This window comes from Hyperoodon ampullatus (assembly GCF_949752795.1).
Source record: "Hyperoodon ampullatus genome assembly, chromosome: 11".
Classification (NCBI taxonomy): Eukaryota; Metazoa; Chordata; class Mammalia; order Artiodactyla; family Ziphiidae; genus Hyperoodon; species Hyperoodon ampullatus.
Window position 1 is genome coordinate 54,247,080 of NC_136924.1, and position 144,179 is coordinate 54,391,258.

At 41.8% G+C, this 144,179-nt stretch overlaps 4 protein-coding genes across 6 annotated transcripts; 2 read left to right on the top strand and 2 right to left on the bottom strand.

Moving 5' to 3' along the window:
• Nucleotides 1-3,502: 3,502 nt before the first annotated feature.
• SENP1 (SUMO specific peptidase 1) lies at nucleotides 3,503-59,248 on the bottom strand (the record flags this gene model as incomplete). The annotated part of the gene is made up of 18 exons (XM_079714716.1): nucleotides 3,503-3,565; nucleotides 4,521-4,616; nucleotides 5,144-5,228; nucleotides 6,152-6,231; nucleotides 7,094-7,297; nucleotides 27,367-27,498; nucleotides 28,374-28,529; nucleotides 28,761-28,845; nucleotides 29,694-29,732; nucleotides 33,585-33,639; nucleotides 35,188-35,474; nucleotides 35,557-35,660; nucleotides 43,024-43,195; nucleotides 47,189-47,348; nucleotides 52,467-52,548; nucleotides 53,590-53,720; nucleotides 55,630-55,677; nucleotides 59,197-59,248. The coding sequence occupies 18 exons, from the start codon at nucleotides 59,246-59,248 to the stop codon at nucleotides 3,503-3,505; spliced, it is 2,031 nt and encodes a 676-aa protein (XP_079570842.1).
• A 1,881-nt stretch (nucleotides 59,249-61,129) lies between these two features.
• Nucleotides 61,130-101,897, top strand: PFKM (phosphofructokinase, muscle; the record flags this gene model as incomplete). 3 transcript variants are annotated; one of them, XM_079715048.1, is made up of 24 exons in its annotated part: nucleotides 61,130-61,211; nucleotides 61,864-61,986; nucleotides 79,899-79,991; nucleotides 87,488-87,561; nucleotides 88,420-88,497; nucleotides 90,123-90,312; nucleotides 90,541-90,706; nucleotides 91,471-91,515; nucleotides 91,939-92,047; nucleotides 92,157-92,252; nucleotides 92,515-92,607; nucleotides 93,193-93,318; nucleotides 94,420-94,484; nucleotides 95,004-95,067; nucleotides 95,815-95,964; nucleotides 97,060-97,130; nucleotides 97,483-97,570; nucleotides 97,670-97,822; nucleotides 98,319-98,483; nucleotides 99,512-99,573; nucleotides 99,798-99,909; nucleotides 101,227-101,326; nucleotides 101,406-101,511; nucleotides 101,753-101,897. In XM_079715048.1, the coding sequence occupies 24 exons, from the start codon at nucleotides 61,130-61,132 to the stop codon at nucleotides 101,895-101,897; spliced, it is 2,556 nt and encodes an 851-aa protein (XP_079571174.1). The 3 variants fall into 3 exon arrangements, with proteins under 3 accessions (XP_079571174.1, XP_079571176.1, XP_079571175.1); XM_079715050.1 differs by lacking the exons at nucleotides 61,130-61,211; nucleotides 61,864-61,986; nucleotides 93,193-93,318 and having other exon boundaries at nucleotides 79,907-79,991; XM_079715049.1 differs by lacking the exons at nucleotides 61,130-61,211; nucleotides 61,864-61,986; nucleotides 92,515-92,607 and having other exon boundaries at nucleotides 79,907-79,991.
• A 3,093-nt stretch (nucleotides 101,898-104,990) lies between these two features.
• ASB8 (ankyrin repeat and SOCS box containing 8) lies at nucleotides 104,991-109,161 on the bottom strand (the record flags this gene model as incomplete). Its single annotated transcript, XM_079714757.1, has 3 exons — nucleotides 104,991-105,623; nucleotides 107,464-107,568; nucleotides 109,033-109,161. The coding sequence occupies 3 exons, from the start codon at nucleotides 109,159-109,161 to the stop codon at nucleotides 104,991-104,993; spliced, it is 867 nt and encodes a 288-aa protein (XP_079570883.1).
• Nucleotides 109,162-135,484: 26,323 nt separating this feature from the next.
• CCDC184 (coiled-coil domain containing 184) lies at nucleotides 135,485-136,072 on the top strand (the record flags this gene model as incomplete). The annotated part of the gene is made up of 1 exon (XM_079714375.1): nucleotides 135,485-136,072. One exon carries the CDS (start codon nucleotides 135,485-135,487, stop codon nucleotides 136,070-136,072), a length of 588 nt encoding a protein of 195 aa, XP_079570501.1.
• Between the last annotated feature and the right edge of the window lie 8,107 nt (nucleotides 136,073-144,179).

Sequence of the window (144,179 nt, forward strand, 5' to 3'; positions counted from 1 at the left end):
ACAGGGGATGCATGTCTAAGTACTCTTCTCTTAGTGGTGACCAGCATAACCCCATTTACCCTTACATTACATCACTCCCCACCTCCAAAGCTGGGAATAGGAATTATGGGCTCTTAAAAGACAGATATTAGGATTCACCACAGGTGAAATAAGGCCTGGGCTATTAGGAAAGCTGCTGGGTTGAGTCTTACTTGTCCCTTCCCAAATTTTAGGATGAATTTGAAGCTGTGGACAGATTACTCCTGGGTAGGGAAATATGGCCACTTTGCCAGAAGCTCAGCATGTAGTCTGAGTCAACCACAGGGCCTGATAGCGTTACATGTCCTTTTCTGACTCTCTTGGGTATGTGAGCTCCCAGGATGAAAGCATCATATTCCACCCTACCCCAACCCCCCTGGCCCATCCAGGTGGAGCAAGGGAGGAGACAAAGGCCGAGTGCCAGTTGCCTCTCTTACTCTGGGTTAAGACATATTTGAGAGCTGGAGGGATGGCACAGGAGAGGGACCAGAAGCTGAAACGTTAAAAACATTGGGGCTCTGAAGTGAACCCTCCCTCTCTACCCACTAGAGCCTTTTATGGGCCACGCAGAACCAGGTGGCCATGGACAGACTATGGAATATGGCTGCTGGCAGTGCTTTTCCAGGCAACCTGTTTCTATCCCAGAACACTAAAACTTTAGGGCTAATCTTGCTAGGGGCAGTGGGTAGAAGATGCTAGCACAATTACAAGGGCAAAATAAGAGAGAAGTTGATACCACAGAGAAATATGTAGCACCTCATATACAGAGGAGTCAGTTTACACAAAGTCTCCAGGCCAGATGAGGGAAAAGCGCTTACATTCAACCCTAAACAGGGCTCCCGGGAGCACCGGTGGGTCCCAGGTGACAAATGGGATGGAACTAGCCTCTGTGCCTTGCACCATGTATCCTCAAATGGGCAGGAATGGTCTGATTTTCTCTGTACAGGGTCCAGGAGTGATTGTTGAGACTGTGGTTTCTGCTGAAGGCTTCATATCTGGCATCTAGAGCTTATCATCCATCAAGTGTTCCTTTTTTTAGGGGAGGCAGGTAATTATGAGCACTGGACACAGAGGACAGGGGAAGATCGGAGAAAAGGAAAGCAATAGGCTTTAGTTTAAAGCAGGTTAAACAAGACATTGGTAACATGCCCTTGGCCATGGAATACAGGAACGTCATATTTTTTCCCCCCTGTCATCAAGGTCCGCCCTTAAATGAAGAAGAAAGTTTCCAGATGCTAGTCCTGCTCTTCTTGGGCAGCTCTCTGGAAAGGATGGCCCCCACTATGTTAAGTCTACTTGGTTCCCACCCTGGACCACCTGTGTCTCAGCCTGGCCCACTCATGCAGGGCATCTCAGGATTACTAACTTCACCTTGTACCAAACTGCACTGGTCAGAAAGTGGGGTCAAATTCAGACAGGCTTAACAATTCCTTGTATATTTTTCAAAGTGCTTTTGTTGCATGTTTCATTTTCTGCTGTACATGGCAATAAATATTTGTTGCTTTGGTCTGTACAAAAAGTCTGTGAGGAGGGTAAGACAGATGTTATCTAAATGGACAAACAATAAATACAGAGAAGTATCTTGTTTTGAGTCCCCCAGACAATAGCAAGAGTACCTGAAAAACTCAGGTCTTTTTGATTCATGGTCCAAAATCTATACCATACTGTCACCTTTCAAGTTGTCACTTAAATACATTAAGTACCAAGAATCAATGTTCAGGAGTCCCACAATGAGCCTGCAGGCCATAGCTCTCTAAACGAGAATGTGAAAGTCCCAGGAACTCATATATAGAAAGCTATTTATTTCCTATAGAAAACACCAAAAAAAACCCCAAAACAAAACAAAACAAAAACAAAACAGGCAAGAAAGAAAGAAGAAAAAAAAAAGAAAACAAACAAACAAAAGGTGGTCTTCCCCCCAAAGGCAGGCAGTATGAAAAAGGTAGGACATCTAGTTGCTGGAGTGGAAAACAGTAACATTCAGTTAACAATGGAATATTTAAAAAAAATAGTTTTCTTTTCAAATTGTAACCTGTGGTAACACATAGAAAAATGTACTAAACAAGCTTGATATAAAACAGAGTAAAATTTTCAAATAAGCCCAGGGAGAAAGCACAATGCTGGAAAGGATGAGGTACATGGGAAGAGAAGAAAAGATCTCATACAAAACTACCTATTACAATACAGAAAAAAGTATAAAATGTTCCTATTTTGGAACTTAAGTACAAAATGACACTGGCATTGGATCATTTCACTATCTAGCCTGAGGAGCGCTCAGAGGGTGGGGAGATGCCACAAAGAACAAAAGGAATAGCAGTTTTTCAATCTCAAGTTGATCAGTCCAAATTCCACCCGTTTTCCAGTTGAAAATCTCGCCTCCCTCTGTAACCTCTACCCCTAAGCCAAAATTCACCCAGGAATCGAAATATTCTGTTAGGAAGTCCACAAACACCCTACACATAGGGGCTGGGATCTGTGCGTGCTGGAGCTAAATTTGGAAAATGGTAATAAACCTACAGGCTAAAATGGTGAACACATTCAGCCTTCAAAAAAAAAACAAAAACATATCCCTGTGAAATATATATATATATATTAAATTCTCTGTGGTTAGAAAACATATTTAAACTAGCTAGCCACAGACCAAACTAGACCTGCATTCATCCAATGCTGGAATTTTATGCTAAAGACTGAGGTCCTTCTTCTTGGTCAGAAGCAGGTAGCAGTAAAAGTGGTGCCTTGTCGCTCCACTAAACCGCTCCCTGGGTGGGTCTTCCCCATATCATGTGTTGTGAGCACATGCAAGCCTCTGCTTTTAAGGAAAGGACTGCCTGGGACTTTGGGGTCCATCCAGGGCTCACGTGTTGTGCCTCAGGAGAGGAAGAAGCTACAGATGATAAAACAGCCTTGTACAGAAGCAGACGGATTTCACAAAGGGCATATAAATAGGAAAAGTCCTGGAGGAGGGAATTACGCAGGTGCCCCAAAGTCCAGTTTACAGTCACTCTCCCAGTGACATATCTTGAAAATCCTGTGTGTATGTATGTGTGCGTGTATATGCTGGTGGTTTTCATCCCTACCTTTTTGCCCAGGTCCTTTCCTACCTCTTAGTAAGGCCTAACAACAAGAGTTTACATGAAATCAAGAGTCTTTCCAAGCTGCTCTCAGGCCTCTAATTAGAGACTGAGTGAGGCTGGAGCCCTTTGAAAATAAGATGGCAGAACTGAAGAAGTGAAAAGCAGTCTCTCTCTTCAGCTTAGGGATGTCCCTCACCCCTTTCACAGCACCGAAGTTTCTTTGCAAAAATAGTATCTGAGATACAAAAGGAAAGGCAGATGTGCTTGTGAGTGCATCTCTCCAGGGCCTGGTCCAGGATCAAGGACTTTACAAGAACAGAGGGTTGGGAGCAGCTGTTTCCAAGGTCTCTGGCCGTAGACAACAAAAAGCTGGTCTCCCACAAGTCCACGTCTGCTAATTCAGACAGTCTTCACAAGAGCTTTCGGTGGAGGATTTCCCAGACCATCCGCTTCCGGAAGTAGGGCATGTGTTGCTGTAGGGACACAGAGACACCCTTATTTTCATTTCTTGTATGCAGACCTAACACTCCTTTCTGTATTAAGGTTTTCAACTAAAATAATCTCAGCTGAATTTCTGATCTTTCAAATGGCTCATTCTTCATCACATGTGATATTTTTCTTTCTATTGCTTTTTTCTATTACTATCTTTATTGCTATTTTCCATTGTTGTAACCTTAGAAGTTTTGTTGGGCATTGCCAGGAGTCCCCAGGGTACACCCAAACGTCTCCAAGAATTTTGAGAACAGTGTCTATCAAGTCCTCTATGTTAAACTTTTAAGAGGATATGAGATCCAACGCTTGAAAATCAAAAACTCACTTTTTACGGGAGGAGTTATAGGAACTGCAAGAGTGAGCTCCACCCAAGGGCTATGGTGGAAAAATCTGGTAAAGCCATTGATTTAAACAGAAGTAAAGAGTTAAGTGGAGGACACAGAATAACCCCTAATCTCTAATCTCAATCCACTTTGGTCTCCGAAGGACCACGTGGACAGAAATAAACAATCACAAACTATAAGAAGACTGACCAGCTGCATCAAGTGAGGGGCAGGGGAAGAGGGCAGCATAACAAATTACACTAGATCAAGGTGTGGCCTGTTCCAAAACTTAACTGCTACCCAAATAAAGGGAAACTATAGGAAACTTGCTCTGGTCCCAGTTCTCTGCTTCTTACAGGATTTCAGGTAGGTGGGAGAGATGGGCGGAGAAGAAGGCTCTGCCCATACATCACAATATGTGATATATGGTAACCCAGGACGTGGCCTATCACTACCCCTTTTTCTTGTGACATGGCACAGGCAGTAACCACCCGTGTTATGAGCCACAAGCTGAAGCAGAGCCCCCTAAGTGGAGCAAGTGGAGGGAAAAACATCTACCTGGCAGTCTGGAGACAGGGTGGTCATAGAGCTCCCACCTGAAGGCTTGGCTCACCTGTGTGAAGTTGATTGGTCTGTCTTTGGTAATGCAGTCAGCATATTTGCAGGCAAACATGCCACAGTCGCTTCCATTCATCTGCTGTGGAATTTCCTGAAAGGCCAAAAACAATAAAAAAAAGTGACATCTTTCCAAGCTTCCTTCTTTCTTATTTGAGTATAAATAAGAGCCAAAGGATATAAATTTTACAGGTTTCCCTGAATTTTGAAGAGATGACCCTGGTCCCCCACTCAGAACAACAGAGGCTCAGAGAAAAAAATTCAGCATCTCAGTCCAGCCTGTGTATTTCATATTAATCACACAGGAGACTATCTTAGATTTCCATGACACCCAAGGGTGTAAAAGCTGGCCCCTCCCACAAGGGCCAAACAATCTGCAAACATTTCCCACAGATCAAAGTTTAGCAAAATAGCTGGGCATTTATAAAACCTAGTTCTTCGTAAGAAATACGTTACTAGTTTCCCACAGATAGCTTACTCTATCTTCCCCAAGGAACCAAATGACCAAGCTGAGGTGAGGCTAGACACTAACACAGAAGGTCTCTGGGGACCAGGCAGTAAAATCCTTTTCTTTCCAATACCCTAGTCTCAGGATTTCCATCTCATCAAGAAGAAATGTACCTGGCTTTTCTTGCTGAAGAGTTGCCAGCCATTGGTGTCAAACTCTTTCCTTTTCTTGTCAATGCTTTCTTGCTTCAGGTATTGCCTAAAGGTATTGGGAGAATGAGATGAGCTTGGGGAACACTGATGACAGCTGCCACTGCAAGAATGGGGTTGACAATCCTTAGGAAGAGTTTTCTTCTGCGCGTCTAAGGAAAACAGTATATACTACTGGGCAGGGAATCTTTGGACTGCTAAGCCTCCTTTGGAGGTCCCACAATTCAGGCCTGCCCTGTCAACCCGAGAGAAGCATGACATCTGCCTTTGATACCCAGGCTCCTTCTACCTACTGTCCGTCCTGAGGAACAAGTTCTGATTCTTTTCCTTGGTTTATATGGGCCTACAGAACTCAATCTAATGGAAGAAAAATGTTTCTCCAGCAATACTGAGGTATTTATTTATTTATAGTCTTGATTCTCCTGTGTGAAAATTCAATCCAAATCAACAATTTGTTGAGTGCATACCTCATATACAGCACTTTCTTAAGTGCAAACTGCTCACCATTCTGGAACCCAGCCCCCTCCTGGCTGCCAAAATGGTACAGTGAGGAATAGACATTTTGGAAAGAGAAACAGATGGGATATAAAGAGATCTGCATTCTGGTTCCCAGTTGAGCCACTAACTAGTAGGACCTGAGCAAATCTAAGTCACCTCTGTGGGTCTTGGTTTCTTCATCTGAAAAATGAGGAGGTCGGAGTAGATGCTTTCTAAGTAGTTTCTGTATCTATATGTATATCTCCACTCTGTATTTAGAGCACTGGGACAGTAATTACCCCCATTAGGGCATATTTTTGGTACTATATTACTATTAAACTTTACTTACTTAGATGGAAAATATCCATTCTTACTCAAGATAAAGATTTCCTTTATTAGTCACTACATTGAAGGGATCAGAGAACTGAGTTCAATAGCTGGAAAAACATAACATATACCCAACATCAAACTCTTTGTCCTCAACTCCCTACTTACAAGAGGATCCTGCAGGCTTCATTGTTTATCCCACCCATGGAGTCGTAATAGGTAATATTCTTCTTTCTAAAGTCTACAACCTGGGAATTTAAAAAAAAAAATCTGTGTTTATGAAGTGAAGAAAACTGGTTTCTCAGCTTTTCCCTTCCCTGAAATTTGGAACCTTCTGCCAGATTTCCTACGATATCATGACAAGTTTGATGGATGCTTAGCATTATACCATGCCTAATCTGCAGAGGAGAGAACAGGGGATTATTTACTCAGAACTACAATGGGGGCTGATTGACTGGTGGCTCCAGTAATTGCCCTGAAACCTTTTTCTAGTATTCAGGTTCTCCATCTGCACTGTGGGTAACAGTGAAGACACAACATGCTCTTCAGAGAACGTAGGTTGAGTGAGATAATTTCCATACATTTTCTGAAAGATGGTAAAAGAGTCTAGGTTTTGTTTCTTTACTTGGAGAATTTCCTTTTGGCTTATGCTTTTCAAATGTAATTCAAAACAGACTGTGAAATACTTTTTATACTTTTATTAATATATTAAGCTCATGTATCCATGTTCTCAGAGTCATAAAAAATATTAAATTACCAAGTATGCAAGACAAGTCATGATTAGGCAGAAAATAAGTCATAGAATCTGAGTTGGCAGCATCATTAAGAAGTCACTTTTACTCCCCATGCCTTGCCTTTAGCCTGCTTTGACTTCTAACTCCCTTTTAAAATATTTCCAGAAAAGGAAAACTCCACAGCTTTCTTCAAAGTCTAAGTATCTCCCACTCTTGACAGGGAGTTCACTGATCTATCCAATTTTTAGACAACTAAACGCTACTTTTTCTCTCAGTCATCTAGTGAAAATGTAGAACTAATATTCACTACCCTCTGTGTATTCTATAATTACATAGATTTCTTTTAAATTTTATCAGTAATAAAAGAGGCACTCACAGCAAGACACCAGTGCACTCCCAGGTGAATGGGCACCAAAAGAATGTCAACAGAAAAGACATCCACTTTCTTTGTCCAACGTTTCACTGCTTGATAACCAGCCGTTTTTAACTTAGTGAAAAAAAAGGTATTAAATGCATGCACACTTGGCAATCCCTTCTCTTTACTTCGCTCCATCAGCATATTCATGTAGAAATTGATGATCTGTGGGAAGAAAGTATATGTATTAAAATAGATACTCCAGCCTTTCAAAATAGTTGTGTTGTAAGAAGGAAACACAGTTGCTATATTGCACAGCATAGGTTAGTTTCCTAATCAATTCAATTATGACTTCAACACCCAACAGCCTCATGTCCCTATATCAAATTCTGACTAGAAGGGAGGAAGGTGTTGAGGTGGTTATATACAGTGAAAACAGAAAAAGCTGATGTGTGTGTGTATGTGTGTGTATATATATGGTTCTGGATACATATGGGAAGATGTTGGCCGGACTTGTAGAAGACTGAAGATCAGGTTAAAAAAACTGGAAAATGAGGAGGAAGGGGTGGTACAAGGTGAGACTCAGAGAAAAGGAAAGGAAGGAGTACAAGCAGTTTAATGAGGTACACACTAGCAGTCCCTTTAATCTATCGGGACTGTGCGAGTAATTAAAATAAATCCTGAGCTCAGAGTCTACTGTTAATAAAGGTAAGATCAGTAGTTCAATCCTTCTATGTAGGTCTCCTGATTCTGCACAAAGATAGAAAATTCTGCTCCATGACTAAGGATTGCATTTTCAGCCTAACAAGCCACCTAGCAGAAGCAAACTGTTTTGGCCTCAAGTAGAACTGAGTGACAGAATAAACCATCAACTATATTGGAAAAACATCTCTAAACTGGTAGTAGCTCAGCAATGTCACCTTTATAGAGGCAGACATGGATATAGTATAATCTACATTACATGAGACCTGAAAGTAAAATGACAAACATGAAGAGTAAAGTTCTCCCCCAGAATCTATATGGTTAGCTGCCTCATTTTTGTTGATTCCATTTATGCCTCCAATATCAAGTATAAGTGAAAGAAATTAAAATGCTTGATACAGGAGATATGTTAATGAAACAATGTGTTCTCTAACAATGACTATGTCGTCCACGGTTCCTTTAAGTCCAGGACTCCTTGGTACCAAAGCTTGAAAGTTACTGTGCCGGAAGTTACTGCATACTTACTTTATGTGGCCAGCTGAGGTCAGGCCAGTGTCTGTCAACTGCAAGGAATGAATGGGCTAACTGATCCAAAGCTTGGAAATATGACTAAGAAAACAGGCACATTTTTCAGAATGCTTTTTGGGGAATGGGAAAACACCCCGGTCCTTTGACAAATATTTACACACTAGAATGCCAGAGCAGTGAGCTACTGCCCAATAGTAGGCAACTACATACTGGGGAGGCAGCAGGGAGCACTGCCAGGAACACACCGGAGCATGGTCTAGACCAGAGAAAGGGCCTATAGATGAGGATGCCTAAGCAGTTGCAGGGAAACCACATTCACCATGAAGCAGAGCTCTGAGGGTGGTGGGAGGGAGAGCCAGGACTGAAGAAAGACACTGTTCTTCCTGCATCTCTGAAGATGGAACAACAGGCCCAGAGGACTCAGGTTGTGGTTAATTCTCTGCTGAGTGATGCCCAATAGGTAACTGGAGCTCAGTTATTTAAAATAATGATAATGAATTATGACACAATTAGGATCACAGATTCCTCCAATCCAGGTTTTTAATCTAACCCTGCCCCCGAAGATAATGGTGCTAAAGGATGCTTCTCGGCTTGTGAAGGCAGCCAGGAATGCAGGAGGATCTGCTCAGCAAGCACAGATTTCACAGCTATAATCTACATCCTCTAGTGAGAGAAAATCAGCAGGAAGGGACTGATTCCTCCGGCATTCTATCCCACAATATTAGCCATGCTATGAGGCTAAATAAACCCTTCAATCCAGGGGGTGAAGTGAACAGGCAGACAACCTGTCAGTCACTGTAAGCCAAACCCCCTATGGGGGCAGAAAAGTTATATATTACAACAGGCAACAAGGACTTAGGACGGAAGTAGAAGAAATCAGAGAGAGATAAGGATAGCCAAGCACATGAAAGCCCCGGAGATATATCTCCCCCAGGTGCCCATCAGAGGGGTATACCACCTTTGGGATAGTTACCCTGAAGTGAAAAGGATGACATAAATGAGTGTCATGCTACTCATGACTATCCTATTTTTCAGGAAGAAAGAGTGCCAGAAACCAATTAAGTTTAGCTGGACCTACACAGACTGAGTTGTTTGGCTTCTTATTTCATTTTGTTATTTTGAGAGAGTGGACCTATAAAGCTAAAGACCAAGCCAGCTGAACAGGAACAGAGACCTAGTGATCAGGACACCACACTAAGAATCCCTCTTCCACTGCTTCAGTTCTGCCTCCAACCAAGGTTTCTCCACCGAGAGGGAAATGGCTTCCTTCAAAGTCAGCTCATTAATTAGCTCTATGGAGTGGTCTGGGTTCTTTTTCATTTCTACTGTATCTCAGTAGGAGGGAGTTTAGTGGCTTCAATGTTCCCTCCCATTAACTGAGGACATGTAATCTGATATCTGAGGCAGAATTTAGATCTGAGTTTTTCTCCTCAGTTTTTCAGCTCTTACTCTATCCAAATGAGGAAAATTGCCGTAGTTCAGCCAAGACACAATCATACCAAAAAAACAAGCTAGGAGTTAGGAGAACAAAAAGAATCCTACACGTCATCTCACAGAGGGCTGAAGATAAAGGAAAAAGAAATGAGAGAAGGGATCACAGTGCTTAAGATGAAAGAGGAGCAGTGATGGTCAGAGCATTTGCTTGTATTTTGTGAAGACAAGGGTCCCTCCCCTTCCATGGTGAGAGCCTTTCTGCACACAGGACTCTCTTAGCTTCAGAAGAGCTTCAATTCCCTTTGGAATAGGGGGCTAAGAGTAATAAATCAGCCCTGTACCTACTGTTTGTCTTGCACTTGTCACTCTTTTGGGGCCCACACTTGCCTCTGCTTGCTGCAGCTCCTGGTGCCTGAAGAGCTGCCCTTCCTGCTGCCTTTGCAGCTTTGGCCATGAGTGCCTACTTGTCTATGCAGTCCTGTCTGGGGGTGGAATGGTTGTTTATAGTGTCTTATTCCTTTGTGATTTTATTTGAAGAGCTGCCAGGTTGAAGCTGAAAAAAGCTTCTCTTTAAAAGACTACCGTGTTTTCAAACTAAGGACTCAATCCTTTTCCTGTATGTTACCACAATAACATAAATGACTGCTATTTGTATTCTCCTTCTCACGCAGTAAACCAGCTAAACTATTGTTTTCTCACACATTTAGAAGTAAAACATTTCACAATACAATCCTGACTTTAACCCTTTCCAATTTCACACTTTGAACCCTTATAACTGACTTAGGAAATAAATGTTCTAAAAGTCCTGAGCATGACAGTGTTCCTGAGCAGAGACCAAGATAACTTTCAGAGGGAAAAAAAGCTGTTTTCCTATTTTACCCCTCCAGATTTTCCCCTCTACATACTCATTCTGAACTTTTTTTTTTTTATGATTTAATTGTATTTATTTTTGGCTGTGTTGGGTTTTCGTTGCTGCACACAGGCTTTCTCTAGTTGTGGCGAGTGGGGGCTACTCTTCCTTGTGGCGCGTGGGCTACTTGCGGTGGCTTCTCTTGTTGTGGAGAACAGGCTCTAGGCGCGCGGGCTTCAGTAGTTGCGGCGCGCGGGCTTCAGTAGTTGCGGCGCGCAGGCTCAGTAGTTGTGGCACACGGGCTTAGTTGCTCTGTGGCATGTGGGATCTTCCTGGACCAGGGCTCGAATCCGTGTCCCCTGCATTGGCAGGCGGATTCTTAGCCACTGCACCACTGGGGAAGTCTCCCTCATTCTGATTTTTAAATTAAACTTATCCTTGTCAACCACAAAACCCAAAAGACTAACCAAGCAACAACCCCTGAATATTATGAGTCAGAAGGTCACTCACTCCTAAAAAGATCTAATCTAATAATATTATAGAAACCAAGAAGGCAGACTTCAGGTAAGCTCTATGTTACTGCATCCCTCACTGTGTCCAGGATTTTTCTCACGTGCAAATTCAAACAAATTATTAGAATTACTGCCAAAGTTTTAGAGAAAGAGAGGCAGGCAACATCTATTTTTATGGAGTCATGACAACTGTAATTATTCTCCCTGTGACCTCACATAAATCCCTGGTTTATCAATAGGACTAGTTCTATTAAGAAACACTTTAAAGAGGTAAACTATAATGACATGGAATCTTCCCATGAGTCATGTTAGAAACACTATAACTTCCATTCTGGTCATTTTATTCCACATGTTAGAGTGCATAGCATATCGTAGACCCCATCATATTCACTTAACTAATTTATCTCATTTTGTCTGATTTTTTCCCCTTCTTACAGTTTTTATTTCCTAAGGAAAACCTACTCCCTGTGCTAGGTTTGTCTAGTTGGGCTTAATGTTTGGCAAGACGTTTCCTCTCTTACCAAGCATCACTTAGATTTAACTTCTCCTTGGAAACAGTTAATTATTGAGAGAGAGGTGGTGAAATCTTCAACAGTAATTATAAATTTGTCTATTTCCCCTTCCAATTTTCTCAGTTTTTGCTTCATCTATTTTGAAGTTCTGTTAGGTTTGTACATATCTAGGCTGTTAGTCCTCTTGATGAACTTACCCCTTTACCATTATGGAAAGTCTATCACTGGTAATATGACTTGCTCTGAAATCTACTTGGTGTGATATTAATATAGTTACTTCATCTTTCCTTTGTTTAGTGTTGGCACAGTATATTTTTCCATCCTTTTACTTTTAACCTATATGTATCTTCATATTTAAAACAGGTTTCCTGTAGACATATTTTTTAACCTAATCTGACAATCTCTGCCTTTTAACAGGATGTTTATACTGTCCAATATGGTAGCTACTAGCCAAATGTGACTCTTGAGCACTTGAAATATGACTAATGCAAATTGTGTTGTAAATGTAAAATACACACATTTTAAAGAGAAGGTAAAATATCTCATTAACAATATTTTCAGATTTATTACATGCCAAAATAACATATTTTGGATATATTGGGTTAAATAAAATATATTATAAAATTAGTTTTACCTGTTTCTTTTTACTTTTTTTTAATGTGACCACTAGAAAACTTAAAATTACATAGATGGCTCACATTATATTTCTATTGGGTGTGCTGGGTTAGGTCATTTACATTTAATGTGATTACTGAGATGGTTGGTTTTAAATCCACCATCATGTTCTTTTTTTACTATTTGTCCCATCTGTTCTTTGTATCCTTCCTCTTTCCCTGCCTTCCTTTGGATTGGGTATCTTTTAATTCCATTTTATCTCCATTACTGGCTTATAACAATACCTCTTTGTTTTTTGTTTTTGTTTTTCACTGGTTGCTCTAGGATTTATATGTCTTTAACTTATTGCATAGTCTACCTTTGTATAACATTATACCACTTCATGTATTGTATAGGAGCCTTAGACAAGTATGTACTTCCATTTTCCCCCTCCTTTGTGTTTATGATTGTCATATACTTTACTTCAACATGTTATAAACCCCACAGTATGTTGTTTTATTTTTGACTTGACTAGTCAATTGTCTTTCAGAGATATTAAAAACTGAGAGCATTTCCACTGCTCTTCACTCCTTATGTAGATTGAAACATTTACCTCATATTTTTCTTCTGCCTGACAAATATCTTTTAATATTTCTTACGGTAGAAGTCTGCTGGTGATGAATTCTTTCAGCATTTGTTTGCCTAAAAAAGTATAGCCTTATTTTTTGAAAGATATATTTGCTGGTATAGAATTTAGGTTGCCAAGCTTTTTTTCTTCCTCCTTCAGTACTTTAAAGATGTAGCTATATTGTCCTCTGGCCTACATGGTTTCTGACAGATCTTTGTTCCTCTGTACATAATATGTCTCTTTTCCTCTGGATGCTTTCATTAGTTTTCTCTTTATCAGTGGTCTTTAGCAATTTGATTATTATACATTTCACTATGGTGTTTCTTCTACTTGAGGTATGCTGAATTTCTTGGATCTGTCAGTATATTTCCAAATTTGGAAAATCTTCCACCGTTATTTCTTCTTTTAAAATTAATTAATTAATTAATTAATTTTTTATTGGAGTATAATTGCTTCACAATGGTGTGTTAGTTTCTGCTTTATAACAAAGTGAATCAGTTATACATATACATCTGTTCCCATATCCCTTCCCTCTTGCATCTCCCTCCCTCCCTATCCCACCCCTCCAGGCGGTCACAAAGCACCGATTTGATCTCCCTGTGCTATGCGGCTGCTTCCCACTACCTATCTACCTTACGTTTGGTAGTGTATATATGTCCATGCCTCTCTCTCGCTTTGTCACAGCTTACCCTTCCCCCTCCCCATATCCTCAAGTCCATTCTCAAGTAGGTCTGTGTCTTTATTCCTGTCTTACCCCTAGGCTCTTCATGACATTTTTTCCCCTTAAATTCCATATATATGTGTTAGCATACGGTATTTGTCTTTCTCTTTCTGACTTACTTCACTCTGTATGACCACCGTTATTTCTTTAAACATTTTTTCTGATACCACTTACAGCCCACCTTCCCTTCTGGGACTTCAATTACATGCTTAGGCTTGACACTGCCCCAGAGCTCGCTAAGCTCTAGTCATCTTTTCTCAGCCTTTTTTCTATTTCATTTGAATGGTTCCTATTGCTCTATTTTCAAGTTCACTAACTGTTCCTTCCACAGTGTCTAATATGTTAATCTCATCTCATGTATTTTTCATTTCAGATACTGTATTTTTCATCTCTAGAAGTTCAATTTGGGTCTTTTATATTTTCTATTTTTCTCCTCATGAGGTCCACTTTCCTCTACTTTCCTGAACATGTGAATATGTTTATGATATCTGTTTTAATATCTTTGTTGGCTAATCCTATCATTTTTGTCTTTTCTGGGTATTTCTATAGTGACTGTTTTTTCCCTTTGTTATATTTTTCTTCTATTTGCATGTCTGGGAATTTTTAATTGGATGCTAGACATTGTGAATTTCATGTTGTTGGGTTTTGTTGTTACCAGAATTTGCTGTGTTCCTTTAAATATTGTTGGGCTTTGTTCTGTGATATAGTTAAGTTAGTTGGATCAGTTTCAAGCTTTCAAGACTTGTATTTAAGCTTGTTACCATGGGTTCAGGCAGTCTTTATTCTAAGGTCACTTTGGCCCCACTCTTGAAGCAATGCCCTTTTGAGGACTCTATTCAATGCCCCACAACTTTTCTACTCTAGATGGTTGGGACATGAACTATTCTTGGCACCTGTGTTAGCTCTCAGGCTTGTTCTGATTCCTTCTTTCTGGTGGTTCTTTCCCCAGGCTCTGGTAGCTTCTTCCCATATATGTACAGATCAGTACTCAGCCAAAGATTTGAGGGGGGCCCACTGCACATCTCTGGAGCTTTCTCTTTGTTCAGCAACTTCCCCTCCAGTACTTATCTCACAAACCTTAGCCACTTTGGCCTCCCTGAACTCTGTCTCCTCCACTCACAAGACTGCCAGGCATTGCCAGGCTTTACCAGCTCTCTCCCCTCAACACACCACCCCAGTAAGCTGTGGAAATCATAGGCTCATCCTTTTCATTTCCCTTCTCTCAGGAATCACTGTTATCCAATGTCTGAAAATTCTTGCTTGATGTTTTATCTAGTTTTCTAGTTAAGTTGAAAGAGTAAATCTGATCCATTTTATTCTATCAAGACCAGAAGAAGTCAGATTCATTTACTTGTATGCCTAAATAATTTCCATGTATTTCTAAATTTATCTGATGCTTTATAAAACAACTTTTAGGCCCTCTAAGAAGCAGAATTAGCAGGCCATAAAGAGAAACACAAAGTCTAAAGTGGTCCTCTCCTCAGGATCATTAACCTAAAATCTTAGACTTGGATTCCAGAAGTTATTCAACTCAATCTCCGGGAAATAATAAATAATTTCTATTACTGACATACATTTAAAAATATTTCCTTTTGTTTAATTGTGACTTTCAATCTACTTTTGCAACTAATTCCTCCTCTCTTTAACCCTGTCTTCCTTCCCTTAATTAGAAATTTCTTTTTTTTTTTTTGCTGTACGCGGGCCTCTCACCGTTGTGGCCTCTCCCGCTGCGGAGCACAGGCTCCGGACGCGCAGGCCCAGCGGCCACGGCCCACGGGCCCAGCCGCTCCGCGGCACGTGGGATCCTCCCGGACCGGGGCACGGACCGGGGCACGAACCCGTGTCCCCTGCACCGGCAGGTGGACCCCCAACCACTGCGCCACCAGGGAAGCCCTAGAAATTTCTTTTAATAACTAATCACCAGACCTGATATAGAAATCCCCATCTATATGTTATTAGCTTTCCAGCCTCATTTTCCATTCTTCACAAGGCAGACACTTTCCACATTCCAATTTTGAGAAGTTTCATTTTCTTATAGTAAGGTAAAATGTTAATCCTGTCAATCATTAGTCCTTTGAAGCTGTATAGAATTTAACTATTTGCCTATATAAAAATCCATTCTTAAAAACATGTTGGGGGGTCGAGATGGCATACTAGGAGGACGCAGAATTCATGTCTCCTCACAACTAGGGCACCTACCAGGCACCAGTGGGGGACCATGGACACCTAAGGGGGCGGGAGGAACCCCCAGCAACTGGGTAGGACGTGGGTCATTGGGGGAAGGAAGGGGGAGGAGAAGTGAAGGCAGGATGGGACTGGTGCCCCGAGGGGTGGCTGAGGGAGGAGAAGGGGTAAATTGGGGAACCACTGAGAGGGTAGGGGATCAAAAGGGAGTGTGGCCAGGTTTCCGCTGCCCACTTGAACCCCCAGGAACCTGCTGAGATCCCGGGCCTGATCCTCTGCCCACTGAGGCCCCCTCCAGCCACGCGGGTCCTGAGGGAGTGGGAGGGAGGGAAGGGGGAGCAAAAGTTAAGGCCGGACCTCCAGGACCAGCACCCCTGAAGGGTGACTGGGGGAGGGGAAGAGTTCCTACAACCAGCGGGACCCACCCATGGTTGGGGTCCAGCAGCGACAGGAGACCCTGGGGGAGATAGTGGGGGAGGGGCATGAAGGAACGGAAGGGAACGGGGCCAGTACTTTCCCTGTCCACTTAGGCACCGGGAAGCCTGTTGGGCTCCCAGGCCTAATCCGCTGCCCTCGGAGCCTCCCTCCTGCCGTGCAGAGCCCAAGCCCCGCCCCTACACCCCCACCCAGGGCCCCGACTCTACAGTCGGAGACCCCCTCCAACGAGCTAAGCCTAAACCCCACCCACACACCCTCACTCAGCACCCTACTTCCAAACTCTGGAACTCCACACTCCTGAGGCCCTCCTTTCCACATGCTGCCTCTCCTCTTCCCCACAGGTCCTAAGCAGAGGCCACGCCCCACACTTAAACGACACCCACCTAGGCCCAACCCCATGCTCAAACGTCACCCCCCACCCCAGCCTAAGTGCCAGCCCAGCCTAAACTCCACCCCCATGGCCAAGGCTTTTTTTTTTTCTTTCTTTTTTCCTCTTTTAGATTGGGGTTCTGTTTTACCTTGTTGATTCATTGTTGTTGATTCTCTTATATTTTTACTAATAAATCTTTTATTTTTCTAATTTTATTTTATTCTTTATACTTTGTTAGTGATCTCTCCTTTTGGCTTGTCCTCCACCCCCGTCTTTTCTTCCTTTTTTCTGTTGTGGTTTTATTTTGCCTTGTTGCAATTGTTTCAATTATATTTTAACTTTTCCTAATATATTTTTTATCTTTCTACTTTTATTTTGTCTTTTATTCTTTGATATTGTACTGCTCCTTTTTTTCTTTCTTTCTTTCCTCTTCTTTTTTTACCGTGCCCCAAACCTTGCAGGATCTTGGTTCCCAGGGTGGAGGTTGGGCCCGAGCTCACGTAGTGGGAGCTCTGAGTCCAAACCACTGGACTAACAAGAACCTCAGACCCCAGGGAATATTAATCAGAATGAGACCTCCTGGAGGTCCTCATCTCAGCACAAAGACCCAGCTCTATCCAACTGCCTGCAAACTCCAGTGCTGGACGTCTCAGGCCAAACAACCAGTGAGACAGGAATACAGCACCAACCATCAAAAAAAACAAAAAATGAAACGACAAAACAATATGTTATAGACGAAGGAGCAAGGTAAAACCTACAAGACCAAATAATGAAGACAAAATAGGAAAACTACCTGAAAAAGAATTCAGAGTAATGATAGTAAAGATAATCCAAAATCTCGGAAACAGAATGGAGAAAATGCAAGAATCATTTAACAAGGATCTAGAAGAACTAAAGAGCAAACAAACAGTGATGAACAACACAATTACTGAAATTAAAAATACTCTAAAAGGAATCAATAACAGAATAACTGAGACAGAAGAACGGATAAGTGAGCTGGAAGTCAAAATGGTGGAAATAACTGCCAGGGAGCAGAATAAAGAAAAAAGAATGAAAAGAATTGAAGACAGTCTCAGAGACCTCTGGGACAACATTAAACGCACCAACATTCGAATTATATGGGTCCCAGAAGAAGAAGAGAAAAAGAAAGGGTCTGAGAAAATATTTGAAGACAGTACAGTCAAAAACTTCCCTAACTTGGGAAAGGAAATAGTGAATCAAGTCCAGGAAACACAGAGAGAACCATATAGGATAAACCCAAAGAGAAACACTCTGAGACACATATTAATCAAACTATCAAAAATTAAATACAAAGAAAAAATATTAAAAGCAGCAAGGAAAAAGCAACAAATAACATACAAGGGAATCCCCATAAGGTTAACAGCTGATTTTTCAGCAGAAACTCTGCAAGCCAGAAGGGAGTGGCAGGACATTTTTAAAGTGATGAAAGGGAAAAACCTACAACCAAGATTACACTACCCAGCAAGGATCTCATTCAGATTCGAGGGAGAAATTAAAACCTTTACAGATAAACAAAAGTTATGAGAATTCAGCACCACCACTCCAGCTTTACAACAAATGTGAAAGGAACTTCTCGAGGCAGGAAACACAAGAGGAGGAAAAGACTTATAAAAACAAATGCAAAACAATTAAGAAAATGGTAATAGGAACATACATATCCATAATTACCTTAAATGTAAATGGATTAAATGTTCCAACCAAAAGACACAGACTGGCTGAATGGATACAAAAACAAGACCCGCACATATGCCGTCTACAAGAGACCCACTTCAGACCTAGGGACACATACAGACTGAAAGTGAGGGGATGGAAAAGATATTCCATACAAATGGAAACCAAAAGAAAGCTGGAGTAGCAATTCTCATATCAGACAAAATAGACTTTAAAATAAAGACTACTACAAGAGACAAAGAAGGACACTACATAATGATCAAGGGATAAATCCAAGAAGAAGATATAACAATTGTAAATATTTATGCACCAAATATAGGAGCACCTTAATACATAAGGCAAATGCTAACAGCCATAAAAGGGGAAATCAACAGTAACACAATAATAGCAGGGGACTTTAACACCCCACTTTCACCAATGGACAGATCATCCAAAATGAAAATAAATAAGAAAACACATCTTTAAATGACACATTAAACAAGATGGACTTAATTGATATTTATAGGACATTCCATCCAAAAGCAACAGAATACACTTTCTTCTCAAGTGCTCATGGAACATTCTCCAGAATAGAGCATATCTTGGGACACAAATCAAGCCTTGGTAAATTTAAGAAAATTGAATCGTATCAAGTATCTTTTCCGACCACAATGCTATGAGACTAGATATCAATTACAGGAAAAAATCTGTAAAAAATACAAACACATGGAGGTTAAACAATACACTACTTAATAACCAAGAGATCACTGAAGAAATCAAAGAGGAAATCAAAAAATACCTAGAAACAAATGACAATGAAAACACGATGACCCAAAACCTATGGGATGCAGCAAATGCCGTTCTAAAAGGGAAGTTTAGAGCAATATAATCCGACCTCGAGAAACAAGAAACATCTAAAATAAACAACCTTACCTTACACCTAAAGCAATTAGAAAAAGAAGAACAAAAAAACCCCAAAGTTAGCAGAAGGAAAGAAATCATAAAGATCAGATCAGAAATAAATGAAAAAGAAATGAAGGCAACAATAGCAAAGATCAATAAAACTAAAAGCTGGATCTTTGAGGAGATAAACAAAATTGATAAAACATTAGCCAGACTCATCAAGAAAAAAAGGGAGAAGACTCAACTCAACAGAATTAGAAATGAAAAAGGAGAAGTAACAACCGACACTGCAGAAATACAAAGGATCATAAGAGATTACTACAAGCAACTCTATGCTAGTAAAATGGACAACCTAGAAGAAATGGACGAATTCTTAGAAAAGCACAACCTTCTGAGACTGAACCAGGAAGAAACAGAAAATATAAACAGACCAATCACAAGCACCGAAATGGAAATTGTGATTAAAAACCTTCCAGCAAACAAAAGCCCAGGACCAGATGGCTTCACAAGCAAATTCTATCAAACATTTAGAGAAGAGGTAAAACCTATCCTTCTCAAGCTCTTCCAAAATATAGCAGAGGGAGGAACACTCCCAAACTCATTCTAAAAGGCTACCATCACCCTGATACCAAAACCAGACAAAGATGTCACAAAAAAAGAAAACTACAGGCCAGTATCTCTGATGAACATAGACGCAAAAATCCTCAACAAAATACTAGCAAACAGAATCCAACAGCACATTAAAAGGATCATACACCCTGATCCAGTAGGGTTTATCCCAGGAATGCAAGGATTCTTCAATATATGAAAATCAATCAATGTGATACACCATATTAACAAATTGAAGGAGAAAAACCATATGATCATCTCAGTAGATGCAGAAAAAGCTTTCGAAAAAATTCAACACCCATTTATGATAAAAAGCCTCCAGAAAGTAGGCACAGAGGGAACCTACCTCAACACAATAAAGGCTATATATGACAAACCCACAGCCAACATCGTTCTCAACAGTGAAAAACTGAAACCATTTCCACTAAGATCAGGAACAAGACAAGGTTGCCCACTCTCACCACTATTATTCAACATAGTTTTGGAAGTTTTAGCCACAGCCATCAGAGAAGAAAAAGAAATAAAAGGAATCCAAATCAGAAAAGAAGAAGTAAAACTGTCACTGTTTGCAGATGACATGATACTATACATAGAGAATCTTAAAGATGCTACCAGAAAACTACTAAAGCTAATCAATGAATTTGGTAAAGTAGCAGGATACAAAATTAATGCACAGAAATCTTTTGCATTCTAATACACTAATGATGAAAAACCTGAAAGAGAAATTAAGGAAACACTCCCATTTACCATTGCAATAAAAAGAATAAAATACCTAGGAATAAACCTACCTAAGGAGACAAAAGACCTGTTTGCAGAAAACTATAAGACACTGATGAAAGAAATTAAAGATGATACAAACAGATGGAGAGATATACTATGTTCTTGGATTGGAAGAATCAACATTGTGAAAATGACTATACCACCCCGAACAATCTACAGATTCAATGCAATCCCTATCAAACTACCAATGGCATTTTTCACCATTTGTATGGAAACAAAAGACCCTGAATAGTCAAAGCAATCTTGAGAAAGAAAAACAGAGCTGGAGGAATCAGTCTCCTGGACTTCAGACTATACTAAAAAGCTAAAGTAATCAAGGCAGTATGGCACTGGCACAAAAACAGAAATATAGATCAGTGGAACAGGATAGAAGCCCAGAGATAAATCCACGCACATATGGTCACCTTATCTTTGATAAAGGAGGCAAGAGTATACAATGGAGAAAAGACAGCCTCTGCAATAAGTGGTGCTGGGAAAACTGGACAGCTACATGGAAAAGAATGAAATTAGAACACTTCCTAACACCATACACAAAAATAACTTAAAATGGATTAAAGACCTAAATGTAAGGCCAGACACTATAAAACTCTTAGAGGAAAACATAGGCAGAACATTCTATGACATAAATCACAGCAAGATCCTTTTGGACCCACCTCCTAGAGAAATGGAAACAAAAACAAACAAATGGAACCTAATGAAACTTAAAAGCTTTTGCACAGCAAAGGAAACCATAAACAAGACGAAAAGATAACCCTCATAATGGGAGAAAATATTTGCAAACGAAGCAACTGACAAAGAATTAATCTCCAAAATATACAAGCAGCTCATGCAGCTCAATATCAAAAAAACAAACAACCCAACCCAAAAATGGGCAGAAGAACTAAACAGACATTTCTCCAAAGAAGATATACAGATTGCCAACAAACACATGAAAGGATGCTCAACATCACTAATCATTAGAGAAATGCAAATCAAAACTACAATGAGGTATCACCTCACACTGGTCAGAACGGCCATCATCAAAAACGCTACAAACAATAAATGTTGGAGAGGGTGTGGAGAAAAGGGAACCCTCTTGCCCTGTTGGTGGGAATGTAAATTGATACAGCCACTATGGAGAACAGTATGGAGGTTCCTTAAAAAACTAAAAATAGAATTACCATATGATCCAGCAATCCCACTACTGTGCATATACCCTGAGAAAAGCATAATTCAAAAAGAGTCGTGGGGCCTTCCCTAGTGGCGCAGCGGTTAAGAATCCACCTGCCAATGCAGGGGACACGGGTTCAAGCCCTGGTCTGGGAAGATCCCACATGCCACGGAGCAACTAAGCCCATGCGCCACAACTACTGAGCCTGTGCTCTAGAGCCCGCGAGCCACAACTACTGAAGCTCTTGCGCCTAGAGCCCATGCTCTGCAACAAGAGAAGCCACGATAATGAAAAGCCTGCGCACGGCAACAAACAGTAGCCTCCACTCACCACAACTAGAGAAAGCCCGAGCACAGCAACGAAGACCCAATACAGCCAAAAATAAAAACAAACAAATAAATAAAAATATTTTAAAGTAAAAAATAAAAGCAGAGTCATGTACCACAATGTTCATTGCAGCTCTATTTACAATAGCCAGGACATGGAAGCAACCTAAGTGTCCAGGGACAGATGAATGGATAAAGAAGAAGTGGCGCATGTATACAATGGAATATTACTCAGCCATAAAAAGAAACGAAACTGAGTTATTTGTAGTGAGGTGGATGGACCTAGGGTCTGTCATACAGAGTGAAGTAAGTCAGAAAGGGAAAAACAAATACCGTATGCTAACACAGATACATAGAATCTAAAAAAAAATGGTTGTGATGAACCTAGGGGCAGGACAGGAATAAAGACACAGACGTAGAGAATGGACTGGAGGACATGGGGAGGGGGAAGGGTAAGGTGGGACGAAGTGAGAGAGTAGCATTGACATATATACACTACCAAATGTAAAACAGATAGCTAGTGGGAAGTAGCTGCATAGCACAGGGAGATCAGTTCAGTGCTTTGCGACCACCTAGAGGGGTGGGATAAGGAGGGTGGGAGGGAGACGCAAGAGGGAGGGGACATGGGGATATACGTATGCATATAGCTGATTCACTTTGTTATACAGCAGAAACTAACACAACACTGTAAAGCAATTATACTCCAATAAAGATGTTAACAACAACAAAAAAAAACATGTTAGAAAGCCTATTGTATGAACAGGCACTGTGGCCTACTCTTCTTTTACGAAAGAGAGCAGAGAAAGGGTAGCCTACTGGCTTTCTGTACATATCCCAAATACAGGACTTCTGGATTTTATTTTCCTTATAAACTAAACCTGATCCCTTTCATTTCTAGGATCTTATACTCCTTGTCTATAAAACAGTAGAAATAATGTGTCAACCACCTTCTTTTGGAGAAAATTTTAATGCAGCCTATAAAACTGACATGAGAAACAAAAAGAAAAGAAATGGTTATTAATGAAAATATCTGTTTGCGGGAAGGAGAATAGCACTGAAGAGAGAGCAAATTACTTGCAAAAGATTGAGAGTTCACAATTGAGAAATGGAATTAAGTATTTTTAAATGATTATGAATAATTAAGGATATCTACTAATTCCCCTTCAGAATGGTATTAGTTTCTCAAGGGCAGTAATTCTAAAAGCCTGAGAAATGTGGTACTTTGAAAATGGTGCTTTTTAAAATAGTTAAAATAGTTATTAAAGTACTTATTATAACAGTTCTCATCATCATCATGGACATGTGAATTTGCACCTGCTTTCAAGGCTAACATTATTCTGAACTCAGAAGACAAGTACTCCTTACAAAAGTTATGGGTAGGGCTTCCCTGGTGGCGCAGTGGTTGAGAGTCCACCTGCCGATGCAGGGGACACGGGTTCATGCCCCAGTCCGGGAAGATCCCACATGCCGCGGAGCGGCTGGGCCCCTGAGCCATGGCTGCTGAGCCTGCGCGTCCGGAGCCTGTGCCCAGCAACGGGAGAGGCCACAACAGCGAGAGGCCCGCGTACCACAAAAAAAAAAAAAAAAAAAAAGTTATGGGTAGGTGTGGTAGAGATAAAGTAGGCAAGGAATCTTTACTTTCCCTTGTCTCTTCTAAGTAATGTAATTTCCATGAACTTTGGTAAAAATCCAGCCTCTGGTGGGCCCAGGGAATGGAAAATATGTCCTGATGAATGCTGCCTCTGTAAGGGAGCTCACTGAGGTAATACCAGAATATATAGCAAGAACTCAGCTCATATCCTACTCATTGCTGCCCCCTAGAAGGTTCTGTATAATTTACAACAAACACGAGCTACAATCCCTATAGAATAACTGACTCTTCCCCATTTAGCAGTGGCAGTCAAAAAATGGTAAAAGATCACAGATTAATATCTCCAAATCAAAAACACTTAATTGGTGGATACTTATGACTGTTCTTGATTTTCATTTTGCCCTTTGATTTGGTGAGCTCTTTTTTTCCCCTGTTATTTCACCCAATGTTCTAATATCACTATTCTGAGCCACAAGAAGCAAGGGATGTTTCCCCTAAAGCAAGACAGTATCAAACCATAATTTCTTTACTATTCTTGGTCAAAGATAGTATTCAGGGAGTGGTGAACTTCTGAAATTTATATCTTATAAACTCACCAATGGCAAAGACGGTAGGGTTAGTTCAGCTGGCCCCATAGAAAATCAACCTACTGGACAAGACATGGTTCTCAAATCCTATACATCTAATCCTAAAACGGGATCCAATTTAAGATTCTGAGGCAGTATGACATAATAGATAAGACCCAATGCTTGAGTCTGAATCCTGGCTCTGCTACTTACTAGTCATGTAACCTTGCAAGTTTCTTAATCTTTCTATGCCTTGTTTCTTTATTAAATGGAGATGATAAAATTACAGTATCTACCTCCAAGGGTTGTGGTGACTATGACATGAGTAGAACACATAAAACACTTAGAATAAACCATAAACAAGACGAAAGACAACCCTCAGAATGGGAGAAAATATTTGCAAATGAAGCAACTGACAAAAGATTAATCTCCAAAATATACAAGCAGCTCATGCAGCTCAATATCAAAAAAACAAACAACCGGGCTTCCCTGGTGGCGCAGTGGTTGGGAGTCCGCTTGCCGATACAAGGGACACGGGTTCGTGCCGCGGTCTGGGAAGATCCCACATGCCGCGGAGCGGCTGGGCCCGTGAGCCATGACTGCTGAGCCTGCGCATCTGGAGCCGGTGCTCCGCAACGGGAGAGGCCACAGCAGTGAGAGGCCCGCGCACCGCAAAAAAAAAAAGAAAAAAAAAAAAAAACAACAAACAAACAACCAATCCAAAAATGGGCAGAAGAACTAAATAGACATTTTTCCAAAAAAGATATACAGATTGCCAACAAACACATGAAAGGACGCTCAACATCATTAATCATTAGAGAAATGCAAATCAAAACCATAATGAGGTTATCACCTCACACCGGTCAGAATGGCCATCATCAAAAACTCTACAAACAATAAATGTTGGAGAGAGTGTGGAAAAAAGGGAACCCTCTTGCACTGTTGGTGGGAATGTAAAATGATACAGTCACTATGGAGAACAGTGTGGAGGTTCCTTAAAAAACTAAAAATAGAGCTACCATATGACCCAGCAATCCCACTACTGGGCATACTCTTTTTTGTACTCTTTTTAATAGCTGACCATGTTGCAGCATGAAGGAATACTTTGGGATTTCCATATAGGAATCCATTTCTACTACCCTTTCTTTCTCTACTTAGGTCACTTATGTTATGAATGGGAGGCTTCAGAAAAAGAGTACAAAAGAAGAAAAAGAAGAAAAAGAGTACAAAAAGGGTACAAAAAGAGTCATGTACCACAACGTTCACTGCAGCACTATTTGCAATAGCCAGGACATGGAAGCAACTTAAGTGTCCAATGGATAGAGAAGATGTGGCACATGTACACAATGGAATATTACTCAGCCATAAAAAGAAACAAAATTGAGTTATTTGTAGTGATATGGGTGGACCTAGAGTCTGTCATACAGAGTGAAGTAAGTCAGAAAAACAAATACTGTATGCTAACATATATACATGGAATCTAAAAAGAATGGTTCTGATGAACCTAGGGACAGGACAGGAATAAAGATACAGACGTAGAGAATGGACTTGAGGACACGCAGAGGGGGAAGGGTAAGCTGGGACGAAGTGAGAGAGTGGCACTGACATATACACACTACCAAATGTAAAACAGATAGGTAGTGGGAAGCAGCCGCATAGCACAGGGAGATCAGCTCGGTGCTTTGTGACCACCTAGAGGGGTGGGATAGGGAGGGTGGGAGGGAGACGCAAGAGGGAGGGGATATGGGGATATATGTTTACATATAGCTGATTCACTTTGTTACAAAGCAGAAACTAACACACCATTGTAAAGCAATTACACTCCAATAAAGATGTTTAAAAAAAAAAGGTATTTGGGGGCTTCCCTGGTGGCGCAGTGGTTGAGAGTCCGCCTGCCGATGCAGGAACATGGGTTCGTGCCCTGGTCTGGGAAGATCCCACATGCCGCGGAGCGGCTGGGCCCGTGAGCCATGGCCGCTGAGCCTGTGTGTCCGGAGCCTGTGCTCCGCAACGGGAGAGGCCACAACAGTGAGAGGCCCACGTACTGCCAAAAAAAAATGGTATTTGAGTTCAAAAACAATACTGCATACCATGAGGTAAATGCCCAACAGACGTTGGCCAATATTAGTATTTGGAAGGTCTTATTAAACATACAAGGCCAGGATACAGGTACCTAGAATATCTAGTGCTTACTATATTGAGCATATAAAAAGTATCCATAGCTATGAAGCTTGAGTACACCAAGATATTTGGCAGGAATGCTCCTAAGAAAGGAGGCAGGTACTTAGGGAAAAAATCCCAACCCAGCTCTCTTCTTTTGCTGTGAAAGTATCCTTCCTAAGCCTGTAGGCTCCTACAGGTTTAGGAATAGGACAGATCAGTTTAAAGATTCTAATGTAACTAATCTACATAAGATAATTAGAACTCTCAGGAGCTGAGGGCCATACCTTTTTTCTTTTTTAACTCAATACATCAAATATTTAATAATGTAACTTCTATGTCAGTTTAAAAAATTACAAGTATAAATGTAGGCTATTTTAGAAAGCTTCCCATTCATAACATAAGTGACCTAAGTAGAGAAAGAAAGGGTAGTAGAAATGGATTCCTATATGGAAATCCCAAAGTATTCCTTCATGCTGCAACATGGTCAGCTATTAAATATTTGCTCAATGGGCTTCCCTGGTGGCGCAGTGGTTGAGCGTCCGCCTGCCGATGCAGGGGACACAGGTTCGTGCCCCGGTCTGGGAAGATCCCACATGCCGCGGAGTGGCTGGGCCCGTGGGCCAAGGCCGCTGAGCCTGCGCGTCCGGAGCCTGTGCTCCGCAACGGGAGAGGCCACGACAGTGAGAGGCCCGCGTACCGCAAAAAAAAAAAAAAAATTTGCTCAAAAGATGTGAACTGCAGGGCAGGTGGTGCCTTAAACAGAGCGAGAATACCAATAAGCGAATGTCCTCTCCCTCAGCATCCAAATCTTCAACACATAAAAAGATAAATCAGCAGTTCTCAGACATTAAGGTACATAAAAAAACCACCTGAGATGTTTGTTTAAAATACATAACTCTACCACACTGCCTCAAACTTATTCAGGAGAATGGAGAGGGCTGTGAGAGCTGATTCTGAAGCAGGTCATCCAAGGACCACATTTTGAGAAACAGTGAAATAATACCTTTCGTTTCCACTTGATGTTCACTTACTCTTTGAATATAAAAACGACTGTGAGATTACCTCATCATTGAGCCAGTTCAGATGGTTTAGAGTTTGAATATCTTTGCGTGTAATGGTCAAGCGGAATGCTTCACTCAGAACTTCATCCTGGTTCCCATTACGAAATACATTCTTTATTTCTTTCTCCATTTCCTAGGGAAACAAGAAGTGTCAGAGATCAAGCATACATGGCCTTAGACATAGCAATCTCTCACCAAGCTCCATGCAATCCCTAGACTTAAATCAACTATTTACTTCTAACATTTTGGTTTCTATTCCTTCCAGTAATCTCCCTGATTACTTCCTTCCAACCTAGCTTGTCCTCCCTTCTCTGTTTCAGTACATTTCAGACCCTTGTTTCATATTATTCCTGAAGTCTGAAATAACCTTTTGCTGTCAAATTTCCTAAGTTCATGAGAAGACCTAATTATATTTTATATCTTTGGTTCAAACAATTTCCTGAGAAATAGAATCTTTCTCAAAAGCAATAAGGGAATAAAGGTAGTGAAGTCTTTCAGAAACATTTTCCTAGAAAAATTTGTTTTACTTTTTTAATGTAAAACTGTGGAATTCAGTAGAACTATAATAAATGTGTTACACTCACCAGCTATATGATAGTTTTTCAAACAGAAGAGTGAATTAAGGAACAGATTTTTAAATGTATGCAGACTTTTATGTATTTTCCAAATTTTTATTCTGCGTTTTATTGATTAAAAAAAAAGGTAAGGCTCAACTTACTATTTGATATCAAAGTACCAGACACATGCATTAAGTAAAAGTGCACATGAAATGAAACACAAATTTATTAAATGCTTTTTTACTGAAGTCACTAAAAGTCACCCATAATTCTTTCCTGAATTTTCAATAATCCTTTAAAAATAAAGCCAAGATTGGTACGCAATACAAATGAAAGCAGGAGTATGCAATACAATTTAAATACCAGATTACTTTTATGTTTGAAATTTGTCCAAAGAATTCTCTCTAAACACAACACTTGCTAGTGTAGGAATTTACAGTATATAATTTACCTCTGTGATTTCAGGAAATTCATCTTCACTCTCCGTTAATTTATGACCTTTTTTTCCTGTTTCTTGGGCGATCGTGACAGGAATCTCCTTTTCAAGAGGCACACGAAGATGCAGTTCTACTGAATCATGTACTGAATGTTCTTGTTCCTGCAGTCTCTGAAAAACAGAGCTTCAAAATAAGTGGAATAAAGAAATCTACTATTTGTCTATGTACACTAAGTAGTACTAGCTGGAGAGACCAAGAACATAGACTACTTATCATACAATGCTATGCTACCACACTATCTTGCAGTTACAACAACTTTGATCCCAAATCCTGGTAACCTTCTAAAATTAGTTTCAACCTGGATGTGCTATTCATTTATTATCTCAAAAATATTGTTTTACCTGGTTTTGAAGCTGTAATGCCAGTGCTTTCTGCTCTTCAATCTGGCGCAATCTTTCCCGGGCTCGAGAATCATAAACACTAGTCCTTGGAAATGAAAAGGAATGTGACACAAATGCAGACCACTCTCTCAGCGTCAAGAACATTGCTGATGCACAATGAGCGTTAAATATAAAACCCTCAGAGAGAAAGTCTAAAATCCTTATACTAACTTATCACTACACTTACTTTAAGACAAAGTGAAACCACATGGTGTTACTGAAATTATCCTATTATTATTTTTTTGAAATAATGAAAATAACTAGTTTGTTGCTAAACATGAACAAGTGACTTTTGTGTTCGTAAATGTGGAGTCCTGTTTTAAAAACATGCTTCTAAGATTATGGAGAAAGTGAAGCTTCATTCTAGAAATCCAAAAATGAAACTGAATCCCAAAGAAGAGAATAATACAAGATACCATCAAGGTTTTAGTTCAAATATTGTATTTATGATCCAGAAGAAGAAATATGGGTTTTTTTCTTAAAAAAAAAATCAACTAGACCAGGAGTTTGGATAACTCAAAGTGAGTCCTTGAAACTAGAGACTAAACTTTCAGTGATTTTGCAAACTCCAGAAATAAAGATTATTCAATAAATTAGTTTTATCAATGCGAAAATAAAGGCACTTACTTTCCTTTCTATATAATAGCTAACTTTGAAATATTTTTCCAATTCAGTTGAGCTTCAACAATTGTTACAGATTTAATAAACCTGAGCATAGATATGTCCCAACTCCAATAGAACCTTTAAAACCCAATAACTTAAAAGTTATTTTCTATATAGACAAACAGGAAATTTTACTGACTAAAAATAGGTAGGGTGATTGGCTAACTGATTTCTTCTAACTGAAAAGAAAGTGATAGAGAGGGAAAAATGATACCAAAAATAATAACTTACAATTCTTTGATCCACAGCTCTGCCTGGAAAAAAGTAGGACTATGGGCGGGAAAAGAAAAATGTGACAAATGAGCAGGAGACGTAAAGGAAAATCAAATATTTTCATCAAGAAAACCAATTATTTAAACAGTTTATAAAAATGCTTTACAAGTATGCAATAAATAAAAGGACCTAAATTACATACAACAATTCTAACTGGGAAGTAAAGGAATACAAATATGAGTCATCTGCACACGTACAGTTAAAAAGATGACCCAACATTCAGCCGAGAAACTAAGTTTAGCATGCTCCTTACTTGGAAGAGAGACCAACACGATGTAAAGGAGTACATCACTTGTCAAGGCAATATATTAAGCTAGAACGTTCCTCTTTCCAAATGGCTCAGATAGACATATTTATTAATGGTTTAATAAAATCTTATGAGTTCTTGGACTTCTCATAGGTCTACTTGAGTAAAAATACATTCAACCACATCACATTAGATACTGAAAATCCCCGCCCACAGAATAGCCCATATCAAATGGCTAATGAGCCAATGAACCAAAGCGGATAATCAGCAATACAACTCCATTCCAAAGATGAAAGGCCAGTTCTACTCCATGCAGCTCTTGCTGACAACCCAAGTGAAGTGCTTAGCAGAGTCACAGGTATGTCCTCTGTTCTAGAGCCTTTTGCTCTTCTCAGACTTTCTTGTCTCCTTTCTTATCTTCTTGCCCCTAACTGAAGGAGTTCTCATAGAACCAAATTAAAGAAGAGTGAACAGTTTTCCAAAGAAAACTTTCAGATACGTAGAACAAGTAAACAGAGCATCAAGTTGGAATTTAAGAGACCAGTATCTCCTGGAGCTGCTCTGTGACCTTGAGCAAGTCACTTCCTTTCCACGGGCCTCAATTTCTGGGTTTGTAAACATGGAGATTAGAGTCCCTTTCAGTTCTTAAATTTCTACAGTCTGTCCTGTAAAGGCAAGAATAAGGGCTCAGAGATTGTCCCCTTGCTCCTTAGCCTAACTTCTGAGAATTAGTATTCCCAATCATCCTTAGTTCTGGGGTTTGGTGATAAACATGCTGTTCTATTACCTCCCCACTGTCGGTAGCCTACCTCCTTAACACAGTGAATGACTGATATAACAGCCAAGAAAGAAAGTCACAGAGATCAGTGGAAGCACCGTGAGGAACTACTTAGTGTGGGATACTAAAAACAAATGAACGTGAGAATACATCTATTGAACAATATAATGAAGTGGCAAGAATCACACAGAATTTCATGGTACTGGATCATGCTATTCAAATTTGTCTGCTCCCCTTATTAGAATATAAACTTGATGAGGATAGGAATTTTTCTCTTTTGTATTTACTACTGTATCCTCTACACCAAGAATAGTGCCTGACACATAGCAGGCAGTCAGTATTTACTGAATAAATAAATAATGTAAGGGCCAAGCACTTCTCTTTAACGGATCAAGGTATCTGCTGGTGCAGGAAAGCAAAATGCAGAGGAAAAAGCAAAATCTGTTTGCTTTTCAGAGATTATACATTACTTCTCATATAATTGAAGCAATAATACTTACAGCTACTTACTGAGCACCTACTTAGTGCTTTATGTATAAAACTCTCTTTGGGGGGTTTTTCATATTAGTTAACCTCACAATAATCCTCAAATTAATTAAGACTCAATATAATGTGTAATAAGGAAATATTACTTATACTGTACAGAAAAGGAAATTGAGTTCAAAAGAATAATTTGTTTTGGAAGAGCCAGGATCAGAAACTATTTATGTCCAATTCCAAAGACTTATGTTCTTTCTATTATTATAAAGTGTCTTCTAATAAACCAAAGTATTAAGCCAAAATGGAGATGATGAGTATTTGGGCTACTCAAGAGAGTATTTCAGGCTTTCTAGGAAATTCATTTATTGAACACAGATTTATTTACTAAGTACCCATGATGTGCCATGCACTATTATGGGCACCAGGTGGTAGTGCAAAGGTACTAGTACCGAACAAAGTACAGAGATAGAAGTACTGGAAGGAAAGACTAATGCTATCAGGAGAAGCCAGAGAAACGTCCTGAGAAAAAAATAACACCTGAGTCAGATTCTGAAAAGCAAAATAAGAGTGTAACAAGTGGACCAGAAGAGAAAAGGAATTCCAGGCAGAAGGGGAAGGGCTGGAATGTACAATGGCACGAAGGCATAAAACACATGGCACATTCTGGGAAATAAGGGCAGATCTGCATTGCTAGAACTTAACCGAGTGGGAATGCCGGGAGATTAAGAATAAAGAGGCAATCAATCAACCAAGCCTTGGGAGAGCAGGCTCCAACTTTGATAAACAGCATCATCCAATAAGCCTTACCCAAGACTACTTCTTGTCCATCTCACTCTTCAGTCATCACTAGGAGAAATTCTCCATAAAGGAAAGGCAGACTCAGTAAAGAACTGAAGAACCGAGAGCACCCATTACATGAAATCAACTTTTTCCCAAGAAAGAACACCTATTTTTGCACATACATGTAAAGCACTTTTATAAGTGTTTTATCTGTAAGTTAATCTTCACAACAATTCAATAGTAAGGTATTAATACTCGCATTTTATTGATAAGGATACTGAGGTTTAGAAGAGTAACTTGTCCAAAGTTACATGAAGCCTGGAAAAGGCAAGATCAGAACCCAGGTCTAACTCAAAAAAAAAAAAAGTATAAAGAATAAAGCATCTAAACTATAAAGTCTCCTTGAGAAACTATAACAACTGGAGAATTTTTTAAAATATCTAAAATTTAGAACATACAGGGGAGCTGCAAAGACACAGAGGAACTGAGATGAGAAAGAACATTTTACTATCCCTAATCTTCTCAATGGAAAACTGATACCATTATTATTCTAGCAATTGAATTGCTAAGGCCAGATATGGCAAAGACATAGCAATCTGAGTAGCAACTTATTGGATTACAGAGGAAGAAGTACTTGGTACCTCTTAGAGGGGTCAAGTTTCATACAGAAGATCACATTTGAATTGAGACTTAAAAGATAAGAAAAAGACTACTGCCAGATAGACAAGTGGAGGGGGGAGAAGGGGCGCATACCAGGCAGAAGGCACACAATGCGAAGGTAAGAAAATACCTATCATCTTATAAGTCAGCATATAATAAACACATGAAAGAATCCAGTATTTACACATGGTTCCTTCTCTCACCTCCACTGTGCTTCTCCTCAAATGTCACCTTCTCAGAAACTTGCCATGACTATCCTAGATAAATAGCACCCCCAAACCCTAGTCTATATACTACCCTGCTTTATTTTTCTTTGCAGCACTTAACACCAACAGGCATGTGTTTATTTGCTTATTTGTTCTCTATCTGTCCCCCATCCCTCCCCTTACACCCCTTACAATTAGAATGTAAACTCCTTGAGAGCAGAAACTTCATTTTGTTCACTGCTGTTACCTCCAACGTCTATACTAGTACCTGGCACCCAACAGACTATCAATAAATACCTGTTAAAGGAAAGAATGCATGATAGGAAGCAAGACTTGTGGAGGAAGGGTGTTGTATACCATACTAGGAGTTTGGGCTTGATTCTATGTCTGATAAGCCACCCTCGAGGGAGTTTAATGAATGATTAGATAAGCATTTTCAAAAGAGCACTCTGCAGAATGGAAGATGGACTGAAGAACAAGGCAAAGAATGGATTAGAAAACATGGTGGAAAATGGAATGAAGAACAAAATGGAGGCTGGAGGAAAAGAGATTAATCAGGAAGTTACTGAAATAACTCAAACAACATATAAGAGAGGTCTGAATTGAGGCCATTTTATATTACTTAGATCTTAGTGAAGAAACGGTGATTAAATAGAGGGAGAACAATATGTTAAAAATGTCCTTTAACCAAAGTTTACCTGGGAGTTGGAGTCTGGGAATCTTTCACTTTGAGTAAAATCACAGAGTCTGATCCTAAACAATAAAACACAAGAGGATATCATTATTAACAAAATTCCACATGGCTGTACCTTCTAGATGTCTGTAGTTTAAGTTCCTATACTTTGTTATATTCTATTTCCATAAACATAACACAGCACAAGGATAAAGGTAAGATGGAAGAGAAAGAGAGGCAGGTCCATCTTCACTGAGCCATAAATAGGGCTTAGTGAAGAGCCTGCCTCACAAATAAAGCAATCACTCTAAAAGAAAGTATATATGCCCTTCAGCATCTCCTCCTGGGCTGAGCTTGCTCCCTGTGCTTCTTCTTTCTATTCCTGGGAAACAAGAATGTGCCAAGATTTCTCAAAAGTCTTTAGTTCATGAGCTACCACAAGACTGAATAAGGTGAAAGAGGGAAGGGGAAGGAGGAAGGGAAGAGAGGGGAGGGGACAAGAAGAGGAGGGAAGGCAGAAAGAAAGAGAGCAACCGCTATGTGAGAAGTAGCAGACTCTAAAGAGTATAAATTCTGTCATTCGACCATTTATTTTCTATTGATAGAAGAAGAAACCATGTCCTTCTAAAGCACTATGATTAGAATCTCATTTAGAATATTTAATAAATGGTACAAGGCAAGTAATTAAACAGTTCAGTGTAGTATATTTGTTCCAGTTTAGTTGTATCTAAGCATCTGCCACACAATGCATGCTTCTGAAATTAACAGCTTTTAAAAATAATTCTCAGTAAATCACCTCACAAAACTTAAGTTTTCATGAATATGTGTAGCTATATAATGATGTCACCAATAATTTTAAGCCCCAAGTGAGAATTTTAAGAAAGTGAGGAATAGATTTAAAAAAAAATTAAATGACCTGAAGAAGGAGGGGAGAGCCTTAGAGACTGATCTAGCAAAAGATCCCTAATGTCTAACCACTTAACAAAAAACTTGTTTTAAGTTACATGCCTAAATACATACCATAAATACACACATAACGCACACTTAAAGAAGGGGAAAACTAAGCAAACAAAAAATAAACTACCAGAGCAAAACTTTTAATTAACTGGAATGCTAAGAGACTGAATATTTTGGTTAGCTGAAAGTAAGGTAAAAAACTTTGTTTTCCAAACTTGCCGATGACCATTCCAAAATGCATAAACCTACTATACAGGTTTTATAAGTAGTACTTGTTTAAGAACTTTTACTTCAGTTCTTAATTGATGTTCCAAAACTCCTAGAACTTCAGAGTGCTTAATTTTCATTGTAAAGTACTAGAAACAGAGACAGTACTGAAGTAATTGGGCTTAATATACTCTGACACAAGACTGCTCAGGAAGTTAATCTTTTAAATAAAATATTATAGGAAATCATTTGCATCTCCATGTAAGAAAAAAGTAAGCTACTTATTATATGCTTCATTTACTCGTGGCACAGCTAACTGAATTAAATGTATTTAAGGTATCTTGTATCCTATATCTTCATTAAGTTACATGTGTATTACTACCTTGCCTATAATTCACATGGACCCAATAAACTGTTAATTGGCTATTAGGGTTCAAAATACAGTTATACAACACAATTTTTACCTTCAGATTGTGTATTTGAAGCTGGTAAGTTATCTGGCTGATGTGAAAGAGAGTGGTGATGTTGGGGTTGATGGAGAGGATCAGAATCTTTGGATCCAAATGCAACAACATCTGGGGTATAAGATGATATGGAAAACACATTGCGGGACAATTGTTCCTGGGCAGTTAAAATGCTGGCCGATCCAGATGATGAAGCATGAGAGCCAATGATCTGGGTTGCACAAGAGTTTCCATTTTTAAACAGTGAGTCTTTCAAAGTATTCTTACTGGAACTAAGACATCGAGACCTAGCAAGAGAAGAATACAACTTCAATATCAAATAACAAAATGTAGAATTAAATTCACTTGAAAAATGTTTCCGTGACTCACAAGTGTAAAGGAAAGTGTGTGGTGGGTTTGGCTACAGAAAACTGTTTCCCTGTGACCATCTGTAGAAGCTGTCTGTAAATCTCTCGTTCTTCCTCTTGAACTGTCTATAAAAGAAAAAAAAAATCTTAAATACATCCAATGAGGCAAATGTTTCTCAAAGTAGTATCTAGACTCCCAGAAGCTCTGTCAAAGCTCTGTCAGCGTCCTCATGATAATTAAGAATTATGGTTCTTTAATCATATTCTAGAAAATTGTAAAGTATACATAAGAGGAGTTGAGTGAAGCAAATACCAGACAGTATATTTTGGAAAATTATGGGGCATATACGTAAATAGAGAAACTACAGGATATGAAAGCAGAAGGCCACTTTTGTGTCACTTATAGAGTGCCAGAAATAAAACATTTGAGGACTTCTAAATAGGAGTCCAACAAATCCCTTGACTCCTAATACCTGTTAGAAAAACCACAAGGAAGTAACCAGAAGAGTCAAGTGGGATATCTTGCTAAAGTTTCCTATTCTATCCAATTTTTAAGAGTGTAAGTATTTTCCAGAGATGGTTTTCATTATTTACCTTTTTTCCCCCCTCAAGCCCCAATACTGAATTTAGGGAAAAGCACATACTTTACATCTACAACATAATTCACTTATTGACTTAAACACCTACTATGCTCCAGTCACTAAGATACCGCACTGAATAAAATAAAGTCCATGCCCTTGTGAAGCTTACATTACAGGTGAAAGACTGACAAATAAACTAGTCAAGTAGTATGAAGAAAATGAAAGATAAGAGAATAGAAAGTGATGGAGGAGGAATAGCAAGAACAGGTAAGACCTTTCTAAAAAGGTGATATTTCAATAGAAACCTAAATCAAAGGAAGAAATCAGTCATAGAAATTTATAAACAGTATTGCAGGTAGAGTCAGAGCAAATGCAAAGGCCCTGAGACAGAAATATGCTTGATGTGCTCAAGGAATAGTAAGGTCAGTGTGAATCAGGAGAAGAATAATAAGAAATGAGGTCACTTAGCAGAGAACCAGATTACATAAGGACTTGTAACTATAATCATGGTAAAGTATCTACTCTGCACAGATCCCCTGAAGCAATGGGCTGCATTCATTAAATAACATGCCCCAGTATTTTCAAAATCTTATATAGAGTTTAATACAAGCACCAATCTTCACAAAATAATTTTAATACTTTGTGCCAGTGCTAGCAACATCCTACACTGTGACATTTCAATATGCACATAAGCACTTCATTCAGTTTCAAATGTTTGTTAAAAGCTCAGTGAAGGGACTTCCCTGGTGGCGCAATAGTTAAGAATCCGCCTGCCAATGCTGGGGACACGGGTTCGAGCCCTGGTCCGGGAAGACCCCACATGCCGCAGAGCAACTAAGCCCATGCGCCACAACTACTGAGCCTGTGCTCTAAAGCTCACGAGCCACAACTACTGAGCCCACATGCCACAACTACTGAAGCCTGCGTGCCTAGAACCTGTGTTCCGCAACAAGAGAAGCCACCGCAGTGAGAAGCCTGTGCACTGCAACGAAGAGTAGCCCCCGCTTGCCGCAACTAGAGAAAGCCCGTGCACAGCAACGAAGACCCAACACAGCCATAAATAAATAAATAAATAAATAAAATTTTAAAAGCACAATAATGCAATTATCTATGCAAAGGTAAAGAGACACTAAAATTTTTCTTCTTGAATCTTTTTTTTTGTACATAGTAAATTTCAATTACATTGTCAGTATAATGTTACTGATCTAACAAGATACATCTTGTACTGTGCTGCAATGACAACTCCTTATGAGAAAGAGATATCCTTAAATCTGAATAGTTGAGTGATCAGAAAAGGTAGAACTAGTTGAGCATTTGGTGGCAAAATAGACCCAAGAGAAAAAACAAATTTGCAATGTTCTATATGAAGAAAATAAACACCATTATTTTATCCCTTAGACATTAATATTATATTCAAGATGATGGTGGTCTTTTTTAGTGTTTGTGAAGAAACTGTCTACAGTATTAAAAACCATAATTAAAATAAATGCCTCTTTATTAAAACATAAATTGGCTATTATGAAGATTCTTCAAGTAGATAATATGAAGAATGAAGCATCATTACAGATTATTAGATTGTAAGAGAGATCTTTGCCAACCAACTCCACTGCGATCTATATACAGGAAAGCTGTGTTATCTGGCACTTTAATGACTGGAATTTTGAATACCCCTCCATGTAAATCTTGACTCCACCTTCCCACTACACCAAGTAACCTAATCCACTATACTATGGGGTTAACAGTATGTTGTTTTCAGGGGTGGTAAAATGGAAGGAGGGAAGGGAAACCGTAAGCGGAATACCACACCTGAGTCATGGATATTAACCCAATCATTTTAGTTCATTTTCACTGTCCCAACAAACTACATCTTAAAAAGCTTTGACTGTATTATCATAACATAGGGAGCAAAGTAAAGCAGATAAACTGGTGTAGGAGGTTACTCTGCATACCAAGGGAAAATAAAAAATATGCCCATCACTTAAAGACCTCCAGAGAACACCAAGAATAATGAGGTAAGAAAGGACCTTTATTTGTGGTACCCTAAACACTTCACCCAAAAGGGGAAACATGAGGTGGGGGGAAGAATAAATCAGGAGCTTGGGATTAACGTACATATACTACTATATATAAGATAGACAACCAACAAGGACCTACTCTATGGCACAGGGAAATCTACTGAATATTCTGTGATAACCTATATGAGAAAGAATCTGAAAAAGAATAAATATATGTATAACTGAATCACTTTGCTGTAAACCTGAAACTAACACAACACTGTAAATCAACTATAATCCAATAAAATTTTTTTAAAAAAGACTTAAACCATAAAAAGTTAGAAACATTTCCCTCCTTCCTGATATCACATAGCGAAATGTTTTCTTGAAATAAATTTTTATGCTTAGGACTTCCCTGGTGGAGCAATGGTTAAGAATCCGCCTGCCAATGCAGGGGACACGGGTTTGATCTCTGGTCTGGGAAGATCCCACATGCCGCTGAGCAACTAAGCCCACATGTTGCAACTACTGAGCCCGCAGCTGCAACTACTGAAGCCCATGCGCCTAGAGCCCGTGCTCCGCAACAAGAGAAGCCACCCCAATGGGAAGCCCACACACTACAACGAAGAGTAGCCTGCGTGCAGCAACGAAGACCCAACGCAGCCAAAAAAAAAAAATTTTTTTTTATACTCATAAATAAAACATGAATAAACCAAGGAGCCATTAAGCAACTCAGCTAATGCAAATTACAAGAAATCTAGATTAACTGAACGCAGAGTTGATTTTTAAAAATAATTTAACACACACAAAAGTCCCCCACAAATCTTTTTCCCCAATAAATGTATCTTCAAAGAAAAGCTGCTGTCTGAGCCTGAACAACCTTAGTCATTAGACAACATAAAATGAACAGAAATAAATCCATATTCCAAATAATTATCTGAACTCCTTCAAATCCCATACTTTCTGTTTAAACTGATTTATGGTTTAAAAAAGAAATTACAGGGCTTCCCTGGTGGCGCAGTGGTTGAGAGTCCACCTGCCGATGCAGGGGACACGGGTTCACGCCCCAGTCCGGGAGGATCCCACATGCCGCGGAGCGGCTGGGCCCGTGAGCCATGGCCACTGAGCCTGCGCGTCCAGAGCCTGTGCTCCGCAACGGGAGAGGCCACAACAGTGAGAGGCCCGCGTACCGAAAAAAAAAAAATTACAGAAAAAAGGTTAAGAAGTTTTCACTGTTCTACATGTTTATTTGGAAGTTATAAGAATTTACGTTTTGTTTAAATGATGCAAGGCACTTTTCTTTTTGGGGTTTCATTAAACAATAAAACACTGGCTGGGTATATTACATTTTATTTAGAACCATTTCGGACAAAGAAAGAACAGTCTAAGCAACTCTCAAAATTTTAACACATATAACATTTGGCTTTACCAAAAGCAAATGCAAGATGCAAGGAGGTAAGTCACTTGAAACTTCAAACATAATCCTTTTTTGGAGCATCTGGTAGTATAAAGTAAAAAAAAAATCTTTCTATGTATAGAACTTATTAAACTATTTTCTATTGAGAAAGCAAATCAGGAAATTGAGAGGAAAGGAAGCTATAGTTGGATAAAATGTTAAAGGAAGTTGGCTAACGTTATGTTTCAAACTTAATAAAGGACCAAAGAAAGTTTAGTAAGTATAAGGACAATTAGTATGTTTTTCTTAAAAAAAAAAAAGAAGAAAACCATCAGTGACATCTATAAGGCAGTCTAACATCTTAAAATGCTGCTCAATATGTAGCAGAGAAGCATGTCTGGAAGCAACATATAACTGAAAAGAAACTACTTGTTTTTACTATTTAACATTTCTATTGTCCTTAATATTTTTTTTTTCCTAAACAGAAACTCTCATCATCTGTAACAGTGCTGAGTATCTTCTGTGATAATGGAAATGATCTCTGTTTGTACTGTCCAATATGGTAGCCACTATTCATATATGGCTAATGAGTATGTGAAATGTGGCTAGTGTGACTGAGAAAGTACACTTTTATTTAATTTGAATTAACTTAAATAGTGCACGTGGCTGGTGGTAACCCTACTGCAGTGGTCCCCAACCTTTTTTGGCAACAGGGACCGGTTTCGTGGAAGACAGTTTTTCCTTGGAACGGGGGGAGGGGGGGATGGTTTCGGGATGATTCAAGCGCATTACATTTATTGTGCACTTTATTTCTATTATTATTACACTGCAATATATAATGAAATAATTATACAAGTCACCATAATACACAATCAGTGGGAGCCCTGAGCTTGTTTTCACTTGCCACTCACTGACAGGGTTTTGTGAGTCTGCAAGCAATTGATTTATTATGGTCTCTGTGCAGTCAAACCTCTCTGCTAATGATAATCTGTATTTGCAGCCGCTCCCCAGTGCTAGCATCACTGCCTCAGCTCCACCTCAGATCATCAGGCATTAGATTCTCATAAGGAACGTGCAACCTAGATCCCTCACATGCGCAGTTCACGGTAGGGTTCGAGCTCCTACGAGAATCTAATGCCACCGCTGATCTGACAGGAGGCGGAGCTCAGGCGGTAATGTGAGCGATGGGGAGTAGCTGTAAATACAGATGAAGCTTCACTTGCTCACTGCCTACCGGCCACTCGCCTCCTGCTGTGCAGCCCAGTTCCTAACAGGCCAGGGACCGGTACCGGTCTGTGGCCGGTGTGTTGGGGACCCCTGCCCTATTGGATAGTATCGTTCTTTAATGTTGCCCTTCAATCAGCCATCAGCCAAGTGGTGGTAGAGCCACCACCTGCGTATTTCCAAATTCCTCTTCCTCATGTATTATCTTCAAACCCGTTGTAAGACTGAACAGCACAGTGGTGACATGTTAATTCCGCAGATAGCTTCATATTCCTGAAGGTGTTAGACAACTCCAGAAGTAAGATTCATACACAATTCTCCTTCTTTAACATAAGCAACAGATGTCTCTTGGAGATCCCAATATTTCCATGGAAAATAACTTTTCCTCCAGCTTATAAGCTCCCATCAATAATTTTAGTCCAGGGGGAAAAAGTAACCTTTTAACCTGGATTATCTGTAATATCCAAGACTAAATATCTAAATCATCTGTTGAGAGTTTCATTTAATAAAGTTTGGTCCAATATTTCATCTCGTGCATATAATATGGGTTACTCCATATTCCTACACTATAGGTGACTTGCTTTTCATAGCAGATTATAGACCTAAAAACAACTGAGGCAAAATTCCCTGCATCTCTTGTTCCATAGGATAGGTTCAATCCTTAGCATCTTTTTGACACTGCAGAAGGAAAGAGGAACCAGCTTCATGTCCTCCTCCCTTGACCCAGCCTGTGGCCTGGAAGGTGGATTGGAAGGATGAAAGTATTGGGTCAGCCCAAGTCTTCAGGCTGGAAGTGGAGGTGAAAGGAGGAGGGGCTGAGTGGTCCCAAGGACTGATTGGCTAGTGGGTGAATGGGGGGCTTACAATGAACACATTCTAAAGGGCACTGGTGATGCCAGCAGCAGCCACACGGGGCAGGGACGGGTTTGGGAGGCCTGTACCGGCTGCCATGCTGTTACCGTCTCAGTCCCCACAAGTCTCTCGGTACCCTGCTGGCTGCCTGCACTCTAGCACAAGCACAACCCCCACAGCTCCAGTAACTAAAAAAGAATTATTTATGTATGTAATAACTGATACGCAGATCGTGCTAAATTCAATGTTACAAAAGGTACAGTGAAAAATAAATCGCCCTTTCATAACTGTTGCTCAGCTCTTATCACCAAATGCAACTGGTGCCAGTTTCTTGTCTATCCTTCCCCCTGATAATTATGATTTACTAGCTCTGTCATCCTCTGCTTGAATATTTTAGATTCAATACAAATTTAAAACCAAAAAATATACAGCACTTTAAACTAACTATGTAACAAATAATCAAGTTTTGCCACCTAAGAGATCTTCACCGCCAAATTACAAAATTATTTAGCACATAATGCTATATTCTTGACTCCACGGTCTGTAAGCACCAATGGACAGGAACCACATAACCATGCTGTATAACAGAAAGCATACCTTCTAGACTCTTGTAGAAGAACTGGGCTGCAGGCTGGCCATTTATTAGTTGTGTGACCTCTGACCTTTACTTTCCAACTTTGTAAAATGTGGTTATTACCTCATCTCTACCTATTTCACAAGGTTAAAATAATTCAAAACAATAATACATGTGGAAAGCACACTGGAAACTCTAATGCTATATACGTATGAGGTCATTATTATTCATTTGTATCTCCACAGCAACCAGTCCAAACCTGACTAGATGCACAATAAATATTTAATTGAACAGGTGTAAGCACATCTCCTTATTGTATAAATTATATGTTATATATAAGGAATTGATTTTTTCCTAAGTTTACTGAATGAATATAACACAGTGTCAACACAACATCTTTCTTGTGGAGAAAGTTTATGATCTCAAAGATCTTACTCAAATGAAAGGATGTAAATTATTTAGCTGGCTTCTTGATTTTTCTTTTATATTGAGGAAAAATTACCCTAGTAAGAAGGGCAGGTATCAAATCCAGCAAGGTTAACAGCTTTGCCACATGAAACTAGAGCTTTAATAAGGGTTCAAAAGAGAACAGAGATAGTTTGATGTATGAGAAGCCACTCAGACAATACTGAAGATTAAGTGTGCTGTCCAACAGGAATAGAAGATGGTAAGAAAAATACTGAAGTCCTGCTAAGATATCTCCTTACTTTCTTTAGAAGAGATGCTGGCACTCAAAAAGAGCAATTAAGAAAGAAAAAAAAACACAGAAAGGATTAATGGAATGGTTAATAAACATCTAAGCCAGAGGGAACAAATGGCTGAATGTAGGGAGAGTCTTTTAGTAGCTTTTGTTGCAGGTTTTCCTTACCTCTTCTGCTGTACTAATGTGTCGCCTCTGAGTTTTCTTGGGGCTCAAAAGATTTCGACGACATGAACCACTCCAAGATGGACTTGGAACAGGCTTAATAGGAAAAGATTTTTCATATGCAGACAAATGACAATGATGGTTTGACTTTCCTGTAAAAGTGTTTGATAATCCACTAAAAAAAGAAAAAAGTTTGTAAGAAAAGACAAGAACAGTAAGTAAAAATCTAACCAGGTGATTATTTTCACTTTTAAGAAATAACAAAAACAAAAAATTAGCAGAATGACAGATGTACCCTGTGAGGGAAATACACAAGAAATGATACATGAGTTGCTGCATTAGGTTCTGCCACTTAGGAGGTCTTAAACTGCCAAACTATGTAATTATCAAACACATAAAATTGTATTTCTTAGCTTCTCCATCTATAAGTTCCTTTGGTCAGGAACCATAGACCTGTGTGGTATGACAAAAAGCCTATCAGATTAGACTTCTTCAGAAAACCTGGGTTCTAGGTATGCACCTGGGTTCTAGGTATGCACCTGGGTTCTAGGTGTGCTAATATGCACACACTTTCTATTTACTCCCTGCAGTCCCCTCTCCCAGCCTTTTGGAGGGAATTATTTTAAGATTAAATATGCAAAGATGGATAAAGCTGAAGCTTCTCAACTGTTTTTCAATTGAATTTAAGTTTCCTAAAAGACCAACAGAGGGCTCCCATCCTCCATTAAAAAAAACTAGAAGGCTTTTTATGAGGCTGCATCACTGACTGCTCCTTCTGCCCTCACTATCTACCTCTTTTGAAGGAGAATTTTGCTTTGTTTCTTTATACCATACATGCCTCAAATAATGGGAAAAATTGGCAAGAAAAATATTTTTGTGAACTCAAAATCCAGTTTTATCTCTAAGGTTAGGTTAATAATTTAAAGTTTTTTTCTATGTGCTCTTTTTCAAATATCATTACCCAGCACAGTACTTGTGCTCAATATAATTAATTTTCTTTCCTTCTGCTGAGGATGAAGAGTAAAGTACATAGCTGACTAAGCTGAACTTATTGAAATGAACTCTTTAAATCAGTACATGTGGTCTGATCCAAATGAAATCAGACTAGGTCTAAAGAAAATTAAAAAGTACATCTATTCCCTCTGACTCTTCAAACTGTAATGTTTCCTATGTGTGTTAGAGTGGGGAAAGGAGCAAGAACTTGGAATTTCAGAAACACGGTTCTTTTCTTAAGATGGGTAGATAATGGCTAGGAAAAAATGGCAAGGGCAATATAATTTGCTTGGTAAAGATATAATGAATTCCCCACAATGTCTTTTGTAGTTATTTCTCCTAGAGTGTGTGTGTGTGTTTAATGCAAAAGATTCTTCTTCCTAAAGAAACAGTATGAGAGCACTTGCGATGCCAGAAAGCAAGGGTGCTACCAACAACTAACGAAGTTGAGTCAGGCACAGACATAAGCCTGAAGGAACTTCCACTAGCCAAAGTTGTGAGAATGTAAGCATTAAAAGAATAATGATTGTAGTCGTGGATTAAAACACACTGAATCCATGACACTGAAAAAAGAACAGAAAAATTCATTTGAACCACATGAAGGGGCGATTAAAAAAAAAACTTACTTTGAAAATTGGTAATGCAAAAGAAAGATCTAATCACATACCCTGCCTTCCCAGTAGGAAAACTATTTCAGGGTAACCAAACAGCCCTAACCAATGAGGAAAAAAGCTCTCTCTTATAGCAGAGTGCCAATTAATTAGTGTAAAAGAAATGATAAAATTAGAAAAATACTACTTCATTAACTACTAAAATTATCATCAGGTCAAAGGAGGTCAAAAGGTACAAACTAGGCTTCCCTGGTGGCGCAGTGGTTGAGAGTCCGCCTGCCGATGCAGGGGACACAGGTTCGTGCCCCAGTCCGGGAGGATCCCACATGCCGCGGAGCGTCTGGGCCCGTGAGCCATGGCTGCTGGGCCTGCGCGTCTGGAGCCTGTGCTCCACAACGGGAGAGGCCACAACAGTGAGAGGCCCGCGTACCGCAAAAAAAAAAAAAAAAAAAAGGTACAAACTTCCAGTGATAAAACAAGTAAGTCATGGGGATGTAATGTAGAGCATGGTGACTATAGTTAATAATACCATATTTCATATTTGAAAGTTACTGAGAAAGTAGATCTTAAAAGTTCTCATCACAAGAAAAAAAATTTTTGTAACCATGTATGGTGATGGATGTTAACTAAACTTATTGTGGTGATCAATATACAAATATTGCACCATTATGCTGCACACCCGAAACTAATATAATGTTATATGTCAATTATACCTCAATTAAAAAATTACTATCAGCTAAGGATTATCAATTGATATTAATAACTCCTAGGCTGATTTGAAACTGGTCGTTCATAAAATGCCAAAGTAACCTCATTTAGATTACATTCTAGTCACAAGGGGGAAGAAAACCTAACTGTACAATTAAGGACCAGAGCACTATCACTCTAATCTAGAGGTCAATCCAGCATCACTGATGATAGGACTGTAGGTTTTCTAATATGATGTAACACAGCATCAGCTTTTATTAAAGTCAAAAATCTAGTTTATAAAATATACAGAGGATAGAGGACAAAATCATGATACTATGGGAAAGCAACTTGTCAAATCCAAAAGGTGGAACATTATGTAGAAAAAAGTCATGTCATAAAAAAAGGGGGTGCTGTTCAAGATTGTAAGAGACTTAAGGGTGATAAATACCAGAGGCGATTTTAAACTGCATACTGCTTTGGACAAACTAGCTGTAAAGGATACTTTGGGGTCAACTAGGAAAACTTAAATATAACTTATTCAGTGTATAAGATAAAATTTACTGAATGAAAAAGAGAAGATGATTGACTGAAAAAGATTACAAAAGAGTATATGAACAACATGAACTCATTTTTGGAAAAAACTGTGTGCAAACAGAAAAATATCTGGAAGGACATGTACTAACACATTACAAAGGTGACCTCTGACTGGTGGGAATATGATGTTTTTATTGTTTATTTGTGCTTATCTGTATTTTCTGATTTTGTACAAAGCATGCGCACCGTTTCTGTAATAACATTATTTAAAAAAATAACAGCATGGCATTATTGAGGAAAAAAAGCAACTTGCCAAATGATGCATACAGAATATCTTTAATGAAGATAACATATTTTACATTTTATAGTATTACACAGCATATATATCATTCTATATCTAAGCAAGAGAAAGTGAAAGAGAAACAAGCATAGGAAAAGATTTGGAAGGAAACGCATGAAGGGGAAGGGAGTAAGATTGTGAGCAGTGGTCAAGGGATCTTTGGCTTTATTGGCAATGTTTTAACTTTTACAATGTGACTGTGTTAATGAATTCTTATGTAATTTTTAAAAATATTAAGAAGTGGGGAAGACAATCCCTGGGAGTACTCACACATGTTTCCAGAGTCCATGTGCTGATAATCATAAAATAAAAACCATCTTGTTGGTTTCAATCAGCACCAGAAAGCTTAGCTTTGACTAAGCAGGAAACTGAATGATCCCACATGCCTAAAATCCATCACCAGAGTAATACTTAAGAAGTCATAAATACCATATTAAAAAAGAAATATTTACTAATATAATAAAGTACTTGAGGGAAAAGTTTCTAGCCCAAACTTCATCTGCCTTTAATAATCAGTAGAAGTTTGGTGAGGGAATAAGCAGGGCTTATAAGTTAGGCTAAATATGATCAAGTTCTTTCTGAGTCTAATTTTACAATAGAAGTAGTTGACTAAGGTGTAAGGTTGCTTTGGTTTAAGTCAGGTCTCTGCTCACATGAGAGCCTACAAAATGCTGGTTTCTTTGCTACTGAAGTTGCAGAAATTGATCAATTTGCACTTTAAGGTTCAAAATAGCCATATTGATTCTGAAGGGTCCCAATACACTCATATCCACCAAGATTTCCCTCAAAACTCCCTCTAATTATAAGATTTGGCTGTCACCAAAATCCAGGACCAAATAAATTAAAAGTTGAAAGTTCAAAATGAATTTGTCCGTATCTCTATGGTTTAAAGTTCAAAAGTGGTGTTACTTTTTAAAAATGCCAATGTAACAACTATCTTATAGCCATTTTCCCTTATATTGGAGGAAGACCTTGTGAACTGAGCAGCCAGAATACTTACCTTGAGGTCTTTCGGGTTTCGAGGTAAAGACTTCGGCTGTTTCTTGATTTTTGTAAAGTTGAACCTGATGCTGGAGTGGAATTTCTCCACTGGCCATTTGCACTCTGGCCAAAGGTTCTTAGGTCTCCTGAGCCAAGAAAACTGTCTGAGGAAGGGTTGTCTAGAAGAATAAAAGTTTGAATAAATCAAACAAATACCTATACTTGTTCTCCATATGACTGCAACCATGTCCAACATTGTATTCCAAAGTAATGTGGCATATCACCATGTCTCTAATGGAAGAAAGATCCCGGTCTCAACTGCCAGTAAAGTCTTCAGTAAGGGAACTTCTACAAACTATAATTGATTCAGCCATACTAACCTGAAAATTGATGAAGGAGCTGAATCCTGCCACAGCCATGTGCCTTATCTGCATCAATGTGACTCCGTGGTGTCCACCAAAAGTCAACATTTTACCCCAACTATATCTTGCAAGCACTCCCAGGCCTGGGCCTGAAAGAAGGTAGGCCAGACCAGTAAGAAAGCAGGTGGAGGGCCAAGGAGAATTGTAATTCAAATGAACAACAGTTATTGCTTAATAAGCAGCTGGTGTCACTTTCTTGTTTTAATTACCATGTTCACGACTCAGTGGCTCTGTCTAAGAGCAGAGATAACCTAATTGCTGCTTATTCTGGCCGGCTTATGGCAGGAATGACCCATCATTATGCATTTGGTTCTGGTATGATAACCTTCAGTCACTTAATGTTATAATCATCAGACATATCAGTACTCGGATGCTTGCTATTGCAATCAGACTAAGCGAGGATTAATTATTATTTGAATTTTCTGACTTGTGGCTTACAAACTGGGGTGATAAAAATCTTTCAAAGTTTCAGCTAGGAGTAGAATAATTTTTATAGCCTCCTCTCTCCATCAGCAGGATGGGAAAATTTAAAACAACACCTTCAAAATAACTTCAGATGTTAGGCTACGTAACTGAGGAGCACCAGTAGAAAGACAAAAATGTAACTCTCTACTCCCTGAATTTTGTCTAATGCCAACATCACTTTGAGGATCCTCTTTCAAAGCATTTTACTATGGAACTTTGCACAATATTACGTATTTATGTTACTTAAACTATTTAACATAGCTTTTGATACTCTATCCAAAAAGTTTGGCAGCTGACAAAAGTATCAGTTTTGTATTGTATTGGAATTTTTTTTTTAAGCTGATCAGGATTATCAGAATTTAGGCTAAATAAGATGGAAAAAAGGCAGCAGTCAGGGGTGGTATTAGTACCAGTTGATGCACCAGTGGATGACCTAATTAATAATTAAATTAAATTTACTTTCAAAATGAATTACAACCTTTTCCCTTTGTAATCAACAACTATGCTTGACATCTATTACTATTACTATAAAAATAAGAGACGTGAGGCTAATGAAAATGAGTTTCATTAAAGGACCAGAAAATCATTATCTTTAAGCAAAGTAATAACAGTAGAAATCTTCCTCTCTCATACTTTTTTTTTTTGTTAAAATTTGATTAGGGAATGATCTAACTAGAGATGTCTACTTGAGGAATAAGTCTACCAAAAAATGCAAATTTGAGACCAAGGATAAACCAGAGTAGCCTCCTCAATGGCATCTGACAGAGGTTTGGGCTTTAAAATTCAAGGGAAAAGCACAGGATCAGGCAATCTGTTTCACCAGAATAAGGTGGTTCCATCCCCACTCAACGAAATCACTGAACAGTGCTCTACTGCTGATGGGATCAAGCAAAGCTAGAAAGGGGCCAACAGGAGGCTGCACACATTCTTTTTTAGTTGACAGTTTAACCCAGTATTCTGTCATCATTAAGAAGTCAGATTGCAAATGTCACAAATAAGATTACTTATGTGTACATACACACACATAGAACTATAGGGAAATACACCAAAATTTTAATTTTGGTTGTGTTCCAATGATAGAATGATGGGGATTTTTCTACTTTTCTCTACAAATTTTCTACAAGGACAGGCAGTAATTTTATGGACATAATGAAATTTTATATTTAAAAAAAAGTGTGTCAGGCAATCACTTAGTATGAAAGTAACCATCAGTTGCTCCTGTTAACTTTCAGATTTATTTAGTTATTATGAATACAGGATGCTTTAATTCACCTTACCTACTAAATGCCTATTTGGCAACCTAACTTAACATATTTTCCAAAGATAAGACATTGACAATGATTCTAAGCATGAGCAAAATCATTTCTTTTCATCTTAAGCTACTTTTCTTTAAGGTTTAAAATGTTTTAATTTTCTTTTCAATTGTGCTCTTAATAAAATCAAGAGGTCCTCAAGTCTGACCAGCACTAAGTTATTAAAGTGAAAATGTTGCATTTTCTCTGCTTTCTAAATTAAAAAAAATGTTTTTAACAGTCTAATCTTGAGATTAAAAAGCAAATATTTAAAAAGCTTGATACAGAGAGGCAGATCCAGTAAAGTATAAATGGGAAGCTCCAGACTCTAGGTTCTGAAGTTTGAGTTTTTCCTGTGTTTGTTTTCATCTCTTAGTGAAGGAGGATAGTAAGGTAGGAGAGGAGACAAAGACCAGTACAGTCAGAATGAGGAGACTGAGGCAGGTAAACTGGGGACCCACATCTAGTCCAATCAAGAGGTAAGTCTCAAGGTGACTGACCACAGAAATCAATGTGGAAATTATTGGAAAAGAATAGGAGATAAGAGACAATATTCTGCAGGACTTGTAATGAACAAGAATGGGTGTGGCAAAGGAACAAAGTTAAAAAAGTACACAGTAAAAAGATCTGAATTAAAGTCTTTATTATAAGAAAAAAGTATACAGACCCTTGGCATTCACAGATTGAAAGCTCTGATTGTCAGTGAGCAACCTAGAAGGTCTGTGGCATGTCATAGGCTTGCTTGGTCAGGGGCTAAACTTGGCAGAGGCATAAATCTGAATCCTCTGCTTCAGGCTGTATTTTAGAGAATGAATCTAATAGCTCAGCAACCCCATTTCAATATGGTTTTATTATTTGCTGTTGGTATTCTCTAGTCATTATCATGTATAAAGTAACTGTTATGAATCTGTTTCTTTTCCTAAAAAAAGTGGCCTTCAAGTGAGAGATAAAAACTCTGGCATAAAATTTTGATATAGGGATCAAGTTGTGGCATGAGGACAAACAGAAAAAATACAACCCTCAAGAGTCATGTAACTGAGTAGAAAGCCAGCACTCTGGTTAAATACCACCACAGTGAAGAATATAGGGACCTGAGATGATCTCAGAAATATCCTTTGTGAATATCAAGGGTCCACTGAAATTTAAAAGAAAAAAGCTAAAACAAATTATTTTAAGTCATGTTATTTATAATAGCTGAAAATGGAGAGGGTGAAGGGGACCTAAACCATAGAGAAAATGAAGGAAATGAAGATACAGGCCCATTATCCTAAATCACAGCCCCCTGGATCCAGTTGTGTTTCTACATTAAAAATTTGGGGGATTTTACAAAGATAACCTGGTATGTACTACGTAGCACTTCTAAGTATAACCTGAAGCAGCACCCTGTTATCAAACATATTGATATATCTACAGTAAAATGTGTAAATATTCATATTTACAGAGATAAATAAAAGACAAAACATAAACAGTTAAATGTCAGTTCATGTAGCTTTTGCTAAGTAATGAATTGAGCTCAGGTCAGGTTTAGATGTCAAATAAATTATGAAAATATTTTTTGGTTTTCAGAGCTTTTTGGATTTTGGAATTGCACATAAAGGATTGTGAATGTGCATATAAATTCCATGGATTATGAGAAATCAACCGAAAAAGGTAAATAAGAAGAATAACAGGTAAGCAGATGGAAAATTTAAAAAATATATATTGGGCTAAAAAAAATCACATATTTTGAATCATAAAATGTGTACATAGATATATACTCAGATAAAAAAACAGAGAAGACCACAGGGTTAAGTAAGAGGTGTGTTAGCCAGGAGATCTTGAGTATAATTTTCTATATATGATTGTTTACTATTAAGCAATTACTTTAAACAAAAACCAAATATTCTGTCCAATGGTAAATCAGCATACAAAATTACAAGCAAACACAGCCTGAGTTCAAATGAAAATATTATCCACTCAACTGTCCTTCCCCTATGATCAATACTAATAAGCTATCAAGCCATATTTCAGGCTCTCTGCTCATCAGAAAGGCCTTTTCAACAATAATGATGGCAGAGTTAACTTCCTGAAAAAATTAACTGATTTTTCTATACAATTATGCACATACTATGTGGACACCATTTCCCACCCCAGAAGAGGAAATCCAGTGCCCAGGGTAAAGTACCACCCACCTAAATGATATTTAAATATAATATAAATCTAAAAGAGCATCATACTAACGTCTTTTTAGGGGAGGAGATCTCATCTTGCTGACAAAGAATCCTGAGGAAGCCAAATAACAACAATAATTATTATTTGCATTTCATATTTATTACCTCAACTTATCCTTATAAAAATCCCATTGAAACAGGTTCAATGGTATGGCTAATATTCCCATACTTGGGTCATGTGAGGAGATTAAAGCATGAGGAGTGAAAAGACTTTGGAAGACCACTATAATCTTCCTGGGTCATACTGCCAGGAGACTAACCAATAAAAAACTCTTAAGTTTCCCCAAGACAGAGCCAGATCATTGGAAATCCAAACCTTAGAAAGGGGGCAGATGAAAAGTCAGGCAGGCCAGGGGCTAGGAAAAGCCTAGAGAATGCTGACTTCTGTCATGGATCACAAGTTGAAAAGGCAAGCCCTTGAATATGCAAGCATGGCTGTGGCAGGTGCTAGACAGAAACATGTAGTTAACATTTCCTGCCCTAATGGAGGGACAAGCTTGGGTAGAAATAAATTTTCAGGATTTATGATTTCAAGCAGAATACAAATAGGCTAGCTCTGTGCTTCAAATCAGTACAAGTAACCTTTACATCACATACACATATCTAAAAAAAAAAAAAACCCCAAAAGCCAAAAACAAAACTGTATTGCTTTTAACAAGGGCATAATAGACAAGTAAGAGAATGGATTCTAAAAAAAAATCTCCCTTTAAAAAATATCTGGTTGAGACTAGATCTGTGAAGTATTATAGCAACCATACACAGAGAGCTCATTAAAATGATGTTTTAGTGGAGAAAATACCATTTTGCTTTTGACAATGTTTTCACTTTTAGAGACAGTAAACACAAACAACTTTCTAGGAAGAAGTCTGAAAGGTAGAAATGCCTTGACTCCAAGTAATGTGTCATACCTGAATAATAATTTGGATAAGCTGCACTTCTTGTAGAACAAGTATAAGATCGGTCCAAATTTCCTTGCCTGGAAGGTAAAATCTAAACAAAACAAAAGTTTTTTCTTAAACCATATTTTTTACAATAAAAAAAAAACATACACTAGGAAAAATATATAATTAAACAAGATTATGACATATTTCAGAATGTAATATAATTAATTATAATTCTATATATTATAAATAAATTAAGCTACATACTAGTAAGAAAGGAAAACATGATGAAATGATTAAGGCTTCGAGGGGAAAAATAGGCAAAATATCTGTTATACAACTTAATTCAAAGAATGCTCATTAGAAGGTAATACGTATTTAATATATCCTGTTCTCAAAGCCAGGTGTATCACATATCAAAGCAGCTGACAAAATCAACCTGGTTTTGATTCTCTTGATAACTTTACAGGACAGTTCTTAATCAGAGGTGCTGCTGCACCCCAGTACAAATCTGGAAATGTGTAGATATATATTCAGTTATCAAAATGATTACTGGGGGCAGATGCTACAGGTATTTAGTGCCCAAGGATGCTAAACATTCTGCACACAGCAAGGAATGGTCTCATCCTAATTAGTAATGGCTTCCTACTGAGAAAGACTGCTTTATTAACAGTCCTCAAACCTTGGAGCTTTTTTAAACTGCAGATTCTGATTCAGTAGGTATGGGGTAAAGCCTCAGATTCTGCTCTTCTAATAAGGTCTCAGGTGATGCTGCTGCTGGTCCCTTGAGAAACTAAGCTTTATAGAACAGAGAAATTTCAGAGGTACTGTATATTTTCATAGTTTCCCCCCATTTAACGCTCAGCAATTTTAAGACACCAGTTTAAAAGAACGCTGATCTGTGTATTAGTAATTGTAATATTCAGAGGAATAATAAAGAGTTTCTAAAAGGTATCATTCTCCAAGAATTTATACATAGCCTGGCTCTTATTTAACTTTAATGTATCAAATAGAATTCCAAATACTAGCATTACTGACTGTAAAAAGTTTACATATATTCCTGTGCTTTTGAGTGTGGCATTTAAACTCTATCAGATGAAAACTTAAGCCAAAATAATTCATTAATTAAGGAAAGAAAATTAATACTAACCTGATGGTCAGAAAGTGAAAGCTGGTCCTCTGGAAAACCTGTTTGTGACAGGAGATGGGTTTTAAATATGGAGTTGTGGTTCACTAAAGTTACTTCTCCAGCATCCATCCTCAGCCTATCAGCAGTATCATCTGGGGAAAGAGTCCGGATTAGTTCAAGTCACATAATTCTTCAATACCTACTTTCCTATGAACCAATCTTTTCACCTAATAAAAATGATTTCCCCCAAACACCTCTACAGTCAAATAAAACCGCTCCTTCATAACTCTTGGCAAGAAATCTCAAAATGTCACTGTTAAAAAAAACAGGCCCATGTGCAGAAATTGGTTAATTTGGAATCGAGATCATCTACTAAATAGTTCAAAACTTGTACAAGAATAAAAAGAGCTTAATTCAAAGTTTTAAAAATAATGAAATTTTCCCAAAAGAAAATTTTTATTTTAACTGTAGAAAAAAAAAAAACGGGGAAAAAATTTCACCATTCAAAGCAAATACTCTTAACCCTGGTTTATTTCCTCTGTTTCAACTCAACAACATACTTTAAAATTTAATCCACTTGAAAATTTTTTCTGCAAGAAGCATAATTTATTCATATAGCTCTTAACAGATATCAGCTCAGTTACTGTATACTGTGGCAGAACCGTACTTTATTACCATTTTTGAAACCTTTGTTACCATAAAAGAGTTAGAACAGGAACAAGTGAGAGTAAGGGAACTCAGTGATTTATACTGCTATCAGCAATGAGAGAAAAGGGAAACAAATGACCAGGAGAAAGAAGGTAGACTAAACAAAAGGAAAAAACAGTAGAGAGAAGACTAATGTGGACTTAAAAGGAGCATATGGGATGTTATAAGATCAAACTGTATAGATTTTTCAACCTATTCCTAAACTGACTACTAGTCTTGACCTTATACTGTTCCCTGTTATAGACATAAAGTACTATGAATAGCAGAAAATGTTCCAATCACAATTAATTCTCAATGCCACTAGCTAAATGAAATTTAAATTTTACCTTAATCAAATTATTTATCACATAGAAGGCAGTATAATAGTACTAAAGAACAAGGACCCTGGAACCAGTCCCTGAGTTTAAATCCTGACTCTGCCAGTTATAGCTGTGTGATCCTAGGCAAGTTTCTTAACCTCTGTGTCTCAGTTTCTCTGTCAACAAAATGGAGATAATAATAGTACCTACTAGGTACTAAAGTAAGTCCCCTACATACAAACGAGTTCCGTTCCGAGGGCACGTCCGTTAAGTCCAATTTGTTTGTAAGTCCAACAAAGTTAGCCTAGGTACCCAACTAACACAATCGGCTATATAGTACTGTACTATAATAGGTTTATAATACTTTTCACACAAATAATACATAAAAAACAAACACAAAAAATAAAGAAAACATTTTTAATTTTACAGTAACTTGAAAAGTACAGTAGTACAGTGCAATAAGACGGCTGGTGATTCTTAGCAGTACCACCTACATTACTGCTGCTTTTACGCTTGCTTCCAGACATCCTGGGCTTGAAATAAAGACACTGTACTACTGTACTCTATACAGTACTGTACAGTAAAGTACACAAAAGCACAAAGACTTGTAGAGGATGCACGCAAGTGACAATGTACGCCAGACACGTGAACTAACTTACGTGACTGGACACGCAAACGCACGTTCGCATCTTTGAAAAGAAAGTTCACAACTTGAAGGTTTGTATGTAGGGGACTTACTCTATTAGGTATTTTAAGGACTTAAAAAACAAGGCCTTGCACACAGAAATGCTTGCTACTGTGTATTTAGCTTTTTCAATACAATGAATGACAAAATGCTTTAAAATGTTGCTGTAAACAATATCCCAACCAAAGAAAATTGTTTGGTATACTGTATTACATAGTAAGGATGAGATCTCCTTTAAAATTATTATTAAGCACAAAGACACAAATATTGAAAATATTATTAAGCACAAAGATGCAAATATTCTTTCACTCCAGCTTATCTAATCAGAGTAACTAAAAGGACTGAACACCACTTCATAGTCAGTCTTACCCATGTCAGGTGTTTTCACATCACTGACTTCAGCAAAGATACAAAGTCCTATAAAAGAAGACAGAAAATAGAAATGTTACATTCTGAAACATCTCTTTCATGTCATTACAGAACAGGAAGCCACTCAGAAGTGACACCTGTATTCTTAGTGGAGAAAAATATAACATGGTAAGGCAAGCTGATGGGAAGAGAGCGGGAACTAAAACTAGCCTGAGGTAGTTCCAAACATTTCTGCAACATGTGTAATACTAAAGAGCAATTATGGACTACCCATAGAATCACAGATTACAGCACAAAGCAGGTTAGGAGAGCCAACCCTTTGCAGATTAATTTGCATATGATCATAAAGTTAGTGACTGCACTGAAATTACAACCTAAACATTCTTCCCAATCCATTACTCTTTCTATTACCTCATGCTAAACCATTTTATTTTATTTTACTTGGACCACTGTTAAAGTCTTTATTGAATTTGTTACAATATTGCTTCTGTTTTATGTTTTGGTTTTTTGGCCCCGAGGCACATGAGATCTTAGCTCCCTGACCAGGGTTCCCCCTGCATTGGTAGGCGAAGTCTTAACCACTGGACCACTAGGGACATCCCACTAAACCATTTTATAAACAAGTGACAGGTAGTGTGGTAGTCCTGTTAGGACTTCTCTTCCATACGTCTTAGCAGCCAAACAAAAAGTTATCAAGGAACACTTCGCAGTTGTACTAAGTACTTTTCCCCCCATCATTACGCAAACAGTTGCAAACCAAAGCCCCTCTGCCTACATGAAATTGTTTTTTTCCTCGATATATCTAATTTGCCCAGAAAAAGAAGTTAAAAGCCTAACTGGTGGAACTAGGTTAATAAATGTACCCTTGGACACAGGCTTCTTGGCAGATTTACAATAGGAGGAGACTAGAGATGGTACATATATATAGTCATAATCTTATCACATATTTTTAAAAAGATTGAGCACTTCACCAAATACATAGCACTATCAGAGCTTCAATCTAAGGAAACTGCATGATGATAACAGGAATTCTTTACGGCCCCAATAACGAAGTGCACACATAAAGGAAGGCTGCTTGAGCTCTTCCTGGCATAGGTACAGACTAAGCAGAGTAATCATCTGATTACCTAAGTCTTGCCAAGGAGGTTTCCCAAAGAATTTAAGCCCTAGGTTTAGGCTTCAAATATATTTCCAAATGCTCAACTTACTAAAAGGTTTCTATCTGGTAATTCTACAGATTATTCTTTCCGCTTCTTTCTTTTTTAATAAAGTCAAATTCCCTGGGTCCCTCATTAAGGAAAAAAAAATCCTATCAACCAATAAACTAGCAGTGGCTTTTTCACATTTCACTCTTTCAGGTCATCCCATAACTGTCATTGCTAGTCTTTTTTTTTTTTTTTTTAACAAACCTACCCTTTTAGTATTTATTTAAAGTTTCATAACATACCTGTTTGGCTTGGGTGGGGAGGAGTGAGGGGACATTTTTTTCAGGTTTAGTTTTAAAATATTTGCTCATTTTCTACTGTCCAATCATTTCAGCACTTCCAAAGGTTCCCTAGGACACTTTGCCTCTCTTCTCTCCCTGTCCCCCAGCCGCCCCCAGCTCTGGGGGCCCATGGGCCAGGAGTCATCACTAGTCCTTTTTGTTGTGTTAAGAAGAATGCCAATTTAAAAGCCTGGTGCCCATTAGAACAATCCCATGTTAACTTCCTTTGCATTGCTGAGATAGATGTGAAGAGGGAAGCAAGCAAATCAAAGAATGTTAGAGATTATGTCCAGAGTGGTTAAGTGACTTGCCTGAAATCACAAAGATGGGGCAAAGGGAAGACAAAAATCCAGGCATCCTCACTTACAAGCAAATGTTCTTTCAATAAACAACACAAAATTTCACATCCTTTAGCATATCCTTATTCAAGGATTCATACACATTGGCAAGATAAAAGTAATCCCTAGCTAATTCTGGGGAATCCACACTTTTTTTATAATTGTAAGAATTAAAGCCCCACATTTACATTTTAATACAAATACATCCAGCTTCTTCAGTGTGCTACTTCCTTTTTGCTACTTTGCAAATACAATGGGAGAAGGAATATTTTACCCCAAGATTCAACATGAAATGTTGGACCTGGAACCTCTGATACCACCAAATTCTTTCAAGCATAAGAATTTTTTCCCTCTAAGAAGAGCATTCTAGTAACACATTTTCTACTTCACTTTGTTCATTTAATTTACTAAAAGAACATAAGTAGTTACAGGTATTCAGGTGAAGTCAGGTAAGTAGCTGAACACAAGATAACAGAAAATCTGAAAGAAAAAAAAAAAGATGGCAAAGTCCTGGCAATAACAGAATGTAATGAGTATGGTAAAACATTTATAAGTTTACATACATGCAAAGAGGTGATTATAAAAGTGAATGTTTAGAGCTATGATGAAGTTTTTTGAAAGTATATATTGAGGAGAGGCATTGTACAATTAGCTTTATGCAGGACCAAGATGTAGTAAGAACAATTTATGATATGAGAAGGGCTTGGAAGTGATCATATGAATTATCGTACTATGAACTCTGGGAAATTATGTTTATGAGACAGTTTGTACTATATCATTATGTATTTTTTTGTTGTTTTTCATATTTTTACAAGGCATCTCTCCAATTAGACTCTAACACTTTAAACACCAAAGATTCACTTTCTTTCATACACAAACATTTGCTGTGCACCAATAACATACAGGGGACTGGTGATACAAAGATGAATAAGAACTGGTCCCTGCTGCTGAGAATCTCACTGTCCACGGGAGGAAACCAGATTCATCAACAGATACTTACAGCCATACAATAAAGCTAGTGCAATTGGTAGGAGGTGTAGGAGTCAGCTAAAGAAAAGGAAAGACTTCCGAAGCAGCAGTCAAGAGTTACATCACCTCAGCTTGAGGCAGAAGAACCTGTCTTTTAATCCATTTGCTCCCTCTAGATTTGTCATCAGATGGGTGATACCAAGACCATCTTTGCAGTTGGGATAATTAATTGGAATTAGGTAAGAGTGAATGAGGCTTCTCAAGATAAAAACAAATGAGGCTTCCAAAATGGGACTAGAGGGAAAAAAGGGAAACACTAAATTGGAAGGTTAAGGGATCATGCTTAAAGAGATGCTTAAGGTTTCACGGTAACTGTAAATTCAAATTCAGTGTAATCTATCTTTCACCACGAGTCCTTAACACAAATTATCTTTATAGAGAGTAAAGATTTAGGAGATGATGCGAGCTACTCCATCCAAAAACATCCAATTGGAAGAGGGACCCTAAATCAAATAGTTAGTGGCCTATAAAAGGCTTTATATAAATTTCATAAGAATCACCACCACCCCAAATATAAGTGAACCAAACGTGAGGTGAAATGACTTAACAAGGCTGACGTGAAAGTGATAAAGGAGCAAGTTATTGCCAACAAGATAGTGGAAATACTGCAGAGGCACCGATAAACAGAAATCACCAAGCTCAAGAGAAACTGGACATATATCCAGGGAGATCACGTTACGGGACCCCAAGAAAGAGACGGTTGAAGGGAATTACCAGAAGGCGATGAGCCAGGTAAGCAAACGGTGGTGGTTAAGGGGATTTTCATAACCTGGGCAGGAGGGTCCAGACGTTTCTCTCTGGTGGTGGCACTAGCGGTATCACATCTCGGGGAGACACCACAGAGTAAAAAGAGTTGGAGAAATGTTTACGTGAGACGCAGAAGTAGTCGAGAAATATCTTTCAGGTCTCAAGGAAGGCGGGAGGTGAAGCAGGTATAACAGAAAAGCTGAGCTTCCCGGTGTAAACAGCTTTCCCCTGAGAGAAGACCTGCTCTGGCGGGAAAGCCCCGAAATCCCAACCGGCCTTTTCCTCACACGTAGGGCTGGGTGCTGAGATGGGGCCGGCCGTGACCTTAGCGAGACAGCCTCTCCTCGACCCCGGAGAAAGAGGCCTCAAAGAACGGCCTCGGGAAACCTAACTAACGGCCACCGGCCAGATCGCGGCCGGCAGACAGCAGGGGTGAGGGGAGGTGGTCCCAGGGGGCGGGGCAGAGGAAAAAGCGCCGTCCCCACAGCCGTCCCCGCTTCCGTCCAGCCCAGCCCAGGCTGCCGGGCCCGGGCCCGCACTGCCTCCCGGCCCAAGCTCCCTCCATCCTCACCCCTCCCCCAGCTTCCCGCCGCCACTCACCGAACCGGAACCGGCTGCTATGCGAAGGGGTTTCCGGCCGGGCGCGGAAAGCAAAACCCGGGAACCGCCGCGAACCGGAACCGCCTCCACAAGACCGGAAGAGCTGTTCGGTGGCAGCGGAGGAGGGGGGGTGGGGCGAGAGGTCAAAGAGCAGAATCGAGGACCCGCGCAACGCCTGCGCAGTGTGGCGAGGCCTGAGAAGCCAAGGGATCTTCTAAGGTTGTGGTTATAATTTCCTCTTTCAGTTTAGGCTTTTTCTCGTTCTCGTTGTTAGAATACTGTTAGTTTGCCCTTCGTCCTTCGCTTTTCTCTGTTCCCTCGGCCCCCTTACCTGCTGCCTTCTGGTTCCGCTCTGGCGGTTTTTGCTTACTCTCTGGTTTCCACGGCAGCTTCTTGCTGTGGCCCTTGATCTGCGGGAACCTGTGGCCACCTTGACAGATGTTGACCTGAGAGCTAAATCTAACTCAGGCTAGATTCATATTTTATTGAGAATCACAAAACGTCAGTGCTTGTAAAGGTTATTGGCGATCATTCAGTCTGAGTTTCAGAGATGTGAAGTCTTTTCCCAAAGTTATAAAGTACATGGCAGATCTGGGCCTAGTAAACAAGTTTATTAACTTGCAGCCCTATACTCTTTGCACTACATCATGCTTGATTGGCCGTTGGGGAAAAGGGGGCAGGGAGCAGCTTGGGATTGGCTTAGGTTGGACTCTAGAAACGTGTAGAAATTTCCAGAACTCTGGAGGAGTTTGAAACACTCCTCCAGGAGGTGTGAGGAAAGCTATCCGGGGTCAAACCCAGATTTCTGCCCTATGAAGAACTAAATGGCCATGTTGTTGTTCCTGGAACCGAATTGATTAACCTTTAATCTTTATTTTTAAGAGAAAATAATGAGAAGAAATGTGTTTGTTCATTTAGACTTGTTACCAAGTCCCTCAGCTTGGCGGGCCTCAGGACCCAGGCCCTGTCTAGAAGTCTTGGAGAAATGCTTCTGAGTAAGCAGTCTAGACCCAGATGACAGCCACAGTCTGAGGTCAGACTTGGCTGAGCTGGAGGCCCCCAGCCGTTTAGCTACTCCCAGCTGCTGGAGAAGATGCTTGCTGAGTTCAGGATATCTTGCCCTGTCAAATGTATAAGAGTAGATTATAGGTATCACTTCATATGCTGACATTTTATACTGTCAGGTCCTAAGGTGTGTTAGTATTGAACATACCTGGTCCATGTCACTTTTGTCCATCTTAATCATTCCACAGATCTGTTGATTTGCATTAAACTCTGTCTCTATTTCTAGGAGACAACCATGCATAAAGAGGAGTTGCATCTGAAATTTTTCATGTGTGTGATTCAGTCTCGCCTGTTAGTCAGGACTCCTCAGAGAACAGGTACCAGTGTCTCCTGATCATACTCCAGTGACAGAATGGGTTCTCTTGCAGGGAATCGCAGTACAGGATATGAGACTTACTAGTGTAGAGGACAGCTTTAGCAGTCAACTGACCTTGTTTATTCCATCCCCACTATGATCAAATGTTTATGACTGAGTCCTGTCTTTTCCTTGTACAAGTATCAGGTGAGATTTTGGCCTGATGTGTGGGGATAGGCCCCAGGCAGGTAAGGAGGACTTGGGAGTTGAGGGAGAACAGATTATAGCACATGAGCTGGTAGTTGATTTCTCTGTCCTTTGTGAATTATTTCAACCTTTCCAGATTCATCTGTGGGAGTCCTTGTTGCCATTGGAATTGACACTCCAAAACCTATAAGATAGAGTCCCAAAGAAAAATGGCTTTCTCTTCCACCCCAGTCTTAAAGTTTCTAGTTATGTGTTCTGCTTTTACCTCATTTATGTCAAAATAGTAGAACCTTTTGGAGGTAAGATAGTTGTTGATAAGAGCCATCACTTCTCTAATTTGTCACTGGATTTATGCGAAAAATGCCCTGGAAAGCTAACTGAGAGCCATAGAGAAAGTGAAAGAGAATAAAGAGCACTCCCCTCCCTGAATCCCACCTTGAGGGTGACCTAGAAATGTTGCTTCTCAGCTGGGGAAGCTTCAACTTGCAGCATGCTCATACAAAAGCCACCACCCGAGACAGACGCCTTGAAGAGTCTAGATACTATGGATGATCCAGACACCGTGGAAGGCATACCTATTTTTAAAAATGGTGAGGCATGTGGTTAAACAAGGGGGAGGAATGTGGAAAGGAGTATTGGAAAGTGAAAAATTTATGAGTAGCATTTTAAATTAGGATAGACTTAACTAAATTCAAAATATGAGTTAAGACACAGGAGAGAAAGTTGTGTGTGTGTGTGTGTGTGTGTGAGAGAGAGAGAGAGAGAGAGAGAGAGAGAGAAATCTGTAAAACTGCAGAAAGAGGGACAGTTCCCTCTGTGAAGAATAGCTTGATTTAGTCAATAGTAAGTAATTTGGCTCCCTCATAACTGTAAGCTGCTAATCTGGTTTAACCTATTATTAGGAACCTTGATATATAAAAATGTGAAACTTAAAAAAATAAATTAGGAGTTATTATATCACAAAGTGATTCCAAATATCATGAAAATATATTCACCTTCAGAATTCACTTAATAACAAATTTCTCTTTAAGTAGTGTCCAACTCGTAGGCAATTTATATGAAACTTCAGAAACACATTTCTGTGTTTTTTCTCAACTTAAATATATCTGTATTGGAGTCAGTTCACTGCAAACATTTATTGAGTTCCCATATGTACCCAATAATATGCTAGAAATGATAAGAGAGGTTGTAACATAGCCTTGTCATTGTCCCAGTAGTTTACACTTTGGAAATGCCTTAGAGTTTCTTTAGTCCAACTCCTTATATTTCCAGAAGGAATTCAGGTCTAAAAAGGTTTTCCTCAAGAAGTTAACAAATTCATTGGAGTAATTACTCCCAGCACCTATGAAGTATATAACAATATTTATTCAATAATTTTTGAGCACTTACTATTTGAAGTCATTGTACTAGACTCAGTAGGAGATGAGAAAATGAACTAGATGATTTCCCTCTCCCCCAGGAGCTGACGATCAAGAAGGGAGATAATAAGTTAAGAGCTTGATAACTTTGGTTCAAAAATGTTGAATTTAAAAAGAGGATGCCTTGGAGATGTAGGAAAGGGAGGGGCCAGCTGACTGCTTAGGTATTTCACTGAGCTCCAGCATGTTGGCAGGGCACCATGGTCCAGGATCCAGTCCTAAGCTTTGAAATGGCATACATTCTAACTTAATTCAGTCCCCTTAGTGTACCCAGGGTTAACCAGACTCACAAGAAAATGGTTTGTATATAAGAATCCCAATTTATTAAGCTGTTGGAAGAATACATATCTATATATGGCAACTGTGTGTGGGTCTGTGTCCCTTTAATCAGACATTGCTTTGCCCATGCATAAAAAGCTGCTAGGTAAAGAAATAAGCCCAGCTGGTGGACTTGTCCTACAGTTTCCCGAATTTGAATAGATTATTTCTTATTTGCCCTCTTCTTCCCTGCTTTTCCCATTCTCATTTTGCTCTATACTTAATACTCACCTCAGACCCCCTTTGCTCTGATGACCCATTTGGAACTGCTTCTGTGGTTTGAACTCAGCATTATCCCATGGACAAAATTTTGATGTTCAACTTCTGCCTTTAAGCACTGAGGCCTCAGGTAAGAGCTACATTTAACCCTTTCAACTCTCCCATTAGAGACTGAGAATCAAATATCTTCCCAGTTTGCCCTACTGGGGCCTCCATTCCTCCTTTTCTGCCTTTCTCCCTGCCTACTTCCTCTCCTTCATTCCCTCCTCTTCCCTTCCTTTTTTTCCTTCCTCTCTACCCCGCTCCTTCTCTCCCTCCTTCTTTTTGTTCCTTCCAAGAAAAGTTGTTTAGCACATACTATGTCAGGCACTGTACTTGGCACTGGGAATAAAGTAAGGAAAATTAGTACATTGCCTGCCTTCATGAGGTTTATGGTCTTGTGGGAGGAAGAAGTAATCACATGATCACACATGTGGCTAGATAATTAGAATGGTGCACGTACAATGAAGGAAAATAATACCACGTATTCAGAGTGTAAAACAGAGCCTATGCCTTCTGGGTCTTACCACTTCTAAGCTGTAAGAACCTGTATTCTTGCTAAAGGAAAATCAGTGGGAGCTCTGCCTCTATCAAGATTGCCTTCATCTCAACCTAGTCACCATTCAACATTGAGCTCCCGATCCCAACCTCCCAGGACCAGCTCCAAGGAACTTGTGTTTTCATGAAGCTAAAATTCTCAGGGCTTTTTATAGTGTCAACTAAATTGGAAAGATCATTGAGTGGGAAAATAGCCTTAAAGATGCTTTTCTTCCAGTCAAATATGCAAGGATACCAGTAGACCTGTGGAACGCTTTTTTTCATCTTCCACTGGTTAATAGAAATGATCTTATTTATCATTTTGGACCACCCTACTCTGGGTGGCCCCCTGGTAACTGCCTCTCAGTTAACCCAGGGAAATATGTATAAGAGCCTGAAGATATATTCCTTGGACTTGCTAAACAGCTAGGCCTTTCACATTATGCTTGATCAGGTGAAGCAGAAGATCTGCAGTAGAAGACTCACTCCCAGCGTTGTCTTATATAATGATTATTTGTCTTCTCTTCTCTGATATCCCCCCAAACTTTCTTCTTTAAGAAAAGAAAAAGTGTATCTGGTCCAAGCTTTGAGTCTTCACACCTCGGCTAAAGACTTTGATTACCTCTGCCCTTATCAAGACTTGAATGTGGTGCTTCAGCCTGCGGTAGGGGTCATCTTGTTACCTGTAACCTCTTTCTTGAGCTAGCATTCTCAAGAAGTTGATCCTCATTGGCAGAAATGACTCCATAGGAACCACCCAGGCCTTTGAGACATGCAGATTGATTCTTCAAGTGACTGGTGTTCCTAGACCTCCACAACTTAGAACAGTGGTTCTCAAACTTCATTGTGCATCTGAATCACTTGGAGGGCTTGTTAAACCACATTGCTGTGTCTCAGCCCCAGAGTTTCTGATTCAGTAGGTTCCAGGTAGGGCCCAAGAATTTTCATTTCTGACAAGGATCCAGGTGATGCTGAATCTGCTGGACTGGAATCAAGAAGCTTTGTCTTAAGCCAGTGCACTGTGTCAGAAACTTTAATTTTGTTGCTAGTAGAGGCTGCAGTGTCTCCAGGGGTCATCCTATGCCAACTAGAGCTAAAGATGACTCTCCAGCGCAGACAGTGGTTTCATGCTTGTGCCCAGGGTCTGTCCTCAGGGAGCTTACATTCTAGTGGAGGCAAACACACAGTGGCATATTAGTCAGGTAATGACTAGATGAGATCCAGGGGCTGTGTAGAAGTGAGAGGACCAGATATTTGTTTCAACCCAGAGAGAGACCCATACCTAATTGGTACATATGTTTCACAATATGAACCCACCAAGTCATAGTAACCCATTTACAGTTCTGATCCTAGTCCAAAGGAAATCTTGGTGATCCTCTGGTATGATACTCCTAACTTTTTCCTGCCTCAGAACCTTTGCATTTGCTATTCTCCCCATCTGAAATCTCTCCCTCCAACTGGTAGCATGGTTTTCTCTCCTGTTTGTTCAGACTTCTTCCTAGAGTGTCATTATGGCAAGGCTTTTCCAGAACACCCTACTTCAGATAGCACACTTGTTGCTCTGCTTCTTTGCCCTGCTTTATTTTTCTTCAAAGCATTGATCACTAATTGACTAATTTGTTCATTATCTGCTTTCCTCACTATTATTTAAGCTCCATAAGGATAGACAGGTTTTTTTTTTCCAATCCTGGATCCCCTTGTGTCTAGAACAGTGCCTAACATGTAATAGGTGCGCAATATTTGTTGACTGAACACAAGAAACCTATAGTATGCTATTTCCTCTTCTCCTGGGTTAGAGTTACACCTGGATGACTGACATACCTACTTCTCATTCCTAAATGATGGTCCTGGTACACCATCACTAGCTTCATCAACACAATCTTTATCTTCTCATACCATCCTAGTGGTAGTGAATGGACTCATGAGTATGGCATACAACATCCTCTTTATTGCCCCTCATCTATACCAGCCTTTAGTAATCATTGTGAAAGAGATCTTCTGTCTTCATGAACTACTCAACTTCTTGGCAGTAATGTCTAATTTTATCCTAGTTTAGAGAGTCCTCTCCAAAGCTCTCTATATGTTTATTTAACTACCATTACTTAACAGGGTTAATGGGCAGAGCATATGAACCAAGTACTTCAGGATACCTCAGCTGGTTTACTCAAGTGCTCTTCCTACCTAGCTGCTGCAGAATTCTCTTTAAACATCTTCTTGTACTTCTCTCCCCCAGAATGCCTTATTTCATGATAATTATAATTTTTGCCCCTATTATTTGCCTGGACTTCATGCCAATATCCCAAATAGCTGTCTAATACCTAGAAAGCTCTGGGGAGTCTAAGAGGACCTTCTAAATGTCTTCCTGTACTATGAGGATCTATGTAAAGAATATGTCTTTCATTGCTTCGTACCAGCATATGACGTATAAGGTGAGCTGTCGTATAAGGTAGCTCTCCTTTGTGCACATTAGCTTTACCCAATGTGCTGAAAACAAGAAGACCACCAACAGATAGTACAAGGTAGAAGAAATAGTGGACTTTAACCACAGGGCCTTCTGGGTCCAACTGACTTTCTTATGGGTTCAAGTCTTTTTTCCCCTCACTCTCTGCCAAGTCCCCTAAAGCCTGAATTCTAGCTACCAACCTCGACAACTGAAGAAAGCTGATTATATTTTGGACAAAGTTCTAGATTTCCAGCAGAACCCTAGCTAATTCCTATCACGGAGTCATTAGAATGGGCATAAACCCCTCTTGAGAAGCCTATTTGAGGACCCCAGGTTTTTTTCCAGTACAAACCCAGGACATTTTAGCTTTCTCCTCTGGAAGAGGCGTCCAGGGTGTCCTTTTTCAGCCCCATTAAACCATACCAGTAATGAAAATAATCTTGTAATAAGGGCAAATTCAGCTACTGGCTTAGTCTGGTTGCCTCAAGATTTTTTTGGGTACCATTTCTTGTTTGCCTAACTTGCTGCTTTGTTTTTGTGACTCCTGGTCCTTAACTCTGCTAAGCTGTGTGCTTTACTCCTGACAGTTTCCTTAGGCACCCTAGCTTGTATGACAATGTTTAGACCCCTTTCTCAACTTCTTCTTCCTTAGTCACCATACTATGTTTACCTGTAGGCGTCACATACCAGCACCATGCCCTGAGGGATGCTTCTCAGCCTCCCCTATTAGAGGCCCAAGGATTGGATATATACCATATTTTTTAGAACTTCCCAGATCTCAAACATTCCCTTTTGTCATCAGTCCACCATCAAATTATACATCCAAATTTTGATTCATAAGTCAACTATAGCTCACTAAAATGCCCCTTCCAAGTTGTTAAGTTTCCTGGGAAACTATATTTGAAATTTAAGTTTTTTGATAAACAGAAAATTATGAAAAAGTGAAATGTATGGTCTTGGAGTTTAAGTTTAAAATTAAGGGGGGCTTCCCTGGTGGCGCAGTGGTTGAGAGTCCGCCTGCTGTTGCAGGGGACACGGGTTTGTGCCCCGGTCCGGGAAGATCCCACATGCCACGGAGCGGCTGGGCCTGTGAGCCATGGCCGCTGGGCCTGTGTGTCCGGAGCCTGAGCTCCGCAACAGGAGAGGCCATAGCAGTGAGAGGCCTGCGTACCGCAAAAAAAAAAAAAAAGATTAAAATTAAGGAAAATCCATATAAGGAGCTGTCATGGTTTTATCATATCATCCATCTCTCTAATACTGGAATATGTATATCCATTGCTGTTCTTCTCTCAAACAGTACTAAATGAACACTGCCAAATTCTTACTATCCAGGTCCCATTTTTTTTCTTACTCTATTTTCCCTCAACTAATATATTTATGGCATAAGAATTTGATATATTATAATTGTTAATTGGGTTATTGACTTCTTCAATTGTATCCCAGGTCCAATGAAATATAAGCTTCCTATGAACCTTTGATAGCCCCTCTAGATAAGCTTCTTGAGAACTTATTATACCTCAGTACCTGACACAGTGGCTGGCACATAATGAGTCCTCAATAAATATTTGTTGAATGTATGAATAAATTAATAACGGATAGGGGTTTCTCAAAATTCTCATCAGGAAGACATTTACAGCCATTTCTTAATATGATGTATTTCTTCCATTAGCTACTCTCTATTTTGGGTTGGTTTTTTACTAATTTAGCTCTCAGAGAGTAACATCTTCAAATTTGGGGATTACACCAGGATGACCATAGGCAAGGCCTAAGTACTTTCTGTGATTCCAACCTCCAACTGACCTGAAAGTTCCCTAGGTGCCTTTTGAGATGATATTTCTTTGAATTGTGCTCATATAGTTTTCTAGGAACTCCTAGGGATGATTGATCCCTGGACAGAAAAAGGGATCTAAAGGATGAAGTATCTTGGGATAAGGCTATAAGTGAGTGACATTTCCTTGTCTTTACCTAATTAAGGTAGACTCATTAATGTAGTAATTCATTAAGAACACTTTCAATGAAGATATAGGAGTCAGTAGTGGGTAGAAAGGGGAAGGGGTGGATTGATTTTTAAATTTCAGCCTTTAGATTAATTTTTGGAGTTAAAAACCCCAGAATGTACGGGGAGCTTTTCCAGCCTCTCCTTTTTCAAATTTTAAATACATACCTATTGAGATGTAATTCACATATCATAATTCACCCATTTAATATGTATAATTTGGGCTTCTATCTTCCAGTTTCCCATGTAAGGTGCTTGGAAGTCACACTTCATGCTAACAGCAAGTAATAGTAAAAAGACTGAAAAACCAATAACTCTTCTTGAATCTGTAAGAGAGGGGAGGACAAAGGGCAAACTGTTGACCCCAAAATTGGAGAGACAAACAGGTGAATACAGTTTATCACAGCTTACTGGAGCAGAGACCCAGGAGTGGAAACCTCGGGAACCAGTGAAGGGGTAGGAAAGCCTGAACTGTAATTGATAAATTGCTGGAGGCTCAGTGCACACAATTCTGGGAGTTAAAAACTATAGGGGGATCCAATCAAAGGGGGACCTCACAATATGGTGAGATTTACTTCCAGGAGTTTGACCAGATTCCCACAGTAAATAATCAGAGAAAAATCTCCTTGGGCTTCTAGCAGGGAGAGGAGAAGAGGAACCATTTTGAACTAAACCAGAGTGCTACCAAGTCCAGGCTTGTACTGCTTTACTCACAACAAGCCAGTAAATTGAGAGTTGAGTTGTTGGGGCAAGGAATAGCAGCTTTATTTGGAAAGCCAGCAGACTGAGAAAATGGTAGATTAGTGTCCCCAAAAACCATCTTCCCTGAATTAGAATTCAGGCTTCTTTTATACTAAAAGGGGGGTAAAGTCCTGGTTCCTACATGTGTTCATTTCTTCCTCCCTGCAGCCATTCACAGGTGGACCTGGTCAGAAGGTTTCCTGTGAGGTAAACAAAGGTATGTTAGCTTAACGTTCATTACATGGGAGGCAGGGTTCCCAGAGATGGACTATTATGTATAATTTTTTTTTTTTTTTTGCGATACGCGGGCCTCTCACTGTTGTGGCCTCTCCCGTTGCGGAGCACAGGCTCTGGACGCGCAGGCTCAGCGGCCATGGCTCACGGGCCCAGCCGCTCCGTGGCATGTGGGATCTTCCCGGACTGGGGCACAAACCCCCGTCCCCTGCATTGGCAGGCGGACTCTCAACCACTGTGCCACCAGGGAAGCCCCATTATGTATAATTTAAGCTTATAGGCAACATCCCGTTAGTGATTGACTTGTAGCAAAAGGAATAGACTACAAAGGTTAAAGTAAAAGAAATAGATCCAATATGGATTCAGATTTGTTCCTGCCTGTTACAAGAACACTTTATTCTTCTTAACAAGGCCTGCCTTCAGGAGAAACTAGTTAACCAGAGCCTAACTTACTGGGGTGAGTTATCAGAGTCTAACTGACCTGAGGAAGGGAAATACCCAACTCCAGCCCACTCTAGCTGTCCTATCCCACCTAAGGGGGGAGGGGAGGGAAAAAATGCAAGAAACACTTGTGAAATTCATAGTCCAGAGGCATAGGCACTGTAAAAGACTGAAATCTAACCATAGGACTGTAGAATGCTTTCCCTCCCCCCACATTTAAGACCACATCATTAAGGCCTATTTACAGCACTTTCTTTTATCTAGTATGTCATGTCTGGCTGCCAAGAAAAAGTTATAAGGCATATAAAAATGCAAAAAAAAAAACACAATTTGAAGAGACAGAGAAAACATCAGAAGCAAATGTGGCAGCAATGTTGGAATTATCAGACCAGAAATTTTGAACACCTATGATTAATGTGCTAAGGGTTCTAATGGATAAAATAGGCAGCATGTAAGAACAGACAAGCAGTGTAAGCAGAGGGATGGAAATCTTCAGAAATAGTATTATTTGAAACTTGAATTAGTTGCAAATGTATATTGCAAACTCCAGGGCAACCACTAAAAGAAGTGATAAGGTATTACTGATATGCTAAGAAAGGAGAGAAAATAGAGTCACATAAAATACTCAGGTAAAACCACAAAAGGCAGAAAAAGAGTGGAAGACAAAAATAGGAACAAAGAACAGGACAACAAATAGAAAATGGTAATGAATATGGTAGATATTAATCCAGTACTCATTTTGAATGTCAGTGGTCTAAATGTACCAATTAAAAGATTGTCAGAGTTGATCTGAAAACATGACCCAACTATGTGTTATCTACAAAAAAACCCACTTTAAATATAAAGATATCTATAGATAAAAGAAAAAAGTAAATGGATGGAGAAAAGTATCCCATGCTAACACTAATCAAAGAAAGCAGGATAATTTTAATTTTAGACAGAGCAGACTTCAAAGAAGAGTTATCAGGGTTGAAAAAGGGCATTACATAATGATAAAGGGCTCAGTTCTCCAAGAAGATATAATAATTCTTAATGTCTATGTGCCTAACACACAGCATCAAACTACATGAGGCGAAAACTGATAGAACGAAAAGGAGAAATAGATGAATTGACTATCAGAAATGGAGACTTCAACATTTTTCAGGAGTGGACAGATGTAGCATACAGAAAATAAGTATAGACGTAGTTAAACTCAACGCCATCAATGAACTGAATATTATTGACATCAGCAATTCACCCAGAGATTGGTTCAAGATGGCGGAATAGAGGACATGAACTCACTCCCTCTTACAAGACACCAGAATCACAACTAACCGCTGAACAGTAGATAGGAAGACACTGGGACTCACCAAAAAAGATACCCCACATCCAAAGACAAAGGAGAAACCACAATGAGATGGTAGGAGGAGCACAGTCACAATAAAATCAAATCCCATAATGGCTGGGTGAGTGACTCACAAACTGGAGAACAATTATACCACAGAAGTCCACCACTGGAGTAAATGTTCTTAGCGCCACATCAGGCTTCCCAACCTGGGGGTCTGGCAACGGGAGGAGGAATTCCCAGAGAATCAGACTTTGAAACCTAGAGGGATTTGATTGCAGGACTTCAACAGGACTGGGGGAAAGAGAGACTCCATTCTTGGAGGGCACACACAAAGTAGTGTGTGCACCAGGACCCAGGGGGAAGGAGCAGTGACCCCCACAGGAGACTGAACCAGACCTACCTGGTAGTGTTGGAGGGTCTCCTGCAGAGGTGGGGGGTGGCTGTGGCTCATCGAGGGGACAGGAACACTGGCAGCAGAATTTCTGGGAAGTACTCCTTGGCATGAGCCCTCCTGGATAGCCCCACCAAAAAAGCCTATAGCCTCCAGTGCTGAGTTGCCTCAGGCCAAACAACCAACAGGGAGGGAACTCAGCCCCACCCCTTAGCAGACAAGCAGATTAAAGTTTTACTGAGCTTTGCCCACCAGAGCAACACCCAGCTCTACACACCACCAGTCCCTCCCATCAGGAGGCTTTGCACAAGCCTCTGAGATAGCCTCATCCACCAGAGGGCAGACAGCAGAAGCAAGAAGAACTACAATCCGCAGCCTATGGAACGAAAACCACATTCACAGAAAGACAGATAAAATGAAAAGGCAGAGGACTATGTACCAGATGAAGGAACAAGATAAAACCCCAGAAAAACAACTAAATGTAGTGGAGATAGGCAACCTTCCAGAAAAAGAATTCAGAATAATGATAGTGAAGATGATCCAGGACCTCGGAAAAAGAATGGAGGCAAAGATCGAGAAGATGCAAGAAATGTTTAACTAGGACCTAGAAGAATGAAAGAACAAACACCTAGAAGAATTAAAGAACAAACAAACAGAGATGAACAATACAATAACTGAAATGAAAAATACACTAGAAGGAATCAGTAGCAGAATAACTGAGGCAGAAGAATGGATAAGTGACCTGGAAGGCAGAATGGTGGAATTCACTGCTGCAGAACAGAATAAAAAAAAAATGAAAACAGCCAAAGAGACCTCTGGGACAACATTAAACACACCAACATTTGCATTATAGGGGTCCCAGAAAGAGAAGAGAGAGAGAAAGGACCCGAGAAAATATTTGAAGAGGTTATAGTCGGAAACTTCCCTAACATGGGAAAGGAAATAGCCACCCAAGTCCAGGAAGTGAAGAGAGTCCCAGGCAGGATAAACCCAAGGAGAAACGCTCCGAGACACATAGTAATCAAATTGACAAAAATTAAAGACAAAAATTATTAAAAGCAACAAGGGAAAAATAATATACAAGGGAACTCCCATGAGGTTAACAGCTGACTTCTCAGCAGAAACTCTACAAGCCAGAAGGGAGTGGCACGATATATTTAAAGTGATGAAAGGGAAGAACCTACAACCAAGATTACCCGCAAGGGTCTCATTCAGATTTGACAGAGAAATCAAAAACTTTACAGGCAACCAAAAGCTAACAATTCAGCACCACCAAACCAGCTCTACAACAAATGCTAAAGGAACTTCTCTAAGTGGTAAACACAAGAGAAGAAAAGGACCTACAAAAACAAACCCAAAACAATTAAGAAAATGGTAATAGGAACATACATATCTATAATTACCTTAAATGTGAATGGATTAAATGCTCCAACCAAAAGACACAGGTTTACTGAATGGATACAAAAACAAGACATATATATACTGTCTACAAGAGACCCACTGCAGACCTAGGGACCCATACAGACTGAAAGTGAGGGGATGGAAAATGCAAATGGAAATCAAAAGAAATCTGGAGTAACAATACTCATATCAGATAAAATAGACTTTAAAATAAAGAATATTACAAGAGACAGAGAAGGCCACTACATAATGATCAAGGGATCAATCCAAGAAGAAGATATCAACAATTATAAATATATATGCACCGACATAGGAGCACATCAATACATAAGGCAAATGCTAACAGCTTTAAAAGAGGAAATTGACAGTAACGCAATAATAGTGGGGGACTTTAACCAATGGACAGATCATCCAGACAGAAAATTAATAAGGAAACACAAGCTTTAAATGACAAAATAGACCAGATAGATTTAATTGATATTTATAAGACATTCCATCCGAAAACAGCAGATTACAGTTTCTTCTCAAGTGTACACGGAACATTCTCCAGGATAGATCACATCTTGGTCACAAATCAAGCCTTGGTAAATTTAAGAAAATTGGAATCGTATCAAGCATCTTTTCCAACCACAGTGCTATGAGATTAGAAATCAATTACCAGGAAAAAAGCGTAAAAAACAATTCATCCAACAACAGCCAAATATAACTTTTTCTCAGGGACACATGATTCACCCATACATATTCATTCATACATTCATACATACATGATAACATATTTACCAAGCTAGACCACATTCTGGGCTATTAAAAACACCTTAACTAATTTAAAAGAACAGAAATTATACAATGGCTGGTCTCAGACCACAGTGGAATTAAACTAGAAATCAGTAACAGGTAACTGGAAAATCCCCCAATACTTGGAGATTAAACAACATACTTCTAAATAATGCATGAGTCAAAGAAAAAAATCTCAAGGAAATTTAAATATATTTTGAACTAAATGAAAAACACAACTTATTCAAATTTGTTGGATACAGAGAAAGCAATGCTTAGAGGGAAATTTATAGCCTTGAGTGTATATATCAGAAAAGAAGATGATCTAAATCTCTTATAGTTCCCTAAGTTTCCATCTTAGGAAACTATAGGTGAAGAGTAAATTAAATCCAAAGTAAGCAGGAGAAAAAAAAAAACAGAATTAGAGCACAAGTCAATAAAATTGAAAACAAGAAATCAACAGAGAAAATTAATAAAACCAAAAGATGGTTCTTTGAAAAGATCAATAACGTTAATAAATCCCTAGCTAGGGTAACTAAGAAGAAAAGAAAGAGGACACAGATTACTAATACCCAAAATGAAAGAGGGGACATCACTACAGATCCCATGAAAATTAAAAGGATAATACAGGAATACTATGAACAACTCTATGCCTACAAATTTGATAACCTATGGAAAGGACCAATCCCTTGAAAGACACAATCTGCCAAAATTCACACAAGGAGAAACAGATGATTTGAATATGCCTATATCTATTAAAGAAATTGAATTAATAATAATCTTCAAAAAAAGAAAGTGTCTTTTCCTGTACTTATTGGCTATTTGTGTATTTTCTTTAGATAAATGTCTTTTCAAACCCTTGCCCATTTTTTTAATATCACAATTTTATTTGATATTTCATTGAACAGAATATATTTTTGAAATTAATAGTCTTTATTTGTTAGAGAAGTCTTAGGCTTACAGAAAATTGAGCAGATTGCACAGAGAGTTTCCATATATCCTCTCTGTTTTCTGCTCAGTTTCCCCTATTATTAACATCTTGCAGTGGTGTGGTATATTTGTTACAATTGTTGAACCAATATTGATACATTATAATTGACTAAAGTCCATAGTTTACACTAGGGTTTACTCTTTGTGTTGTACAGTTCTGTAACTTTTGACAAACACATAATGTCATGTATCCTCCATTAGAGCATCACACAGAATAGTTTCACTGCCCTAAAAATCCCTTGTGTTCTGCCTATCTATTTCTCCATCTCTACTCCGAGCCCTTGGCAACCATTGATCTTTTCACTGTCTTTATAGTTTCACTTTTTCCAGAATGTCATATAGTTGGAATCATACATACGTAGCCTTTTCAGACTGGCTTCTTTCACTAAGCAATTTGTATTTAAGCTTCCTCCATGTCTTTTCTTGGCTTGATGGGTCATTTTTTTTTTAATTGCAATATTCCACTGTATGGATATACCACAGTTTGATTATCCATTCACCTTTTGAGGGGCATTTTGGTCGCTTCCAGTTTCTGGCAATTATGAATAAAGCTGCTATAAACACTCATGTGCAGGTTTTTGTATGGATGTAGTTTTCAACTCATTTGTGTAAATATTTAGGAATGTGATTGCTGGATCATATGGTAATACTGTATTTACCTTTGTAAGAAACTGTCAAACTATCTTTTAAAGTGACTGTACCATTTTGCATTTGCACCAACAGAGAATGAGGGTTCTTGTTGCTCCACATTCTTGTCAGTATTTGGTATTGTGAGTTTGGTTTTTTTTTTTTCATTCTAATAGATTGTAGTGGTATCTCTTTTAATTTGTGGTTCCTAATGACATATGATGTTGAGCATCATTTTCTATGCTTATTTGCCATCTTCTGTCTTCTTTGGTGAGGTATCTGTTCAGATCTTTTGTCCATTTTTAAATTCGGTTATCTTTTTATTGTTGGGTTGCCAGAGTTACATATTCTCGATACCTGGTCCTTTATCAGATATATGATTTGCAAATATTTTCTCCCATTCCATGGGTTGTCTTTTCACTTTCTTGATGGTATCATTTGCAGTACAAAAGTTAATTTTGTGTAGTCACATGGTTTTATCTCCTAGTCACTTGCATTCTTATTGTTTGTAGAATGTGCAGGTGCAGAGACGAAAGAAAGCAAGAGGAAGGGCAGTAGAAACAGCAAGGAGATGAGAGATGACTGTGGAGAGGCATTGAAACAAGGCATGGGTGGAGCAGTGGAAAGAGTAAAGAGGATCTGAGTAAAGGTTGCACCTCTTGCTGTGGTTGTACTGGACCTATGTTCCCAGAATGGATTCTGTATGCTTTGTAGCCCAACAGATACGCTTGCTTCACTATCAGAATCCTGCACCCCCTTCTAGTGCAGTCTTGAGAACTGAGGCTATCAAGGCAGGGGCCTTGCCTCTTAGTACTCTTATTCCTAGGTAGCTTCTCCGTATTTTCTCTGAGAAAGGTACGTAAATGTAAAAGGAGTTTTTGAAGTCCCTCCATAGAAAATACCAGTGATCAATGTTCCTCAAGGGCAGGGATTCTGTTTCACTTGTCTTTTCATCTCTCAGAACCTCATAGAAAACCTGGCACACAGACTTCCAATAAATGTTTGTTCAAAGAGTGATAGAGGTGGGAGACAATGGATAGGGCCAGAGAGGGAGGCTTATTATTGGTTGCGGAGGATGTTTGAATGCAAGGAGTCTCAGGCAGCCCCCGCTCGGAAAAAAAAGTGTCTCTGATGACAACAAGGGAAGCAACTAAATAAATTCTGATTCCCACTGTACACAGGAGCTGATGGCTCCCGAGATAGATGCGGGGACTCCAGAACCCTCTGCGGAGTGAAGAGACTAAGCCGTGTCACATTTGAGCTGTGTTCTTAGCGGGAGGGGCAAGGGGAGGAGAAAAGCAACCAGGAGGAGGCGGAGCCTCCGCGCCAGCATCAGCTTAGTGGAGGCTGGAAAGGCTCTCCTCTTTCCCCTCCCCTGTTGCCTCCACCTGGCTCCTCCCCGTGTTCGCCAAGCTCCCCTCCCCCCTTCCCCAAGGACAATCTGCAAGGAAGACCGGGCGGAGGAGAGCCAAGACTGTAAGGCAAGAGGGGCCCTTGGGTAAAGAGCGAGGGGGAAAGCTGAGAGCGAGGTGGGAATGAACGTGCTGGGAGGAGGCGGTGGGGAGAACAGAAAGGAGCAGAAGGGAAAAAAGAGGTGGCATGGCATCAGAAGCAGGAGCTGAGGCGGGGGATGGGTGAAGAATCCTAGCCCCTTCGCCCGGCTTGCACGCACTGCCCCTTTGCCTGGAAATCACGGATGGGTGGGTGGTGTTCGGACCTAGTGGCCCTCGGCTGCCCGACTCCTACCCTGGCACTCATCCAGTTCAAATCAGTGCACCTAGAATGCTGCCTCTCCAGTATTTCTCCCTCCCGCCTGCTTATCTCCGCACCTGTGATTTTATATATAGGTTTTAACATATCTGTTTCTACGTGTGTGTCACTGTTGATCTGTTTATTCATGAATCTGCTTGCATATCTGTGACTGGTGCCTCTATAACAATTTTAGAGATGCAGAAGAAGAATTTGAGCTGTATTTTGCCGGTCAGCACTCCTAACCTTCCCCGTTTATGATGAATTCTCTCCCTCACTGAAGCCTCTGTGGGTAGAAGATCCCTGTATGGGTTTCTGCCAGTGATGAGCTCCCAGAGTGACTGAGAAGAAAAAAACTCAGGGAAAAAGGGATCAGCATAGTACTCACATGTTTTGTTCTTTTCTTTCCAAAATTTTGCCTTCCTATTTGCAACCACTTAGTCTTTCTTTTTTTTGAGAACTGCAGAAATTTGCACAGGAACACTGGTTAAATAGGAGAGTGTTTCTATCTATGTGTGTTTGTATTCCTCTCACTGTTTGTCACTATCTGTTTTCTTAAGTCCTATTTGTATCTGTATGTGTTAGAAGTAGAGGGAATATAGAGGTACATCTGTATCCAAGCATATTTTTAAAATTTTCTATATTTGTGTGCATTTCTTGTTGTTTGTCAGTTCACTAATGCTTTCGGTAAGAGTTTATTGAACTCCTGTTGTTATGTGCATAGACTTCTTTAGGCTTTGGTAGGCCGTGGGAGAGTTTAAAAAATGAACATGATCCACCCCCAAGGAGTTTTCAGTCTAGTTGGGGAAATGACTTTAGCAATCATTAGTCCAGGTGTCTGCAAACTTTTTCTGTTAAAGGCCAGATAGTAAATGTTTTAGGCTTTGCAGGCTATCAGGTCTCTGTCACAATAATCTCTTCCGCACAGAAGCAGCCATAGATAATATGCAAAAGAATGTGAGTGGTATGAGCACTGAAATCTGGATTTCATATAATTTACACATGTCATGGAATTGTTTTATCAACCACTTAAAATGTAAAAACTTTTCTTAGTTTGCTGCCATACAAAAACGTTAGAAGGGCTTGATTTGGCCAGTGAGCTGTAGTTTGCTGACTCCTTATCTAGTCCAACCTTTTCAGTAAGTAAGAAGCAATTAAACTATCACATAAAGTAGTAATTAAGGGCTAAGTGAATTATCTGGTTTCAGACAATATGTGATTAGAGGAGGTACAGAAAGAAGCCCTTCTTGACCTGTGGTAATCAGTGAGGGCTTAATAGGTTTAACAGGGATGTGACTAGGACGGGCCTTAAATAATGGAGTAGGATATTGATCTGTGGAAAGAACCAGGGTGGCCTTCCGGACAAGTGATGCAGTGTGCACAGGCACAAAAGTGGTGAGGAACAAAGAAATGTTCAGGTGATAATGGAGCAGAGAATTCATGGGAGCAAAGGTTGAAACTCTAGGCAAGAGTTAGATCATGGAAGTTTGAATGCCAGCCCCCAAAATTTGGGTTTATCTGTCAGCACTGATTATATGTAGCATGTCTGTGAATCTGTGTTTGTTAACAGCACTATGTGTGTTTCTGTACGTTTTTCTTCATGAGTGTCTCATTGCATGTATTTTATTGGCATGTGTGTGGATCTGTATGTGGATGTGGCCTATGTCTTTATCAGCAGCTACCCTGATTGCCCTGGGTTCACAGCAGAAACATGAGCTGTATTTAAAGGTCATCAGCTCCTGTTCATGTGAATGAATCCTCCCTCCACCGAGGCCTCAGGGGCCTATGACCTTCCCATGGAGGTTTATTTTGTGTCTCAAATAGAGTGGAGAAGGGAAGCACAAGCAGAGGGAGACCAGCTATTGTAGTAAGCAGTTCAGGTGGAAGGAGGCAATGAGGACAGAAAGGAAGAGAAGGTTAAGGGAAGATAATAAGAAGGAAGAATGATAGGGTTTAGTAACCTATTGATTCTGAGAGTAAAGAGAAGATAAATTTAAAAAATAACAGATTGTAGCCCGGATAACTGGGAGAGTGATGATTCCACTGGCATTTTTCTGGATACAAAAGTATGTCTTTTGTTTTCCTTTGAGAGAGATAAGCCCTAAAGACAAAAATATGAAGGTGTTCACATGTCATTTGTACATATCTGTGTATAGGTGGCAGTGATTTTGTGTTACTCTTCCCATTTGATAGTATTTAGTGTGAGGAACAAGGCCTGAAGATAAAGGATCAAGAGATGCTCAGGAGGCAGAGACCCTGAGAGGGATGGGAAAAGCCAGAGAAAGTCCCTAACCATTCCTGAGCCTGAACCATTATTTTGCCCAAGCTCCCATGTGCCTCTATAACCTCAAACTCCTGTTCTAACTTAGCCCAATTCCATCACACCCAACCCTAATCTTCACCATAACCCCCCCACCCTTGCTTTTCTGCTTCCACTTTGCTAGTTTTCAGTGCCCCAAGCCTCATCTGATTCCTATCCTCTGCAACAGCCCTTCCCTTCATTAAAAGGGAGGAATCTTTGAGGCTAACTTAACTTGTTCCTTTCTCATTTCTGTTCAGTCACCCACCCTTCTCCTTGACCTTAGCTCATTCTCCAAATAGGCTCCAATTGGGGTGGGAGGGATTAGCGAGGATTTTTGCAGTCTTGGGCTTGATTTCTGTGACATTTCAGCTTGTCACTCTGTGGGGTGTGGCTCTCTTCTGGAGGAAGTCCAAAGATCCCAGGCTGCAAAGCTTAGACTCAGTGCAGTGGGAGAGCCTGACTGAGGTGGCTGTAGCCAGTCTAACAGAGCCATCCCCCGAGCTCATAGCACCTTGATCCTGCTGTGTCTTAACTGGCCATTCTCTTGAATTCTAGAGTGGATCATGACCCATGAAGATAACCATGCAGCCAAAACCCTGGGGGTTGGCAAAGCCATCGCCGTGTTAACCTCCGGTGGCGATGCCCAAGGTAAGGAGGAGGCCCCAGCTTGGGGGGAGACAAAAGCCGTGGCTTGGAGGCTGCCTTGCATGTCCTCACTTCCGTAGCCTGTAGAACAGAACTATCCTCCTTAAGATCCTCCTGCTGTAGATTCACACTGGAATCTTGGGCTTCCCTAAAACTCTGTTAGGTCTAAGTCCACAAGTGCTTTTGGATTTCATTTGCTCCACTTTTATTTACTTAAGTCTCCATAAATCTTCTTTCCAAGTTTCTCTGAAGATTTGGGACGATTTGGTCCTTTGGTACCTAGAAAACTGGTGTTTTCTCAAGCAACATTGGAAAGAAATAGACTAAAGAGATAAAATTGTTGAGGGGGCAATAGGTGGATTCACTTCAAGTACGTTGGAAAGGATGGGGAAAGGAGATTTGGCATTGGTATTTGGTGGGCCCTAGTGAATCTTCAGGTACCAGTTCTGATGTCTGCAGAGCTCCTGCACTGACCAGGGTCAGGTGCCTCACTCTTACAGCACAGTTCCTTCTACTAGGCACACTTCTGCGTCATTCTGTCATTCTCTGGCCTTTCCTCCCCTTCCATTCCTTTAACCCTTGAACAGACGGGAACAGCAGCAGTTAATCAGTACATATCCAAGGGGGTGAGGCAGAAAGCAAAGCCAGAGAGAACCCGTCTCTGGGTTGAGTCCAAGAAACCTAGGAGTCAGAAATATCAGGTATATGGAAAGATGAAGTGGCAGATAGGGGATGTGGTGTTTTTTCCTCAATTATTTATTTATTTATTTATTTATTTTTACTGTTTTCCCTCTTCAATGTACGTTCTTGTATATCGTAATTTGTGATATGTTGAAGAGAGGCAGAATTTCTTTGAAAGGGATACTAGGACATGGAGACTGTGATGAGGAAAAGAGAGAAAGAAGGGGATCTCAGCTAGCCTCCCCTTCCCTCTGCACCACTCTCCCTAGGCTTTCCTAGACTTTGTGTCAAGCACCCACTTTGTATAGTGCCCTGTCCTGTGTGTTGTGGAGAAGTTGATTTCCTTTGGGAACTTTAATGAGGAAAGACATCATACATTACTAGAATTCTTACGTAAGGCACATAAATAAAAATAATCAAGTGTGTCTTAACCAAGTAGAATCCACTTACGTAATGAAATGATAGGCGTTGGTTGGATTAACCAGGGAAAACTTCATGAAAAAGATAGATTTCAAGAAACTGAACTCTTCATTTAAGTAAAGTGCTTAGAATAGTGCACGATGCAATAAATGCATTACTAATTAAATAAAAGGTGAATTGTTGAGCATCTGCTGTGTGCCAAACAGGATGGTAGGCAGTAAGGCTACATCAGTGGAAAAGTCACACATCGTCTCTGCTCTTATGATCCTTCTTATTAGTATATTAGTTAAGCTAGAGTTTAAGTATATTTTAAACTAATGTTTATAATTGTGATATGTATTATGAACAGGAGAACGCTATAATGAGGAAACAGAGGAAGGAGGGCACAGAGGCCTGAGTTTAGGAATAGTAACCAGATTAGGAATGCAGAGCCCTCCTTGAGGCTGTAGAGACTGCTGACCTGGTTTCTGTTGCTTCTCTCTCCTCTCCTGGAAAGGATCCCATACCAGTAATGGGTTCTTCAACAGGAACTCTGAGTGTTGATCCTAAAACCTTGGTAGGATGACCTGTGGAATTGGATTGTCAGAGTAGGGGAAGTGAGAGCCTGCTAAAAAATCCAGATGAAGCACACAGAGTTACGCATTTATGAAAAAGTAGAGCTTCCTGGAGAGGGAAAGAGGTTAAAAAAAAAAAAAAAGGTCTAAGATTTAACATGGGTCCAAGAGCAGCAGAGCCCTCCCAAATTCTGATCCTGAGCAGAGAGACCCTCTTATTCTAGAGATGCCCATCACCCACTTTAAGGGAAGGGTCATTTTCTGTGGAGGCAGGGGCTATTGATAAGCTTATTTCTGGAGGGCCCAACTGGACCAATGCCTATGGGATTCTGTGACAGGCACAGTGCACCCAGGGAAACACCCCACTGTGAATCCCCATAACATCACAGGTGCATGTCAGTAGGGACTGAGAGTGGTAGAGGATGGAATTCTAGGGAGGAAGGAAGCAAAACAGAAAACTCAAAGTAGAGCTGAGAGGTCCCAACTGAAAGAGCAGCTCAAATGCAGACGTGACCTTCCTGGAGATAGGTTTGAGGGGCCCTAGTTCTCACAGGGAAAGGGCACAGAAAGGTTTTTCCCTAGAGGCTGTGGGCCACATGGGAAAGTGAGTTTGGGCTCTGTAAGATCAAGAGGGGCCTCAGCTCTGTCATTCCCTGAATTTAGCAAGGCTAGTAACCTCTTAAAGTAGAAGAGTGGCCAGGAATCAGACATCCTGAACTCAGAAACTGGGCTGATTAGATACCAAATCCTAACTCCCTTTCCAGCCCAGAAGTGGTCCCAGTCCTCTTAAAACCATGCTACATTTGGCCTTATGAAATCGGCATATTCTGCTGGAGAGGACCTCAGTCATCTACTCTATCCCTCTGTCTTCAGACAGGCAGTCCATTCCAAATGCATGTTTATCCTAGTTTTAAAGGTTTATAGGAACAGGATTCTATTCCCTCTCTGGATTGCTGTTGTAGGATTTACAATTTTAAATTGCATATCCACCAGAAAGTATAATTCACATCTAACAAACATTTGCTCCTCATGTCCTTTATTTTTTATTTAATGTTCAGTTAGGGTAGAAAGAAACTTTTCAGCAAAAAGGTAGTGACCAAGTCATACATTGTTTCTTCTTCTGTCTCATGTCGTAGAGACCCATCACCCATAGTTCTCCCTAAAGCCTCTTCCCAACAGACTGTAATTGGAGACTCCAAAGTATGTGCGTCTGATGCTCTCCAGAGCCCCTCCTGGCTGTACCCAGAGTACCCACTGGATGGTGCCTGTAATCTTATCCTTCATCTTGCTTCTAATAAGTCAGACAGCTGCTCATAGAGGGTTATTTAGGGCAACATGGAGCAGCCAAAGACTGGCCTGGGACCAGAAGAGGCCAGTGATGTTAAGTAGGAGAGCCCAAAGAATTGCTGGGGGGCTTCCCTGGTGGCGCAGTGGTTGAGAGTCCACCTGCCGATGCAGGGGACACGGGTTCATGCTCCTGTCCGGGAAGATCCCACATGCCGCGGAGCGGCTGGGCCCCTGAGCCATGGCCGCTGAGCCTGTGCGTCCAGAGCCTGTGCTCCGCAATGGGAGAGGCCACAGCAGTGAGAGACCCGCGTACCGCAAAAAAAAAAAAAAAAAAAGAATTGCTGGGACTTTCTAGTGTAAGCTATCTATACAGCCCAGTCTGTGATTTCTAGGGAACTAGGGGTTTGAGACACAGGCACAGCGGCACAAAAGGGGTCCTAAAACTCCATTTCTAGGGAAACACTCAGATATCCAATTCAGAGGCAGAAAGGATGACCTCTGGAGGTTGATAGGTTGAAGTGAGAAGGCAGAGGGAGGAGGAGAAAAGAGAATCTTCTTATGGGATTTTTCTTCTGCCCGATGGGTTTGGATATTTCCTGTCCACCATCTGTTGTTTGCTTTACACTTAAAACCTTTTAAGTGATTTGTTTTCCTTGAATGTTTTCTCCCTTACTCTTGCTCACCTCCGGAGCAGGAAACAGCATTCCAGCCTATATGTTTCAGAAGGTTTTTTCCTTACTTTTTAAGATTACAGATTTATACTCCGGGACTCCAGGTATCCAAAAGAGAATTCCATAGGCCTTGTGAAAGTCTGGAAAATAAATAAACAAACAATAGTTTCATATCTGTTCTGATCTTTTTAAGTTGAGTTTATTCATCTTTCCTAAAGCACTGATGGCTTTGTGTTGACTCTAACCTTTTCATACACACAGGCTTTTCCTAAAGCTTCTGAGAAGCCCCCTTCCTTTACAGATTTTTGTTTTGATTCGTTTACATCCTTCAATTAGACTTCTAGACTTCATGGGGCTTTGCCCTAGTGATGTCATAAGTTTTCTTTTTTTTTTTTAACATCTTTATTGGAGTATAATTGCTTTACAATGGTGTGTTAGTTTCTGCTTTATAACAAAGTGAATCAGCTGTACATATACATATATCCCCATGTCTTCTCCCTCTTGCGTCTCCCTCCCACCCTCCCTATCCCACACCACTAGGTGGTCCCAAGGACCAAGCTGATCTCCCTGTGCTATGTGGCTGCTTCCCACTAGCTATCGATTTTACGTTTGGTAGTGTATATATGTCCATGCCACTCTCTCACTTCATCCCAGCTTACCCTTCCCCCTCCCCGTGTCCTCAAGTCCACTCTCTACGTCTGCATCTTTCCTGTCCTGCTCCTAGGTTCTTCAGAACCTTCTTTTTTTCTTTTTTAAGATTCCATATATATGTGTTAGCATACGGTATCTGTTTTTCTCTTTCTGACTTATTTCACTTTGTATGAGGTAAGTAAGTTTTGACATCAGTGCTCACCAATGACCTCTTGTTGGCAAGCCCAACCTTCTAGTCCTCACCTTAGATCAATTATCAGAAGCATTTGGCAATGTTCCCACTTCTTGAAACTGTCTCCTTTGGCTTCCAAGACAGTGCTAAGTCCTGGTTCTCCTCTTGCCTTTCTTGCTAGTTAGTTTTCATCATGTTAGTTTTCGTTTTAGTTTAGTGTTAGTTAGTGTTAGTGTTAGTTTTCATCATGGAACTCCTCTTTCTCTGCCCATTCCTTCAATGTTGGTTCTCCTCAGCGTTCCATTCCTTGCCCTTTTCCCTTCTAATTTTACGTATTTTCTTGAGACAGTCTCTTCCAAGTCCACATCGATGTTCCACAAGAACTTCAAACTCAACAGATCCAAATATAAATATATCACCCCCACCCCTACCTTCCTGAACCAAAGCCTGCCTCTGCTCAGTTAACTGCACCACCGTTTTCCCCGTGGCCTAAGCCAGTCACGGGACATCTTCTCCTTCCTCTCCAACACCTTGAAATCTAATCACGTGGCCGATTAGATGGAAGTCCTGTTGCTTCTGTTTCCTAGGCGTCTCTTGTCCAGTATCTCTGTTTTGTCCTAAATGCCACTCTCCCAGTCTAGGCCCTCATCGTTTTTGTCTAGGCTACCATCTAACCCTAGTGTCACCTCTTTCAGTCTGTCTTTCACGTTGCTGCCAGAGTGATCTTTCTGATACGTAAATCTCATCATGTCCCACCACTCTCAAAGTTCTTCAAAGATTCTCTGTTGCTTGCAACTTTTTTTTTAAGGTTACAGACCCCTTTAAGAATTAAGTGAGGGACTTCCCTGGTGGTCCAGTGGTTAAGACTCCACGCTTCTACTGCAGGGGCTGCAGGTTTGCTCCCAGGTCCGGCGGGGAATTAGGATCCCGCATGCTGTGCGGTGCGGCCAGAAAAAAAAAAGAATCAAATGAAAGTTGTGGACCTTCTCCCAAAAGAAATGCCCATGCCCACAAAGCTTTTCATATAGTTTCATGGGGTTCATGGATTCCCTGAAACTATGACCCATGGATCCCCAGTCAAGCCCTGGCCTTCAGAATAAAAGCCAGACTTCCTCACTGGGCACACAGGTGCCTGCCCATCTGTGTAGCTTCATCTCGCCATCATTTTACATTTTATTCTTTATAATACTGAATTTCCTAAGGTTATTTCTTGACCCTCACCTTTATTTGTGCTATTCCTCCTGTCTATAACACTCTTCCCAAATTCATCCACCTAGCAAAAAGATTTGAAAGGAAATTATCCTTTAGGCCTCAAGACAAATGCTGTCTTTTCTGTATCACCTTCCCTGGCTTCCTCCTGGCAGCGTAGATGTTCCTTTTCCTTGTCCCCCCTGCACTTTGTACAAATCCCCTCCATATGGATCCAATTTGGAATAACACTATAATTCTTCCCAAGTCTTGAGGACCATTCCTGAGTCCTTTATCTTTGTATCCCCAGACTCTCTATCATTCCATGATGCATACCCAGTGCCTACATAGTGTCAGGAACATGAGAGGTATTTAATAAATATTTGTTCAGTAAGTGAATGAACCTTCAATTTAATTTGGAGCTTGTCGCCATGTAATATCAACCTTTGTCAGCCTGCAAACAAACAAACCCAAAAAACAGACTTTCTGGTCTTTTTGATTCTATGTCATTCCAGATAGCTTTGGATAATGCAATAGTTTGTTATGGATTTTAGTCTGCTGCTGTAGATTTTTCCAGTTACTGACTTCTCTAGTGCTCACTGGTATATGATATTTCCCCAGGCAGGGTTAAGGACGATATGAATAGATTTTAGATTGAAACAAAAATGTGTAATGTATACAGGGGTATCTGAGGGAGGGTGATTAAAGTGGTTTACAAGAAGCTGATCCATCACAGCATCACCTCCTCACATTACAAGGTAAGACAGGGTTACCAGGATCAAGACCCAGGAATGTCTCACCAGTGAGGCTGTGCTGAGCACAGTAAGCAGTGGCGTTTTTTCTACTGTGGAGGTCTTCACAACCATGTGCTGTGTGTTGAGACAGGTCAGCTCCTTCCCATACTCTTGGGGGAGAGTTCTTGTCATTGAGTAGCTACTAGGAGAAGGATAGTACTCACATGGGAAAAGGAGGAAAGGCTCTCCTCTCTGTTTCAGCCCTAATTGTTTCTCCCAGTGGAAACAGAATAATTGGCAGCGTGATTTGTAAGTTCCTCATACACATGTTACACACAGGGTCACAGGAGAAGATCAGTGCGGGAGAAGGAGAGCATAGAGTCTCCACGAATTCTGTCTGCACACTTGGTCACAACCTCTTCTGGTAGTTTGGGAGCCAGAGAACCTCAGTGTGTGGTGCACACTGGAACATACACCAACTCAATGACACTAAAAAGCTGTGTGTGTGTGTGGAGACTGGGAGAATCCGCCAGCCAGTAATTGTTGTGCTCAAGAACAGCTTGTGAATGGTCAGGTCACTAAGCCCCAGCGAGCCATGTCTTTGTCCTGAAAAACCTATACAAGCTGGATACCTAGATTCAATGCAGAAGGCAAGGAAAAGCCTCGTACAGCCATTGGGATTAGCATGGAGGTCAGCAGTGTTGGTTTAGACATTTAGGATTTGGATTAAAAGCTGAGCTCACCCTAGCTCTGTGACCTCGACCTCTTTGAACTTCAGTTTCCAAATCTGTAAAATGGAGGCAACTCCAGAGCTGTGGATAGGATTAAATGAGTTTGCGATTGACAAGCATCTAGCAGCATCTAACCCCACAATAAGCATTCAAGATTATTATTCCCCAGATTGCCCTGGCAAGGAAAGGTCTTAGGAAAATGGGGTTTTGGGGGGAGGGGAGAGGAATGGAGGTAACTTGTGCTATATTAACATTGAATGAAGTAATTCAGTGTTAGTGGGGAGGCCAGAAGAATTGGATGAGAGGTGTCTAGATTCAGAGAAAAGCCTTAGAAAAGGACTGTCTCAGATCTTAGAGTCCAGGGCCGCTTTTCTTAGGATAACCTCTCTCTGACTCTTTCCTCCTTGCAGGTATGAATGCTGCTGTCAGGGCTGTGGTTCGAGTTGGCATCTATACTGGTGCCCGTGTCTTCTTTGTCCATGAGGTTGGTTCTCTGCTCTGCTCCCCATTATTCCTTCTCTGGTTTCTCCTCCCCCTCCCCACCCTCTTTCCTTACCTCCCAGTTACGTTGCTGTGTCTGGTTAGTCTTGGTTCCCTGTCTTCACGAGTCACCCCTCCCCACTCGGGGCTCCAGTAATGACAGTGGGTCCCAGGGATCTGCAGGCTGGGTCCTCGTGTTGCCTGTTCGATTTAAATTAAGAAGTAGCTCTGTCCTCCCTTTACTTCCCCCAAGAGAAGAGAAGGTGAAATGAGTTAGTATTTCACAGCAAATTCAATACATCCAGAGACAGAGCCCTAGGAGGGACAGAGCCCTAGAGTCCCACTGTGTTTCTGCAGTTTGCCTTACTTTCTGAGGTTCTAAGTCCTCTTTGGTTCCCTCCTCTCCTTTTCCTCTCATCCTTTATCCACTCTTCTTTCCATAAGGTCTGTCTGCCTTTCTCCTCTCAAACGTTATAGTCTCTTATCTTTTCAAGTCACATTTATCTCCCTTGCTCCTTCCAACATACCCTTCTTTTCTTCCTCCATTGTTGGTTATCAAAACCATCTGTCATCTAGTTCCCCTGGGAGGAAATGGGATGAACCAAAAATAAGAGGAATCAAGATCAAATATTAGGAAGGGCATTCTGATGTTTAGAGAATGAGAGAAACTAGAAGAGGGTATTGAAAAAGCTGACGTCTCCTTCCTTGGACTGTGTTATTCTCAGGAGCACCTAGGCGTCATTAATGGGAGGTGGGATGGGTGACTTGATTCTCAGAGAACCTCTTCCCAGGGACTCTGTCTTAATCCTGGGAGTTTGGGGGAAGCCTAGCAGAGGCTGAATGGGTGTAATGTACCCCACAGGGTTATCAAGGCCTGGTGGATGGTGGAGATAACATCAGGGAAGCCACCTGGGAGAGTGTTTCGATGATGCTTCAGCTGGTATGTTCCAGAGGACTCCTGTCCCGTATTTGTCCTGTCCTTGTCTCACCCTCACTTGGACTGGGGCTCATGGTTTCCTGAATTCCCTGCCATGTGGTTTGATGAGAAGGGATTCTGTGACCAGAGAGGGGCTATGTTTGTCCTTTACTTTTTACATTTGAAAACATCACCCTGGTTTCCTGGGGCGGGATGGAGGATTGAGGGTGTGATCACAGGACACTTTGCTCTTTATAGAAAGGTCAGAGGCAAGACTTGAGGAACTGGCACGTAACAGGTCCTGCTCTGGGGTCACAGGGGAGGTCAGGCCCTGAAAATAACCTCACCAGAGGACTGGAGCCAGAGCCAGAGTAGAGCTGAAGTTTGCCAGTCCTCATGTGATGACGGTGAGGTGACCTGATACCAGACCTTTTAAGGAAGGAAGGAACCGAGAGAGCGTTTTAGAGTTTAAAGAAGAATCTAAGATGATTTAGATTGTATCCACAGCCCTTTTTGCTACGTTCTCTACGTCATTCTATACTCATCTTCTGATTTACTGAAAAATCTGCACATTACATTTGTATCCTCATTCTTTACCTCAATCCCCTAAAAAAAATCCATGGGAAGAAATTTAATGAGCAGCACTTTGTGAAGGCTTTATACAGGCCGTGGTGCCCCATAAAGTGGTCTGAGAATGAGCCAGAATTCTCCATCACAATACCCCCGAAGTCATGGATGCCAGGAGTTCATATGATTTATGAAAACCCTAAGTGTACTTTCCTCTCTTGGGGTATCTACAAGCTCCTGGGGATTTAGGGCTTTCCATATTCAGAGCTGTTTTTCCTGTGAATGGCTGGGTCTTGTGGCTCCTCCCACTAGCACACAGATCCCCAGGCGCAAAGGGAAAAGGATTAGCGGTGCCTTGTCCCTGTTGAAGTCACTGCTGCTGCTTCTTTCATCTAAGATGAGAAAGATGGAGATAATTTCAGAAGCCTACAGGTATGTGTGTATTCCTAGTTCTCTTTAGGACAGTCACAGTGACAAAGCCTTCAGTGGAATGGGCCCATCTTAGCAGTCTTCTAAGAAGTGTAGCAGAACATGGGAATGACCCTGTGATACTTCAGCCAGCACCATCTCACCTTCCTTTAGAAGGGGCCAGAAACAAAACAAAACAAAACAAAAACCAACTCAGTGAACTACAAGGAGGTTAAAAACAGGGAAAGCTATGGGTAGGCCCATGCAAACCAAGCTGAAAATTAAGATAAAGTGAACAATCTTGAATGCAGCCAAAGGAGATAGGCAAATGAAATAGAAACGTGTCTAAGGCAATCAAGACTCGCATGTCTTCTATTAATGGCTAAGCTTGTACAATTATGTACCCTCAGACAACAGAGTTAAACATCAGTATTCGTGACTCCGGAATTAGAAATTCATGTGAACTTCATTAATCCTTTTCATGAAGAATAAAACTTTAAAACCAGACACACACAAAAGAAGGGGCCAGTGACTCTTCAGGATGTCAGGGAACTTCCTAGGGAGCCACGTGATGATGCCAGCCCATCACGGTGTTGGGATAGGGCAGTCTTAGCATGTTGAGCCCAAATTTGGCCGTGTCACCTGGGGAGCTGACTCCCACCTCTTCCCCAAAGGGAGGCACGGTGATTGGAAGCGCCCGGTGCAAGGACTTTCGGGAACGAGAGGGCCGGCTCCGAGCTGCCCACAACCTGGTGAAGCGCGGGATCACCAACCTGTGCGTCATTGGGGGTGACGGCAGCCTCACCGGGGCCGACACCTTCCGCTCTGAGTGGAGTGACTTGTTGAGCGACCTCCAGAAATCAGGTGAGACCTTGCTCTCGTGAGTGTGGTTTCTGCGTATGGGCGCACACACCCGCCTTTCCCTCCCATGGAGGAAAATTGTTGCCCAGACACAGAGGGCCGTCTTTGCCCTCTTTTATCTGCCATTGTCAACAACTGCCATTGGCTGCAGCCCCTTCCCTCTCCAGTCACCTGCTCCCTAGCATGCCAGGGACCTCACCCAGTGCCTCCTGCTTTGCTTCCCCTTGTCAGGTAAGATCACAGTGGAGGAGGCTGCCAAGTCCAGGTACCTGAACATTGTGGGTCTGGTTGGTTCAATTGACAACGACTTTTGCGGCACTGACATGACCATCGGCACTGACTCTGCCCTGCACCGGATCACAGAGATTGTAGATGCCATCACCACTACCGCTCAGAGGTGAGGGCCCAGTGGGAGGAGGCGTGGGAGGATGGCGCTGGGACAGACCAACCAGCTGGGGACTAGAGAAGATGAAAGTGCTTGAGCTATGGTGACTACAGTGACCAGTTTTCTGGGACTAGAACATTGTTTTTAACTAAAATTATCCCTAGAGCACTGAATTGCACTGCTCTATAAATGCCATAAGACTTGCCTCTGGCCACTATCTACCACTGTCCAAATGTGTTGCTCTCAGGTCTTTACTACCTGTGGGGTCTCCTAAATGATTAAAAATGATTTGTCTAAATGATTTGTCTGCAGACTGAGACAAATCCAGGGAGCCCCAAACCTTTCCAACCGTGTCACAGAGATAGTAGCGGCCATTACGCCACTGCTCAGAAGGGCAGGGACTCGGGGAGCAGTGCAGGAGAATGGGAGGGCTGGGGCGGGTGACAGTCTCCTGCAGGTTGATCCTGGAGGATTTGAGGTTAGTGGAGTCCTCCCTCCGCTGTTTTTCCCTTCGCTCCTTCCCGTCCCAGGCCCCCTCCTTCCCAGGCACAGAGCCTCAGTACTGACACCTTTTTCTGTGGTGTTTTCTCAGGCCTGGGACACCCTGTGGCTAAAGTGTTTACCCTGGGTCTTCCAGGTGTCTCAGGAGACCTGCTAGAAAGCCCACAGCATAAATGCATCTCGCCGAGAGTTTCCTTGGCCTCAGTGTGGGTGGGGACTTGGTCCTGGCCATAGGGCCACTTGGACTGTGCAAGCCCTATGTCTGTCTCTTACAGCCACCAGAGGACGTTTGTGTTAGAAGTGATGGGCCGGCACTGTGGGTAAGATCCCCCATCTTGACTTGTCTATGCCGTGGACCAGGCAATAGCCCTTTCCTCTTCCCCGGGGAGTCCAGGGAGGCCTCCTAGTGGTGGCAGATTGGAGGTGTACACACTCCTCTTGGGGTGGCTGCCTTTCCCCGGCTCCACCCAACCTCCCTTACATCCCACACATGCACCTGTGAAAGAGCAGACAGCGCTCTGAGATGGGGAGCCGCTGTGGCAGGTGAGTGTGGATAGAAGGGGCTCTTCAGGGACAGAATCTCGCTGATTAGCGGAACCAGTGGGGCTCTTCCCCTCGCCCCAAGAATGAAACGGCGGCTCCTCAGACCTTTCAGCGGCTGTGGGACTAGGGCCTTGTCAGGAATGGGAGAGGCTGTTGGTGGAGCGTAGCTCCTGGCGCAATGCTTCTGGCTCTTGTCTCAGATACCTGGCCCTTGTCACCTCTCTGTCCTGTGGGGCCGACTGGGTGTTTATTCCTGAGTGTCCGCCAGATGATGACTGGGAGGAGCACCTGTGTCGCCGGCTCAGCGAGGTACTGGCGCCTTATTTCGCCCTTTGAAAACCCTCGCCCTGCTCTGCTGATCTCTTTCCTGTCCAGCAGTTTCTTAACACTGACCATTTTTTCCTTTGTTCTTGACCAGACAAGGAACCGTGGTTCTCGTCTCAACATCATCATTGTGGCTGAGGGTGCGATTGACAGGAACGGGAAACCAATCAGCTCAGAAGACATCAAAAATGTTAGTATGAATGGAGCCAAAGAGGCCTTGACGCCTTACCCACCCTGGCCCCACTGCCTGGTGGTTTCTGAGCCTCCCCTGAGTCCTGCATATGTCTCCTCAGGTTTCCTGCCCCCTGGTTTCCTCCCACCTAGGAATCATTACAAGATAAGAGGCTAAGTCATCCTTGGTTTATCTAGGTCCCTGCTTGTTTAGGGACCTTGACTTTAAGTCTAGGTCCTTGACTCTGTATCTCTCTCTGTCCCTCTCTTGATCCCTTCAGCTGGTGGTCAAGCGTCTGGGGTATGATACCCGGGTCACCGTCTTGGGGCATGTGCAGCGGGGTGGGACACCGTCGGCCTTTGACAGAATCCTGGTAAGTCGTGGGGCTCTGGGGCCCTCACACCATAGAACCCTCAACCTGCTGTCCTTTCCCAGCAGGACAGTGCTTGACCAGCACAGGGGCTTCAACCGTTGCTCATGCCACCCTGCCACCAGACTCTGGACTGCAGTGGCCCTTGACCCATTCCCATGTGCTCAAGAGTTCTCTTTTGTTGCAGAAAATGATGGGAAACGATATGCTCCCCTAAGGTCTGATATCTTAGAGCTTTGAGCATGAGTGAAAGTATTAAGATCTAACCTCAGATACTCAGTTTGTACCCTCTTATCCTACTTTCATCAGGAAGGGAATATTATTCAGCCCCGGTTATCCCCTTGATTACTATAGTGGATATGTTTCTCTGGAACCAGGTAGAGTCCTTGGGGTTCTGGTGGCAAAAGGATGAACAGTCATCAAGCTTTAGACAAAATCTGGGTCGGGAGGTAAAGCCCAGTGAGTTCTTGGCCACAGTCCTTAAATGCGGAACCCAACTCGTGATTTGGAAAGGGCCTTGAATGCCCAGGTTCTCTAGGCCAAGACTAGATGGGGAGGCTTGAACCAGACTGTCTCTGCTCCCTGCAGGGCAGCAGGATGGGTGTGGAAGCAGTGATGGCACTTTTGGAGGGGACCCCGGACACCCCAGCCTGTGTGGTGAGCCTCTCTGGTAACCAGGCTGTGCGCCTGCCCCTCATGGAGTGTGTCCAGGTGGTGAGTACTGACCCCACCCTGCCTTCCTGCCAGCCCCAAACCCATCTCTGAGCTAGAGCTAATGGGGAAAGAGAGCAGCTGCCGAGGCTACCAGGGCGGGGGCAGGTGGAGAGGTGGCGCAGCGCAGGAAGAGGTGCGTGGGGAAGGCACACGATGGGCTTTGTGACAGCGCTGTCACCTCTCTAACTAAGCCTCAGTTTTCCCATCCACCAGATGTTGCTAAAGAAGATGCAAAACTCTGCATCCTACCTAGTAATGAGACCCATGCAATCTCTCTCCAAACTTATTAAAAGCAGGGGAATACTATTAAGGTCTGGCTGGGTAGCTTATCCCTCTCTCTGATCTCTCCCTTGAACATGTTTCTCTGAATCAATACGAGGTTACTAAGAAACACTCACCTCGAGGGTGAGTATATGGACTGGAGAGAAGACATGTAAATGGTCTGGAAGATGCTGAGTGCTCAGGAAGTGGTGGCTCTAGTTACGGAGGAATCGCTCCTCTGATACCACAGGGCAGATGCTGCGGCTGGGAGCTCAGGTGTCCGGGTGATTCTCAGGGCTGGCTCTCCATCTCCTGGCTGCTTCTCTCTGAGACTTGGGAGTCCTAATGACCTACAGCCCAGACAAGCTCCAGCCTTGCCTGGAACCGTATCTCTAAAAGCCCCAGGCTGAAGCTGTGGCTCGCAGAGCAGAAAGCAGTAGTTGGGAAGCACATGGCAGGGATCAGCCTTTCCTCCTAACTGGTTATCTGCAGGATCGTCTTCATTTAGTCATTAGTTTAGAGGCTACTCTGAGGCTGGGGTCCTGGGTGTGGAATGGAGGAGGATGCTATCTTATCTGTGTGTACTCCTCCACTCTGCCCATCTTCGAATAAATAGAGCATAGAATCAGCCCTTTTCTTTTGCTGCTCATTACTCAGAAAATTAAGGAAAAACAAAGGTACTTCTTCTATGAAAGTTTGGGGGGCATAGAAAAGGTGGGGTACAGGATGGGCAGGATCCAATCACAAGCCCAGAGATGGGCAGGGTCTCAGTGTGGGATGGGAATCCAGCACTGCAGAACTCTGCCCTGGAGTCTGACTGTTGCCGTGCTCCTCCCTCAGACCAAAGACGTGACCAAGGCCATGGATGAGAGGAGATTTGATGAAGCCTTGAAGCTGAGAGGCCGGTGAGGAAATGACCAGGAGCTCACTAGCTACAGAAATCAGATGCCAGAATGAAGCCAAAAATCGACTTAGCTCCAGATCCAAAATAGGAGCTTCTGCTTTTTCCTCTTCTTATTGTCTCTGCAACAGTTTCTTCTGATAATTAGTTGTGAGATGACCCAAGAGAGAGTTAGTTGTGAGATGACCAGGTGGCTCAGTTCACCCCAGGGATTCTCTCCCTGGCCTTAGCCTTTCATAGTCTGTTATTTCTATATGTGGACCCAGCTAGATCATAAGTTTCTCTAGGCGAGGGGGGAAGAGTGCTCAGGGAGTGTTTGGTGAGTTAGTGGCCTCTTTGCAGCCCTGCCCAATCCCTGCTCGGCCCCAGTTATGTCCTTAGAGGTTTGCTCTGTGGAACTTCACGCTGGGAGCAAAACTTCAGACCAGATCCCCTTGGCTGCTGGCCTTGGGGGATGGCCTGGAGACACCGCCTCTCTCTCTCTCTCTCTCTCTCGCTCTCTCTTCTCTCTGTACTTTTTTAGGAGCTTCATGAACAACTGGGAGGTATACAAGCTTCTGGCTCATGTCAGACCCCCAGTATCTAAGGTACTGGCAAGTTGCTCTCTCCCCTTATTCTCCCATTATGAAGTGCTACCCTTAATCCACACAGCCTACTTCTTTGCCTGCCTGTAATCTTCAGTGCTGAATCCTAGACCCCACTAAGATAATTTTCTCTCAGTCACCCCAGATATAAGCCCATGTTCTTAGAGTGTCCTGAAGGTCTCTAAGCCAAGACCCACATCCAGTTTAAGGCTGACAAGATAGCATGCAAGGAATGGGAAAGAAGCCTCATGTATTATTTTCTCTGGGCAAATCTGGAATAATCACACCTAAGTGTATTTGAGCCACCTCTTCCATTGGCGTAGTGGTTCTTAATATTTACCGTATACCAGAATTATCTGGGTTGCTTATTAAACATGCATATTCCCCTCCCTCAGAGGGGATGCAGATCAGGGGTAGGGTCAGGAATATCAGATTTAACAAGCTCCCTGGGTGGATCTGATACAGCAGGTGGTCCAAGGATCTCACTTTGGGAAACACTGCTCTGGAGGGTCTCCTATTCATTTTGCAGTGATACCTGGGATCAGGGAGCACAGCTTTATTTATTGATCTGTGATGAAGACTTTTGCTTCCCTCGTGTGGGGGAGGGGACAGACTGTGCTGGCGTTCCCTGAGGGACGGGTGTGCTGTCAGGACCATAAGGGACTCAGAGTGTAGCTCCCCTCACTGACCTGTCCCCCCACCGCACTGCTGTCCCCTCTTTCCCCTTTCCCCCTCTGCTTCCTTCTCCAGAGTGGCTGTTACACAGTGGCCGTGATGAACGTGGGGGCCCCGGCCGCAGGCATGAATGCCGCCGTCCGCTCCACCGTGAGAATCGGTCTCATCCAGGGCAACCGAGTGCTGGTTGTACACGACGGCTTCGAGGGCCTGGCCAAGGGTCAGGTACAGGGATACAAGGAAGGAGGGTGCTTACTTTGGGGCCAAGGAGCAGTGGTGCAGAGGATAAGTGTAGTGGCTGACCTGCCTGTTCTCTTACCTTCCCCCATCCCTCACTGCCTTTTTCTCCTCTTGGGGTTCAAGGAGAAGTAGATACAGTAGTCCCCCCTTATCTGCTGGGGGCACATCCCCAGTGGATGCCTGAAACCACTATAGCACCAAACCCTAGGTACAGCTGATCCTGGAACAGCTCGGGTTTGAACTGCATGGGCCCACTTACATGCAGAATTTTTTATTTTTTGGTGGGGGGGACATGCTGCATGGCTTGTGTGATCTTAGTTCCCTGACTTGAACCTGGGCCCACGGCAGTGACAGCACCAAGTCCTAACCACTGGACCGCCAGGGAAGTCCCCAGAACTTCTCAGTGGCAAATACTGCAGTACTATATGATCGGGGGTTGGTTGGATCCATGAGTGCAGAGCGGTGGATGTGAGAGCTGACTGTCAAGTTACACGTGTACTTTTGACTATGCAGAGGGTTGGCACCCGACCCCCATGCTGTTCGGGGTCAGCTGTATACTATGTGTTTTTTCTGTACTAACGGGTGGGTGGCGTATACATTGTGGACACACCGGGCAAAGGGATGACCCACGTCTTGGGTGGGATGGTGCAAGATTTCATCACACCACTCAGAACAGCATGCAATTTAAAACCTGTGAATTGTTTATTTCTGGAATTTTCCATTTAATATTTTTGGACTGAGATTGACCACAGGTAACTGAAAGCTTGGCAAGTGGAATCACAGATAAAGGGGGACTACTGTATTTAATTTTAGGGCAGTGGGAACAGGCAGGAGCCGCTGAAATGAACCCTTTGCAAACAACGCGTCTGATTTAATTCTCTGTCCCAGAGTTCAGCACAGGGCCTGGCGTAATCTAAGGCGCTTAAGATTTGTGAACGAGCGGAAAGGGGAGGAAGTTGAGTGAGGTGGGAAAAGCTGGTGCCTGGCGTTCCTCTGTCCGGGCAGGTGGGTGTCGGGGCAGGGTCAGAGCTGAAGGAGTTGTGTCGCCACCATGCGGACCTGTGCGACCTTTCCCTACAGATCGAGGAGGCTGGCTGGAGCTATGTTGGGGGCTGGACTGGCCAAGGTGGTTCTAAACTTGGAACTAAAAGGTCAGTGCATTACAGGAGTGCCTCCTCCTCGTCGCCCTGAAAGGCGGGCCTTGGCCCGCGGGCGTCAGTTCATCCAGTCAGGCTCTGCCTGACCAGTGCTGTCTCTGGGTCCGCTCCCCGCAAGCTCACAGTTGCCTCATGAGGGCAGACGAGCCAATCCAGACATCTCTTAGCAGCCCTGGCAACTCAGAGCCCCAGCGTGTATCCTCAGACGGGGATGAGAAAGTGGGGTAGGGAAGGGGGCACAAGTTAAACTATAAACAAAGTGCCTTCTAACTCTAGCGTTTCTCTCCTTCAATTTTGCTGTCTCTTCCCCAAATTCTATTCTCCTCTCCCTGCCCCAATCAACTAGAACTCTACCCAAGAAGAGCTTCGAACAGATCAGTGCCAACATCACCAAGTTCAGCATTCAGGGCCTTGTCATCATCGGGGGCTTTGAGGTGAGTGCCCCCACCCCCGTTTCCTCCTCCCCCCCCCCCGCCCCTGGCCCCACCTTCCCTCTCCCCTCATTCCCATCCCTGCTGCTCTCATCTTCTCAGGCTTACACGGGGGGCCTAGAGCTGATGGAGGGCAGGAAGCACTATGACGAGCTCTGCATCCCGTTTGTGGTCATCCCTGCCACGGTCTCCAACAACGTGCCCGGCTCGGACTTCAGCGTGGGGACCGACACGGCTCTCAACACCATCTGCATGGTGAGGGCCACCACTGCTTCCCAGCCTCTGGCCAGGACTGTAATCCCTGGACCGAGTCTGGGCCTAGAAAGTGAGCCACTTGTTTTGTACCAACCAAGTGGCAGTGTTAGAAGAATGCTTCTTCAAGCCCCGGCATTTACCCACACTGCCTTTAACCGTACATATGGTGTCCATCCTCCACGCATTGTGAGTCCTCTCACCTAGAAAGGCGTCTGTACTCTGCATATCAAATGATTTTTCCTTTCTGAGGTCCTACAGCCTAGTTCCCCTACTCCGAGCAACAGGAGGGGTAGGGACAGCTTCCTTCCAGGGGAGGAGTTCCACACTGTGCTTAGCAGACGTGCCTGCTGTCCCGGAAGGCAAGCACTCGATGAGGCGTAGGGGACCCGCGGGCCTGGGGAGGATGTCGCTCCAGAGTTGGGTGATGGAAGGGGCCAGCAAAGTGACAAGAATCACACCCGTGACCATGTCTTTCTATGACCTGTTGTCTTTGCAGACCTGTGACCGCATCAAGCAGTCAGCGGCAGGCACCAAGCGCCGGGTGTTTATCATTGAAACTATGGGTGGCTATTGCGGCTACCTGGCCACCATGGCGGGCCTGGCAGCCGGGGCCGATGCTGCCTATATCTTTGAGGAGCCCTTCACCATTCGAGACCTGCAGGTAGACGGCTACCCACAGCCCCTCTCCCCGCCCCAGTCTCTCCCCACTGTCCCTACAGCGACCTAAGCTGTGAGAGCCCAAGGCGAGGACAGAGCTGATGTGTGGTCTGTGTGTGGAGTCCTAGAAGGAGCACCGGGCGGGCATTCTCTGGTGTAACCTCCTGTACGTGGCCGCCGCTCCTGTTGCTGGAGCATTTGTTTGAAGGGTGGTATGCAGCTAAGCACTTTACGTGCTTTTGCATTTTATTTTCATAGCAGACATGCAAGGGAGATAGTATCTCCATATTATAGATCAGAAAGGTTTAGTGAGGTTACAAAACCTTTCTAAACTTTGAGTAGGTGGTTTAACTGATTGAGAAACTCACACACCCACACCCACCCCTGTCAGATTTCCCTTGCTACCAAACTGGAGTCCTCATTCCATTTTTTGAGGGGATACCTTTATGATCCTCGTTTTCCAAGATCCCCGTTCACTGGAGGGAAAAAGAGCCACAAAGTGGAGGGAACTTTGTGAGGGAAACTTTGTGAGCCACAAAGTGAGGGAACTCCCTAATCCAAGGGCCCAGCCAACCCCTGCCTGCAGTGGAGGGTGACCTTTTCCCTCCTTCACCCCCCAACTTAAAGCCCAATGAAGCGACTGCTTCTGGGTGAATCACTGCTGTACACGGACGGATGCAACCCAGACGCAGCCCGTTTAGAGATCTACAAGGACAGCAGGGTCAGCCCTCTGAGGGAGGGAGAACTGGAGGGAGGGAGAACTGGAAGCCCCTGAAGGAGCCGAAAACTGACAGTTGCCACGCTTTGTCCAACTTTCCCTCTGCCTGTTTTGCCTGTCGCATCTGGAGTCTTAATTTCAGTCTGCACTGACCTTCTTAAGGGGCTTAGGCACGGTTCAGGCCCTGGGCTGTAAATAGCCCTCTTCATGTCCCTCTCCCTCCTGCAGACGCCTGGCAGGGAGGAAGGGAACTATGAGCCTGCCCAGCCGGATCCACTCTCAGCCGGGCTTTGGATTTTCTGTTTCATTTTCAGGCGAATGTGGAACATCTGGTACAAAAGATGAAAACAACTGTGAAGAGGGGACTGGTGTTAAGGTACCTCATCCCCGGTTTGCTCCTAAGTGAAGAGAAGCAATAGTCAGCCTTTGGCCCTAGTCAGACTGCATCCGTGGCTGGGACGCCCTGAGGAGTCTGGATACAAATGGAGAGCGCCTGGACCGCGGTGGGAGATGGAACCGGGAGGGGCAAAGCTGACCAAGGCAGAAGGCGGGTGGAGGGAGGGGGACAATGCCCGGCACAGGCTTCGGTCTCTCCTGCAGGAATGAGAAGTGCAATGAGAACTATACCACTGACTTCATCTTCAACTTGTACTCTGAGGAGGGCAAGGGCATCTTCGACAGCAGGAAGAATGTGCTTGGCCACATGCAGCAGGTGCGGAAGACACGCCATGCCCGTCACCAGACAGCCATAAATCACCCCCAACAGTCACTGAATCTCCCACTAGCCTCCGACCCGCTGGAGGCTGTTGGGGCTGCTACAGAGCGTGGGCCTGCAGGCTTTTACAGTCACAGAATCAGAAATCTTTACCTTGGAACTGGCCTTAGACATTCTGTGGTTCATCCTCTTTATTTAGGGCAGGGTTTCTCAACCTTGGCACTCTTGCCATTTTGAGCTGGAAAATTCTTTGTGGTTGTTCTGTGTGGTGTAGGATTGCTTACTTAGCAGCATCCCTGTACTCTTACTCACTAGATGCCAGTAGCACACCCTCCCCACTTGTACGACTGAAAAAATGTCTCTAGACATTTCCCCTGGGGGCCGAATCGTCTCCAGTTGAGAACCACTGCTTCAGATGAAGGAAATGAGGCTCACAGAGGAGAAATGCTTTTTCCAGGGCCACTAGTCAAGCTGGAATGAGGTCAAAATGAGCTGGTCCAGTGCTTTCGCCACCACAGCATGCTGCCTTTTGTGGGGAACCTGTGAGATGAGTATAGGCACCTTGCTAGGGTTGGGCTCCATCTCTACTAACTGGTGTTTCAAGGGGAAAGGAATCCCTTTCTGTCACCCACATTCAATCCCCACCCAAGGCAGGCCTCACTCACAGATGATACTAGTGGTCTGAGGCCTACCCCATCCCAAATGTCCCTGCAGATGCCTCTTAAGCAGTGACCTTTGACCTTTCTATACCCACAGATGAATTCACATTATCTCAGTTTGAATGGGCTTAGCAGCTCCTGCAGGAATGGGGCACTATTGGATAAAGTATGACGACCTATTTTCTGTTTTTCCTTCCTTCCCATTTTCCCACTTCTGCTTTGTTCAGAGAAACTCTGCACCATGTTTTATATTATTCTGAGGTGCTACCAAGAGCATCCAAATTGGGTCACAAGGAACACTTGTGTCATTGATGATGGTGACTGATAGAAGCTGCTAAGCTAATGAGGGGCAGGGAATTAATGGAATGGCCAGTAAGACTAGAAGGAAATGAACAGGGTCGTGCAGCTACGGAGCTGGAAGAGGCGACTGTGAGACCAGTCATCCCCTTGTACTAATTAGTTACTCTGAAGTCTGATAAACGGCCAAATACACTAGGCCAGCTTGCCCTGGTTCCCGGCCCTGTTTCAGGATTTCCTTTCATAGTTAGACTTCTGGATTCCTATTTCTGGTTATAAACTTTTCTCTGTGTATTCCCATATCTTTGCCACTTCATTAGAGTCCTTCCCCGTGTAATTTTTATGATTCTTTTTCCAGGGTGGGAGCCCAACTCCATTTGACAGGAATTTTGCCACTAAGATGGGTGCAAAGGCTATGAACTGGATGTCTGGGAAAATCAAAGAGAGTTACCGTAATGGTAGGTGGGGTAAGAGGGTGAGCCCCCTTCCTAGAAGCTGGTTCCCAGTATAGAAGCTGACTGACTATCCCTGTTGCAGGGCGGATCTTTGCCAATACCCCAGACTCGGGCTGTGTTCTGGGGATGCGTAAGAGGGCCCTGGTCTTTCAAGCCGTGACTGAGCTGAAGGAACAGACGGATTTTGAGTGAGTACCTCTACCTCCTGCAGTGGTTCTCTCCCTGGTAGTTTCGAGATCTACCCTTCCCAAGCTGCTCACCCTCTGCAGTCCTTTTCTTTTAGGAGTAACACCTGTAGTCGTACCTACTTCAGATCCGATGCCCAGGCCCCAAATCCAGCCTCTTCTGCTCAACTTCTTCCCATAGCCTTTGATAGAAGTTGATTGGGGTGCTAAAGATTAAATCATCATCTGCCTCGTTCCTCTGTAGGCACCGCATCCCCAAGGAACAGTGGTGGCTGAAGCTGAGGCCCATCCTCAAAATCCTAGCCAAGTATGAGATTGACTTGGATACCTCAGAGCATGCCCACTTTGAGCACGTCAGTCGGAAGCGGTCCGGAGAAGCTACCGTCTAAACCTCTTTGCAGTGAGAGGAACGGATCGTCTGATCATGGTCAGCTCACCCTGATAGATCCAAGTCCATGCATTCTCAAGTGTTTCAGCTCAGCTCACTTTCAATTAGGTTTCCTTTTATTCTGTAACTGCAGCCATGGTCAGCTCTGGCCAGGGAGCTGGGGCAGGGGGCAGTAAGCGTAAGTTCCTTGTAGGTAGAATTCATCCTGACTTCTACCCCAGCTTCACGTGTCACACAAGGCTGGGCTCCTCTAGTGCTACTGCTCGATTTCAGTTACTCGGTTAGAATTTTCCTAAAAATAAGCTTTATTTATTTCTTTGTGATAACAAAGTCTTGGTTCCTCTACTACATTTACGACAGTGACAAACCATAACTACACTAATAAATGCCAACTGGTCACTGTGCTTTTGGTTCTCCTATTATCATCTTCACAAGTGCATTCCTATCAGCCTCAAGCACCAGACTCTGCCCAGTGGACACCTAGGAAAATGCAGCCCATGCGCTAACCCCATGTACTTCTCTCTGTTCTTGGACATCTCTTGACTCTGTACACAGGGTCCTAAAACATAGGACACTGTCCCTATCCTCATCCCGCAACTAATCCCTCCTGCATCCTCTGCAGCCAACAGGATGCTCCCGTCTTCCTTAAGCATGAAGTTGTGTTTCACCTCTTGATCATCTACCCATTACCCAGCATTGCTATTTTCCAGCCATCCCCCAATCTCTACTCTTCCTCTGACAATCCAGGGTTCTTCCTTCTCAACTTTTCCCCTGTGCTCCTTCCTCGATGAAAGCCAGACACCATCGGTGGGGAGACATGTACATTTTGAATGCCTGGGAAATAGAGACACCCAGTCCTGGACCTAGTTTGGTGGGTTGGTTGAAATACTGCTTAGGAAAATTGTCAGTTCTTTTCAGCTCAATTTGTTTTCTGTCCCATACTTCCTCATTAGCAAGTATCCATGTAATACAGTTGGTTCTTAGGATTGGGACTACAGACTGTTCCCCCAGTTGATAGGATGCTGCCCTGTCAATGCCAGGCTTGAGATTAGTCTCCAATAATCAGATCCTGGCTCTTGGCACAAGCGTACATATTCCTCCCAACCTACACAGTCTCCTCGCTTGCTTGCTGAAGCAGGATGGAGGTTTGAGGTTTTACAAGGGATGGAGGAAAGGATTATCTGTAGTACTTCACTTTTGCTGGCTGTGCAAAGTATAACTGCTATATCCTAAAAACAGTTCTAAAAAATGACTGAGGGTTTCCCTGGTGGCGCAGTGGTTAAGAACCTGCCTGCCAATGCAGGGGACATGGGTTCGAGCCCTGGTCCAGGAAGATACCACATGCCCCAGAGCAACTAAGCCCGTGGGCCACAACTACTGAGCCCGCGTGCCACAACTACTAAAGCCCACGCGCCTAGAGCCCGTGCTCCGCAATAAGAGAAGCCACCGCAATGAGAAGCCTGTGCACTGCAATGAAGAGTAGCCCCCACTCGCCACAACTAGAGAAAGCCCACGCGCAGCAACGAAGACCCAACGCAGCCAAAAATAAATAAAATAAAATAAATTTATAAAATAAAAAGAAAATGATCGAGAAGTCTTGTCAGAGCCCAGCATTAAAGCAGCCAAATACTCTTTGTACAGTTCTTTAAGGGGAAGAAAAATTAATAAATATCAAGCACTGTTATCACTGATTCTTCAAAACAGCCAATGCAGGTGGTGGTGACAGCCCCATTTCAGAGATGAGGACACTGAGGCTCACGGTAATTAAATAATGTACAGAAAAGTAGGAACAGTAGAAATTGCCAAACTTGCTTTTAGAACTGTTTATTTCTTTTTTTTTTAAGTGAGCAAAAAACACCAACAGCAACAGGACAAAAGCGGACAAACTTTTTCAAATTAGCTGTGTCAGCAGATTCTGTTCATTTTTTATTTATAGTTCCCAATCAGTTTAAAAAAAAAAGTTTTTCACATTTGCATAAGGTCATCTAGGATCAATAACACCTTGATCTAGTTTAGGAACATGAAAAGAGAGAGTACTGTAGACTAAGTATTGTTCACTAAAACAGATCTCTTTTGGGTAAGTGGGTCATCTCAGAGGAAGCTCTTATAATGCTCCTCCCCCACTCTTTAACTCTCCACCCCCTCCACCAATGTCTAGTACAGATCAGTAAAAAGTAAAGTTTCCAAAACACCTGAAAACAAAACAAAACAAATTCTAAACTCTTAGCAGAGTGAATGAAGAAGACCAGAGAGAAAAGGCAGCCCAGCCCATGTCCTCCTGTGCTAGAGCAAACACCCTTGCCTACGGTGCAGGAAGTGCCTGTCAAGCCCACTACAGAAAACTGGCTGTCAGGAGGAGAAAGAACTGTGTTAGAAGAAAAGTTCTGAGGACTGTTAGTTCTTAGGACTGCTTAGAACCTCCTATCCCTTCTACTATATGGAAAGCAGCAAGACAGTCTTTCTAAAATAACATTGCTGAACTACTGTAACCCTTGGGCACACCCATGAAGAAGCAGCAAAGGCTGCCCTTCCCTTCGATGGTGAGAAAGGGGGCCAGTCCCTTCTGAATGCCCCAGGATGATTCTAGGGATATCATCCAGCCTAATTCTGAACTGCACACCATTTGAGGTTGTAGTATCTTCCTTTGGGGGCTGCAATTGTTAGCTGGAATTTTCTTAAACTTCTTCACAGATCAATTAAAATGTTTCTAAGAGGGATTCTTCAGAAAACGTTAATCAGGTCCCCTAAGGAAAACCAAACACATGTCCTATAAATATGCTTCATCTTCTGAGACAAACTGAGTCTCACTGTTGACTTCTTCCCTAAAGCGAGGATCGAGGAGACCTCTTCCTTTTCCGGGTGCAATATGAAAAGCCAGGTAAGCAAGAAACAGAAACAAAAGTGAGGGACGTTTTTGGTTGCTTGGTTTGGGGAGGGGAGGTGATGTGGAGGTTACTGTTGTGACATGTTGCCTTGAAACAGAAACCACAGAGCAGGAACAACTGCTTTCCCTGTTTTCCAAGACAGAGACAGTGCTGCAGGGCAAAACCTCACCCAGAGTTGCCTGCCTGACGGTGCACTCATCTCCTCTGGGCTATTCTACGAGTAACAGGTATTCCTTCAGAGAAGCTGGCAGTGGAAGGCCCTTCACCGCATCTGGCAGATACTGGAGTCCCAGGCTCCGGCGCACAGCATAGCGAGAGAGGGTTTTGAGGGTCCCTGGGGCTGAGCACAGAACAGTCAGTTTTTCACATAGCTGCTGGTCTTTGGCCACTTCTCGTGGCATGGTGCCATTTTTCCTTAATTCAAAGTGTCCCACAGCTCTGTGGAGGAGCTCGAAGCAAGAGTCCTCTTTCTCTGTTCCAAGTCCCCTGACTAGCAGAGCCACCAGGCGGGAGATGGGCGTCTGGCCTTTTAGGTTGATGACTCTGACCTCTGCACCATAATCAAGAAGGATGCTGACGCTCTCAAGATTTCCCTTCATGGCAGCCCAGCTGAGCGGGGTGTCATTGTTGTAATCCAGGGCGTTGACAGAGGCCCCGCTCTCTAGGAGGGCCCGCACACACTCGGCATTGTTCTTAAAGGCTGCCCAATGAAGTGGGGTGTCTCGGTTGCCGTCCAGTGCATTGGGGTTTGCACCATATTCCAACAGGACCTCCACACAAGCCTCATCTTTCTCGGCTGCATAGTGGAGGGCTGTTCGGTTATAACCATCCAGGGCATTCACCTGTAAAGGGGGAGCAACTACATTACAGTGTATAGACAACTGAGAGGACGACAGGCTGGCAAAGCCGCTTGCATGTGTCTATCCACTACCTTTGCTATGTAACGTTCTGAACATGAGGGTCAACAAGCAATTCCCAGGGAGTCATGGTGATCAGGATGGAGCTATGACAGGAGCTGAGGAGCAAATAGGAAAACAACTGTCCAGACAACTGACACTGATGTCCGCCAATTAGCTGGCCTGCATTATCTAGGGTTTTGCTTCCATGTTCTTATTTACTATTCACTAGGACCTCTACCAGTAAGGGGAAAGAAAGAGAAGATGAAGTCTAAGTCCTCTTAACTACTCTGAAAGACGTTTATTGGAAAGCAGCTTGAATATACTGGCCAGAGAAAAGGTTTTGGATTATTTTACGTATCCTGACTCACTCTGTATCCCGTGGCTAACGGCAACCAGACTGAAAAATAATGAGGTCAAGATTCTGCCCATGTAGCTCTGCTGTGTTCTTTAACCATCCAGAGAAGCTCAGATTGTTCATCCAAGTCAGCCCCCTGCAAACATATGCTGTGAGGTCACAAAAGAGCCTGGAGGAAAGCATGTGGAGGAAAGAACACAGATCTTCCAGTGCTGGAAGAGCAGCCGGCTTGCTAAAACTCAGCATCACCTATAATTTTTGAAGGCTACAAAGACTTCAGATCCCAGGTTTAAATAGTGAATTATCTTCTCCCATGAAAGGCACTAAAAAAAAAACCCCTGCGATATTTAACTGAGTTCAACCTTCTACTTAGCTAAAAACTGCCTCCCCCACTGCCCCCCGGGGTAGTTTCACTTTTATCATTGACATTAATCACTGGCTTTCACTTCAGGGTCACTCATAAAAGTTACGGGATAGTTAATGACAAGTAGAGAACAACACGGCGGTGTGGAGGTGAGGATACCGGGGGCTGAAGCAGGCTTACTGACCAGTGTGTCTGGGGCCTGCACACCAGCTTCATGGCATGTCTGATTCAAATGAGTGCCGCAGCGTGTGCACCTTGAAGATGCCTCAAAAGCTGTCAAAACTGCTGATTTATTTATTTAATAGGCACTTACTTAGTAATTACTACATGCCAGTGCTCTAAACAGTTTACAACCTTATGAAGAAGACACCACTATCATCATCATTTTACAGATGGGGAAACTAAGGCAAAGAAAGGTTAAGTAACTTGTTCAAGGTCACACAGCTGGAAGTGACAGAGCTGGAATTCAAATTCATGAAGTATGGTTCCAGACTCTGTTCTTTTAATCATTCATTATACTATGCTGCTTCTTGCTAATGCCAATAAAAAGTAATCTATGTTTTTTTATGTTAAGATACATTCGAAAGAAAATAGGAACAAGATATGCTAAGACAGAAAAAAATCAGTGGGCAGAAAGAGCACAAGTAGCTCAATCCTGGGGAAGGGACTGCCTAGTGATCTATTTTCCAGTGACAGAGGTATTAGAAGTGTACATCCAGTAGCAGGTCTCAAGTGGTTTACGTTGAATCAGGGTTGAGGGGCCTGGATAGTCAACAGGCAATGAGAGGATTAAATGGAAATATAAACAACCCTAGAAGTAAGGCTGAGAGATTAAGGGGAGATAAAAATTCCCTCTTCCTGGGGTCATGGACAGTGTAAGAAAGAAAGGCAAAGGAATGAAATGCTTCGGATGATTCAGCATTACATTTTGTTTTAATATTGGCCATGCCAATGTTACCAGGAGCTAGAAGGTAGGAAGAAATGGGAGAAGAGACAAGAAATTGTAAGAAAGTGTGAAGCTCAAGTTTAGTGCATCACTGATGTGACAGCGTTAGAAACCTTACCTCAGCTCCCTTCTCCAGCAGTAATTCCACACAGTCAGCATCGGACACCATGCATGCACAGTGCAGGGGCTTCAGCGTGCCGTGGGTACAGTTCACATCTGCTCCCTGTGGGCGGAAGGAAACTTCGATCGGTGTGTTCAGCTCTGGCTCACCACGCAGGACAAGACTCAGAACAAGGTCCGGGGGGAAAAGGGTTCTAACTCTGTACTGTAAACATACTACCAGCCCCAGTTTCTATTCCTATTCACTAAATGATATTATAATGCCAATATCCAAACCAAGAGAATACACTGAAGATGAACGAAAGGAACTGTCGATCCCTTAGATCAAGTCATTAAGTTTCTCCACAAGCTAGACTGCCAGATGGTCATTTGGACATCACTGAGGACATAACCTTATATGTAAAAGCAGTGGAACCTTATCATCAGGCAGGAAGGTTGGAAAAGCAATCCACTTTCTATGGCTACCATGCTCTGAAAAAGTCAGGAAAGGGAGTCTTTCAGACTGAAGCCAGGAGAACTGGCATGCTCTTTTACCACCTGACAGATGACCATCACTAATAGCAAGGTCATCTTAATGTTATCTCTTTGTTTATAAACATCTTCAAAGTAGACTATTAGTATCAGCATCCTCTGCCACCTAGCTCCCACTGGTACTTCTATTTCAAATCTGGTAAAGAAGATGAAGATACCACAGCAGACCAAAGTCACAGAATGACTCAGCAGCAGAGCTAGAATTAGAATGTGACAAAGTTTCTACTGCTGAGTCTTCTGATACCACTTTTGCCGAGAACAAGCTAATGCTGTATGACTTTTTCTTCTCACAGCTGTGCCACACAACTCTGAAGCAGCTACAGGGCTCTAGGCTATAAATAAGGACTCTAAAGTTGTTAAAAAGAATGTACAGAAGTAACCATCTGGATGCATTCTCTAGTGACCAAAAAAATTACCCTGTAACTTCTCTTCAACAGGAATAATACACAGAAAAAAGGCATCAAAGCCCTTCTAGGATACTAGTCATTCAGCAGAATTACTGAATAGTAGTGGTTAGACATCAGATAGTTAAGGAGTTTTCTTAAGTCAAAAATTACCATGCATTTTAGGGGTTGATCTTCTCTGTGGAACTGTAAGTGGTGGCTGTTGGTAAGACAGAAGGCCAATGATATCTCTCCATGTAATTATTACAAAACACAAGGATTTGAAAGCCGCTTATGCTTTGCTTGCCTCCTTCCTCCCTTAGTACAGCATGTGTTGAAGACTTTGAGCTTGCTGGGTCCCATATGCACCATATGCAGACGGAGATTTTATAGAGAACAAGGGACTAGGTTTATCTAGAACATAATTCCTGAAGAAAAATATCATAGGCGCAAAGTGAAAGGCAGAAGGGAAGAGAAGCAAAACATAGGCTAAATATATTTTAATGGTCAAGTTAATACATTTTAGAAGACTGTAAAAACTCCCTGTGATCTTGTGCTGAGTCAGAGCTGCAAATCTGTCATCCATTAGGATTCCCCGGGAGCTTTCCCACTTCACCTCCCCAAGGACTCTTGCATCAACACAGCACACTCACCCCTCTGATGAGGTCCTCTACATTGTCATGTGGGAAGGAACGAATGGCAGCGATTGTTCGGATTAAGCGCTCTGAGAGAGAGTATTTGCTCTGAATGCTCTGCATAATATACCACATACTGGAACTCATCAAGGCTCAGAGTACGTTCACATGCTCCAAACTGCCTGAAACAAAGATGTTTTAGGCATACACAGTCTCACTGAGCACACCTGTCCTTAGCGTTAGAGGTTCTCTGAGGCCTTCCCACTACTAAAACCAGATTTCAAATAGATCAATGATTCATTCATTAATATCATTTTTTCTTAATCATAAGAAATAGATTATAATAGTTGCTGAAGGAGCTGGGTAAACCTGGATGCAGATGTTCTGACCCTTGAAATCTCAGTTCTACTCTCTGACCTAGCCTAGCACAAGATTTCCCCAAGGGGCTCTAAGTTCCCCATGGAGCTCTGTGTGGTTTAAAAAAGACTAGGCAAGGAAGGGGATTCTTTTAAAGGCTAAAGATGCCACAAAACATTCTTTTCCTCCTCTGAATTATGTGGTCTTTATTATCAGCACCCCCTTTAGGTTACTTGTTACATTTGGCCTTGCAGTATAGTTATGGCCATACTGTCTTTCCATCTAAACTGTAATCAATTGGAAGGCAAGGTCCTTGTCTTCTACTTTTTTGGCCCATATAAGGCCAGCCACAGAGTCTTACAAAAAGTAGGTATTTAATAAATACTGGTTGATTGACTGACTAAAGGGTATGGGAGTGATTGCTACTTGTGAGAAGAGATGGAACAAATACAAATGACAAGGCATCTGTGAAACAGTTTAAAATGTCTTCAGCAAAGAAAAAAATAGGAAGTTTTTGAGGTAATATTCTAAAATAAGGAAGGAATGCCAAAGTATAATTACTCTGGGGTCATCTATATAAAATTAGAAAAAAATTTCAAAGTTCACACCAATGACATATGCTTGCAGTTGTACAAAAACAAGCACATTTAAGAGTGAAAAATGTATTTAAAAATCGGCCATTTGTGACAACTGTGAAGCAGACTTGAGTTCGGCGTTGGAAGAAGAAAATAATGCAATATACTTAAATTCAACTATGATAAGTTTCGGCTGTATAAGAGCCATGTATCAGTTGGGGAACATTTAAGGTTACAGCGAAGAAGGTGGAGTATTTCTATGAAAAAGCATATATCAAACTAGAGAAAGCATGGTATGCTGTACGGCTCTCTAGGTATAACTGTTTAGGAATCCATGTTCTTATCAAACTATAAGCTCCTTGGCGGTAAATATAGTGTTATTTTTAATAGTGCCTGGCACATGGCAGGTTCTCAATAAATATCTGTTGAACCAGTGTAAAGCTTATTACTTTGGATCCTAAAAAAATCCAAGACTTGCAGTAATTAAACATCTTATGCATATGATGACTACTAAGGGAAAAATCCAAAAATTATTTTGGTCATTTCATACTATGTAACTTTTGCCTTTTGTGAAGGACTATCCCCTTATACATTATGTAATATACTATAAACTCTAATAGTTTCCATTTTGCTAATCAGTAGCCATTTATCTGTTTAAAATATATACAGTACTAATTAATGGAATGCAAGTTAAAAATATTCAATTCATAGGTATCAATGATTCAAACTGGGTATTCTCCCCTACTTTATTAAGAATAAGTAAGCTTACACACTTGTTTATATGCCTACCTGAAATTTTCTAGATAGCTTAGACTTGGCATACGTTTTAATCTCTCCAACAGCCACGAAACTCCTCAGAGACAGAGGGTCTGTATCTTACACTTCTTTGTTGCAAGGAAAAAGGGGGAAAAGGCATAGCTGCATTTGAGTCAGCGATTTCAAGAACGGGGGCAGAAAACAGAGCGTCCAAAGTGGAAGGCTTACACCGAAGTGGCTCTGTTAACCATTTCTGGGTCATGATAATCTGAAAAAACTAGACCCTGCAGTCATTTTCGGAGCGCCCTTGGGCTCCAGGCTAAGAACTCCTAACTCAGAATATGACCACTGGTCCTCTGCTGCTGCCGCCTCGAAGCTCGTGCTGAAGTGTGAAACTTCGGGGCACATAGACAACACTCACTGTCAGGGAGGGTCAACGAAATCTAAACTCGGCGTATCTCCGGGCTGCAGCCTATGCACGGTTTGACCCCAAGTCTCCCCTTTCCTCTGCTGGTGCTGCAAGTCCTCTCTCTCCCGTTTTCTCTCACTTCGGATCCAGAGACAACCCCAAGGGTTTTTTTGGGTTTTTGTTTGTTTGTTTGTTTTTAATTGCGAAGCTAGAAGCAAGGTAGGAGAGAGGTGACGTTCAAGAGCTCTGGTGCTAGTGAGGCCAGGCTTCCGCCCGCCCAAGCGGGCCCCCGCCCCACTGCACCTGCTTGGGGGAGGAGTCGCGGCAGCTTGGTCTCGCCGAATCTAGCGGGGCGGTGGACAACTGCACGAAATGCGAAGACATGTGGTGTCACTTTCCGCACGGGCTCCTCAGAGACCGCAGCAATTCCAGCAGGTCTCCCGGGGCCGGTATTGAAACGGGGTCGTGAAATCTGCCAGGGGAGCCCCTGAGGCGGACCAACCCCTGCCCCGATCTCCCCAAGGCCCGGAACGAGGTCCCAGCCTCGAGGGCTGGCGGACCCCGAGCTGGGAGTGGAGGAAGCGTTACTGGGCGTGGTGCCCCGGATTAGTGGACCAGGCTGCAGACATTTCTGCAGCGGAGCAACACTCACCGAACTGCAGGGCTGACCTGGGTGGTGAAAGCCGCTGTCAAGACGTGACCCGGAAGCAGAAGTTGCCTCCCGCGGGCCCCTCTGTTTACAGGGTAGGTGACTAGAATGGGCGCCTGCGCAGCGACCAGTGTCCGAAGGCGGAACGCGCCTGCGCAGACTTGTGACGCCGCCTTGGTCCAACCAAGGCTTAGTTAACCGCTTTGCTATCTAGCCCCGCCACAGGGTTTGCGCAGGCGCAATCGGGCGCTGTCGGCTGCTGGCCGGGCGCTGGTTCCGTGGCGGTGGTGGGCAAAGAGCTCACTCCCCGCTGGCTGTTCGACCAACTCCGTGGGGCTGTGCCTGCGTGGAGCAGGCCTGCAATGAGTTCACCCGAGCCCTCCGCTGCCTCCCACTGTCTCCATCTGATACCGGACCTGAACAGCCAATTCCCAGATTATTCCCAAACTCGCGACACCGATGCGGTTCGTTAGGAGAATAAACTGTTAGTAAGAAGCGTCTTTGGCAAATAAAAGAGACTTCCAGCACTTTTCATAACATTGGAACGCATCGATGCTCCTCGGAACCCTTCTGGATATTGTCCACCCTTCCTCAAAGGAAACTATTGATATATCAAAGATAAACAAGCACTCATGAGGAGTACTAGCCCAAATGTTGAGGGCTGAAAAAATACGTACATGCTGACATTAACCTTTCCCAACCAGAGAGATGCTGACACCTCCGAGTGATGATTTTTCCATGCAAAGCATAAACATTTCGAAGCCAGCAGCACGTAGTGGTGCATGCAAAGAGTAAAGCAGCCCACACAGGCACACTGTTAAGAGCCGTGATCCACCCCGCAGCCCGTTTAACCAAGAGTTCCCCAGCACCCCTTCCCCAAAGCTTGCTCTGAGCAACAGAATTTAACCATTTTGAGAGTAAAGCAGGGCCCAGATAGTTCTTGTATGTCAGTGAGGGAATGGCGAACTGGAAAAGTTCAGTGAGCCTCCTCCCAGCATCTTATAAATTAAGGATGCTTAGTACATTTCCTTATTATTAAGGATTGGGAGACAGATTTGCAAACAGTCAATTGCAGTTAAAGATCACTATTTCAACAACATTTTACTGTACAAAGCTGATGTTGAAGAACAGTTCTACTTCATGGTGAGATCAAGAAAGTGTGGAGAGAAAGGGTCTGTGAAGAGGTTTCTTGTGGAGAAATGTGTTTTGTTGAGATCCCGCTCCCGTCCCACCCAGAGAGAGAGGCAGTGCTGGTGCTGCATCCTTCTCAAGCCTAAAGAGGGGCTCTGTGGGGCCAGAGAGCTTGGAAATTGTTTCCCATAGTTGTAAAACACAGAGGACTGCACTGACTCTTGCATAAATAAAAGAAGGCAGTGGCCATAAAACAGAGGTGGCTGCATTGGGATCCACAAGCACACCCAGATTTGGTAGGGATGACAAATGTGAAATGTTTTCCTGGACCCAATGTGGGCCACATAGAGGACAGTCAGCATGAGGTTGCCTTTGGTCTATTCAAAAGACTTGTCTAGAGGTGTAGAGGGACCCAGTGACCAGAAGCTAGGGGTGAATGCAGGAATCCTAGAACCCAGAGAGGCTGTTGCAGGCAACCACCTGTGTCTGTCTAGGCCAAAGGGACTCAAGTGAGAGGTCTCTGATGATGGGAATCTCCCAAGAACCTCTAAAAGCACCTTACAAGAAAAAGAGTAACCATGTACCAGACCCAGGTAGTACAGACCCATCCTATCAAAACAGAACCGCCCTATCCCCTTGGCTGTCCTGCCTCCTCCCACTTTTACACAGCAGATCAAACAGCAGTTAGCTAGTGGTAAGCTGAAGAGAAACCTGAAGGCAGCAGCCACCAGCCACCAGCCACAGGAGGCAGCCACTAGCCTTCCCCTCATGGGAGAGGGGAGGAGAGGGCTTAGACTAGCACCTTAGAATGAAGACTGAAGTATTTGATTACCATCTTGGACTGAAAACATTCTAATTACTAAATCAAGACTCTTTTTTTGACTTAAAATGACTGTTACTTAAAATACTGTCCATTATCAAAGAATAAACCAAAAGTCAGAGAATCTGCCCAATTTTCCATTCAGGGGCATGAATTATCCCCTCCTAATAAATATTTTTAAAAGATGATAAAAGCCAAAAAGTAAAGTGGTATTTTGATCATATCTCATGAATCTTCCATTCAATATCCCAACACCATCTCCATATATTTCAGCTTATTTATGATCTTCATGCTTTGATTACAAGTGATTCCCTGAGTTTGGTTTTTTTTTAAATATGTTGTGTCTCTCATAAAACTTTTATTTTTTCTTCTCTCCCTTGCTAGTTCTAGTTCTGTTTTGAAGAACTGTTCATGAGATGGTGTGGATTGACAGTACAACTAGTGTTCCTATTTTCAGACCTTGGCATAAACTGGAACTAGAAATCTGATAATAAGGTTTTGCTTGTAATGAATGCTGCTATCACTGTTCAACATATATTAGTATCCAGTCTCCGTGGATAGATGCCATCGAGCTGTCCCAGGTTACAGATCTGGGTGTCTTTCTTCTTGAGTGTTGCAGCAACCTAACAGCCGTGGGCTTTTGTACAAATCCTTTTTGGAGTGAAAAACTCCTTTTTTCACCAGTTGGCTCCAAACCGTTTCCTGATTTTGAGTGCAGTCCTCTAGAATGACAATTCCTGGAGGAGAGCAATTCTGCCCTGCAACCTCTCTTAAGTGGTAACACGAAGCACAAGTTTCCTGGCTTCCGTCTAGAACTCATCAATTACTCTTCTGACTAAAAGTCCTCGTCCTTCTTCAGGTGCTGCTTGACTAATGTTGATGAAAAAGTTTTCCTCACACCTTTCCTAGAGAAAGGTGACTTAAGTAAAAAAGAAGTGATTCCTTCCAAAGAAGCTCTTCCCCCATCACCAAAGAAAATGAAAAGAACCAAAAGGAAGTTTGAGATACCCTAAGAGTGAAGGAAAGCTGTCAAAATTAACAATGTAGAGTGAAAAGATAAGATCCAAGTGTCAGACTGGTTGGGAAAAATAGCTTTCTTTCATTAGTATAATGGTGCATTTTCTCTTTCCATTTTGAATTTCTTTAAGTTTTAGGATTATCACTTGTAGTGTATTCCTTAATTTAGAAACAATGAAATATCCATGAAAACAACATAGGCACCAAGTTTCCAGTTCTGATAGTAGCTCTAGTTACCTTACTTGTCTAAGCAAGTTACATTATCTTAGTTTACGGATGACTTTACAACAGGATGAGAGTAGCAACACCTACCCCCAACAGTTAATTTCACAAAACTTAGATCATATTTGTGAAAAGTGGTTTTCTAAACTATATAAAGGTTGGTTCTTATATATGTCATCTATGTATTTGTTCAAGGAGGTTACCAAATGTCTGGGCCTCTCAGTTACACTGCAAGCTAAGGCAGGCATTTAGATTTCCTGCACTCACCTCTCCCCATAGCACAGTCCCAAACACACAGTAGGTATTGGATAAATGCGAAATGAATTGAACTATGGTGAACTGACTTCTCAAAGACAGGGATAGCAGAATGCCTCTATGTACTGGTTCCTGATATTGAGAAAAAAGTCAGTGGCACATTTACAAGGAAAGTTGAAAGAGGGCTTTGGAAACAGAGCAAAGGAAAAGAAAAAAAAAAAGTTCAGGGAAATATAATGTAAACCTCATGAAATTTTTATACACTTAAACCTTGTCCTAGAGAAAGTAGTTCAGTGAAGAAAAGAACAGTATTAATGTGCAGCAGGGGTAGTCTCCCAAGACAGGTTATCAAGATTAAACAAGCATTTCTTTCAGAATTGCTCAGAGGCAGACATGCTCTCAGTATTCAAACTCTGCTCTTTTTCCCTTTAAATTTCCCCAAGGCTTGGGGAAATTTATGAATCATTGTTTTTTTTCAGTTAGCTTTTCATCAGTATTTTATTATTTTTTGGCCCTACAGGTTACCAGTATTTTCTACTATCAGAATAATTTTGCTAATTTTTAGACTTTATAAAGAAAGACTGTCTGAGGGAGTTTGAAAAAAAAGTTACAGTAAAAATACAAATAACAATGTTAATGATAATATTTAAATTACATATACATGATACTATTTTTTTCAAGATTGTGGGCAGTTATTTCCTAGCAAACCAAGACTGGAGTAGACAAACTCTAGCAGGAGAGTTCTTAAGATTGTTCAGGGGAGGGAAATTAACAGAGGAAATGCCCACTTGCCTGGTTTCAGTGGGTGGTTCAGACTGATCTGGAGAGTCCTACTAGCAAGGAAATGATTGGATCCTTTGGATCAATTTTAGGGGCTTGAGAAGCAAGTTTTGGTTGATCTCATAATTTTGGGCTCTCCTAGGCCTGTGCTACTTCTAGTAGGAGTATGTCTCCCCCTGGAGGGAAAATGGAGCATTTGTTCCTTCAGGTTTCTTGCTCAGAGTTCAATAATTAGGTTTTTTTTCCCTTCCTTCCTTCATTCATCCATTCATTCAACAAATACTTATTTAATCCTATTATTTTGCTGTTTGTTATGATCCAGCTGAAAATAAGATCAGCAAGGTCCCTGTCTCCAGGGAAATTATAGGTTAGTGTGAGAAATGAACATTAAAGAATCACCTGAATGCCTAAATAATCACAATAGTGATAAGTTACATAAAGGAAAAGTGTGGAGGATAATATGACCTTTCAAAGAAGACCTCAATCGGACTGGGAGTTCAGGGAAAACTTCCCTGAGACCTGGAAGATACATGGATATAGCCAGATCAAAGGTATGGAGGAAGTGAAGGGAGTGGGTCTTCAAGCAAATGGAAAAGAGTATTCAAAGACTTCAAGAAGGAAAGAGCTTAGGAAGTGGAAGAAGAGAAAGAGGTTAGAATAAGGAGGCTGGGGCACAAGTTGAGGCCAGAAAGGTAAGGATGCTCCATATCAGGCAGTGTCTTGGGGGCCATGTGAAGGATTCTAAACTTTATCCCAAAAGAATAGGAAGCTATCGATAGGTTTTATGCAAGTGACATGATCACAGCTGTGTTTTTCAAGGATTACTTTGACTTTCTGTTGAAGAATGGATTATAGAAGGGGCGGAGTAAGGATACCTTTAATAGATTACTTCAATATAATGTAGCTATGCAAGAATGAACAATGGCCAGGAGAAGCCCAGAAAAGAGGCAGCTTAGCACAACCTGGGGGTTTCAGAGACTTTTCAGAGGAGATGATAACTGAACAAAGTCTTGAAAGATTAGAAGGAGTAAATAAGGTAAAGAAAGGTGGGAGTTTTTCCTCAGGAAAAGAAGTAATAACTTATTTAGACCAGTCATTCTTCTGAAAACAATTAAAATATTGGATAGAATATTTTTTTTAAATCTCCCTAAAAATACCCAAGGTGGTTTCAAATGGGATTCTTTAAAGACCTATAATCTATTTTATTTTATTTCAAATTGAAGAATAGTTGATTTACAATATTATATGAGTTTCAGGTGTACAACATAGTGATTCAGTATTTTCATAGATTATACTCCATTTAAATTGATTATAAAATATTGGCTATATTCCCTGTGCTGTACAATATATCCTTGTAGCTTATTTATTTTATGCATAGTAGTTTATGCCTTTTGATCTCTTACTCCTATCTTGTCTCTGCCCCCTTCCCTCTCCTCATTGATTTGTTTTCTGTATCTTTGAGTTAAAGACTTACAATCTCAATTCTATTCCAAAACACAGAAGAAAGACGACTTCAAAACTTCTTTAAAGAAATAAATATAACACTGAAACCGGAATTGGATAAAGATTGCACAAAAGGGAACACTACAGACCAATCTCATGTATGAATATCAATGCAAATATCTTAAATAAAACATTAGCAAATGGAATCAAACAGCATGAAATGTCATGACCAAGTGTCAACTGCTTCAGAAATACAAAGATGGTTCAATGTTAGAATATACATTAATATATTTAATTATGTTATTATATATAAGAAGAAAAGATCTTGCAATTATCTCCATAGTGCTGGAAAAATATTTGAGAAAACTCAAGATGTATTCCTAGTAAAAATAACTTTCAAAAGAGGAATAAAAAGCTATTTTCTTAATGTCACAAAGTATCTTGCTTACCAACATCTATCTTACTATTTTCATGGGAAAGCACCTGCAGCATCCCTACTAATATCTAAAACAAAACGAGGCTATCCACTACTACTGTAACATCTAACATATTGTTGGATGTATTTGCCACAGCATTGTTACAAAGAAAGAATTAAATGTATGAGAATTGTAGATAATCTGATGGTGAGTCTAGAAAATGAAAGTAAATCAATGGAAAAACTACTGCATACAAAAAGATGATTCAGTAAGGCAGCAGGATATAAAAGCAATTTGCAGAAGTCAGTAGGCTTCATAGAAACAAGGAAGAACCAGTGAGAAGATAACATAGAGAACACCTACATCCCATTTAATAGCAACCATAATCACAAAATTCCTAGGAATAAAGTTAAGAAGAAATATGTAAAAATCTATGAGAAAAATTTTATAATATTACCCAAAGACACAAAAGTGGACTTGAACAAATGAAAGACATACCTTAAGTGAATTTGTAAATTTAATATAATTCCAATAAAAATTTCAACAAGATTTTTGTTTGTTTTTTAGTTAGACAAATTGATTCTTATGCTCATATGGAAAAAATAAACAAGAACTTCCAGGGAAACCCCAAAAAGAAGAGCAATGAGGAGGGGTCAGTCTTACTAGACATTTAAAGTACTATAAAGCCTTCATAATTAAAATGGTGTAGAATTGGTACGTGAATAGGCAGACACTAGTAGAACATAATAAAAAGTCAATCCAATACATGAAGAAATTTATTAATGATAAGGACATTTCAAAATAATGAAAAAATGGACTCAAATAAATGCTGTTGAGACAACTAGGCATCATTTGGAAAAAGATAAACTTGTATCTATAGCTTATACTGCACACCAATATAAACTCCAAATGGATCAGTTAATTAAACATAACAAAAATGGAAACCATACAAGTTATAGAAAAAAACATGCATAGATTTCTGTATAGTATTCCCATGGGGGTGGTGGGGAAAGCATTTATATGACTCAAAATATAGAATCAATAAAAGACTGATAAATTCTATTACATACAATTTTTAAAAATTACATGGCCCAAATACTGTAAGACCAAAGACAAAGAATTCACTTGACAAAATATTAACAACTCTATCACAGGAAAAAGTTAATCTCCCTAATATATAAAGATCTTCTAGAAATAAAAAGATGTAAGCCCAGTAGAAAAATGAGCACAAGACATGGTCAGATAGTTTAAAAAGATTCACGCAAGTGACCCTTAAAGTAGTGAAACACACTCAACTCACTCAAAAAAGAAAAGCAAATTACATTACACTGAGATAGAATTTCTTGCTGTGTTGGCAAAAATCCAGTAGTTTGAGAGAACAATTTGTTGCCAAAGCTCTAGGGAAAGAGACATTGATATGCTACTGGTGGAAGTGTAGAATGATACAGCCCTTAAGGAGGGGAATTTTGTATTTTTTGAATTAATTTTTTATTGGAGTATAGTTGAGTTACAATGTTGTGTTAGTTTCTGCTGTATAGCAAAGTGAATCAGTTCTACATATACATATGTCCACTCTTTTTTTGTTCAAATTCTTTTCCATATAGGTCATTACAGAGTATTGAGTAGAGTTCCCTGTACTATACAGTAGGTCCTTATTAGTTACCTATTTTATAGGGAATTTTGTATTATCTAGCAAAATTACAAATAGATGCATTCACCCTTTAACCCAGCAATCACATTTTCTAGAAATCTATACTCAAAGTACACTGCACAAACTGGAAATAATATGTGCACAAGGTTAGTCATTGTGGCATTATTTTTTTTTAACATCTTTATTGGAGTATAATTGCTCCACAATGGTGCGTCAGCTTCCGCTCTACAACAAAGTGAATCAGTTATACATATATATATGTCCCCATATCTCTTCTTTCTTGCGTCTCCCTCCCTCCCACCCTCCCTATCCCACCCCTCTAGGTAGTCACAAAGCACCGAGCTGATCTCCCTGTGCTATGCGGCTGCTTCCCACTAGCTATCTATTTTACGTTTGGTAGTGTATATATGTCCATGCCACTCTCTCACGTTGTCCCAGCTTACCCTTCCCCTCCCCGTATCCTCAAGTCCATTCTCTAGTAGGTCTGTGTCTTTATTCCCATCTTGCCCCTAGGTTCTTCATGACTTTTTTTTTTTTAGATTCCATATATATGTGTTAGCATACGTTGTCTGTTTTTCTCTTTCTGATTTACTTCACTCTGTATGACAGACTCTAGGTCTATCCACCTCACTACAAATAACTCAATTCCATTTCTTTTTATGGCTGAGTAATATTCCATTGTATATATGTGGGTGGCATTAATTTAATGGCAAAAAAACCTAGAAATGTCCCAAATACTATCAACAGTGGGGAGTTGAATAGTTAAACTATGGCACATAATGGAATACTATGAAGCTGTAAACATAACGAAGAATATTTTTATATGTTGCTATAGAATAATTGTCACATTGTGTGAGGAAAGGTGCAGAACAAGTTATATGATAGTTACCCTTTGAACAAAATGAAGCATTAGAAAGATAATCCAGAAACTAATGAAAATGGTTATTTATAGAAGGTGAGGAGGAGGAACTGGGATTGGGGGGTAGGAGTGGAAGGGAGACTCCTCTGAGTTTATTTTTGACTTTAGAATCAAGTAATTATTTTACATATTCAAAAAATAAATTAAACCAAAAAGAAAAAAAAGGACAAGCCCTAAAATTGAAAACAAAATAAACCTAAATGTGTATGATATCGGTAACATAACCAAAAAGAAAGACTTATTTCAAATGACTTTTGAACACAGGATTTTGTCCTTCTTTAGTGGGATATATTCTAAGAACAAAACAAACTGCAAAGTGCTCTTAAATCTTCATTCTGTAGTTTTATTGTAGTACTAATACTGGTATTGTGAAACTGTTTTGTGTATGTTATAGGATAAAGTAAATAAGTTCAGTGTAAGAAGTAATAAAAATGTAAAATTAAAAAATAAAATGTAAATATAAAAAATAAAAATGTAAAATTAAATATGTTAAAAATTTAGTGTTTTAATTGTTTAAATCAAATCCACAAGATACAGGTATTCTGAAGAAGCCAATAAGCTCACTGAAGAATATGAACAAGCTCAGTGACATGGAGTTTGGAAAGACTTTCTAAATGAGGAAACACAGAAGACTGTTCTTCAGTGGGCCAAGTATGATGATTTCTTAGACAACCTCTGTGAAGCTGATGACATATAGTACCCTGGCACTGAATATGTAGATTGTTCTTAATCCTAAGCATTACATAGTTAGAATGGACCAGATGCTGGAACATAGGGAATATCATTATCTATGAAGAAAATTATTTCAAGTCACAGACAATAAAAGACATTTAAATATTTTGGCTTCTAGTCAAGGGAAATGTGAAAAGAACACTTTTCACAGATGGCTAGAAGGTCTCTTTGTAAAAGAAGTGACATACTACAGACATATCTGGATTACAAGCAAGCAATAATGTGTGTTTGAGTGTGAGAGAGCTTTTACAAGATACCTGTTTGGAAAAGAAAGGGGACACACATTACAGAATTTCACCAGTGGGTTTGATGGAATTTTGACTGAAGGGGAATGTCCAAGAAGGCCTAAGAACACGTATTTTCTCTACTTAAAAGAATTAAGGACTTTATCTCAAGTGCTACCATTCTCTGGGCACCCAGATTTCCAACTATTCACTGAAAATGAAGTTTAAGGTTCATAAAAGAAGATTCAAAAATTACTCTTGGAAATATTTCATAAAGTCAAATTTGTTTCTTTTGCATTTTTATGGAATTCTTTTTTTCCCCTTAGGATTAAAAAAAACAGGCACACTTTAGGCTGCATTATAGAAATCTTCCCAAAATTATGGATTATGTTGGTTGTTTTAAATGTCGACTGTGGAAAATATTCAGACTCAGGGTTTGGGCACTGCTTTAAAGGTCTTGTTTTCAGAGAAATTGATAGCAAATAAACCAGAAAGTGGGTCCACATATGAAATCCATCCAAACAGGCAAGAAATAGTATCATTGTTTAATGTATTTGAAAGAATTTATACAAATATGAAAGAATTGGAAAAATTCAGAAACTTGTTGCAAAATATCCATTAAAGAAATGAGTTGAAATGTGCCTGTTTCTGGACAATGGAGACCAAAGAGTGAAATAGCAATGAAAGTTTGAAGTCAAACCTTTTATTTAAAGCTATTTTTATTAGAGGAGAACTATATTGTTTAAGTAAACAACTTTATTTTGTAATTGTGCTGAGTTTAAATATGTATAATATTATTGTGAGTCAAAGTAAGGCTTTGACAATTTGGCACAAATTTTAAAGTTTAATATTGAATAAAATGAGGATTATCAAAATTTAAAAATGAATAAAAATTAAAAATTTCACAGGGGAAATATGGCAAATTATAGACTATAGAAGAAAAGATTAGAGAGCTTGAAGACATAGAGATAGAAACTATTCAAAATGAAGCAGAGGAAAAAAAGACTGAAAAAGAAGGGATCAGAGTAAAAGTGACCTGTCAGACATATCAAGCAGTTTAACATACATGTAACTGAAGTTTCAGAAGAGCTGGGGGCTATACGAATATTTAAAGAAATAATGGCTAAAAATTCCAAGTTTGAAAGCTCAATGAAATCCAGGCATAATAAGCTTAAAGAAAACCATGCCAAGGCACATAATAATCAAACTGCTAAAAACCAAGGATAAAGAAAATATTCTAAAAGCAGCCAGATAAAAAAGACAAGTTACATATAGAGCAGGGATTGGCAAACTATGGCCATGGGTCAAATCTGGCTCACCTCTTGTTTCTGTAACTAAAGTTTAGTTGGAATACAGCGCATGCATTCATTTATGTATTTGCTATGGCTGCTTCTGTGCCACCTTGGCAAAGTTGAATAGTTTCAATGGAGACTATATGCCTTGAAAAACCTAAAAGACTACCTGAACCTTTACAGGAAAGTTTGCCATCCCCCACTACAGAAAAACAAAGAAAATAATGACAGCTCATTTCTTATAACAGCTAAGCAAGGCAGAAAACAAGGTTGACCTAGAATTTTTTATGCAGCAAAAATACCTGTCACACATAAAGATGAAATAAAGACCATTTTTTCTACACAAAGTGTATTTTTTTCTATTATGTGTAACATAGGCAAAATTATTTGTCAATAAATTTTTAAGGAATTTCACATGTTCTGATTCTTTCCACTGCAAATCACCTTAGTTCCTCCAAACTCATAATCTTCAAGATAAAATAGCCCTTTCAAAAAGAAGTTGTCGGGCTTCCCTGGTGGCGCAGTGGTAGAGAGTCCGCCTGCCGATGCAGGGGACACGGGTTCGTGGCCCCGTCCGAGAAGATCCCGCATGCTGCGGAGTGGCTGGGCCTGTGAGCCATGGCCACTGAGCCTGGGCGTCCAGAGCCTGTGCTCCACAATGAGAGGCCGCGATAGTGAGAGGCCCGCACACTGTGATGAAGAGTGGCCCCCACTTGCCACAACTAGAGAAAGCCCTCGTACAGAAATGAAGATGCAACACAGCAAAAATAAATAAAGTAATTAATAAATTCCTACCCCCAACATCAAAAAAAAAAAAAAAAAGTCCAGGACCAGATGGCTTCAGAGGTGAATTCTATCAAACATTTAGAGAAGAGCTAACATCCATCCTTCTCAAACTCTTCCAAAATATTGTGGAGGAAGGAACACTCCCAAACTCATTCTATAAGGCCACCATCACCCTGATAACAAAACCAGACAAAGATACTACAAAAAAAGAAAATTACAGACCAATATCACTGATGAATATAGATGCAAAAATCCTCAACAAAATACTAGCAAACAGAATCCAACAACACATTGAAAGGATCACACACCATAATCAAGTGGGATTTATCCCAGGGATGCAAGGATTCTTCAATATATGCAAATCAATGAATGTGATACACCATATTAACAAATTGAAGAATAAAAACCATATGATCATCTCAATAGATGCAGAAAAAGCTTTTGACAAAATTCAATACCCATTTATGATAAAAACTCTCCAGAAAGTGGGCATAGAGGGAACATACCTCAACATAATAAAGGCCATATATGACAACCCCACAGCAAACATCATTCTCAATGGTGAAAAACTGAAAGAATTTCCTCTAAGATCAGGAACAAGACAAGGATGTCCACACTCACCACTATTATTCAACATAGTTTTGGAAGTCCTAGCCACGGCAATCAGAGAAGAAAAAGAAATAAAAGGAATACAAATTGGAAAAGAAGAAGTAAAACTGTCACTGTTTGCAGATGACATGATACTATACATAGAGAATCTTAAAGATGCCACCAGAAAACTACTAGAGCTAATCAATGAATGTGGTAAAGTAGCAGGATACAAAATTAATGCACAGAAATCTCTTGCATTCCTATACACTAATGATGAAAAATGTTAAAGAGAAATTATGGAAACACTCCCATTTACCATTGCAACAAAAAGAATAAAATACCTAGGAATAAACCTACCTAAGGAGACAAAAGACCTGTATGCAGAAAACTATAAGACACTGATGAAAGAAATTAAAGATGATACCAACAGATGGAGAGGTATACCATGTTCTTGGATTGGAAGAATCAATATTGTGAAAATGACTATACCACCCAAAACAATCTACAGATTCAATGCAATCCGTATCAAATTACCAATGGCGTTTTTTAGACAACTAGAACAAAAAATCTTAAAATTCCTGTGGAGACACAAAAGACCCCGAATAGTCAAAGCAGTCTTGAGGGAAAAAAACGGAGCTGGAGGAATCAGACTCCCTGACTTCAGACTATATTACAAAGCTACAGTAATCAAGACAATATGGTACTGGCACAAAAACAGAAACATAAATCAATGGAACAAGATAGAAAGCCCAGAGATAAACCCATGCACCTATGGTCAACTAATCTATGACAAAGGAGGCAAGGATATACAATGGAGAAAAGACAGTCTCTTCAATAAGTGATGCTGGGAAAATGGACAGCTACATGTAAAAGAATGAAATTAGAACACTCCCTAACACCATACACACAAAAAAAACTCAAAATGCATTAGAGACCTAAATGTAAGACCGGACACTATAAAACTCTTAGAGGAAAACATAGGAAGAACACTTTTTGACATAAATCACAGCAAGATCTTTTTTGATCCACCTCCTAGAGTAATGGCAATAAAAACAAAAATAAACAAATGGGACCTAATGAAACTTAAAAGCTTTTGCACAGCAAAGGAAACTATAAACAAGATGAAAAGACAACCCTCAGATGGGAGAAAATATCTGCAAATGAATCAACGGACAAAGGATTACTCCCCAAAATATATAAACAGCTCATGCAGCTCAATATTAAAAAAACAAACAACCCAGTCAAAAAATGGGCAGAAGACCTAAATAGACATTTCTCCAAAGAAGACGTACAGATGGGCAAGAAGTACATGAAAAGCTGCTCAACATCACTAATTATTAGAGAAATGCAAATCAAAACTACAATGAGGTATCACCTCACACCAGTTAGAATGTGCATCATCAGAAAATCTACAAACAACAAATGCTGGAGAGGGTATGGAGAAAAGGGAACCCTCTTGCACTGTTGGTGGGAAGGTAAATTGATACAGCCACTATGGAGAACAGTATGGAGGTTCCTTAAAAAACTAAAAATAGAATTACCATATGACCCAGCAATCCCACTATTGGGCATATACCCAGAGAAAACCATAATTCGAAAAGACACATGCACCCCAATGTTCATTGCAGCACTGTTTACAATAGCCAGGTCATGGAAGCAACCTAAATGCCTATCAACAGACGAATGGATAAAGAAGATGTGGTACATATATATAATGGAATATTACTCAGCCATAAAAAGGAACGAAATTGGGTCGCTTGTTGAGACGTGGATGGATCTAGAGACAGTCATACAGAGTGAAGTCAGAAAGAGAAAAACAAATATCGTATATTAACGCATATATGTGGAACTGAGAAAATTGGTACAGATGAACTGGTCTGCAGGGCACAAATTGAGACACAGATGTAGAGAACAAACGTATGGACACCAAGGGGGGAAAGCTGCGGGGTGGTGGTGGTGGTGGTGGTGTGGTGAACTGGGCGATTGGGATTGACATGTATAGACTGATGTGTATAAAATTGGTGACTAATAAGAACCTGCTGTATAAAAAAATAAATAAAATGAAAATTAAAAGAAAAAATCATTATTCATATTTATTTTGGTATGTAGTTATTGAAACTTTATAAATAAATATATTTTAAAAAAAGAAAAGGAAAGGGAGAAAAAGGTGAGAAAACTTAGAGAACAGCATGAATAAAGGTGGGGAGGCTGGGTGTATGTGCATCTAGAAGGCAAACAGTGAGGCAGAAAGCGGTGGGAAAAAAAGAAGCTGGAAGCTATGGGAAACCTTTGGAATATTTTTTTTTTTTTTTTTTTTTTTTGCGGTACACGGGCCTCTCACTGCTGTGGCCTCTCCCGTTGCGGAGCACAGGCTCCGGACGTGCAGGCTCAGCGGCCATGGCTCACGGGCCCAGCCGCTCCACGGCACGTGGGATCCCTCCCGGACCGGGGTACGAACCTGCATCCCCTAGCATCGGCAGGCGTACTCCCAACCACTGCGCCACCAGGGAAGCCCAACCTTTGGAATATTTTAAGCTGGGTTGTGAGAAGGCTCAAATGTGAATTTTAAGTAGATTCTTTTTTTTTAATTTATTTATTTATTTTTGGCCGTGTTGGGTCCTGTCTCTGCGTGAGGGCTCTCTCCAGTTGCGGAGAGCAGGGGCCTCTCACTATCACTATCACGGCCCCTCCCATTGCGGAGCACAGCCTCCAGACGCGCGGGCTCAGTAGCTGTGGCTCACGGACCCAGTTGCTCCGCGGCATGTGGGACCCTCCCAGACTAGGGCTCGAACCCGCGTCCCCTGAATCGGCAGGCAGACTCCCAACCACTGCGCCACCAGGGAAGCCCAAATAGATTCTTTTAAATGCTGTGAGGAGAGGGATTTACAGGGAGGAGAGAGGGGAGGGGCAGAGGAAAGGCTGAAAGTGGAACTGTCCCAATCCTCCAGGCATGAGATAACCAGGGCCTCAACTCAGACAAGTAAGACTCTCGCAGTTTTCAAGTCCTCCTGGAAAGGAAAGGCAAGCTCCTTCCTCTCAGGGATCCAGCACTCTCAAGAAGTCCTTTAAGAAATCTTACTCAGGGCTTCCCTGGTGGTGCAGTGGTTGGGAGTCGGCCTGCCAATGCTGGGGATACGGGTTCGTTCCCCGATCTGGGAAGATCCCATATGCCGCGGAGCGGCTGGACCCGTGAGCCATGGCCGCTGAGCCTGTGCGGCCAGAGACTGTGTTTTGCAGCGGGAGAGGCCACAACAGTGAGAGGCCCACGTACCGGGGTGGGGGGGGATTCTTACTTAAATGCTTTATCCTGCCTCTTGTCCTCATAGTGGAATCAGGGTATGATGCTGCCCTCTATCCTCTGTGCTGGTTTGTTTCAGAGTTTAAAATCTATGGAGAATCTCCTTCTAGCTTTTCCTTCTCTCTCACCTCTGTTGATTATTTCTTTTCTTCCCTTAGACTTTAGACTCAGATTACAGCCCTGGTATCATCTCCATGCTCCATCTCCATCTGCATTGAACCTGTCTCCTTAATCACTCTTTTTTATGAAAAGAATATCCCCGAAACACTAATAAAAATTCACAAGTATGAAGCAGAGAGGTCTTATGTCCCAGATATCTCATTACAATTGAAACACCAGTGATTTCAATGTTCTAGTAATGTAAAATTGTGAGCAGTTTATTGTCTTTCACACATGCAAGTGTCTTGGACGGTACTCATTGTTCTGCTGAGCAGCAAAAGCCACTAATGTCCTTGGAAAGAGGGAATTGAGTTTTAATAATACATGAAGTAACTGGAAGGGTGTGTGATATGGTGATGGATGAGCTAGGATGAATAGGAGATTGGGTATGTGACTCAGGATCACCCTCTGAGTCCCAGTTTAATGCATTTTATCTGGGCAATTACCAGTGAAATTGCCCTCTGCTTCTTGGAGAACCACGGCTGAGAATAGCAAGTTCTTATTGAAATTGTCCTACTAAGTTTGTTTAAAACTAACCTCAATTCCTGGAATACTGTTTTTCTGATCCAGGTTTGATGTTTGGTTTTTAATTTGATTTTACTATCCTGGAAATACTGATCTTTATATCTCCTTTGTTATATATTTGATCATTGTGGAGAGTTTTTGTTTGTTTATTTTGGTTTGGTCATAGAACAGAAGTAGGGAAGGCATAAGCAGAGGACAAAAAGGCCTCAGTTTTATTATAGTATAAAGTACCCTGGGCTAACATTATACTAAATTACTAGCTTATCAGCTCAGGAACTCAAAGGGGAGAGAAACCCTAGCTTTACAGCACAGTAACCTTTCTCTTCATAATATCCCTTCTCAGTTAGCTACCAATCTTTTTTTTTTTTTTTTTGCGGTACGCGGGCCTCTCACTGTTGTGGCCTCTCCCGTTGCGGAGCACAGGCTCCAGACGCGCAGGCTCAGCGGCCGTGGCTCACGGGCCCAGCCGCTCCGCAGCATGTGGGATCTTCCCGGACCGGGGCACGAACCCGTGTCCCCTGCATCAGCAGGCGGACTCTCAACCACTGCGCCACCAGGGAAGCCCAGCTACCAATCTTATAAACAGTAGCAGGGTACTTTTTCTGAGCCTGTCTCTAGTAGAATAAGAGTATAAATCAGTTCTTCTCTGTGACATACAGGATGGGGATACAGGCTTGGCATCATCCCATTCTCAAACATTTGGGGGGAGAGGAAAGCATGCAGTCCTCTGACCTTGAAGTTGGACTAAAACTTGGCCCCATTCTTTGACACTTTGATGGGGATAGTGGTGGAATATGCTGCTGGGGGTTCCAGTGGGTGGCTAGGTGATAATTCTTATTTCAAAGCTACAAGCACTTTTTTATCTTGCAGGAGGTGGGGACTTCCATGTGTCTTACAGTAAGTATTCCTTTGTACAAGGAAAGCCAGTAAAAGGGCCATTTAACTGTGTGAACATAAGCCATAGATCATCAAAGTAGATGGCTAAAACCAAAGATAACCTGCTCTCTAAGATAAGGCAGAGTTGGAGCTCTGCAGGCTATGTGTCCTTAAGGGAGATGTTTCTTTTTCTAAGTATGGATTCAGGCTTCATTCATTCATTTATTCAACATGTATTTATTGAGCATCTCCCAGGTGCCAGGCACTATTCTAGCGCTGGAGATATTACAGTGAACAAAACCAAACCTCTGCCCTAATGGATCTTACACCTAGTTGGAGGTGAAAGACAATAAATAAATACATAACTGAATAAACAAAGATGTTAATGGCTGTGGAGATGTATAAAGCAAAGTAGAGGGACTAGAGCATTCCAGAGCAAAGGGGATCCTAGTGCCTTAAAACAAATAAAGCAGGCATTGTGTCTATAAACTGTGAATGTGTAGTTGATCACAGAAGATGGAGCTGCTTTCATGTAAGACTTCTTAAAACAGGGGCTTCAGGATCTTGGTGAAAAAGTTGGAGAATGGGCCCTCCTCCTCACTTCTGCCTAAGATGCAGCACCTTTGCAGTCCTTTGAAGATGTGGATTACTTTTGGGGGACCCTGTTCATGACATAATCATGAATACTAGTGTAATTGTGTGTGTTGAATAGAACCATAGTGCACCCTCACAGTGGTTGCTCTACTAGTGCAGCTGACAGTGCCTTGCTGGCCCTTGGAATACCACCTCATAGCAAAAGGGAAGTGGTAGGAACCACTTTTGATAGTATTTTTAGGGCCTTGAGAAGTCTGGAGAGAGCATAAATAGAGGCATTAGTAAGAGTGAGACCTGAAAAATTTTTTATATATTGTCCAGACTTCCTTAAGATATGACAGGTGAGAAGGGGCCTAGAAACTTGCATAAGTCAGTATTAAGGAACTAAATTTCTAAAAATTCTTTTAAATGGAAGAGAAGTCTGAGGCAGACATACCACAGTCCATACCATGCCCAGATACTTAGACATAATTTCCTCCAAATTTGACTGATACTCTGGGAGAGGCAATTTGCCAAGCAAAATTGCCCCATGGCACCAGAAATTGTGGATGTTCTCAGGTGGTACAGCATTATCCATGCCTAATGAGTATCCTCACTTGGGGACAAACCAGGCCCTGAGCTATTGGCAACTTTCTGGGGGCAGAAAAATATATGGAGAGGATGCATGAGGAGGGTGCACCAGGCCCTGCACCAGAGGTCATGGGTGGCTCCAGAGCTTGGAATGTCTGTGTCTATGGCTAACTGCCCAGCGACACTTGGACTGGAACTAGTCCAGAGTGGTACAGGATAAATGACTAAACATGCACTGAAAGGGGAAAAACGCTTTGCAAGTGTTGATACAAGAAAAGCTGTTGCAGTGGGCAATGAAGAAAGGGGAAGTAGTGTAAAAACAAGTAAAGCAGGTTTAATTGAAATGACAGGTTATTTTCAGTGGAAGTGCAGACTGCATGAGAAGTCGGAAGGTCCCCTGGTATTCTTGCTCTGAGTAAAGTTAATATGAGTGAAAAAGAAATGGGGAGGGGTGGCCTTTAGGATTCCTAAAATTAGGTTGAAGGCACAAAGCAAGCAACTGAAAGCCCAGCTCTGGGCTTAAGTGAGGGATGTGTGTGTGTGTGTGTGTGTGTGTGTGTGTGTGTGTGTCTTACCTCATGACCATGTCTGTGACAGTAGAGACTCCTGAGTGTGTGAACAGTTGGACGCCCTCTCCAGTCAGAGGCTCATATGGATTTTGGATCTTTACAAATGACCACGCTCATTTCTCTGTACAAGTGTGGAGGAGATGAGCAAAGCAGGCTGGTTGTAACACCAGGCCACCCACCCACTCATGATGAGAAAATTTAGTCTATGTGACAGACAAAATCCACAATAATGTGATTATTCTCAGCCTCTCAGTCTTTCTTACCCTCTTGGAAGGAGACCCCTGTCACTGACAGCTGGGGCTCCTGGTACCTGTGCAGATCAGGGAACTGAGGGACAGAATCAAAGGAGCTGAAACAAGGACAAGGAGTTTCTTCCTGTGGAAGAGAAAAAGAATACACTCAAGAAGTAAAGGGGGGGCTTCCCTGGTGGCGCAGTTGTTGAGAGTCCGCCTGCCGATGCAGGGGACACGGGTTCGTGCCCCGATCTGGGAAGATCCCACATGCTGCGGAGCTGCTGGGCCCGTGAGCCATGGCCGCTGAGCCTGCGCGTCCGGAGCCTGTGCTCCACAACGGGAGAGGCCACAACGGTGAGAGGCCCGTGCACCGCAAAAAAAAAAAAAAAAAAAAAAAAAGTAAAGGGGGTGGGGGAGTGAAGAAGCAAGGGCCAGCCTTGAGAGAACGTTTGGGGGTGTTGGGGGAGAGGGGAGAGAGAAAGGTAGCAACAGCTATGGTCACATGAGCGAGATGAATAGAGAAGGAGGGAAGAGAAGTTTAAGATGTTTTGCTCTGTGCTAAGAATGTAAAACCCTTTAGAGTTTTTCCAGAGACATAATAAAAATCTCAATTGCTTTTTTTTTTTTTTTTTTTTTTGTGGTACGCGGGCCTCTCACTGTTGTGGCCTCTCCCATTGCGGAGCACAGGCTCCGGACGCGCAGGCTCAGCGGCCATGGCTCACGGGCCCAGCCGCTCCGCGGCATGTGGGATCCTCCCAGACCAGGGCACGAACCCGCTTCCCCTGCATCGGCAGGCGGACTCTCAACCACTGCGCCACCAGGGAAGCCCTCAATTGCTTTTTAATTCTTTTTTGTTATTAGATGTGTTTCTTTTGAATGTGATATCATGCTGAGATGGGCCACAAGGCAGCTCAGCTTCATAAAATTTACATTTGGGGAGTACTGTCTGGGATTGCGGACCTATGGTGCAGCAGTCAGCTGTTCCTTGATTTTGACCATCATTCTAGATCTGAGTCAAGCGAGCATCTTTATTACAGTTGCTGGATTTATAGTGCAAAAAGTACACCAGCTATATAAAATAGACACTGGAGATAAACTAGACACGAGACAGAGGAAAATGGCAGAGACTATTAAGAATCACAATTTTAGTGAAATTTGAAGTTTGGAACTAGGTGTACCTGACGGAGACCTTTATCTATGCAGCATGAGTCTATTCCCCCCATGAGCTGATGAGATTGGGATGAAGGAATAGAACAGCTAAGGTGATTCCCAGAGGAAAAGAAAAAGGCAGGAAGCAGAAGAGGAGTGCATAGGGCTTATTTTTTCTTGCTCTGTCTGAATACTCTAGTGATATGGCCAGAGTACCTATCCATTCAGCTTGGGGATGGACCCAATTAACAAACCCCAGGGCCCTGGCTTCCAGAGGGCCCAGCACTGTAACCCAAACAGCTGACTGAGGTTCTGCTCCACTCTCTGCATCTGTCCCCCTTACTTTTCTGAGACTAGACCTCTCCTATTTCCCCTTGTCTCAATTTCACACAGAATTCCTAAAATTATCTGGTTCTGAATCTGAGGCGCCAATTGTCTCCTTGTATTTTCAAGTCTTGCTACTAGCCCACACCCCCAGATCCCACCTACCCTTGGCTCTCCAATGTCTGACTTGGAACTTGACTGGATCAGCCACACCCCTTGATCTCTGCACTGTTTCCCATATTCTTTCATGCTTCTCCAATAATTTCCCCTCCCTCTAGGCTCAGACCCCCTGTACTCTCAGCAGACCTCATGCCAGCGTCTCTGGGGAGCATGATGTAATCTTATGCTGAAAGCCTTGACATACATGGTATCCGCAACAACAGTGGCAAAGGGCCTTGTATGATGGCATAACCCAGCTCCTACTGTATGGTGGCTATGTTTAATGTAAGGTTAAGGCTAAGATGGGAGGCTCTGTGCTGAGGACAGGGTCAGTTCTTATAGGTAGAAGGCAGGGGCCTATCTGAAGAGTGAGGGAGCTGGCAAGGTGAAATCATCCATGTGAAGTGCTGGTCAAGAGATGTGAAGTAACAGACCCAGGCAAAAAATCTGAAAATCATGCCAGTCTTTTCTGACTATAGCAAAAGTCTCCAGAGAAAGACGAACAGCAGGGTTGAGTCCATAAGCCCTGAGACTATGCTTGCTATAAACTTATACTGTGTAAGCTCAGCTGTTTTGGGTGTGTCTTGTCTGTTTCTAGTTTTCCTACAGCTCCTTTTTGGTAAAGTCTTTTCCTGAATATCAGCGCACTTTGGTTGTGCTTAGGCAAACCAAGGAAAAGCATTTCTGTCTTCTCCTGAGCTTTAGGAATAACCTGTGGGACACATGGTGGAGGTGGGAGTGATAACTGAGGTGAGAGTCACAGGTCTGTGGAACGGAGGAAGGATGGAATGAGCAAGCAAATAGGATTGAATCATAGAAAATACAATAGGTTTTTAAATTTTCTCCATATATTTGTTTTGGGAAATCAAATTTCTAATGGCTGCATAATACTTTATTATATCAACACTGCCTTTGATTAAACATTTTGCTGTTTAGGATATTTCCCCACCTGTTTCTATTTTATAGCAGTAAGACAAGGAATAAGCCAAAGAGTTTTTTAGTGCCAGAAAAGTTTCTCTGGGCCAGCCCCACTCCTCACCACTAGAGTATGCAAGCAGGGAAACCTCAAGGTAACACATTTGTCACTGAACCACTAGTATACGAAACGCTCACCCATACCTAGCTCTTCCCAATCTTGAAATGATACAGCTTTTCTCTTCCCCAGATTTACTTCTTCTTGTGAGCTTCATTTTTGGTTTCTGAACACTTGGCTTCTCCAATTTACTAAGGTCATATTATTAGTTAATATGCTGCTGCCCAGGTATTGTTTGCTTTGCAATCTGAAGTCATCTGTAAATGTATTAAATTCAACTTTTCTTCCTCCTCCTCCTTTCCCACTCCGCTCCTCAAAAAGGGAAAGGCATTGTCACAAAGGTTGAGACACTCCGCGTATGTCTGTATATGGGTGGTGGGCCTGCTGAGGGGGAATTACCCTTACATAATCCTTCCTCCCCATCCCTTCCACACATTGTCGACAGTTCGCCCTTTCAACTGTGAGCTGATGCAGTGTTATTCAGAGTTAGAAATAATATTACCCAATATTACCCAGTCCAATCCCCTAACAGATCAGGAAAATGATTTATTCAGGGTCTCTGAACTAATAAATGGAAGAAACAAAACTGAATTCAGGTCTCCTAAAATCCACTGCCTGTGAGCTGGAGAGTAATGGATGAGGGAATGGGACGCAGTGGTTCTTATTAAATTACTCATTCAACAAACGTACTGAGCATTTACTTACTACGCGCCAGGTTCTATTTTGGGTGCTGGGGATTCCATGCTGGAGGACACGGAGGAGACAAATATCTCTGTTCTTACGGAGCTTTCTTTGTCAAAACTGAAGCGCTTTGCCTCACCGTGCTGGAAGAACCCCCAGTGCCCTGAGTAGAAGCGGTTCGGTCTCATATGGGAAGGAATCCCATCTTTTCTCGGCTCCTGTACTATCTTATCTACAGCGAGGGCTGATTTACTGCAGAAGCAGAAGGGAGTGGCGGAAACCTCCGTAGTGCCCTCCCGCGCCTCTGCACCTCTAAGGCCGGGCGGGGCCGGCTCCAGGGCGCCGTCGCGCCCCAGCTCTAGTCTGGGTAATAGGGTCGGCCTCGCTACCCGCTCTGCTTTCCTGCTGGAGGACAGAGAAGCAGGACGCGGCTCTAACGTCCTCCTCAGAGAAAGGATTTCGGGCGGGTGAAAATCCTTCCAAGGCTGTCGCGCTCAGTGTCTACCACCCAGGCTAGGGGAGGGACGATGTCTCCCCGACCTAGGGATTTATGCAGCAAACTGCTCTCTCATGCTTCTCTATTAAACACTGCAGCCACACGCTCTTTCAGCCTCAGCTGAGGCCACTGCAGCGTCCCCTCCCCTCCCGCTCCGCCCGCTAGCTCAGACTCCAGAGCCCCACTGCAGCTTCGCAACCATCCTCCCTTTCCCTCTCTACTTCCTGGTTGCCATGGAGACACACGTCATTTAAGTGCCGTGCGTCGCCTTGGAAACAGAGGAGCATCCGCGGCTCGGCTGGGAGACCCGCCCGTGTCACTTCCAACCACACTCGCGGGCGCTGCCCGTTAATGGCCGAGGGGAGTCCCGAGCTCGACCCTCTGCTGGCCTCTGCCTCGACCTGAGCCCCTGTGCGAGCGCTTCCGTGACCCAGGGAACCCGCAGGCACTTGCCGCTCTTAGCGCCCAGAGGGCGGAGCTGACACGGGTGCAATTCAGGAGGCTAGGTAGGGCAGGGCGCTTTCGCCCAGTGGCGAGCCGGAGAGACGCCGGCCCTGGGACTGTAGCGCGATCCTCGTCCCGCAGGCTCTTCCCGGCCTCCCCGATCCCGCCCGCACCCTCCGCCTGAGACTCACCTCCTCACGTCGGCTCCCTGCCCCTCTCGGGAGCATCCTCTTCCCAGCCCCTCCGGGCACCTCTCCCCCTCCCCGTACCTTCCCCCCACCTCGAGGCCGGGCTGGACCGGACCCGGAGCCGCCACCGCCCGCTTCTGCCATTCAATGGAGGACGGTCTGCTAGAGATCATGACCAAGGACGGCGGCGACATGCCGGCACCTCTGGAGGTGTCCACAGTGCCGGCCGTGGGGGACGTGATCTCCGGGGAGTACAACGGCGGCATGAAGGAGCTGATGGAGCACCTGAAGGCCCAGCTGCAGGCCCTGTTTGAGGACGTGAGGGCCATGCGGGGGGCCCTGGACGAGCAGGCCTCGCACATCCAGGTGCTCTCGGACGACGTGTGCGCCAACCAGCGAGCCATCGTCTCCATGTGCCGGATTATGACCACCGCGCCCCGCCAGGGTGGCCTGGGCGTGGTCGGTGGCAAGGGGAGCTTCCCGGGCGCCCCTCAAGAGCCGGAGACCCCTTCGCTTGGGATCGGGGACAGCGGTTTGCTGGGTCGCGATCCTGAGGACGAGGAGGACGACGATTCAGAAGAGAAGGAGATGCCCAGCTCCGCCACACCCACTAGTCACTGTGAGCGCCCCGAGAGCCCCTGTGCTGGCCTCCTTGGGGGGGACGGGCCACTTGTGGAGCCCCTCGACCTGCCCGACATTACCCTGCTGCAGCTGGAGGGAGAGGCCTCTCTGTGAGGGGACTCCGAGGGGGCGCTACTTTCCCGGGCTGGCTTTGGGTTTCCGAGCGCATGACGCGAGAGGACTGAACCGCGCGGTGCAGCAGGCTTCACTCTGACCGCTACTCTTGCGGGTCAGGCGGAAGAGACTCCCTCGAGGAAGCATTTATAGGGTGAAGGACTCTGGGAGCATCAAGAATTCTTTCTGCCTGACCAAGCGAGACGTAGCAAACTGCGGAAAGGTGAGGTTGCGGGAGAGGAAGCGCCCATCTCTGGACTCCCATCCAACCCCCTACCCTGCCCTTTCCCCCTCTCCAGCCAACAGGAGAACCCCTGAATTGTGTAAATAAAATTCTGCTTTTTCTATTCTGAAAAAGGACTTATCTAGGACTCTGGCAAATAATCTCTACCGATTTACCTAGAAATTAAGGAGTTGGGGGTATTCTGTTCTGGCAACAGAAAATTTACCCTTCTGATGAAATCCAAGCTATTCAGCGTTCTGCAGAAGCCTCTCCCCCTCACAGATCTCTGCGGCTGCTGATTGGTAAAAGAAGCTTGAGGAGGGAACTGCAGCCCTAGGAGTCTGGGTGAATGGGGTTCCAAGGGCCTCTGGGCTGGGAGGAGCTGGCTATCAATGTGCATGAAGACATAATAGCTCAACCTCTAGGATTTTGCATGCAGAGTGGATCCTGCCTTGTCACTGACTTCATCTGGGATTGTTTTATCCACTCACTGAGGCTTAGAGAACAAAGAGCCCAGTTCACAGGCAGAGACTTGGGGATGCTCAGCAACAGCCCAGATTTAGGGGACATTGAGGGTCTCTTGGGGGCCGCAGCCAAAAACTGTCTCTTTCCTGGCTATACCTGCTTAACTTCAGTTTTCTTTTCCCGTCAACACTTCCCTGCCCGCTGCCTTTTGGTGCTGCTTCCATAATGTCTTGTGTGCGTTATGTGTGTCGACCTGTGTAGTAGTGTGTGAGCCCTGAGGGGCAGGGCTTGTGGCTCTGGTGTTAGGTTCCAGGGGCTTCAGACCCTTCTGTGAGGCCCAGGCTCTCACGGCGCTTTCCCCTCTCCTCTCCTCTTTCACCCCCACAACCGGGGCATGGAGCATATGGCTGCCCTGAGGTTCCTCACTGACGTGCTTCCTTCCCACCTCCTCAAGTGGTGACTTTGTGTGCCCTTCCTCCTCCTCCGTGTATCCCTTCTCAGTGCTTTCCTTGGTGTTAACCTTAATAAAGAGGCGTCATCTCCCCTCCTTGCTGACTGGTACTAGGGCGATGTCAGGGTGGGGCTTCTGGACCCACTGCATGGACACAGGCTTAGCAGGAACTACAGGGACCATGCCTTTCCTCCTCTCTTCTTGCCTCTGGTTCCAAGGAGTTGACCGTCCTTGCCCTGATTGGGACATGCGTTGCCAACTCTACCTGCTGTCATTTCCAACCTGGACCTTCACCTCAAGCTGGAGAGGGTACGTGTTGAGACTCCCAAACTAACAAGGGTTTTTAGTAGCTAGAACTCCAGATGTGCAGGAGACTTCTTTTCAGTGAAGCACCTGGCTCCTGGGAGATGATTTCCAAATCTGAGTCCTGGAATGGCAGGCATGACACTTGTTCCATGGGAGGCTTAGGGAAGGGGTATTGTTCAGGAGGGATTGCCCGGAATCTCTGGCAGTAGAGTGACATATCACAAAGGAAACCACAAAAACTGCCTCAGGCGTCTTGTGGAGAATGCCGGTAAGGTGTTCCACTAGATTGACATCAGCTCTGGTCTGCTCCCTTGGGCACTGGAGATTTTCCAAGCTGCTCCAAACAAAATTTGGGAGAAGAATGAGCTGGGGTTCTGTGTGTGCACTTGCACTTGCATATCTGCGTATGTATGTATGTGTGTTATGTATGTGTGTGTGTGTTATGTATGTGTGTGTGTTCTTGCTGTGTGGTTGTTGCAGAGAGATGGAAAGGGCACTGGCATTGAATCTCAGTTCCAACAGTAAATGAGTGCTTGAGACTTGCTTCCTTGCTTGAGGCTTAGTTTCTGCCTGTGTAAAATGGGGACAAAGATTGTTGAGGAGAAAAATATCTAAGATCCCTGGGAAGCCTTGTGCAAATGTTAGTTTTTTCTTATAGTTCTCTTGGGATAGGCGGTGGTGGTGGTGACTGGCTCCTCTGGGAAAATACAATTACTTAGGGAAGGTTCTAGAAGCTCTTGTTTAATATAAGTCTTCCCTATCTAAAACTCTTATTCAAGATAGTCAAGGGGATGATGAGATTCCCAAGCTGACATGGACTTTCTTCATAAATGTCATGTAGTTATGGGTGAAAAAGGACTTAAAGTCAGCTCTGTACATATAGGATGACCAGAGGAAGCCTTGAGTTGTGCAGTGGTTGGGGAATATGTGCCAGGGCCCTAGAGAGGGCAGCTAAAGTATATTAGTGGGGAAGTGTCCCTGAGGGCTGGAAGATAGTTTCCTGTTACAGTTCCAGCATTCTGCACCAATAACAACAATGATAGCTATCATTTATTGAGCACTTACTGTGTGCCAGACACTGTGCCCAATTTTATCTCCCAACAACCCTATGAAGCAGGCACTATTATTATTTTCACTTAACAGTTCCAAAAACAGACTCCAAGACTTGGTCAAGGTCATACAGCTAGTACTTGGCAGAACCAGGACTTAATCCAGATCTTCTGACTTAAAGAACCCTAGATGGGAACCACTCCGCTAATTGCTCTATTATTTCATCTTCAGAGAAGGAAATCCCTTACTTCCCCAATCAAGAGTCTAAGAGTCCTGAACAGGAAGAAATGTTAGTTTTACTCACTTTTCATCTTCTCAGTTGGAACAAGTAATTGCAGATCAGGTTTTGGTTAGTGAGCCTTCTCAGAGTCTAGTGGGTGATAATTTAATAATGGCACAGAGAAGATGGTCTTCTGGACTTGCTTCTTGAGAGGAAGAAGCTGATGTCCCCAGATATTCCCTGACACAGATCCATTCTTGTGCCTCTTTCCTGTTCCCTGTAGCTCAGATTCTGCAGAGTGACATGAATCTCAAGGCAGCTTAGCTCTATAGCACCTGTAGAAATGTCTGGTTGAGGCTTTTAACCCTTGATGCCAATTCAGTTCCTCTTCCTATGCCTACCATCCTAAATGGTCATCAGTCCTTTAGCCCAGGGCTCCTAGAAGTTCTCTAGCTCTTCCTTACAAGTCCAGATAGATAAAAATCTCCCCAGATAAAGCAATTTTTCAGCTTTCTTTAGTGACCTGCATCAGCATTTCAGAGGGATACAGCACAGTTTTCTCTCCCACCTCCTCCTTTCTCCAGATTCCCCACTCTCCTCTGGCATTTCTCCTTTGTAATGCTTCTGATGAGTGAGTTTCAGGTGAGATTTCTAACCTGGGACTCATGGATGGGGTCACTATGAATTTCAGGGGGCCATAGCCCCTGGAAATTGAATGCAAAATCGTGTATGTATATTCTCTAGAGAGAAGATCTATTGTTTTAACTTAATTCTAAAAGGTAAGAATTAAGTAAAAAGGTAAGAATCACTGAGCTAAAAGATAATGAGACTTTTAAATTCAAAAAATAACAAAGAAGAAATTACCCTGCCTGAACTGATAAACCTTTGCCTCCTGGGGCCTCCAGAGTATTTCCTACACTGAATTGAAATCTTTGCATAAACCTGATTACTTACCACTTATTCAACAAATTCAAATTATACTGATACCCATTAGAATGCACTAAGGATCTTGTCTACCATTATTTCCAAGTCTTCCAGTACTTGGGAGTTTGTCAGAGCACTGCTGATGTGTGGCAGTGAGGTGATGGTTCCCACCCCCTCCCCCCATAGCTTTGTGCTGCGCTTTATGTCTGAGCCCAGAGCAATGCTGCATGTAAGTCATCACAACTCTTTCTGTTTCTGGCACTCCTATCTCTCACTGGGAAATCTCTCAGGGTTAGCTCTAAATCTCAAAATGAAAACATACAACTTCATAGAAATAAGCTACAACTTCAGCGTGGACAAATAAAATCTGTTCTAGAGAAATAGTTATTTCTCTAAGAGATGCAAACTGGCCTACAACATAAATATGCAGTTTTATGTGGCTTCAGTATCACCAGAGTATGGTCTTTGCTTGATATGTATAATGAAATGGCTCACCTAGAAGTATTCCCAGAACTAAGGGACAGTTCTTCCCCAGATATATTTGAGTCTAATACTCCTTGCAAGACAGAAAACTGCTTGCATCTTTGAAAAGGCAGGTTTTCCTAAGCATCTTTCTCCATTTATATGCCTAGGAATAGAAATTCAGCCAAGATTCTCAGCTACAATAAGAAATGATATATAGAAGTACAAAAGGAATATTTTTAAAAGTTGAGGGATAGTTGATGTACAATACAAAAAGAATATTCTTGAATCTTTAATCCCAGCTACCATTCCCTCCACCCCCTCCCCAACCCCACACCTCTAGATTGTCCCCAGAAGGGGAATTCCCTCAAAGAAACACAGCCTTTCTGCTTGGAAGCACTGTGCATATAGAAGGATGTCTGCTCTGTAAGTAATGCTGTAATGGTGCCACCTGGTGAGTAATAGGGACATTGCAAGGGGACCCTCAAAGTAAATTTGTGGTTTTCAATTCAGCAAGCACCACCAAATGCTTACTAAAGGCCTGGCTCTGCCAAATAGTGGGTGGCGAGGACAGAAGGGGAACCGAATAAATAGAATGTATTTGAAGGATATAAAAAGTAACTGCAATGAACTCCTAAATGGTCTCGCCTGGCCTCTCAAACACCTATAATCCTGAAGATTGATTTTCCTAAACCACAGCTCTGAACATTCATTCTCCTCAGAAATCTGCATCATGTCCCATTACTTCTTGAATTAAGCATAAAATACAGTGGCAGTAGCCAAGCTCCCGCCAGGCCCTGGCATACTTTTAAACCCATACATTTCATTTCCCAAGTACATTTTTTTAGCCATCATACCATCAGTTGGAAGCCTATATCATCCAGTCAGCTAGAAATGATTCCCAAGTGTATCTCAGCTCTTTGAATCTCTGGATGAGTGGACTGGATGTGTCCCCCTGGCCCTTGCTACAATTTCTCTTAGCCATTCTTCCCAAATACAGTCAGATCCAAATTTCTCCTTCAGAAAAGGGACTTCTGCAGCTTTGGTCACCTGCACCAGCTTCTCATGCGGCATCCTGCAAGGCTGCTTTTCCCTCCTGTCTCTTATGATATCCGTAAATGGGAAATCCCCAGAAACAGTATGCAAAAAACCTTTTGATTATGAAATTTGTGCTTTTATTTCTAGGAATTGGTTTTCATAAAATTCTTAAAGCCAGAAAAGGTTAACAAACCCTTGAATCAAAATATGCTATTCACCATTCTCTAGAAATGCCCATTTTCCTGCAGCTGATTTCTTGCTCTCTATTATTCTTACTCTGTTCCATCTCTGCCAGTTGGAATCTTATCAGTTTTTCGAGGCCCTTCTTAAAGGCTACTTCCTCCATGGAACCTTTCCTAATGTGATCTCTTCCTCCCTTAAATATCTAAATCTTTTTGTTTGTAACTCTTTGGGGGACAATTAGTATATTTCCCCTCATTTCTACTATTCTTTTTTTTTATCTTTTTTTTTTTTTTTTTTCTGTACGCGGGCCTCTCACTGCTGTGGCCTCTCCCGTTGCGGAGCACAGGCTCCGGACGCGCAGGCTCAGCGGCCATGGCTCACGGGCCCAGCCGCTCCGCAGCATGTGGGATCTTCCCGGACCGGGGCATGAACCCATGTCCCCTGCATCGGCAGGCGGACTCTCAACCACTGCGCCACCAGGGAAGCCCTCTACTATTCTTTATGCTTGTTATTCCCCCTTCCAGGTTATGAATATCTTGAGCTGGAACTGCTTTCTCATTTTTATAGTCTCTGAACTATTTATCTTATTTTATTGACTTTAAGGCACTATCAGTTGTGTGGCACATCATTATTTTAGGCACCATTAAGAAAGAAAAAATACTGCCAATTCAACTATCACCATGCTTTCTTATCACATTTTTTAAAATTTCATTCTTATTTAAAGAGCTTATTTAGACTTATTTAGAAAATGAACTTTTTTATATCACTACAATGCACACAAACATAACTGAAAGTCATTATAGTATTATTATAATTTCTTCATACTGAGTCTGACACTTCTGAATCACTTTTGACTCAGAGTTGCTGATGCCTGTATTTTTCATGCATTTATATTCTCTGGGCCATTTTGAGTGTTAGTGAAGCAGCATTTCTTGAAAGAGAGGGTGACTATTATCTCTGGGAATTTCTTCCAGACCACACCACCTATGCTGAAAGTTTAAAAATGGGGACTTTTTTTGATCTTGCCAGTGAGAGGTCAAGAAAGATGTTCAGACAATGACCAGGACTAATATTTCTTCAGAATATTGAAGAAAGCAAATTCAAGCAAATTCTTTTTCTTATCAAATAGTTTATCTAATAGTTTAGACCCCTGGGTCAGGGAAATTTACCTTATTTCTACCTCAAGTACTTAAAAAAATGTATGGTCTCCTTTTAAGAGGGTTAACAGTGAATAAACATTATGTCATTGCTTATAAATAAAGTAACAGATGGAATGACATGTGCAAGCTTGCATAGTCAATGACAGCATTAGGACTAGAATCCTGTTCGTCTGAAATAAAAATCAGGGAGTTTTTGGTTTGTTTTGTTTTTTTCTCATTAAATGGTTCTGCATCTTACTCTGTTATAAGTAATTACAATATACTAAGGGAAGCTTATGGCGGCTTGGATTCTGCTTTGGGAATAAAAAGGGAAATTGAAAATTCCTTTTAGAGTAGGTGAATAATTCTTATAAGGATGATGGAAAAAGATATCCAAGAAGAGAACCATGACTGACTCAATCTACCAGGAAGTATTTACCAACTGCTTACCATGTCTCATGGAAGGTGGTAGGCTCTGGGGAAGACTCCAAGAAGTCATGGTCCCTGTCCTTATGTTGCTCTCAGTCTAATGATGAGGGGATGATATGTTCTTGAACTGGAACACAGTGCTTCTCAAAAGATTGAAGGGAATGTTTTCTGTGAGCAATGTTAACTGAATTAAGAGAACTTCAATTTGAAAATGGGAATGGTGTGTGTGTGTGTGTGTGTGGTGTGTTGGGAGTCAGTGGGAGGGTGGGATGACAAGATAAAATGGAGAGGACAACAGTTAAAAAGAATGCTCACAAAATTTTATACCACAGAGGATATCAGATATGACACCAGAAGAAAAGCAGTAGCTGAAGCGGCATCCCATAATTCTCTAGAAAAAGTAAGTAGAAAAGGGTTGGGGAGAAAAAAAGTAGTTATGGCCTCTACACCAGTGCACAAACTACAGGTAATATAAAATAGAACTTGAGTTTTTACACAATGAGGAAAATAAAATGTCACATATATAAAGAAACTTGGTAGGATGGGACTCATGCCTGGAACATGGCAGTGAAAAAAGGTGGAGTACGTTGTTCCAAAGAAACAGAACTGGGTTCTGATGTGCAACTGGAAAGGAATTGCCAGTCATGTGACACACACCACCTGTTTGTGGGGAATTTGCTTCTGGGATAGAAGCAGCTTCTTTGCTCTGATCTACAGAAAGCCTGCCCTGGCCCTCAGTATTTGTAAAATTCAGAAAGGAAAGGAGGAAGAAAAAGGGCAGGGAGGGAAAGAAGGAAACAAGAAAAGAGACACAAGGAAGTAAGGAGGAGGAATAAAAACAAAAGAAAATGATAGAAGGAAAGTCAGGGTAGTACTTTACATCACGAAGATAGAGTCTTTTATGGGATTTTATAACCTTGAGAGTGGAAACAAGAAAGGAATTATTTAGGTGAGGATAAAGGAGAGGAAAATAAGTAATAGCATCGTAAAAATGTGCTAGAGTCTGCCAAAACAGATAAACTCTATTACAGATCCCAGGACAAGTCATGAAATGGCACAAAGCCAAGTTCCAGAAGTGAGGAGAATGTTGATTTAGTGTAGTCTCATCCTTCATAAGGAAGAGGTTGGCAGAGAAGAGATTGCAACTCTGGATCTAATTTTGACCAACGAAGATGAAATTGACTAGTGGAATGGGAGTGAAGAAAATCTTGAAAGAC